The sequence below is a fragment of the Mus musculus genome, chromosome 2, assembly GCF_000001635.26.
Source record: "Mus musculus strain C57BL/6J chromosome 2, GRCm38.p6 C57BL/6J".
NCBI lineage: Eukaryota > Metazoa > Chordata > Mammalia > Rodentia > Muridae > Mus > Mus musculus.
The window spans coordinates 23,476,783-23,620,961 of NC_000068.7; the positions used below are offsets into that span (position 1 = coordinate 23,476,783).

Sequence of the window (144,179 nt, forward strand, 5' to 3'; positions counted from 1 at the left end):
GGATCTGTCCATTTGTGAGAGTGGGGTGTTGAATTCTCCCACTATTTTTGTGTGTGGTGCAATGTGTGCTTTGAGTTTTACTAAAATTCTTTAATGATTGTGTCTGCCCTTGCATTTGGAGCATAGATATTCAGAATTGAGAGTTCATCTTGGTAGATTTTACCTCTGATGAGTATGAAGTGCCCCTCCTTGTCTTTTTTGATAACTTTGGGTTGGAAGTCAATTTTATTTGATATTAGGATGGCTACTCCAGCTTGTTTCTTCAGACTATTTGCTTGAAAAATTGTTTTCCAGCCTTTTACTCTGAGGTAGTGTCTGTCTTTTTCCCTGAGATGGGTTTCCTCTAAGCAGCAAAATGTTTGGTCCTGTTTGTGTAGCCAGCCTATTAGTCTATGTCTTTTTATTGAGGAATTGAGTCCATTGATCTTAAGAGAAATCAAAGAAATGGAATTGTTGCTTCCTGTTATTTTTGTTGTTAAAGTTGGGATTCTGTTCTTGTGGCTGTCTTCTTTTAGATTTGTTGAAAGATTACTTTCTTGCTTTTTTTCTAGGGTGTAGTTTCTGTCCTTGCATTGGTGTTTTCCCTTTATTGTCCTTTGAAGGGCTTGATTTGTAGAAAGATATTGTGTGAATTTGGTTTTATTATGGAATACTTTGGTTTCTCTATTTATGGTAATTGGGGGTTTTACTGGGTATAGTAGCCTGGACTGGCATTTTTGTTCTTTTAGGGTCTGTATAACATCTGTCCAGGATCTTCTGGCTTTCATAGTTTCTGGTGAGAAGTCTGTTGTAATTCTAATAGGCCTGCATTTATATATTACTTGACCTTTTTCCCTTACTTCTTTTAATATTCTATCTTCATTTAGTGCATTTGTTTTTCTGACTATTATGTGATGAGAGGAATTTCTTTTCTGGTCAGTCTATTTGTAGTTCTGTAGGCTTCTTTTATGTTCATGGGCATCTCTTTCTTTAGGTATGGAAAATTTTCTTCTATAATTTTGTTGAAGGTATTTGCTGGCCCTTTCAGTTGAAAATCTTCATTCTTATCTACTATTATTTGTAGGTATGGTCTTCTTATCGTGTCCTGGATTTCCTGGATGTTTTGAGTTACGATCTTTTTGCATTTTGTATTTTCTTTGATTGTTGTGTCCATGTTCTCTATGGAATCTTCTGCACCTGATATTCTCTCTTCTATCTCTTGTATTCTGTTGCTGATGCTCACATCTATTGTTCCTGATTTCTTTCCTAGGGTTTTTATCTCCAGAGTTGTCTCACTTTGGGTTTTCTTTATTGTTTCTACTTCTCTTTTTAGGTCTTGGATGGTTTTGTTCAATTCCATCACCCGTTTGGTTATGTTTTCCTGTAATTCTTTAAGGGATTTTTGTGTTTCCTCTTTAAGGACATCTACCTGTTTAGCAGTGGTCTCCTTTATTTCTATAAGCAAGTTATTAATGCCCTTCTTAAAGTCTTCTACCAGCATCATTAGATATGATTTTAAATCCGAATCTTGCTTTTGGGGTGTGTTGGGGAATCCAGGACTTGCTGAGGTGGGAGTGCTGGGTTCTGATGATAGTGAGCTTTCTTGGTTTCTGTTAGTAAGATTCTTACATTTGCCTTTTGCCATCTGGTAATCTCTGGAGTTGTTATAGTTGTCTCCGGCTGGAGCTTGTTCCTCCTGTGATTTTCGTAGCTTCTGTCAGCAGTCCTGGGAGTCCAGCTTTCTCCTGAGTCTCAGTGGTCAGAGCACTCTCTGCAGGCAAGATCTCCTCTTGCAGGGAAGAAGCACAATTGTCTGGTGTTCAGACCTACCTCCTAGCTGAAGATGAAGGCCTGAAACAGGGCCTGTCCCAGAAGATATGTTGCCTCTACAATCTGCAAGCTCACCTGCACAGACTGGTCTCTGAGGAACATGGGACACAAGATGGCTCCCTCACCTCCCGGGTGGACACCTCTCCTCTGGTGGGGAAGATGCCCAGATGTCTGTGCCTGAACCGGTGTCTGTCCCAGAAGCTGTGTAGCTTATGCTGTCAGCTTGCTCACCCTTAGCAGTCTGCACTCTCACCTGTGTAGACTGGTCTCTGAGGGACCTGGGACAAAAGATGGCTCCCTCACCTGCTCTGGCAGTCAGAGCCCTCCCAGCGATCACTTTAATTTTGTCTTTCAGTAGTTTATATGGTAGAGTACACTGGTCAAGTTACATATGTTGAACCATTCATGCATCTTTGGCATGAAGACTACTTGATCATGGTGGTTGAAGATTTTTATATGTTCTTTGATTTGGATTTCAAAATTTTTGCATCTATAGTCATCAGGCAAATTGTTCTATAATTCTCTTCATTGAGTCTTTATGTAATTTAGGTGTTAGGGTTACAGTAGCCTCATAAAATGAATTGAGCAATGGACTTCTATTTCTATTTTGTTGAATAATTTAATGAATATTGGCAAATTTTTTTCTGAACATCTGGTAAAATTCTGTGCTAAAACCATCTGGTCCTGAGCTTGTTTTGGCTGTGAGACTTTTAATGACTGTTTCTATTTCACAAGGGATTATAGTTCCTTTTAAATTGCTTATCTGATATTAAGTTTGTTGAGTGGTATAGATTTAGAAAAGTATCTTTTTTCAAAAGGATTTTCCAGTTTGAGGGGTACATGTTTTTACATCTTTATGACTCTCTAGATTCCCTTAGTGTCTATTGATATATCCTTTTCATTTTTGTTAATTGGGATACTCTCTCCCTGCACTTTATTAATTTAAATAAGGGTTTGTTAATCATATTAATTTTCTAAAAAAACAAAACAAAACCACAACTCTTTCTTTCATTAACTCTTGTACTTTTTTGCTTCTATTTGATTGCTTTCAGCCCCGAGTTTGATTATATTTTGCTACCTAGACTTTTGAAATGTAATGCATTCTTTTTGTTCTAGAGCTTTTAGGCATGCTGTTAAGTTGTGACTATTATGTCAGGGGACCATGAAAGAGCAACAGAAAGCACCTTTAGAACTCATGAAGGATGGCTCACTGGTTAGCATGATCATGATAAGTGTGCCACAGAGAAGCAGTGCCCTGAGGACTACATTTTCTGAGGACCTCATGTTATTGAGGATTGCTTTGTTTATTGCCTTCAAGATCACCACATCCCTTGTAATCTATAAATTGTATGAAAACTCTAAAGGGGTTTCCAGCCCCTCACTGGGGAGTGTCATTGGTACTTATAGTAATAGTGGTTGATCTTTTCCAAATATTGCTTCTGGAGCAGATTAATGATTTAGCCACTACCCTTAGAAAGGATTTAGAGATGTAGATTGATAGTAAGAACCATCACCTTAGAAAGAATTTAGATTGCAACAACATTATGAACTAACCAGTACCCCGGAGCTCTTGACTCTAGCTACATATGTATCAAAAGATGGCCTAGTCGGCCATCACTGGAAAGAGAGGCCCATCTGACACACAAACTTTATATGCCCCAGTACAGGGGAATGCCAGGGCCAAAAAAATGAGAATGGGTGGGTAGGGAAGTGGGGGGGAAGGTATGGGGGACTTTTGGGATAGCATTGGAAATGTCATTGAGGAAAATACGTAATAAAAAAAAAAGAAGAGGAGACAGGTTGGTGCTAGATAGATTTTCATTTTTGATAGTGTAATAACATTTTATATTCAGTCCCCAAACACTTTTTACCTTTTCAGTAAAATAAACACAATTTGGAGTTTGAAAAAAAAAAGAAATAATTTAGATATGTAGATTGTTAGCAACGTTTGGTTAAGATGTTTTTCTTAGTGGCTTTGATGTAGAAAATCTTGGGGAACAACTTAAAGTTCATACAGGAGCATTTTTGATAGTTGAGCAATAGGCTAATTAAGGTCAGAGAACAATAAGATTAAGAACCTAGCTATTGCTTACTGATTCTTGCTAAAGATGAGTTGATAATCAAGGGTGATAATTTACCCATTTATGCCATCGGCTTCCTGATTTTATAATAAAAACTGTAATAAGTATGTGTACACCCCGAAGACTTAAAGTAGAAATGACTGATTGATTTTTATATAAAATTTTAGATATTTGTCTGGATGTGCCGGTCATCAGTGAGAGTGGGGTTTTGAAGTCTCTCATTATCTCTGCAAAGGTCAATATGTAATTTAAGCTTAGTAGTGTTTCCTTTACAAATTGAGGTGTGTTTGTATTTGGAGCACAGCTGCTAAGAGTTGAAATGCCATCTTGGTGGATTGTATGCAATTCTTTGAAGATTTTTATGACTACTTTTTGAAATAATAAAAATGATTTACCCTTTCTTTGTAACCACAAAATTCAGCCAGCAGGTTAAAAAAAAGAAAGAAAAGAGAAGAAGAGAAAACAAAAGAAAAGAAAAGAAGGAAAGGAAAAGAAAAGAAAAGAAAAGAAAAGAAAAAGAGAATCCTGGCTGATATTTTTTATAAACTGCAACGAGTTGCTTAGATATGACTGTAGGTTGGTCCTTGGGAATAATTTGTTTTCACCTTTAAAATATACTTAATCATGTAGTGGTATTATGGAACACACTGTTCTTTACTTTTACTTATTGTAATTGTCCACTTGAAGAAAAATACAATGTAACTACATTGTAATTTATATATTGTTTGAAAGATTTTGGTGGGGGACTATAAGCTCTAGAGGAAAAACTAAGAGAACCTGTTTGACCGATGAAAAAAGATTCCAGTGTCTGTGTGTTCTGCCAACTCCACACCTCTTCTTCAGACTCTGACAGTTGAATCTGGTCTTTGACATCATGAGATCTCTCTTTTTTATATTTTAATTAAAAAAAATTTTATAGGCCCTTAGCACTAAGTTCTCTGAGGTTGCTTCTTAGAAAGGCCTTCTGGTGTCTCATAAGTTTGAAGATATCATGTACTTTTAGTCAATTTTAGATTTTTAATTGTCTTCTTAAATTTTGTCTTGACCTATTTTTCATTCAGTAAAGTTGTTCAGTTTTCATGGCTTTGTAGGTTTATAGTTTTATTGATATTGTGTCTACTTTTATTGATAATGAGCCTTAATCTGTTATGCCCTGAGTTCACAGGAAACCCAGATGAGCCCAAGAATTTCAAAGTCCATTGAACTTGCAAAAGAGTCTTTTATTGTTTCAAGTTCAAACTTGGATCACATGCCTCACACTCACTGGGTGAATGCTGGTAAATGCTAGCAAGTGACCCTGAGTCCGGAAAACACTGGGTTTATATACATTATAGTTAGGAATCCCCTGAATGTTCACAGAAAATGTGCATGGAGGGTTCTAATCATTTGGTGGGATGGAACTGAAGCAGGGAAGGGGGGGTGTTAATGTGTGTCTATTCAGGGACTAATTTTATGGCCGGTCATAACTGTCTGTGACCTCTGATTAACTTTTCTCCGTGATTTAAACTTGGGGCCCTAATCTCCCTTGAGTTTGTTATTTCAAGGACAGTCACCTGGAGAGTTTGGCCACTTATCAGGAAGAGTGCTGGTTTTTGGAGACACAGAGGTGGGGTGGATGTGTTGCACTGTCTCCTCAGGATGTCTCCATTAAGGGGTAGTTTTATGGGTAGTCCCATTCTAACACTAGGCTGGGTCTCCTCAGAATGGCCAGGGATGGGGAGTGAACCCAGGGCTTGCTGCAGGAGGATGCAGCACAGAAAGCAGCTGTCTGTGTATCATGCTTGATGCGGGCTAGAGGGAAAATGGGAGCTTCTGTGGGGTGTGGGGTGGGGGAGACGCAGAGGCAAACTGTCTGTACACAACACTGAAGTCTCTCTGGTGAGACTTTTAAGAAACAGGACAAATATCCGCAGAGAGTTAGCATCAGTAATTTGGGGGTTACAACAAATCCATGGTGATCAGATAGGATGAATGGTGCTATAAGTTGTTTTGTGTCCAAGTATGTGGTCAATTTAGGGGAAAGTTCCATGAAGTGCTCAGAAGAAGGTATATTTTTAATGTTTGAATGTTCCATAAATAGGTTTGAAGAGCTATAGTCTTTAGCCTGGCTAATGTGCACCCAAGCTGTTTGCAGAGGAAGCTTTTCCCTTTCCCCTGCTACTTGAAGAATTTTCCCTTTCCCTGCCAATGTAAGCAAGTTCAATAGTTCAATACCACCCGGCCCCTTCCACATCTGAGAGGACTGACTTAGAGGTCATGATGACCATAGCTGCTGGAGCAAGATTAGCTGTTCTCAAAAATTAGCTATAACATAGATCACAGTCCTTGGAAACCCTGCCTCAGTTTGAATTCCAAGATAAACCACATACTGCCCTAACCTTGCTGACAAAGTTTTCTGGCACATCAATAGCTGACCCATAAGTTCAAAATGTAGTATTGCTTTGCTGACCAAATCATAATAACCCACCATGGGGGCAAGCAAAGTGAGTCACTAGGCCAGAGGTAGTCACTATACAAACCAACCAATTACTTGCTACACCAATGAACATAAGACAGCTACTCTGTTGCTCATATCTGCCCCTTACAAAGGTATACAAAGTGTATTCTTTCTTTGTTCTACGTCTCTCCTCTGGCCTGCATGCTGAGAGGGGAGTCCTCAACATATTGGGTCAATAAAAATCCTCATGCGTTTTGCAGTGATGGTGGTCTCTGTGGTCTTTGTGAGTAAGGGTCTTTTGACGAACTCCAACAGGTTAGGTCAATTTTTAAAACTTGAGTTATCCCCAGTGTTACTCTGTTTTGTTTTTGTCTGGATAACCTGCCCACTGGTGAGGGTGATATATTGAACTCTTCCACTATCTCTGCAAAAGTCAGTATGTGATTTAATCTGCAGTAATGCGTTTTTGTTTGTTTGCATTGTATTTGTTTTAAGATTGGAGTATATTAAGTTTATTTTTTTGTTTTGTTTTGTTGTTTTGATGTTTTAAAAGGAAGTACACTAGCTTGCCTCTTAGGTCCATTTGTGTTAAAGGCTATTGATGCTGAGGTGTGTTTCTTGTGTACAGAAGAAAGATGGAACCTGCTTTTGCATCCATTATCTTTGTATTGAGGAGTTGAAAGCATTGATATTTATTAGCCTGTTATTGTGTGTTTATGCTGGTATCTGGGATTGGGAAAAATGTAAGGCTAGGTGCTGAGCTGTTCTTGTCTTTATTGGATGGGTGTTTATTCCTTTTTTTTTTTCCTTCCTCTTTCATGCTTAAGAGAGTGTGGCTGCTGTGTATTGCACAGTAACATTCTGAAGTCCTGATAAGTGACAGTATTGGTTCCACTGCTGGTTCTATGTTTCATGATATTGGTACCTGACACTTAGGAATGAGTATGGGTGCAGTGGAAGGGCTTCAGAAGATGGAGAAAAGCAGGTTGTTCCACCAGGATCTTCATAGTCAATTGAGAGTAGGGGCAGAGAGTGAGAAGAGGCAACAGCAGACAGTTTGCTATAGAGCTGGGAGACAGGAAAGGAGGATATTTTGATATGGAGGAGATAAACATCTGCAGTTAGCATACTTGCTTCTCTGGTCAGAGTGGCCTGTGGGTTCCTGGGCGTACCTGCTGCAACTGGAGAATGAAACAAAGCAAATGATAGGAAAAGGAACTTTTGAGGACAAGATCTATGTGATCCACTGCAGGTGAGTGCAGGAAGAAACGGAATGATGAAGCAGATGTTCTGCTTCAGACTCTGAGATGAGTAGACTGGGGAGCAGGAGGCTTGGATTTGGAGAAGCAGAAGGAAATGTGAAGATGTGCAATTAGCTAAGCCAATGTAGCCTGTGTATTCTTAGGGTGTGCCTGTTGAAGTTGGGAGCTGCAATAATAGAATAAGTGGAGGGAAGGACATTAGGAACAGATTTTTGGGATCATCTAGAATTGGGGTTGTGGGGTTGATGTCACAGTTTTTTTTTTCTTGCTAAAAAAGCTGGAGATGAGAGAAGGATTGTATATGCAGGAATGGATAGAAAGGGGGAATCTGCAGTAAGACTATTTGCATCCCTGACAGGGGTGGTCTATGGGTTCACAGTGTATTCTTGCTGGATTTGAGGCCTGGAATAAAACAATGAGTGGGAGGAAGGAGGAAAGGAGGGAGGATCTTTGCTATTCAATGGGTATGGGTTCAGGAAGGAAAAGAAGTTGTAGCAGGTGTTCTGTAGCAGGAATGGAGATGCTGCTGAGAGATTTGGTTTGGAAGAGCAGAAACAAGAGGTCACCTGGCAGAAGGGACCTGTGTATTTGCCCGTCACTATAACACACCCTCACACAGAGGTAGAGGGGGAGGAGAAAGAGAGAGAGAGAGAGAGAGAGAGAGAGAGAGAGAGAGAGAGAGAGAGAGAGAGAGAGAGAGAGAGAGAGGAGAGAGAGAGAGAGAGAGAAGAGGAGAGGAGAGCACCTTCATAATCTACATTACTGCTATGCATGTTTTCAAGGCTGACAAGTTGGTATTGGATAAGGAAAGTGTAAGCTCTCCCAGGGGATGAGTATCTTTCCATCTCTCAGTATTTCTGCCTGTGTCTGAGACCTCATGAGCTTTTCCTTTTCATGCTATCATTTCTACTAGCTGTCATTGTTAAGGTCATGTTTATGTGGTCACATTTGTGAGATTTCAAGAATGAAACTTTTCTGTCATTTCTAGGAGACACAATCTGGCAGCAAATTTCCTGTCCTCTTGTTCTTTGCAACTTCCCCTGGACTTCCACTATGATCCCTGAGCCTAATATATAGTTTGTAGATACATTACTTTGTGCTAGGCTCTACGACTCTGCATTTTGATCAGTTGTGGTATTCTGTAATTGCCTCCATTTATTTCCAACAGAATTTTCATTGATGAGGAGTGTGGTATAAAAATAACTACTTAAAATTAAGTTAGGGTTTATGCCAGTTTATTAACATGGCATTTGTAGGTTCTCTTCCAAGATGCATGACTTCAGTAGCCTAGGTAGTTGGCTAAGTTTCCAGAGCCAGATATAATTTTTCTATTGATGAGTTAATTTATTCTCTTCATTTGTTCAGATGATCTTGTGATTTAAGTCTATGTATTTTGCTACATTACTGACTTGCATATTGTTGAACCATTCTTGAATCTCAGGGATAAATAGAAATTGCTCATAGTAGACATTACACACACACACACACACATCATAAATGTTTAGGTATTCGTGATACTGACTTCATAGAAATGTGTTCCATCTAACTAGCTAGATCTATCTATCATCTATAGATTAGCTATCGACTGTTCAAAGTCTGGTAATATTCTTCTGTGAATCCATCTGAAAGTGTACTCTTTTTAGTTGGAAGGTTTTTTATTACTAGTTCAATATCATTTGTTTATATTTGTTTAGTTTTTCATGGACTTAGTTTGGTGTCTTGGTTGAAAATAGAAACTGATTTTCTAAGAGGTTTTCATTGAATGGTAGAGACTTTTAAACTTTTTCTTTATATTCTGAATTTCTTTCTTGTCTATTGTACCACTTCATATGTTCATATCTGATTCTTTTGAGCCCAATTTTTTTTTCCATTTTTTTATTAGGTATTTAGCTCATTTACATTTCCAATGCTATACCAAAAGTCCCCCATATCCACCCACCCCCACTCCCCTGCCCACCCACTCCCCCTTTTTGGCCCTGGTGTTCCCCTGTACTGGGGCATATAAAGTTTGCAAGTCCAATGGGCCTCTCTTTCCAGTGATGGCCAACTAGGCCATCTTTTGATACATATGCAGCTAGAGTAAAGAGCTCCGGGGTACTGGTTAGTTCATAATGTTGTTCCACCTATAGGGTTGCAGATCCCTTTAGCTCCTTGGCTACTTTCTCTATGAGCCCAATTTTTTATTCTTTTGAAGAGTTGAGTCAAGCTTCTGTCAATTTTGTTTCTTGTCAAAGAATAAGCTTCATTGATTTCCTATCATTACATTTGTTTTTCCTGTTTCTGTTTCACTAATTTATGCATTTTATTATTATGATTATGATTATTATTATTATAGACTGGGTATGTTTGTCTTTGTTTTCCCAAAGTTTTCATCCTTTTTTTTTTTAAACAAAATTCCCCAGATAACATGGTATTACATTATATCTAACAATACACATTTCCACAAACTATTCATCACTGGACATTGCTGCAGTAAAATCAAATTAAATTAAGAGAGAGAATATAACTATGTGTCATCCCAGAGCAAATAGCTACCAAATGGCAGGCCTCACCTAATATTTACATGTAACCTAAAATACAAGGGAGAATGATATAAATGGCTACGGTCATGTTGATTCATTACGTCAGGTTTCTTACACAGCCTCACAAGCTTTTGAGCTAATTTGTATGTCTACCTTTATCATTTCATTGTTTATGCATATTTACAGAGTTGACCCCTTTTATTTTTTTAACAATATTTTATTAGATATTTTCTTTGTTTACATTTCAAATGCTACCTTGAAAGTCCCCTATACCCTCCCCCTACCCTGCTCCACAACCCACCCACTCCTGCTTCCTGGACCTGACATTCCCCTGTACTGGGGCACATAATCTTTGCCAGACCAAGGGCCTCTCCTCTCAATGATGGCCGACTAGGCCATCTTCTGCGACATATGCACCTAGAGACACGAGCTCAGTGGGTACTGGTTAGTTCATATTGCTGTTCCTCCTATAGGGTTACAGATCACTTCGGCTCCATGGGTACTTTCTCTAGCTCCTCTATTGGGGGCCCTGTGTTCCATACAATAGATGACTGTGAGCATCCACTTCTGTATTTACCATGCACTGGCATAGGCTCACAAGACACAGCTATATCAGGGTCATGTCAGCAAAATCTTGATGGCATATGCAATAGTGTCTGGATTTGGTGGATGATTATGGGGTGGATCCCTGGGTGGGGCAGTCTCTGGATGGTCCTTCCTTCCATCTCAGCTCCAAACTTTGTAACTCCTTGCATGGGTATTTTGTTCCCCATTCTAAAGAGGGAAAAAGTATCTACACTTTGGTCTTCCTTCTTGAGTTTCATGTGTTTTGTAAATTGTATCTTGAGTATTCTAAGTTTCTGGGCTAATATTTGCTTATCAGTGAGTGCATATCAAGTGACTTCTTTTATGATTTGGTTACATCACTCAGGATGATATACTCCAGATCCATCCATTTGCCTAAGAATTTCGTAAATTGTTTTTAATAGCTGAGTTTTTAATAGCTTCATTGTGTAAATGTATCACAATTTCTGTATCCATTCCTCTGTTCACGGTCATCTATGTTCTTTCCAGCTTCTGGCTATTATAAATAAGGCTGCTATGAACATAGTGGAGCATGTGTCCTTATTACCAGTTGGAACATCTTCTGAGTATATGCCAAGGAGAGGTATTGCTGGAACTTCCAGTACTACTATGTCCATTTTTCTGAGGAACCACCAGACTTGATTTCCAGAGTGGTTGTACCAGCTTGCAATCCCACCAGCAATTGAGGAGTGTTCCTCTTTCTCCACATCCTAGCCAGCATCTGCTGTCACCTGAATTTTTGATCTTAGCCATTCTGACTGGTATGAGGTGCAATCTCAGGGTTGTTTTGATTTGCATTTCCCTGATGATAAAGGATGTTTAACATTTTTACAGGCGCTTCTCAGCCATTTGCTATTCCTCAGTTGAGATTTCTTTGTTTAGCTCTGTGCCCCATTTTTTAAAATGGGATTATTTGATTTTTCTGGAGTCCAGCTTCTTGAGTTCTTTGTATATATTGGATATTAGTCCTCTATCAGATTTAGGATTGGTAAAAATCCTTTCCCAAGGTGTTGGCCTTTTTGTCGTATTGACAGTATCCTTTGCCTTACAGAAGCTTTGCAATTTTATGAGGTCCCATTTGTCAATTCTTGATCTTACAGCACAAGCCATGGCTGTTCTGTTTAGGAATTTTTCCTCTGTGCCCATATCTTCGTGGCTTTTCCCCACTTTCCCCTCTATAAGTTTCAGTGTCTCTGGTTTGATATGGAGTTCCCTGATCCACTTAGACTTGATCTTTGTACAAGGAGATAAAAATGGATCAATTTGCATTCTTCTACAAACTAACTGCCACTTGTGCCAGCACCATTTGTTGAAAATGCTGTTTTTTTTTCCACTGTGTATTAGGGTTTTACTGCTGTGAACAGACACCATGACCAAGGCAAGTCTTATAAAAAACAACATTTAATTGGGGCTAGCTTACAGGTTCAGAGGTTCAGTCCATTATCATCAAGCAGTATAGCATGGCAGTATCCAGGCAGGCATGGCGCAGGAGGAGCTGGGAGTTCTATGTCTTCATCCAAAGGCTGCTAGTGGAAGACTGACTTCCAGGCAACTAGGGTGAGGATCTTATACCCACACCCACAGTGACACACCCATTCCAACCAGGTCACACCTATTCCAACAAGGCCACACCTTCAGATGGTGCCACTCCCTGGTCCAAGGATATACAAACCATCACATTCCACTCCCTGGTCCTCATAGACTTGTTCAAAAACATGAGTCTATGGGGGCCATACTTAAACATAGCATAATGCAAAATGCATTTAATCCAACTTTCAAAGTCCTCATAGTCTACAGCAGTTGCAACAATGTTAAAAGTCCAAAGTTCAAGGTCTTGTCTGAGATTCATTCAACTTAGTTAACTGTAATCCCCAAAGCAAGGCAGGAAACCAGCTGGGCAAACTCCAAACTCTGCATCTCCATGGCTGATGTCAAAGAGGTCTTCAGATCTCCACTCCTTTTTCATCTCTATTGACTGCAACAAACTGCTTTCTCCTGGGCTGGTGCCACTCCCTGTTAGCAGCTTTCCTCAGCATGTATCCCATGGCTCTGGCATCTTTAACATCTTTGAGTCTCTAGGGCAATTTCAGTGTTACAACTTCTTGTTTCAGTGTCTGGGATTCCACTTGATCTCTTGGACTCCTCCTAAGGGCTGGCATCACTTTTCTAGCTCTGCCCTCTGTAGCACTCTAAGCTGCTGTTCTTGGTGATCATCCCATGGTACTGACAACTCCAATACACTGGGGTGTTCCACTCCAACTAGGCTTCACCAATACGCTCTCTTCAGGGTGTCAAGCCTCAAATCCTTTGCATGACCTCTTCAGTCCTGGGCCATCAACTACAGCTGAGGCTTCACCTTTTACAAACCATCACACACTGGATGGTTTTCTCTCTGTTGTCAAAGATCAAGTGACCATAGGTGTGTGGGTTCATTTCTGGGTCTTCAGGTCTATTACATTGATCTACCTGTCTGCCGCTGTACCAGTACCATGCAGTTGTTTTGTTTTGTTTTATCACAATTGCTCTGTAGTACCGTTTGAGGTCAGGGATGATTCCCCCAGAAGTTCGTTATTTGTTGAGAATAGTTTACCCTGTTCTGAGATTTTTGTTATTCCTGATGAATTTCCAAATTGCCCTTTCTAACTCTGTGAAGAATTGAGTTGGAATTTTGATGGGGATTGCATTGTATCTGTAGATTACTTTCAACTAGATAGTCATTTTTACTATATTAATCCTGCCAAACTATGAGTATTGGAGATCTTTCCATCTTCTGAGATCTTTAATTTCTTTCTTCAGAGACTTGAAGTTCTTATCATACAGATCTTTCACTTCCTTAGATAGAGTCAGACCAATATATTTTATATTATTTGTGACTATTGTGAAGGGTGTTGTTTTAGTAATTTTGTTGAAAAACTTTTTCCTTGAATAATCAACGTATAGCAAGGTACTTTCTACACTTTACCTATTTTCTCTGTGACTGAAGCCTTTTAGTTCCATCAATGGTGTTTGCTAGTTCATGTACCTCACAGATTATGCCTATATATCCTTACTATTTTACCAAAGCAAAATTTTGTTTTTGTGTCTCTTCAGAGATAACTATACATACTTTCTAAATATAGGCCTTCTCTCCCAAAAATGGTAATTATTGTTTCACACACTCCACTGATTAAAGAATAAACGTTTATTTCCTTTGTTTGATACCAATTGTGACGGGTGCCTGTAATATATAACTAAGGTAGTTTTTAGTTCTAGTATTAACCCAGAAAGACACTTACTTGTACTTTTCAATCTATGAAGAATTCTTTCCAATACTTGATTTATAAAAAAAATTGTGAGAGATTGATATAGAATGTTTATTCAACCTAATTAGATGATTATGTTTTTGTTTAACTTTTCATGTGATATAAAACTATTATTCTAATCTCAGTTAATCTTTGGTTACTGTGGTGTTTTGAGTGAGAATAATCCCAATAAGCTTACCAGTAAGGTCACCAGGGAGTGTCACTATTTTAAATGAGTAGGTGGTGTGGCCTTGGTGGAAGAAGTGTATCACTGGGGTTGGGTTTTGAGGGTTGAAGCAATTATGTCAAGCTTCTGTCTGTGAATGAGAATATAAAACTCTGAGACAGCTCTCCAGCACCACGTCTGCCTGTGTGCGGCCATGCTGCTGCTTCTCACCATGATGGCAACAGACTATAATCTGAAACTGTATGCAACCCCAATTAAATGCTTTCTTTCATAAGACTTGCTGTGGTCATGATGCCTCTTCATAATGAAACACTAAAACAGATACTTTGTCTAATTCTAGCTATTAGCAATTTATTCAGGACTCTAATAATCAAGACGTAGGTTTGTGAATCTCAGTTGTGGTACAGTCTCTTAGGAAGGGAGAGAAAGAAACTGGGAATCAGTTTTATTCTATGACATTGCATAACTGTCTTTCAAACATTTCATTTGTTGCTTTGTATTTTTCTGTGCATTATATGGTTATATGATTATTATCTAGTGATCTGATTCATATTAGTAGTTGTTACCACTACTTGTTTCATTTCACCTGTCATGTGCATAAGCAATCTAGAATGTTTGGGACAATCTCCACATAAAGTCATCTTATATCTATCTAGGCCTTTAAGAAACTGTTACTTACTTATTCATTGGAAATTTAAAATAGGAATAGAAAGTATTTCAATCATTCTCATTGACTCCACTCTACAACTCCTTCTGCAACCTCTTTTCTTTCACCCCTCAATTTCACTTTTTCTCCTTTAAAAATAATCCACCACATCCTATAAGTACTATCCACATGATTCACAGTTAGAGGGCATCACCCAATAGAGTATGGACAAACCAACCATGTGTGACAATGCCAAAGAAAACTGAAATACCTGCTTGCAGTAGCTAATGGCTCCTCAGCCGGGGATCAGATTTTATCCCCAGCTCCTTGGGAGGCTGAGTAAGATGAACTCCTTCAGACCAAAAACTTGAAACCAACCTCAGCAACACATCAACGAGGCAATATGAGATCTCAACTCAAAAGACAGAAATCTCACACAGAGTTTTTCAACTGAAACCATTTACTTTTATCCCATTATTCCCCTTAGGAATACTTCTTCTCTGACTAGCAATTAAACATTGAGATGTATACCCTATGCTCCTTACTTCACCATTTAGATATTTTACTAGTTATATCCATCAAATTCATAGACATCTACAATGTCTGCTCAACTATAACTGAATAGTTTTCTTCTATAGTACGTCCATTTAATTTGTCTCATTGATTCTGCTGTTGTTATCTATGTATCTATTATCTACTTTTTTCTCTTACATTGCTACCTATACAAGTGTCAATGTCACAAACAATGCCAAAACTTGTGCTTTTCAGTTATGGACCATTAAGTGCTACCAATTGAGACTGAAAATTTATGACTAAAAATACTTACACAACTCAGTTTAAAACTTAAGAATTTTCATAACTATGTATGAAAAGAGAGGAAATATATAATTCTGCTTTTCTTTCCCTTTGCTCTTGCCTAGTTCCTTTAAAATGTTTGTTTGTGTTCTAATACTGTAGTAAGTTAGTTTCCCCTCCAGTTGTTTAATGCTCACTGCCAGGTTTTTAAAGAGTCAATTTACTAAACTGAGATTTAAATAAATTTAGGTAAATTCTCAGATGGTTTCCTTAAAATTCACATCTATACAACAGAAGCAAGTCACTAAATAGGAGTTCTTGAGTAATTTTTCCCACATAGGAATGTTAGGAATGTTTTATAGATAACACAGAATCATAAATTTACTGATGAGATATTAAGATTATCTTTCTAATATAAATCAATTATATTTAGGTTTAGGTGTTCACTAATTCTTTTCACTATAAATATTCTCATTTTTAAAAGTTAATTTGTTATAGAATTAATGTGTCCCCAATGAAGAAATCACGGCACACTTAGGAGATCAGTAAAGCAAAAACTCTTTAATAGGGCACAACTGCTTCTGCCTGACACAGAATGGAAGCAGCCTCAGATTGAGGCTGCCCTCCCCAATTTAAACACGCTTATATAGGTCTTAAGGTTATTTTTCTTCCAAAACCACTATACTCCACATTACACTCAGAACAATTTGAGACAGGAAACCATCAAGTCTACCCCTTGAGCACATGATGGATTTACACAGCAAATATATTGTCAGAATAATTTAAGTACAGTGGTGTTATTTATTTAATCTTTTTAAGTAGTTACCTCAGTTCATCTTCGTGGCAGAACTATGGTTTTACTGGTAAAAGTATGGGGGCCTTAATGGCAGGCAAGGACTTAATGATAGCTATGACTTTGCACATCCTCCTTGAGCTGTCCCTTATAGACATGTCCTTTGAAATTAGAGAGTGGTTCTCAACCAGTGGGTCACGACATTGGTATGCATATACATATATGAATGATAGTATGCATGTCAGATATTTGTATTATATTTACATTTGTAATAGTAGCAAAATTAGTTATGAAGTAGAAACAAAATAATTTTATGGCTAGTGGTCGCCATAAGATGAGGAACAGTATCAAACAGTTCATAACATAAGTTGAGAACTACTGTCCTGTAAGTCAGCATCATATTCTTTTGTTATGGGAATGGAGGTTATGAACAAATAGCAGAATAAGCTTTTTCTCAGAAACCCTAACTTTCAATTATGGTACAAAATTACAAACCAGCCAGGCAGTGGTGGTGCATGCCCTTAATCCCAGCACTTGGGAGGCAGAAGCAGGCGGATTTCTGAGTCTGAGGCCAGTCTGGTCTACAGAGTGAGTTCCAGGACAACCAGGGCTATAAAGAGAAACACTGTCTCGAGAAACAAAAAAAACAAAACAAAACAAAACAAAACAAAAAACCCCAAAAAACAAAACAAAAAACACCAAACAAAAAACACCAAAACAAACAAAAATCCCAAAAGAAACAATTCTCTTAATGTACTGATAAATAAAATTAAATGAAAATGTTTCTTTTTACCTCTCTATACTTGCTCATGTAGTATGAGACTGTGTGAGCCTGTCTTCTTAACATCTAACTTTATTACTCCTTGTCAAATGTATACCATTTTCATTTTTATCTTTGCTATTCAATTTTCATGAACTTCACATGCTTTTAGAGCTTTGAACAGTATATACTATAAAAATTTTGCCTAGGGAACTGTATCTGTGTGTATGTGTGTGTTTGTTAATCACTGTTCTCAGATGACACTTTTCTAGTATTAAGACCTCATTTAAATTTGTGGAAAAGGATAAGACTGGGTAATACAAGGAATTGTATAGGTATTATATCACAAGACTTCAAGACTACACGTGAATCATTAGTTGAGAGAAAAAGAACAAAAATTGATATAGAAATCAGCACAAAAATGTAAAATTCATTATGCACTGCAAATATGTGAAAACTTTCTTAATACAAAGAAAAAAGAAGCTGCATGTTTTTGTGATTTAAGTTCTACTAATATCTTCATTTAAAAAGTATGATGATTGAAGCTCTTCACTCAGTCAGGTGCTACAAGTTCTTCCTCAGGTATAGGAAACACAGAAGTCTTTGTGCTTACAGATAAGCATTAGGGCAGTGATTGTCAACCTGTGAAATACAAACCCTTTGGAGTCAAATAACCCTTACATAGGGGTGGCCAAAGAGCATCAGAAAACACAAACATTTACATTATGATTCATAACAGCAGCAAAGTTGAGTGCATCGTAAGTCCAATTAGAAGGCTGTTATGTGTACCATTACTGTACCTTTAGGGTTATAATGCTATATCAATTATTACTGTGGTTCACTGGCATTTTAACAACTTCTCATTGCTTCTCTTCCTTTTAAGTTTGTTTTGATAGCAGGAAAAGCAAGTCCTCAGGGAGGAGGCATTTATTCAAGTCAATTCCAGCTCAGGGTCTTCTGGGTGTTGTGTCTAAAGTACATGGTGTTTTGACCAACAGAGATGTACCTTCCAACTCTGGAAGACAATCAAGAGCTATAGGAATAGACTATTACATTGTATGTATTACAAAATATATATATTACAACAATGGTTCTCAACCTGTGGGTCACAACCCCTTTGGGAGTCAAATGAACATTTCACAGTGTCCATCTAAGACTGTCAGAAAATACAGATATTTACATTATGATTCATAACAGTAGCAAAATTACAGTTATGAAGTAGCAATGAAAATATATGAATGGATTCACCACAACATGAGGAACTATACAAAAAAATCACAGCATTAGGAAGATTGAAAAGCACTGCACTAGGGGAGCCTGGAATGTTAAATACATAGGTTGATTTCTTCAAAAGAAGTGGTGCATAACCTGTTGTCCACCTAGAAGACTAGGAGCATATGTAGTTAATAGCCTGGTAACCTTTGCACTGTGTGGTGGAATACCCCACTGGATCCATACTTAGGTCATTATTGTAAGCTTCTTTTTTTCAATCAATTCATAGAACCCACCTTTATGGAAGGTATAACATGTACTTTATAAAGGGTTTCTATAATAGTCACAATCTTTATATAGCTTTTTGCCTTATTGTGGATATGGAATTGAATGAATTTCATTATAAAAGTTTTCACTAAATTATTATTCTGATGGTTGTGGTGTCAAAAGAGATGGCTGCATCCAGGGTCTATCCCTGGAGCATCCTGACTCTCTTCACTCTTCACATACTCCCTAACCTACCAGATCTTACCGGAATCTCACATCTAGTACATCAGCATCACCTGACTACTGTTTCCTGTGCCACAAATAAGCTATAAGGTTCTACTAGGACCCAGCCCACCCTGCTTACTCCCCAACCCAAAGGCCTCTCCCATGTTATACCTAATCTTTTTACCAAGAGATCTATCTTTACCCTCAACACTTGGACCAGGAGGAAAATCCTGCATACCAGCCTAGTTTCTTCTGTCTATGACTTCACTCTACCTAAGCCAGAGCAGCACCACCATATCTTCCATTTTCCAGAGCACACTTTGTACATATGAGAAACACAACTAACAAAAGCAGTTCAAATGCCTAGATCTGATCTTAAAAATAGAAACAATGAAAAGCCAAGCCACTATCTCACCTCTAAACCCTACCAGACCTAGGTTTGCCAGAAGAATTACCTAGGTGGATTCTAGTACACAGAATTTAAAAGGAGTAATCAGTAAACTTCATCAAATAATTTAAAGAGTTTACAAAAACAGCTCAACAAAATTAAGGAGAAAGAAATTAAGGAGAATTAAATACCCAAGTGATGACCAACAAAAAATAAACAGAAGATTTATCAAAACAATTAAGTCTATACAGGAACTGAAAAATGAATTCAATAAGGAGAAACATTGCAGAGGACTGAAGCTGAGATGAAAACAGAATAAAAAATTCCAATAACCCAACTAGAAAATTGAGTAGAGCAGAAAGAAGCCAAAAAAAAAAAAAAAAAAAAAAAAAAAAAAGAAAAAAAAAAGAATTTCAGGACTCAAAGATAAAATAGAGTACATAGATGAAAGGACAGAATATGAAAAACAAATGAAAAAGCAAAACAAAATTTAAAACCCCAAAAAAGAAACATACAAGAAATGTGGGACACTATTAAAAAAAAAAAAAAAAGACCAAAGCATTGAATTATAGCCACAGAAGTGGGAGAAGTAGACAAGATTCTCAACAAGATCATAAAAGAAAATTCCCCCAAACTAAGGGAAGGAATATACATACATATCCAAGAAGCAAACAGATGAGAGCTAAAAAAAAAAAAAAAAATCCCCATGTCATATCATTGTTAAAACACTTAAGTACACAAAACAAATGAAAAGTATATTTAAAGCTTCAAAAGAAAAGACAACACAACACAGTCATGAATAAAGGTAACTGCATCAGCTGATTTCTCAATGGGAATGCAGAAATCTGGAAGAGCCTACACCAATGCATTCCAAGTCATAAATGACCATGAAAGTGGTGCTAGACTAATACACCCAGAAAAAAATATCTGTCATAGTTTAAGGAGAAGAAAAAACTTTACATGATATAACCATCCTAAAAATATTAATATCCAACAAGCCAAACCTAAAGAAAATACATGAAGCATTGTGATGGAGAGAGAAATAAGGATAGCCAAGAGACTGGAAAACGAATATAAAACTGTAATTACTAAAGCACAAAGTAGCAATAGGAACACACACACACACACACACACACACACACACACACACACACACACACACACAACCACCAAAAATCAAAAACACAATGGCAACAATTAAGATTCAATAGTAACTTCAAATATCAGTAGGGTCAAGTCTCCAATTTAAAAAAAAAAAAAAAGCACACTTGTTGTTTACATGCAACACATCTTCCCTTTAAAGATAGGCCCTGCCTTAGAGCAAGAGGATAGGAGACAGCACTGTAAATAAGTGGGAAGAAGAAGTAAGTAGACATCATTATCCTAACATCTAAACAAACAAACAAACAAATCCAAACAACAAAAACTCACTTCAAATTAAAACTCATCTCAAGAAATAGGGAGGGCTACTTCACTTTAATGAAAAGAACAGTAAACAAATAAGACAATACTATCATACAAATATGTCATAGACAGGTCATCTGGAAAGAAACAAAAATAAAAACCTAAGAACAACACAAATAACAACCAAAAAAATCATGATTAAATGGCATCACACATCAAGCAGATTTAATTATTATCTATAGGATATTCTTCCCCCAAACGAAAGAATATATATGGAAGCTTGTCTAAATATACAAGAAGCACCTTGAAGCTTCTCTAAAATAGACCATACCCTAGACAGAAAACATGTGTGCACTCATTCAAAAAGACTACAAAAACTCCATGTATACTATCTAACTACAATGTACAAAACTTAAAACAGACAGCAAAGAAATCTATCATATACTCAAGTTACTAATATTAAACAATGCATTACTGTATGGTTGATAGGTTAACAAAGAAGTCAAGAAAGAAATTTAAAAATTACTAAAATTAAGTGACTAAAACACAACAAAAACTCCATTGAAAGCAGTTCTACAAGTAAAATTATATCGCTAACTGTCTACATTAAAAAGAAATCAGAAAAAGCACAAATAGTGTCCCAAATCAAAACTCTGAAAAAGAAACCAAATCTAAACCCATTTAATGGCAAGAAATAAGACAAATCAGAGAAATTAATGAAATAGAAAACATTACAAATAATTAACAAATGAAGAGCTGATGCTTTGAAAAGATGAACAAGATTGACAGACCCGTAGCCCAACTAATCAAAAAGGAACACAAAGAGAAAATTCAAATGAACAGAGTCAGAAATAAATAGAAAAATATTAAGACAGACAAGGAAGGAATTCAGACTGTGATAAGGAAATACATTTAGTTGAAAAAAAAAAGAAACTAAATGATTTTCAAAATTCACTCAAATAATCACAATTAAACTAAGAAGTCAAAAACATAAACAGACCCATAATATTGAGATTGAAATTCTAATAAAAACCCTCCAACTAATTGATGTAGACACAGGAGAACTCTACTAGGCTTACAAAGAAGATCTACAGGCAGTCCTAAAACTATATTTAAAAGATAGACAGAGCAGGGGGGAGGAGGGAGGGAGAGAGAAGGACAGAGACAGACAGACAGACAGACAGACAGATATGTAGACAGATTACTAGACAGACAGAAAACACAGGCAGTATTCTACATGATGTAGGTATACAAAGTAATTTCTGAGTCATACTTTATTTGCCCAAGATTTAAGGCCAACAATCGACAGGCAGGACTTCATAAAAGGTCTTCAAAGCTTAGGAAACAATTAACTAGGTGAAGAGGGAATCCACAGAATGGGAAAGAGTCTTTGTCTGCTATACATCCGATAGAGGATTAATATCAAATATATACAAAGATTTAAAAAATTGCCACTACCAGAAAACAAAACAAACAAACAAAAATGCTCAAAAAAAAATGGGTCTGGGATCTGAACATAGAGTTCTCAAAGGAAGAAATGAAAATGAATAACAAATAACCCCCAAAATGTTAATCGCTCCAAGCAATTAAGAAAATACAAATAAAAATGTGCCAGGAAGCTTTCCTGAACCCCAAAAGACCAAGGAGCCGTTTCTGATGTAATAGCATTAGGGTCTTGGGCTTGGGGTCTCCTCCTGACACAGTAGGATGGGAAGGCAGAGCAGCCTCAATCCCTCAGCTGGACAAGTTTTTATAGGAATAGGAGCAAGTGAGGGGGGTAGGGGAGGGGGTGTCCAGTCTGGCAAACATCTAATACTGTGAGCCGACAGGTGGGCGCTCTGAAGGAAGACGGTATACAATCACAAAGGGTCTAAAAGTACATCTGAAGCAGTCAGACTAATCTTTAACTGTTGCTAGGAAGCAGCTAAGGGATAACTGGCCAAGTATAAGCCATGGGGTTCTTTCTGGTATGTGAATGCAGCTTGGATTCTGCTGTAGGTTATGTTCTCAAGCCATTTACAATTGGTTCATTTTGTCGGCAGAGAATACTTAGTGCTGAAAATGGGGGTGGGATGAGTGCTGGGGGTGTTGAGTGTCCAGCTACATGAAGCTGTTCTTTTGCCTCATCTCTCCAGCCTGATGCAATAAACTTTGGACTCACTGAGTAACCATGGCCCAGCAACCATGGAGTACAAAATGTAACTTCTAGGTCTCAAGATTCCCTATCAAGAGCTGGTTGGTTAAGGTAAACAAAGATATGTAACAAAGATTAGGTCTTTGTTTTCTGGAGCCTTGGATTCAAAGATGTTTGATTTGAGGCTTCCCTCTGCAATATGACCCAAAGTTTATATGCAGGAAGCTGTAGAGTTGAGCCTTTGGGTTTCAGAAAAGGAGACACCACTGGGTCTAAATCTTGACTGCCAGACAATGCCAGGTATACCTCATTAGCATGGAGAACTGTGCTCTGTGATACAAATAATAATCAAAACACACAAAATCTACAGAACAAAGAAAGAATATTAAAATGAGTAAGGGAAAGAGGGCAGGTAACATTCAAAAACATACCCATCAGAATTACACCCAATGTCTCAATATAAACTCTAAAAGCTAGTAGGGCATGGACAGCTATCTTGCAACCTTTAAACAAACCACTGATGCCAACCTAGACTACTATACAGAGGAAAATCCTCAATCACCATAGATGGACAAAACAAGACACTTCAAAAGAATCCAAATCTAAACCATATCTACCCACAAATCCAGCCATACAGAAACTACTAGAAGGAATTAACAAATAGGACCTCATAAAATTGCATAGCTTCTGTAAGGCAAAGGATACTGTCAAGAAGACCAAAAGGCAACCAAGTGATTGGGAAAAGATCTTTATCTATCCTAAATCCAATAGAGGGCTATTATCTAGTATACACAAGAACTCAAGAAGTTAAGACTCAGAAAACCAAATAACTCTATTAAAAAATGGAGTACAGAGCTAAACAAAGAATTCTAAACTGAGGGATACTGAATGGCTGAGAAGCACGTAAAAAAATATTTTTAACATCCTTAGTCGCCAGGGAAATGCAAACCACAATTCTTTTTATCCAATATTTATCCTGTCTACAAGAAATGTAGGAATGGGGAATCAAGGAGGGACTGAGGAAATGGGCAACCAATGACTGGCCCAACTTAAATCCATTCTGTGGGCAAGCACCAACCCCTAATACTATTATTCGTTTTATGAGAGGCTTAATCCAGCAGCCAACTCTGACAGATGCAAACACCACAACCAAACAGTGGATGGAGCTTGGAAACTCTTACAGAAGAATAGGAGGAAGGATTATGGCACCTAAAGAGATAGGACCTCTACAGAAAGATTAACAGAGTGAAATAACGGGGACCCTTGGGCTCTCAAAGATTGAACCATCAGTCAAAGAATGTGAAAATTTGAAGTCATTTCTTTTGAGAGACTTGTTTTGGATGCTTCCCCAAGCCCCCTTCTCCCCTGCACTGTAAAATGTTGGGATTATGGGTCACGGGAAGAAGTGGTTTTTTTTAGTTGAATTTTTAACATTCCTCCTGAATGTAAATTTGTACTATTTAACTGACTATTGGTGTAGAATCTTGTCTTGTGTATAAAAATAAAAAAAATCCCAAATTTAAAAAAAAAGAACATATACTGGCTGGACTTTACATGTAGCAGATGTCCAACTTGACCTTCATGTGGGTCCTGAACAACTGGAATGGGGGCTATCCCAAAAACTGCTGCCTGTATGTGGCTTCTACATGCATTGCCTTGTCTGGCTGCACTGGAAGTGAATGTGTCACAAAGACTCTATGTGTGAGGGTTGGGGGAGACACAGGGGGAGGGGGCACCAACTCTGAGGAGAAGAAGAGGGGAAATGGGGAAGCATTATGGAAAGGGAAGAAAGGAAAAGGCCAGTAAGTGGTATGTAAAGTGAATAAGTAAATTAATAAATAAGTAAAATTTGAAAAATGAAAACAAAAAACTAACAGAAAAGTTATACAAGTTATGAAGTCATGAAGCTTAAATGGTGATAACAATATGATAGAAGGTACATAAAAAGAGTGATGTTTCTGATTTCTTCCCCTCATTATGCTACTGTTTTATTGAGATTTCTAAGTTCAGACATTTAATATTAATCAAATTTTAAACTCTTTCCCAAGCTTCTACTATGATACAAAGGCACGATTCTGTTCTTTTTTCTACAATGTGGATTTCAGTACAGATTTCAAACAGTGGTAATACTGTTTAAAATTTATCTCTTTGCCTAAACTTAAAAAAAAAAAAATCCTTGTAAGCTTTAGGGAATGAATTCAAATCCAGCTCTCACAGATCAAATGGACTCCAGAGAAGTATAGTCAATCAACAGCTTTTTCCTTTCCCAACTGCCTACTCATAAAGGGGGGGAATTCCTTCCCTATTCCCTGCTTTTGAGTCTTACCCTGCCAATCTTCCAAGACCATAGGTCTAAAAGTTCCAAACGTATACCTAAGAAAACGTTTTTCCCCCTAAATGCCTAAATGTTTTCTGCCGCATATATATATATATATATATACATAATTCCCGTATCCTACCAGGTCCAGATTTTCCTCCAGAATCTGGATCCAGGACAGCTCCTACAGCATGGAGACCATCCAGATGCTCTTATAACCCCAGTGAGCAAGTAAAACAGCCTGCTCTTCCTAGACTTAGCCAACAATACAGCCTTTTGCCCAGCTTCCATAATGACACCCCAATGTCAGCTGGAAGTAGTCATAGATGATTAAGTAGCCCCTTATTCATTTATTTTCAACAAAAGGCTAGTATGTTGGGATTCAGACCAGGGACAAAGAACTGATATGCATATTTTACATACGAAAGAGGATCTGGCCTCCAGGTTCTCCCAGGATCCCTCAGCCCCTACTTGTTATGGGTCATGGCTAGAATACTCTGGCCTCTCTCCTGAACTTTCCAGATCTGGGGCCAGGCTTCCTATCCTCCAGGGGTTCTTCAATCTAAATTCAGACATATTGGCTTCTGCCCTCTCTCCTCTGTCTCTCTCTGCATATTCTCTCTCCATGCTGTGTATGCTTTCTCTTTTTCTCTCCCCGCTCTACTCTATCTTCCTCCCCATGGTGACTTCCCCGGCCATATTCCTTTGAGACCAGTGAACCTGCCCAAGAATGGCTTCCCAATAAACTTGCCTTTACATATTTTAATTTGGCTTGGATTGGCTCACTTCATCTGCAGAGAATACCTATCACATATTATTAACTACTAAAAATAAATGTTACCCAGTATATAAACACACATTTAAATTTCAAGTGAAAATTTCCCATCTGTTCCAAAAGCCAAAAACCCTCTAACAAAAACCTTAACACCAACTATGAGAAGTGCTCTTTTCTGATGCTCACCAGTGTTTTCAAAGAGACTCCCCAAACACTGTAATACAGTGTTTCTCAACCTTCCTAATGCTGTGACCCTTTAATGTAGTTCCTCATGTTCTGGTGATCCCCAATCATATATATTTCATTGCTATTTCATAACTGTAGTTTTGGTACTGTTATGAATCATAATCTCTATTTTCTGATGGTCTTGGATGGCCCTTGTGAAAGGGTCCAAAGGGATTGTAATCCACAGGTTGAGAACTACTACTGTCATTATAACATATATGTTAAGGTTCAACAATCACTTAAGAAAGACCCAGACTCAATAGTATGCAAGAATAAAGAGCATTTATTCTGCAGAAACAACTAGGATGCTGTAAGGTAGAAAATTTAAGTTTGGTCCCCTAGACCGAGTTGGAGTCAAGAAAGAAAAATAGTTGGTCCCTGAAGCAGCCTGTTCCAAGAACTGGCTGAGCACAGAACAGGTAATCACACAAGCCGGTTCAGTGACCCTGTTCTAGGACCTGGCCGACCACAAAAGTTAAAATCTTGAGAACAATCTTGAGAAGCAGGGAGTCTCCACTTGTGATTTTTAGTACCCCCTTGTAATTTTTCACTGGTATTCTCAGTATTTTCCAATAACACCTTCCTTACCCCCTTGGGTGTGGTTTTTTCCTTTAAATATTCCCTCTCCCAGCTACTCGGGGCCCACATGGTCCTCTACCCCTATGTGGTGTGCAACTGTGGGCTCCAGAGTATGCCTGGAATAAAAGTCCTCTTGCGGCTTGCATCAAGACCTTGTCTCGTGAGAGGTTTGGGGTATTGCCTCTCCTGAGTCAGAACATGGGGGAGTCCTCACATTGTGGGTCTCTCAATGCATGGGTCACCAATGTTTCAAAATATCGACCCAGACAAAGACACTCAGACCTCTTTAGTAATAGAACTGCTATTCATACTCCTCTAATGTCTAGACTGCACTGAGAACTCTACCACTCAAGTATCATGAGTTAACTGTTTCTGAGACAACAAGCAGACATCTACAACTTAGAGCATACTCCAAGAAGTTGTCAAATCATTAACCAAAGGTCATTAAAAAAAAAACTAAGAGTTTACTATAGGTGCAAGGACAGAAGATAAAATATTGACTGGGTTTATCTATACAAAACTTCAAGGATAACTTAGCTGTGGTTTTTAACTCTCCATGATCCTGTAAAGTTAGTGACAAATGATAAATGTTTAGCCAGATAATTACTCTTAATGGGTATGCATGTAAACATTCTGATGTAAACTTTAAAAAAAATTTATTAGATTATTTTCTTCATTTACATTTCAAATGCTATCCTGAAAGTCCCCTATATTCTCCCACACCATGCTCCCCTTGATGTAAACTTCTTATTCGATTTATAATTGAGTTTATGTGTAAAGTTGTGGTCAATTTTTTAGAATATAGAAATAAAGGCTAAAATCACTTTTCAATGTGTCTCTTTTTCTTCTTGCAACTTCAACTAGCAAGTATGGGAGTTACAGCCCAGACAGAACAAAGGCTACTTAATCTCCTTCTGTTTTACTATGAGGTGCTAAGTAAGCAACAGAGACTAGCTCCTGGCTTCAGGCTGTTCCTCAGGTGGTATACTTTATTGTCTTATTTCTACAGCTGGTGTCTTATGATTCAGTTTCGGGGACTTATGGCTATTCCTGAAGTTGGTCCCTTACAGCCTTTTGGAAATCAGGCCTGATCATTAAATGGAGACAAATGGAGGTGTATGGTGCCTTTTCATATACATTTTTATAGCCTACTAATTCCTATAGTCTTTGGTTGTCCTCCAGAGTTGGAAGTTAAGTCTCTATTGCTCTAGACCCATGTACTTCAGACAGAGGGCCCAGAAGACCCTGAGCTGGAACTGACTTAAATGAATGCCTCCTCCCTGAAGACTAGCTTTTCACGCTATTAGAAAAAGCCATACAAGCTTTGAGAAGCTTGAGCAGTTGCTATAATGCCAATGAACCACAATGATAATCAGCATGCAGTATAACCTGAGAAGTGCAGTACTGGCACATATAACCGGCCAATAATGAACAGCTCTCTAACTTGGACTGAAGACCCACTCAACAAGAGGAAAATAATGATATTGGAAACCTAACAACTACTCAAGGATAGTGACATGGATCTTGGAGGAGAATCTTCAACCATCATTCTACAAAACAGAATCCCCACCTACTCTCTAAACATTAGTTCTTAGACCCACATATGAGCATAATCTTCACCCAAAGTCAAGTAAAGTCCTCTTTGAAACAGACTTACAGACTGTTACCACAAACCATAGCCAATCAAAATGCAGAATTTTAGAGTCTAGTCCCAAGAAATACATGTACAATAGCACCCGAGACTCAAGAATCACTGGTAAAGAGGGAGCAGAAGGAAGGATTTTAAGAGCCAGAGGACCAGAGAGTTTGCTTTAAGAATCCTAGGAATGTCAGAAGTCCAAGTCTCAACAAGACTGCCTAGGGAAGAGCTGAACAACAATCAACAATAGACATGTTAATGCTGCGGCTGAGGATGGGAGAGGTGAGGGTAGGGGTGGAATCCAGAAGGCCTGAATGCAAACATAAAAAATCTACTAGACCTAAAGCAATTCTACCAGCAGGAAAAATGGTCTTGCACCAGGAAGAACATTCTCAATGGTCGCACCTGAAAACATATAGAGAGAAGTAACATCATACAGGCTAAGTAGGCCTTATTTATGTATTTTTGAAACCCCCCACTTCCACCCTGGCACACATATATACAACAACAATTAATGAAAAAGGTTATGAATTTGAAAAACAGGATGGAGGGTTTTGAGTGATGAAACAGAAGGGCTGTATGTTATAATAATATAATCTCAAAAATATTTTAAAGTATGAAGAAATTCATATTCCTATTCTAAGTCCTTTAGAAGTACTCTGAGGTAACAGAACAGAACATTCATCTGAGCACGCTCAATCAGGCTAAATGCTGCCGTGCAGGAATAAAAGGGTGTTTTAAAATTATTTTTGGGTCTGATTACAACTTTTCTACATCATTTCATTACACTTACATGGAAAAAAAAAACCCTCTATTTTACAATCCTAATAAGAATTTAGGGCATGTATTGGGTACATAGAAGGTTTCTCATGGTGTCCTCCTACCTGACATCAAGGCTACAACTACTAAGCACTTTGTTATTTTTAGTAAGCTTGTTTAGGGATATCCTGACTGTGTCTGCATTTTAATAGCAACAATATTTTAAACTGTAAGAACTATAAGCTTTCCTATGTAAAAGGTACTTTGCATGTGAAATTTAAATTTTCATGTTAAAGCAGCACACTAAAGCAGACATTTTAGAGCAGATGCAAATAAATCCAAGCAAGAAAATTAATTCTGAATAAGTACTAACAATTTTATTTTAACTCAACGTGCTGAAACACAAAATCTATTTCCAACAATGATACAAATAGTGTGAATCTCATCATAAAACAACAAATGGATTAAAGAAAGGCCAGGAAGATTAAATGTTAAAGGTCTGAGTATGAGTCTGAGTCTTAAAAGTCAATTTCCTTCTGAACTAATAATTAAATAATTTTAGCAGAACTTTATTTTGAAAAATGGACTCAACTCATCTGTAAGTAATGTTAAATTAACTAGTTATAGTATATAATAAACTTTACTAACAGGAAAATATTTAAAAATAAGTATTCCTTCTCAGACATAAATTTATACACAATAATAACAGAAAATACAGCGTGATTTCATTCCTAGCAAAGAAGTCTTGCATTGGAGGCACTCAGTATTTTTTTCAGTTAGAAATAGCCAACATTTTTATCATTCCATGAACACTCAAGTTGGAGCTCACAATCTGTATATAAAAAGGTTTGTAAAATACTCTCCTGTATGCTGAAAGTGCTGTGTTTATTTTCTGAGAACACTGAAAGCCCGTCACCCATTCACCCACCTCTCCCACCACAGCAAATATCTCCATGTAACCACCACGGACTAGGCATGTGTAAGACAGATTGTTTCACCGCTACATGTGGTAAAACTGCTGAGTGAGGTTTTCACAAAACTTACCCAAGTCTCTGTTGCATTTTTCTAACAATGAATAGTATCTATGATCCCATTTTTTGTGTGTTGGTGTTGCTATGGATCCAACCTATAGATCACAAATATTCATAAGCATTCTATTACTGAGCCATACTTGAAGCTCTTACCTATAATTTCATATAAAAACTTCTACTTAAAGTTCATGTATAAAGTTTAAATGAGCAAATGAATATTTCTGAAAATTTAAACTCAATTAGATCGAGTTAAAAAATAAAACAATAATGTTCATGATACTTTAAAAATATTTAAAGCAATTATTTTTAAAATTTAATTATCCTTGATATCCTAAAACAGCACTATTTTTCTATTTTATAATGCAGAATGCTGGTCACATTTTTGAGGATTACACTGTCTTCTGGCAATCCACTGTCTTTTCAAATAAAGCTCACTTAAATGAGATACTTCAATTAATCTGAACTTTCAGCATATTTAAGTTCTATTTTCATAAATTCACTCTTTAAACATTACACACAGCCCAAAAAAATATAAACACATACATGTCTCACACAAAGGACCACATTTCATTCAAGGTTCTTCAATTATTATTTGAAGATAGTAATATAGAAAGTATTTAAGGAGGTAACATTAGCAAGCCATCTTATGGCACCTTCATATTTGTGCTCCAAATATCAAAACACATTAAAAAGCAAAACAATGAAAAAGGCACAAATACAGTATTTCTAAATCTTACTCTAAATAACAGTTTTCCAATAGATACATTTTTAAACTGTAATATTTAAAACAACTCATTGTGTTCTGAGAAAAGCCTTGATTAGGTGACTAAAATGTAATAGGCGCAAACTGGTAACTTAAAACAAAAAAGATTGTATTAGGCAGAAATAGTACCTATTTTGACCAAGTTGAATATAGTTTAAAAATGAGTGAATGGGGAAAATGCAATTAGGCCACTCCAAGAAGAAAATAAACAGTCTTTTATCACACACTCAAGAACCAAAACTACTAAAATATACATTAAAAAAAAAACAACAACAGAAAAGATTGTATGATTCTGTGAGTGTAATGGTTGGTATTGTACCATCCAAAAAGTGGGCATTCAGCAAAACACTGATAGAGATCACAGTGTTGGAAATTTTTGGTAGAATATATGTTAGCAAACTAAAACCAAAAATCTGTATAAGAAAATTTTGAACATTATTAATAAACATTTATAATGCTTATTATATGGCATTACTACTGATTTCACCATGGTTAGAAATATAGACCAAACCAATAAATCAATTTACAATGTGTTGGACATTGACTTCAGAGTTCTTATAACAATGTGACAATGTATTCAACCCGGAGCGGAATCTTTGCTTTTTGTTAGACCATGAAAATATCTTGTATTAAAAGTGTATTTGTGTGTTTAAAAGTTTACACTGTTAATGTAACAGGGTTTGTATTATGATGAAATTAAGGGAATAAACTTTTGCTCATCATAATTCTCTTATATAGGGTAAAGTCCATTGTCAGTTGAAAAATTTTCTTCTATTCCAAATAATTCTTACCATTTTAACACAGCAAAGAATCAAAACTGAAATATTTAAAAATACAATCTTTGCTCGTTTTCTCTTGATAACTAACGGTTATTTGACAGCATTTTCTCAATGTACTTTAAGATGGCTTCAGTTAACTAAAAAGCTATAGTTAAAAAGTCTATTTTAAAACAATATGCTGGCGGGTCCGGAACCAGGAAGAGAGCACAAAACTGCCCTTAAGTCATTGCAGACCCGGAGCTCTGGCGAGCCGGCCACGAGGTTCTCGTGAGATCGGCCCCTCCATCCCAAGCGCCTGTGTCTGCCAGAGCCGGTGTGAGAAGAAGAGACAACCCTTCCCCGCCGCCGGGATAATCAAGAGTTTTGGCCGGACCTTTGAGTACACCTCGGGATAGTGAGGAGCCCGGCGAAAAGCACAGACTATGGCGCTGAAACGGATTAATAAGGAACTTAGTGATTTGGCCCGTGACCCTCCAGCACAATGTTCTGCAGGTCCAGTTGGAGATGACATGTTTCATTTGCAAGCCACAATTATGGGACCTAATGACAGCCCATATCAAGGTGGTGTATTCTTTTTGACAATTCATTTTCCTACAGACTACCCACCCCTTCAAACCACCTAAGGTTGCATTTCCAACAAGAATTTATCATCCAAATATTAACAGTAACGGCAGCATTTGTCTTGATATTCTAAGATCACAGTGGTCTCCTGCTGTAACTATTTCTAAGGCTCTTTTATCCATTTGTTCACTGCTATGTGACCCAGACCCATATGACCCCCTAGTGCCAGAGATTGCACGGATCTATAAAACAGACAGCGATGGATACAACAGAAGATCTCGGGAACGGACTCAGAAGTATGCCATGTGACGCTACCTTACAGTCAGAATAACCTGCATTATAGCTGGAATAAACTTTAAATTACTGGCCCTTTTTTGATTTTCCGGCTGCTCCCCTATCAGACCTCATCTTTTTTAATTTTATTTTTTGTTTACCTCCCTCCATTCATTCACATGCTCATCTGAGAAGACTTAAGTTCTTCCAGCTTTGGACAATAACTGCTTTTAGAAACTGAAGTAGTTACACGAGAACAGTTGCCCAAGATTCAGAATTTTTTAAAAAAAACTGGAGTATGTGTATTATGTGGCCAATGTCTTCACTCTAACTTGGTTATTAGACCAAACCAGTCCTCATTGCTCTAACATGTTGAAGAAGCCATCTGAGGGGGAGGGAGATGGATGCTCAGCTGTCACATCAAAGGAAGCAGCATTATTCTAGCAGCATCCGTTCTTGTTTAAACCTTCCACTGTTAGAGGTTTGAGGTTACATGATATACTTTATGCTCATAACTGATGTGGCTGGAGAATTGGTATTGAATTATAGCATCAGCAGAACAGAAAATGTGATGTATTTTATGCATGTCAATAAAGGAAATGATCTGTTCTTGTTCTACCGAGAATGGAAATTGGAAGTCAAACACTCTTTGTATCCCAAAATAGGGTCTCAAAACATTTTGATATTTTCATTTAAATTGTTAATCTATCTTCCAATACTGTTTAATATAGCACTGGATAAATGATGAGAGTTGTCAATAGATGAGTGATCAACTAATAGCTCTCCTAGTAATTGATTTATTTTTCAATAAAGTTGCATAAACCCCAAAAAATGCTTACTTTTTTTCCTGAATTTTATAATAAACAAATTACACAAATTTTAATACAGGGAATAAAGCTATATTCGCAAAATACAAGCATATACACCCGTTTTTCCACTAACATGCTCCGTCTTTATGTAGAGAATAGGACTATATAGGACTAATTTGTTAGGTGCCTTCCCCAAATGTAATAAAACTATAATAAACTCAATGATAAATATTTGAAATCCAAGTCAATGAATCTAAAATCAAGTGTAATTTTATCTATTATCATGAATATCCAAATTGGCTCCATGTGTCATAAAAACTTCTTTTAAATGTTAAAACATAATTTAAATCTTATTAATCCACGAAAAAGGAAAATATATATGTACCATTTATCATAGAAAATTTCCACATTAAAAGTGCACATATATCTTGCTTAATCGGCCCACTCATTCATTACATGTACTTGGTCATCCTGACTTTAACATCTATTGAATTTTTCTTTCAAATGTAAGTCATTATAAATTTAAAACATTAACAAAAACCATGCTTTCTTTTTATTGAAATCTTAACTTCATATTATTTTTCAATCTTTACAAATGTGCATAAAACCAGTTCTTGAGCAGTTAATATACAGACAAACACATATTACTAAACAAATATTACTAAGATTTTAGGTCAACTCATTGCTTATCTGCTCCTTGAAATGAAAAATAACTTAAACCAGAGCAGTGTATGGCCATCACTTACCTGGATGGCAACGGGCTCTTTAGTGTCTACACAACTGAGATTGGACATGCCTGTGGCAATCTCAAAATCCAATAGAACCTAGTTTTATACTTGGAGATCATACAGAACAAAACCTATAAAATACTTTTGTTTCTAAAATAATGGAAGATCCTTTGAAACTCAGTATTATCAGTTATCAATATTACTGCATTGTGGAGCTAGTGCAATCCTGCAGAGCCTTGGCAAACTGACAAGGCACAATAAAAAAAATTAAACTATTCTATGAACAAGAGAAGTCACTGAAGACAATTTAAGGCCTTGAAGTGAATCAATCAGTCAGATTTAAAGCTGAAGTATAAACCATGAATTATCCATGTGAAAGCAAGCAATGCCTTTCCAGCTTCTGTCCGTGGACGAGAGACAGAAGCGGCTGTTACTTATGGTTTGTATTGGAATCCTTCGGGACCTGGGGAGGAAAGGCAAATGCATTTCCTACTGTCCACACAAGACTCAAGACTGCTTTAACCTTTTGCGTGGAATACCAAACTGTGGACACTGTGAAGATGCTAGTGCTCGGAACGCTTCTGCCACTAAATGGGGATGAGACTGAATCATGGACTTCCACCCCGATGTTTCCATTATGTCAGTTGCTTGGCTGAAAAACAAGATTAAATGAAGTTTACTGAAAAGACACTTTACAAATGCTTTGCAGTTATCATTTTTTTTTTGCTTTTGTTTGTTTAACTTGAACATTTTGAAGATTTAGACAGCATAGCATTTTCGGGCAAACCTGAACAGTGTCTGCAGTCTGAACATTAAGACGCGTGTCGTCATTCCCACGGCTCTCCACTGACGGCTAGCCACTTCTGTCCCAGGAGCCGATCATCTCTTTTCCCTTCTCACGCATACCTCTTATAGGTTTTCTCCAGAGTTCCAATTTTCACTTAACACTCTTCTCCCTTTACCACACTGTGCATTCGATCTCATCCACTTGTCACATTTCTACTAATCACTGCTGATAAGTCAAATCTCAGTGCTTCCCTGTAGTCAACTGCTCTTTTTACATGAATGAGCCTTAAGTCTCATGAATTCAGCACTGTCGCACGAGAACTCATCACCTTTCTCCTTAAGTCTCAAGATTTTTTGTCCTTAATTTTGGCTGAAGGTTTCCTGTTGTCCAGTGATTCAAGTTAAACATTCAAGAGCCATACTAGAAACAGTCCTCTGATTAAGCATCAGAGTCCCATTTTAATTCTAAATGTCATCAAGTATCCATAAATTAATCTTCATAATCTCACAATTGGATTAACATATTCTCCTGATTTGTGTTTAATCTCCTATACTGTTTCTCTTATTGCAGATTCCATAACACATCGACAGAAATAGGACTCGATTATTTTTTATCCCACTTTTCTTTCCTTGCATTTAAGTTTTAAAAGTGAGAAATGTGGTTCTATCCTTTTTATAGCTTTGCATTTCTACTTCTACAGTCCAGTTTCTCCTTTACTATTTTATTTATTGTGTCCTGTATGTATAACATGCTCTCAATGAGCAATCAGAACAACTGAAAATGTAACACATTAGTTCCTTTCCCTTCCTTCTCTCCTCTATACCTTCCATTTACCTGAACTATAAGCTGTTTTTAAAATATCAACATTCCTCCAACCTTTCTGTACCCATTCATCAACCTGCTAACTGTTAGGAGTGGAATCAACAATGTGATGAATGAATGGAAGCTTTACTGTGTCCCATCAGAGGCATTGACTGTTACTAGAGATTCATTATTTCGACTTCAATGTCAAAAGTCCTAATGCTATGTGGTTTGGGGGAGCTGACCTTTGCTCACTTTCTCTACCTTTTTCACACTATCAACATACTTCACATATTCTTTATTCTGGTTTTCTGTAATATAAATAAAACTAGGTTCCATAGTTTATTTCAATTACTTGTTTAATCAATCTGCAATATAACATAAACTACCTGCATAGAGGGGAAATATCTGTTATGCTTGCAACTGTATTTTATGTACTAAGCAATAGTGTTCTGAGAACTCAGTAAACAAAGAATTATGCACCCATGTACAGTGCTATGCTCTGTTTTGTGAATCCCTTTCAGTCTGTCATATCTGATCTTTCCTTCTCACTCACTCCTTCTGCTACCTCTTATTCATGTTTTAAAAAGCAGTTCAGTCCAATTTGTGAAGCCATTACTAAATCCCAGGGCTTAGTCAAGTACCTGTACATATCATCTTCTATGGATCACTTTAAAGGGTGTGTATGTGTGTATTTATCTCCATTAGATCAATTACTTAAAAGCAAAGACATTTTTAAAATGTCATTTTATATGCAATACATTAGAACAGTGCTTGAAATATATTGAATATACTGAATATACCTGGGGCCAAGAGTGTCGCCCTGTTTTCATCTCCTATGCTATATCCAGTGTGGGATGCTGGAGACTGAGACTCTGGTAGGGGGGCTACCCCTTGTCCACCTCCCACCGAGTGGGGTCAGTGGTTTCACATAGCCAGATGCCCACCCAGGGCCGAGTGGAAAGTGTCCACCTACCCAGAGCACAGGAACTCTGGCCGGACGTGGGCTCCCTACCCCCTCTCTCCCCTATACCCAAAGCCCAGCATATTTATTCTGTCTGCCTTAAATTATATTGACTATCCCATGCCCTCAATAGTATATTTTGCTATAAATAGCCCATGGCAGGCTGTAATTTCGTATGTCAACTTTTGATAATTTTTCAAAAGCAGAATTTAAGGATTTATAAGAAAAACTAATCAAAAGTTTATGAAAATCTCTAATTTATCATCTCTTCTTTTTGTTATTGCAACAAAAATATTCAACAAGAGATGGGGCAAAGTAGAAAATTATTCATTTCTAATACTTTGTATATAAAAATCTATGATTAGCAGGACTTAGCAATTATGCAACCTCTTAGCAATCAACATGCTACTGATTTACAGTATTAAGCAGCTTAGTATATAAGGCAGAGTATTTGGTTGATCTAAATAGTAATAAGTTAGCTATTGAGGTAGTAAAACAGGAAGTCTCTGAGTTTGATGATGGGCCAGAATACATAGCAAGAATTTAATTCAGGAGCAAGCAAACCAACAAACCTGTAAGTTCTACTGATATGTAATCCTCACTATTTGAGAGGCTAGGGCAGTGTCTTAGTCAGGGTTTCTATTCCTGCACAAACATCATGACCAAGAAGCAGTTGGGGAGGAAAGGGTTTATTCTGCTTACACTTCCATACTGCTGTTCATCACCAAGGAAGTCAGGACTGGAACTCAAGCAGGTCAGAATGCAGGAGCTGATGCAAAAGCCATGGAGGGATGTTCTTTACTGGCTTGCTTCCCCTGGTTTGCTCAGCATACTCTCTTATAGAACCCTAGATGACCAGCCCAGAGATGGTCCCACCCACAAGGGGCCTTTCCCCCTTGATCACTAATTGAGAAAATGCCTGACAGTTGGATCTCTCTCATTGAGGCATTTCCCCAACTGAAGCTCCTTTCTCTGTGATAACTCCAGCTGTGTCAAGTTGTCACAAAACTAGCCAGTATAGGCAGGAAGAGTCAAGTCTGAATCTACCCTAAAAAAAAAAAAACTAATAAGATCTTGACTCAAAATTAAATTTCGAACAGGGTTAAGACATAGGTAACTCTGTAGTAGAGTCTTTGTATAGCATGTGCAAGACCTCGGGTTCAATCAACAAGCACTATGAAAATCAACAAAAATTTCAAAGACTTCCAAGGCTTGGGGATTTACCCTTCCATGTTCTGAAAACAAGAGGCCAGATTTCTAGCAACCTTTATAATGCCTGTACTCAGCTATATACCATGTGTGTGATGTGCATGTGTACCTGTTCAATAAATTAAGAGCATCCATCCTGCCATGCAGTGGTGACTCACACCTCCAGAGACAGAGGCAGAGGCAGGTGGATTTTCATGAGTTTGACGACAGCCTGGTCTACAGAGCTAGTTCCAGGAAGACCAAGGATACACAAAGAAACCCTATAATAGAAAACAAACGAACAACAACACAAAACCATCCATCTCAGTTTGCATGAAAAGCCAAACTTCAAGGAATCTACTGAAAATAGTAAAATTATTATTTTTAAAATAACTGGAAGTTGACTTCATCGGAAGGCACAATTATTCTTCACGAGCAAACAGATATACATCTTACTTGTTGTTCCAGTTTTTCCCATCCTTACACCCAAGTTGTCGAAGAACACTGCACCTGAATTGAAGATTTAGACAGGGTTAAAGAATATCCCAGTGAAAACATGTGCAATGTATCATGTCCAATGAAATGCAAGTATAGCTTACCTATTAATAAAGTCTATTGCCTGGGCTTTCAACTGTTCTGCACTGTGCAAATCTGCAAGGACAAGGGTATCAGCAACATTTTCTACTGAGAGGTTACTACACAAAGCTTCTTCACACATGACCTTCAGCCGTTCCAGTGCATACTACCCAAAAGAAAACACAGTTATTAAACATTTATCCCCCTTATTTAATATGTAAGCACATGGAATTTGTAACATAGTAGATAAAGCATAGGAAAATTTGTTTTGAATTAATGTTATTCTAAATCACTATACTGTTGGCTTTAGCTTATGAAGAAAATGTAAATGAACACATCCAGGAGAATACTACTTTACTTTAGAGACTGTCTTAAGTGAAAATGTGGCAAGTTTTAAAGTACAATTTATGCAAGACATCTATCCTAGTAATGACTTGTACTAAAGAATATGTTGTCAGATAAACATCTACCTCAGTTCTTTTCTTCTCAAAACAAAGAACTTATTTGAGAGACAATTTAAGCTATATTTTGTTTAGTAAAAGGAAATAAAGCAATGAGCATATTACAAAAAGAGAGCTTAGTGAAACTGTTCCTAAGTGGGGAAAGCATAACAGCAGTCTGCTAGATTTTCCATAGTGGACTTTAAAGAAGTTTACAGTCCTTTTTCTTGTGGCATCATTTTCAAATTTCTCCTTCTGGGTAGCACCTTTATTTTATCTCATTCTACTGTATGCTGTCTGCAGACACAGTACCCTTTTAAAAATCCCCTACTTATTAGATCTTCACTGGTGTGCATATTCCCCATTGTGAAAAGTGTCCTAATACCTCCATTTCTAATTTGGTGGAAAGAACCCAAGCTTAGCTTTAAGGATGCTAAACCACAGAAAGGCATTCATTCCACTATCAGGAGATAATAGTATAGTTACCAAGCTGCCTTATTGAGCTCCCTGGCTACTAAGTGTGGAAATGCCTAGCTGTAGAAGTAGTGACTGCCTAGCACCCATTTGTACCTCTTGCTCACACGTGCCGCCAGTTCCCTCCTGTAACCACTCAGTTTCTTTTCTACTACTTTACACTTAGTGTGTAGCACACTGTATCTCTTCTGCCACTATTCAAACTTGAGGAACGATTTAACCGAAAGCTAAGTAAATACTGTAACTACTAATTTTCTGCAGTTATTAAAGCTGCATTAGTAGGTTTGTTGAGGTTTAATGACAGAAAATAAATAGCACTTATTTAAAATTTTTACCTTGATGATTTAATACAAGCATAAACTCATCATCCAAAAGAATGAATATACCCTTTGAAATTTATCTTTTACCATTCAATTCCAAGCAGCTTCTGTGCTACTGAGATGTGCTGCTGAGAAATGATCTTGTATCTTCATAAGTTATTTTCACAAATGTAATTACACAGTATATACTTACCATCTAGTACTGCTATTCAGTGTGACTATTTTCAGGCTCGTGCACATCATTGATCATAGTTCAGCCCCTTCTTACTGCTAAGCATTAGGTCCTTAAATATGAACATCTTTTTCTCATTCCTCTCTATATATTTACATATGTGTGTATATAAATGTATATATGTACATAGCTCGTTTGTGTACCAGATACCTACTATAACAATTCATTTTCTTTTCTAATACTTCAAACTTAGCATTTACTACTGAATAACATATATTTACAAGTTGATGAACATTTATATTTATTGCTAGTTCTTAACTATTACAGTTATAAATACCGATATAAATCTCCAATCAAAATAGGTATATGTTTTTAGTGGGTGGTAGAAGGGTTAAAATTCTCAAAGTAAACACAATGGAATACATGGCAAGTTTTTATTTGACTTCAAAAGAAACTTTAATTTTCTAAAGTGGTTGTACCATTCCATGCTCCTAACAAAAGTGTCTGAGAATCTTAATTCTTCCAGATCTTTGTCAAGTCTCATATATAGACTTGATTTTAGTCATTATAATGGGTGTATAGATATACACCATGATGGTTTTAATCTCTACTTCTTTAATGATACTTGTCATTTTTATTTAATGAACTTCATTAGTATATTTGTTAAGTATTTAAACTTTATCTACTCTTTTTTCTCCCCTGAAGATTAAATGTTCTTTACACAGTTAGAATATAAAACTGCTAAGTGTATGTATGATAAATATGTTTTTAGGATTGAGACTGAGAAGATCCAAAACTTTCCTGATATTTTTGCAGTTTCTCTGTGTTGAAAAAGACAGAACATATTTACAATAGAATATAACAAAAGTATTAAATTTTTCTTTTCTACGCTATCATATTAAATCTATAAAGAGAACAATGTAAAGCACATTGTTTTGAAGGGAAATACACAAAGGTTGTGCAGTGTACTCTAAGCTCCAATAACATGTTATATGCAACAATATGTTGCATTTATCTTAGAAATTATTAAGCTTATGCCTTAATCCTCTATGGAAAATTCCAGGCCCCTCATACTTTCCTATCATATTGATATTTTAGACCATTTTTTTCTATAGTAGTCTACTTTATTCTATTTTATAAAAATATGCAAGTTATCTAACAAATAGTACAACTTAAGTTATATCAAAAATTACTTTTAGCTTTTTATGTATAATAGCTTCCAATAAATAGCAAGTTGGAGGATTTTTGTTTTTGTTTTTTTTTTTTTTATTTTGTCCTTTAAAAACCCCATTACTTACTTTGTCTGCAGCTGCCAACAAGTTGTCAGCCATTTTATCAAGATTTGGTGCTTTTCCTGTGTAAACAAATCTCATCATTTCTTTAAATACCTCAGGGTCTAAATCATTTATTTCCACTCGATTCTATTATCAAAAAGAATACAAAAAAATTAGGAACAGGTACACAAGTGACTCCACATGAATCTTTGACGTTAAGTCTGTCGTAAGTTAATCATTGAAACTATAATATAGGCTATTTTAAGAACAAAAGCATACACTGTCTAAGAGATATGGCCAGCCAGAAAGTACATACAGAGATAGTGAAGCTACTAAGTGAGAACCTTCTCATTTTTTCATAATTAAAAAAAAGACAAATAAAATACTGCAGTTCAAATAAAATACATCTGCGTAAGTTTCTGAACACCATTTCAGAAGATGGTTACCGGCTTTCCCTGAGTACGTAATATAGTATCTAAACCTTACAGCCACAAACTGTATTCACAGTTTTTAAGCAAAAGAACAGTCTACAAATACTTGTAATGAGAGCTCACTAGCTTAGAAGACTTGCTTTTGCAAACTGCCAGGTGATATTATTTACTGGTCATGCTAGCTGTGCTTACTTAAGACATACTCCAAATAAGACCAGTTGCTTTTATACTTCTGTGTTCTCATATCCAATTCTCTTTTAAGGTAAAGGAAGCAGGAAATGTCAACATTTCAGAAACAGTCTTGGGTCATTTTGTGAAGTCAAGATGTTAGGAACATACATGACATAATGTTATGTAAGTTAAAATATAATTTAGTTTAACTTTTTATGTGATGTCTAAATTTGCTATCAGGCAGCTCTGATAGAGCTAGGAAGAAAGAGCTCAGAAGGACACTCCAGGCAGGCAGCCTGGTGGTTTAGGTAAGAACATAACCCAAGACAAGTCTTGCTATGCTGATGGACTAAACAGGAGGTGGTGCTGATCTGCTGATGAACCAATCGCCAGGTGTGAGGCCTGATAGAGCAAAGCTACCACCTAATGAACTGATACTAAATTAGAACTTTGGAAATGGTTCCCAGGATCATACTGCTGTGTTCCAGAGAAAGGTTTCTCTAGCTTATGTTGATATTCATTTGCAAGATGTGTGTGGCCCTGGGCTCACGGAACCCCACCTGTTGATCACATAGCCTATGCTCTCAAGGATGTCCTGGACACTCCACGAGTGCCATCCTCCCAACCTCTTCACCGTGGATATGGCCTGAGCCTGCAAGCTTCTGAAGCATCCGCACTATACAAGCATTTTATTCCCAGCCAACTGTTCTCCGCTTAGAGATGTTTAACTTTTACTTTAGCATGCTATCATAAGGAACGTTTGTGTGAACAAACCAGGCAAATTTGAAACACAAATTTTGTGTGGATACCATAATTGCTGAGCACCTCATAGCCCACTGATAAGTGCTCTTCACACAAGGCATGTGATGAGCCTTCAGATCCCAGCTTATGTCACCCTGTGAAATTTGGGAGTGTAAGGGAGACTTTGGACTGCACCTGGCCACCCTCTGAGGCCAGAGAGCCCACTAACACTTCAGATCCCACAACAAGATATGCTTGGAAGTCAGGGAACTTAAGACTTCAGACCCTACTCTGGGCTGACATTTCATTGAAGTCATAAAGTAGCAGGTACTTCATTCCCAAACCCAGGGATACCTCTAAGGTGGAGAGCATTTGCCCCTACACCACATTGTTCTGTGAAGTCAGGGAATGAACTGAGACTGGTTCTATAGCTGGACTCTTTGCACCTCCCACCTGACCTTGCAACTATGTGTTATTTTTACGATATCCAAGATGAATGCAGTAGGACATTCTGATATCGCACTGTTCATACTTTTCTTTTATTCCCGTCCATATTTGTTTTTCAGTTGTCTTAGTCCTCTTTCTCTGACCTCTCCTCAGAAACACGTTTGTCTGATTGACAAACTAACATGACTCCTCCTCCTCCTCCTCTTGCAGATTAAACTGCTATGTGTTACCCGATTATTATTTTACCTGCAATTATTTTAGTCCTCGATTCTCACTCTGCATTTAAGTATCTCCCCAACCCTGCATAATTTTATCTTCCACTTCTGTTCTTCGACCTATTTAGCAATCAAATGCTTAGTATTACTGTGACTTTCCCTCACTCATGCCCACAATAACCAATACATTATTACACAAAGTACTATCAGTGTCCTTTTAATCACCAAAGCACTTCAAGTATTTAAGATGTGATTGTACTTTTTTCAGTGCAATCACTGCTACAGTGAGTGTTGCTGCAGGCAGTAATCAACTCTCAGGGGAGCTATGGAACTAGAGCCCTGTGTCCTTAACATCATTAAATTGATTCTTAAAGAGGAAAATATGAACTCAACTCTATACAACCTAGTCTTTCCTGAACACTGTAAACATGTCAACTGAAAATAAAAGGTAATCTGAATTTAAAACATCTGTAACAGCAAAAAACTCAACCATTTATCTAGCATCAGACGAACAGTGCTGATGCAAAAATCACAGTTAATCCGAGACACTTAATCTGCTACAAAAAATTTACCAATCTCATAGAACATGCATATGTTCAAAAAACACAAACTGCTGAAAGAATTACAGAGAAACACAGTTAATATAAAGGAAGTGTAGATGTACTGGTAAATATCCAATGGAAACATTAATAGAAGAGTACAGAAAGATATATTTCAAGTTCTGAAAGATCAGAGCTGTCAGTCTTAATACATGTGGCAGAACTGAAGTAGAAAGATGATAAATGTAGGATAAAGTAATTAATGATCACTAAGCCAGTTCAATAGAATACTGGAAGGGAAGCTCTGGACTGAAGAAAATAAACAAACAAAAAACCAACCAAACCAAAAAGCCCATCCAAGACGCTACAAGTAAAAGTAGAGGGTACTAAAGTAGTTGTTAAAAACATAATGGACAACAAAATTTAAGGAAATTTTGGAATTACACATACCTTTTAATAATAACTGAATATTAATGTTCTCATTTATTCAAAGTGAACCACATGAGAAGAGCACTGGATTAGAAAACAGGATCCTCCTTTTTGCTTTTTACATGAAACATAGCTCACCATCAAAGACAAACATTACCTTATAATGGAAGGACATAAAAATGTATTCCAAGCAAATGGCATTAGAAAACAAACAGGTGTTGCTTGTCTAATTGCTGAGAAAATATACTTCAACCCAAATCTAGTAAGGAGAAATAAAGGTCACTTCATTCATACTCATTAGGTAAACAATTCATTAAAAGGACATTACAAAATCCAAACGTAAAACACCTTCAACACAGATAGACCCAATTTCATGAGACACTTATAACTAAAGATATAATCAAAGATTATTAACACCAACATACCAACAGTGGGAGACTTTACCACTCTTACTATAAGACACATGATCCAGATGAATATAGAGATGCATGGAATTAAATTACCTCAAAAGATGCAACAGGCATAACAGAAATATGGAACACTACCCCAACTATACACTACAGAATATACATTCAGTAGCCCATGGAAATTTACCCCAACTAGACTACAGATGAAATAGAAAGCGAGTCTCAACAGAATTTAGGGAAACTGAAATAACTGCCTATATCCTATCTTACCACAGTGGAAGAAAGAAAGAAAGAAATGAACAGCAAAAGTACAGAAAATACAGAGGGAGGTGCTTGCAGCCATTGGACTGAGCTAGGGGTCCTTGATGGAGGAGTTGGAGAAGGGACTGAAGGAGCTGAGGGGGTTTGTAGCCCTGTGTGGGGAGCAACAGTGTCAACTGGCCAGGCGCCCCAGAGGAGTTCCTGGGGACTGGACCACCACACATGGAGGGACCCATGGCTCCTGCCGCATATGTGGAACATCAGAGAAAGGAGCGGCCCTTGGTCCTGTGGGGGTTCGATGCCCCAGTATAGGGGAATGTCAAGGCGAGAAGGTGTGAGTAGGTGGGTGGGGGAGCACCCTCATAAAGGCAGGGGGACAGGGTATGGGATAGGAGGTTTCCAGAGGGGAGACTTGGAAAGTGGATAACATTTGAAATGTAAAGAAAGAAAATATTCAATAAAAGAAAAAAAAAAAAAGAAACCTCTGAAAACTTAAAAAAAAAAAAACAAACCTGAAAACATATAAACTCAGAGAGATTAAATAATACACCTCAAAATAATAAGTCATTGAAGTAATCAAAAAAATATAAAAATTCCAGTAAAGAACAAACACAAAAATGTAATATACCAAAACTTAGGCGATACGATGAAAGAAGTTCTAAGAAGGAAGTTCATAGTCCTCGATGCCTCCAGGGGCCGAGGGTGGGAGAAATATGCAACCTGAAGTCCTATCCTGGTACCTACATGCTGACTCCTGTCTATCCTAGTGAATCCCCTGAAAGCAAAGGTGAACACATTTAGAAAACTGAAATAACTCTGTGTATCAAATCTGATCAATGGAATACAATTTAAAAACTCCATCCAAATGAACCTCTCAAAATTATAAGACTCAAGGAGCAAAGAAATCAAAAAAGATCTTTTAAATATACATGGGATTAACTGAAAATATAAATACAACAAAACCTCTGAGACCCACTGTAAACAGTTTGAAAAGGAAATCTTATACCTCTAAGTTCCTACATTAAAAATTTAAAAGGGAAAAGCCTCAAAGACATGGGTACAAGGGAAAAATTCCTGAATAGAACAGCAATGGCTTGTGCTGTAAGATCGAGAATCGATAAATGGGACCTCATGAAACTGCAAAGCTTCTGCAAAGCAAAAGACACCGTCAATAAGACAAAAAGGCCACCAACAGATTGGGAAAGGATCTTTACCTAGTCCAAATCAGATAGGGGACTAATATCCAATATATATAAAGAACTCAAGAAGGTGGACTCCAGAAAATCAAATAACCCCATTAAAAATGGGGCTCAGAGCTGAACAAAGAATTCTCACCTGAGGAATACTGAATGGCTGAGAAGCACCTGAAAAAATGTTCAACATCCTTAATCATCAGGGAAATGCAAATCAAAACAACACTGAGATTCCACTTCACTCCAGTCAGAATGGCTAAGATCAAAAACTCAGGTGACAGCAGATGCTGGCGAGGATGTGGAGAAAGGGGAACACTCCTCCATTGTTGGTGGGATTGCAAGCTTGTTCAACCACTCTGGAAATCAGTCTGGCGGTTCCTCAGAAAATTGGACATAGTACTACCGGAGGATCCCACAATACCTCTCCTGGGCATATATCCAGAAGATGTCCCAACCGGTAAGAAGGCCACATGCTCCACTATGTTCATAGCAGCCTTATTTATAATAGCCAGAAGCTGGAAAGAACCCAGATGCCCCTCAACAGAGGAATGGATACAGAAAATGTGGTACATTTACACAGTGGAATACTACTCAGCTATTAAAAAAAATGAGTTTATGAAATTCCTAGGCAAACGGATGGACCTGGAGGGCATCATCCTGAGTGAGGCAACCCAATCACAAAGGAACTCACACAATATGTACTCACTGATAAGTGGATATTAGCCCAGAAACTTAGGATACCCAAGATATAAGATACAACTTGCTAAACGCATGAAATTCAAGAAGGAAGGCCAAAGTGTGGACACTTTACCCCTTCCTAGAAATGGGAACAAAACACCCATGGTAGGAGTTACAGAGACAAAATTTGGAGCTGTGACAAAAAGATGGACCATCTAGTGATTGCCATATGCAGGGATCCATCCCATAATCAGCTTCCAAACACTGACACCATTGCACACACTAGCAAAATTTTGCTGAAAGGACCCAGATATAGCTCTCTCTTGTGAGACTATGCCAGGGCCTAGCAAACACAGAAGTGGATGATCACAGTCAGCTATTGGATGGATCACACGGCCCCCAATGCAGGAGCTAGAGATATTACCCAAGGAGCTAAAGGGAACTGCAACCCTATAGGTGGAACAACAATATGAACTAACCAGTACCCCGGAGCTCTTGTCTCTAGCTGCATATGCATCAAAAGATGGCCTAGTCGGCCATCACTGCAAAGAGAGGCCCATTGGACTTGCCAACTTTAGATGCCCCAGTACAGGGGAACGCCAGGGCCAAAAAGGGGGAGTGGGTGGGTAGGGGATTGGGGAGGTGTGGATATGGGGGATCTTTGGGATAGCATTGAAAATGTAAACGAGGAAAATACCTAATAAAAAAATTTAAAAAGAGTAGAAATAATTAACTATTTCAGTAAAGTGGCACAATACAAAAAAAAAAAAATCAACTTAAAAACTGAGAAGCCTTTCTATATAGCAACAACAAATACGCTGAGAAAGATGATGAACATGCAGCCATTTACACAGCCTCAGAGAAAAGAAAGTCTCCAGGAATGACCCATCCAAGCAGGTGAAAAGCTCCTACAATGAAAACTTGAAATCCCTAGAGAAACTGACTGAGAAATACACTGGATGATAGAAAGACCGCCCATGCTCATGGGTTGTTAGAATTCATATTGTGAAAATGACCATTTGACCAAAAGTGATTCACAGATTTAATGTAATCCCTATCAAAATGTCCACATTCTTTACAGAAATGTTTTTAAAAACTATAAAATACACATAAAACCATAAAAGATGTTCTAACAAAAAAGAACACTATTAAAGGAATTATCATTTCAATATACTACAGTGCCATAGTAGTAAAAACAATGTAATACTAGCAGAAAAAAAGGATATTTAGACCAATGTGACAAAACAGGTAGCCCAAACGTACTTTCACGTAGCTATAAGCATCGGATACTTAGTAAAGATGGCAAAAGCATTACTGGAGTAATGACTGTATCTGTAAGAAATGGTGCTGGGAAAATTGGAGGGTCATAAAATGAATGAACTTTAGACCTTACTGCCCTTTACAAAAATATAGCTCCAAGTGAGGCAAAGACCTCAATGTGAAATGTTAAAGTCTGTGAATCCTAGAAGAAAACAGAAATGGGAATTCATAAAAAGCTTCTTTCTACACAGCCAAAGAAACAATCTAGTGAACATCCAGATCTAAAAAGACAAATATCGCATGCTATATCACTTGTCTGTAGTTCCTAGCTACAAACCTCTAGTTCATTAACTGGATTACCCTTATAAAGCTGAGATGTTAAAGGAAACCATGGTGGTTAGGGCTCTATAGAATGAACTAGCAGGATACAAAAACCCATGTATTAGGCATAGGAAACCTCCCTTCCAGTTGCTGGTCAACTCTCAAAACAATGTAGACTATTGTTGTTGTCCTTGGATGTCTCTAAGAATGTGAAGGCAAGTCCCTATTGCTGAATTCACCATGCTGTTTTGACAAGGGCTTAGAAGAATTAAGCGGCTTGAAACCTTGGATCCTCCTTCCTGAACACAATCTTTCTCAGAAATAAAAGGTACTATATAATATGAAAAGGGGGGGAGGGAGAAGCTAACGGAAAATCAACAAGAACAACAACAACAAAATCCAACCAACCAACCAACCAAACAATCCTATCTAGCTATATAATATATAAAAACCACAGCAATGCACAGCAAGACAAGGTATCTCTATAAGTGAAATGGTGGTACTTACATACTGGGACCTAGGGTCTGCTCAATAAGAAGGAATTCATGCCTCATACTGAAAACTAGCTAAATGCTCATGTCTGGCGAGGCCATGCAACCAAGAAGAGACCCTAATGTTGTCACTTTCCAAAACAATATTTTATACTCACATATAAGTGCACTCTCATCCCTCGTGTAAGGAGCTTCTTTTTACAGTAAGGAGACTGTTACAAAAAGCCACAATGAATAACAATGCAGAGAACATACTGTGGTGTGCCCAGCACCAATCGATGACACCAATCCTTACACCTCCAAAACCATCACAAAAGTAGGGGGTTAGAACAATTGTAAGACCTTGAATACCAGGCAGTAGTCTTCTGGAAGACTCACTCTTCTTTATACGAGAGGGAAGCTCCACCACCAAAATTCCAAAGATACGGTTGACTCCAGAACAGAAAACAAAACAAACAAACAACCTTAAAAATGTACCTTAAGGCTGAAGAAGAAAACTAAAAAATATAACTAATACCTCTAAGAAGTCTGGGATATATTAAAAAACCAATGGGATACAGAGGATAGAAGGGGCTAAGGTAACTGTAAAAGGAATTGATACTCTATTTACTGAAACAGAAAATTACAGCTATAGAACTTAATTTAATCCTGAATATCAGATGCCTTTAGAAACTCAAACAGACATTATCAGAAATGAACATCTCCTTTACAATTTAGTGAAGAACTTCAGTTCCAAGAGTGCCAATGGCCAAACCTGACCTCCACAGGCACCAAGCATGCATTTGGTACACAAACTTACATTCAGATTTACCTAAACACACTAAAAGCAATATACAGCAAACCAGTAACTAACATCAAACTAAAAGGGACAGAAACTTGAAGCAATCCCACTAAAATCAGGGGCTAGAAAAGGCTGTCCACTCTCACCCTACCTGTTCAACATATAGTACTCGAAGTATTAGCCACAGCAATTAGACAACAAAAGGAGGTCAAAGGGATACAAATTGGAAAGGAAGAAGTCAAAATATCACTCTTTGAAGGTGATATGATAGAGTGACCCAAAAAAAATTTCACCAGAGAACTCCTAAACCTGCTAAAAAAAAAACTTCAGCAAAGTAGCTAGATATAAAATTAACTCAGGCTGGTGAGATGGCTCAGTGGGTAAGAGCACTCAACTGCTCTTCGTTCAAATCCCAGCAACCACATGGTGGCTCACAACCATCCCTGACTCCCTCTTCTGGAGTGTCTGAGGACAGCTACAGTGCACTTACATATAATAAATAAATAAATAAATAAATAAATAAATAAATAAATAAATAAATCTTTAAAAATATATTAAAAAAATAATAAAATAAAATAAAATTAACTCAAACAAATCAGTGGCCTTCCTCTACTCAAAGGATAAACAGGCTGAAAAAGAAATTAGGGAAAAAACACCTTTCACTATAGTCACAAATAATATAAAATATCTTGGTGTGACTCTAAACAAGCAGGTGAAATATCTGTATGACAAGAACTCCAAATCTCTGAAGAAAGAAATCGAAGAAGATCTCAGAAGATGGAAAGATCTCCCATGCTCATGGAATGGCAGGATTAATATAGTAAAAATGGCCATCTTGCCAAAAGCAATCTACAGATTCAATGCAATCCCCATCAAAATTCCAACTCAATTCTTCATAGAGTTAGAAAGAGCAATTTCCAAATTTATCTGTAATAACAAAAATCCCAGGGTAGGGAAAACTATTCTCAACAATAAACAATCTTCTGGGGGAATCACCAATCCTGACCTCAAGCTGTACTACAGAGCAATAGTGATAAAAATTGCATGGTATTGGTACAGCAACAGACAGGTAGATCAATGAAATAGAATTGAAGACCCAGAATTGAACCCCCACACTTATGGTTACTTGATCTTTTACAAAGGAGCTAAAACCATTGAGTGGAAAAAAGATATCATTTTTAAGAAATGGTGCTGGCTCAACAGCGGTTAGGATGCAGAAGAATGCAAAGTGATCCATTCTTATCTCCTTGTACAAACCTCAAGTCTAAGTGGTTCAAGGAATTCCACATAAAACCAGACACACTGAAACTAACAGACAAGAAAACGGGGAAGAGCCTCAAGCACATGGGCACAGGGGAAATTTTCCTGAACAGATCACTTATGCTTATGTTCTAAGATCAAGAATTGACAAATAGGACCTCTTAAAACTGCAAAGCTTCTCTAAGGCAAAGGACACTGTCAATAGGACAAAATGGCAACCAACAGATTGGGAAAAGTTCTTTTCAAATCCTACATCCAAAAGAGGATTAATATCCAATATATACAAAGAACATAAGAAGTTAGACTCCAAAGAACCAAATAACCCTATTAAAAAATGGGAAACAGAGCTAAAGAAAGAAATCTCAACTGAAGAATACCAATTGGCTGAGAAGCACCTAAAGAAATGTTCAACATTCTTAGTCATCAGGGAAATGCAAATCAAAACAACCCTGAGATTCCACCTCACACCAGTCAGAATGACTGAAATCGAAAACTCATATGACAGCAGATGCTGCAAAGAATGTAGAGAAAGAGGAACACACCTCCATTGCTGATTGGATTGCAAGCTGGTACAACTACCCTGGAAATCAGTTTGGCGGTTCCTCAGAAAATTGGACATACTACTACAGGAGGATCCAGCAATACCACTTCTGGGCATATATCCAGAAGATGTTCCAACTTGTAGTAAGGATACATGCTCCACTATGTTCATAGCAGCCTTATTTATAATAGCCAGAAGCTGGAAAGGACCCAGATGTCTTTCAACAGAGGAATGGATACAGAAAATGTGGTACATTTACACAATGGAGTACTAGTCAGCTATTAAAAATGGTGAAATCATGAAATTCTTAGGCAAATGATTAGAACTAGAAAATATCATCCTGAGTGAGGTAATCCAATCCCAAAAGAACACACATGGTGTGCACTCACTGTTAAGACCAAAAGCTCCAAATAACCAAGACACAATTCAGACTATATGAAGCTCAATAAGAAGGAAGAACAAAGTATGGGTGCTTTGGACCTTCTTAGAAGGAGAACAAAATACTTACAGGAGCAAATATGGACGTAAAGTGTAGAGCAGAGACTGAAGGAAAGGCCATCCATCCAGAGACTGTCCCACCTGGGGATTCATTTCATATATAGTTACCAAACCTAGACACTATAGTGGATGCCAAGAAGTGCAAGCTTAAAGGAGCCTGATATGGCTGTCTCCAGAGAGGCCCTGCCAGAGCCTTACTAATACAGCATTGGATGCTTGTAGCCAACCATTGGACTTTGCACAGGGTCCCCAATAGAGGAGTTAAGAGAAAGGAACAAAGGAGTTGAAAGGGATTGCAACCCCACACAAAAAACAACAATATCAACCAACCAGTCCCACAAGAGCTCCCAGGGACTAAGTCATCAACAAAGGAGTACACACGATTCCAGCTCTGTATGTTGCAGAGGATGGCCTTGTCATGCATCAATGGGAGGAGAGGTCCTTAGTTCTATGAAGGCTGGATAGATGCTCCAGTGTAGGGGAACTGAGGGCAGGAAGGTGTGAGTGGATGAGTGGGTGGAGGAACACCCTCATTGAAGCAGGGGGAGGTATGATAGAATAGGGGACTCTAGTGGTGGGGGTGGGGGGAGAGGCCAGGAAAAGGGAAAATATCAAATTTTAAAAAAGAAAGAAAATGTTGTGAAAAAAAGGAATGAATTGTCAAACTAACATTAAAAAAACAAACAAACAAAAACAGGACATCATGAGTTTTGCAGGCAAATGAATGAAACTAGAAACTAGAACCATCCTGATTGAGGTACCTCATGCCCAAAAGGACATGAATGGTATATACTCACTAATAAGTGGATATTAGTCAAAAAAGTACAGAATAACTAGGATACAATCCACAGAATTAAAGAAGGTTAACAAGTGGAAGGGCCCAAGTGAGAATGCTTCAATCCCATTTGAAATGGAGAAGAAATGCAATCACAGGGGGCAGATGGAAGAAGGGACCTGGATGGGAGAGGGGTCAGAAAGGGGAAAAGAGGAACGTGATCAGGTATTGTGGGGTATGGGGGGACAGGAGTGAAGTTCTGAGGGTCAGCAGAATGACTGGAAACAAGCAACCTGGTTAGATGGGAGGTGGGGGACCCTCTAGAATGTACCAGAGACCAGGTAGGTGAGAGACTCTCGGGACTCAAAGGAAGGAACCTTAGATGAAATGTACAACAATGGAGAGAAGGAAGTTGTAGAGTCCACCTCTAGTAGAAAGACAGGGCATCAAGTGGAGGGTTGAGGTTGCCATCCCACAGTCAAAATCTCTGACCCAGAAGTGTTCCTGTCTAAAAGAACTTTAGGAATAAAAATGGAGAAGAGCCTGAGGGAAAGGAGATGTAGTGACAGGCCCAAATTGGGATTCAACTCAAGGGAAGGCTCCAAGGCATAACACTATTACTGATGCTATGGTGTGCTTATAGATAGGAGCCTACAATGGCTGCCCTTAGAAGCAGCTAATTGAGACAGATGCTGATATTTACACCTAACCAATGGACTTTAGTCAGGGACCCCTGTGGTTGAATTAGGGACAGGCTTGAAGAAGTTGAGGAGGAGAGCAACCCCATAGGAAGACCAGCAGTCTCAACAAACCTGGATCCCAAGATGTCTCAGACACTGAACCACCAACTCACCAGCATGTACTGAGTTAAAACAGCGTTTAGAGCCTGGAGGTAGTAGCACAACCTTTAGTATGAGCACTCGGGAGTCAGAGGCATATGAGTATCTATGAGTTCAAGGCCATCTTGGTCTGCAGAATGAGTTTCAGACAATCAGAGCACAGCATTTGGTTCAAGTTATTATTTGTGTCTAATATGTGCACTGTTCTCAGAATTCTTTTTCTCAATCAAATAAAGATCAGAGTTTTCCAAGAAAAAGAAAGTAAACAGTCATCCTATCAAGAAAAACCTACAGATCCAATGGAATCCCAATAAAATGTTAGGGCTATTTTTAACATAAGTAGGAAAACAAACAAAAAACCAAAATAAAAAAAAAAAACAAGAAAAAACAACAGAAAAACAAACAAAACCCTCCTTGAACACTCTTAAAACTCACCTGTAAGAGTAAAATACTCTGCATAGCCCAAACAATCTTGAATAAAAGGAATTCTTCTGACGGTAACACAATATGTGATTTCAAGTTATACTAAAGAGTCATGATAATAATAACATGGTTGGTGCAGTAACAGACACATAATCAATGCAAGATTAAAAAGAAATGGTGATAGCTGGGCAGTGGTGGTGCACGCCTTTAATCCCAGCACTTGGGAGGCAGAGGCAAGCGGATTTCTGAGTTTGAGGTCAGCCTGGTCTATTGAGTTAGTGCCAGGACTACATAGAGAAACCCTGTCTCGAAAAAACAAAAACAAAAACAAAAATAAGAACAGAAACAAAACAAAACAAAAAGAAATGGTGAAAATTTAAGTTCATGCTCTACAAAGATGCCAAAAACATGTTGGACAAAGCATCTTCAATAAATTGTGTTTGGAAAACTGGATATCTATATGCAGAATACTGAAACTAGACTCTGCTTTCTACCCTTACAGGAAGGAGGGAGGGAGGGAGGAAAAGGAGGAGAGACAAAAAAAGCTTAGAGAAGAACATCGGAGAACACACAAGAATCAAGAAGCAGGATCTGCAGGAGACATCTTGGTTCCCTGACTCCACCAAGACTAGTCTGCGCAGGTGAGAGTGGACTACTGAAGCTAACAGCTTCTGGGACAGGTCCTGTTTCGGGCCTTCATCTTCTGCCAGGGGGCAAGTCCAGAAGCCATATATCTGTGCACCTTCCCTGAAAGAGGAAAGCCTGCCTGCAGAGTGCTCAGACCACTGAAACTCAGGAAAGAGCTAGTCTCCCAGGTCTGTTGGTAGAGAATAACAGAATCATGAGAGGAACAAGCTCTAACCAGAGACAACTATAACAACTGACTGCAGAGATTACCAGATGGTGAAAAGCAGACATAAGAATCTTACTAACAGAAACCAAGACCACTCACCATCATCAGAACCCAGCACTCACTACTTGGCCAGTCCTGGGCACCCCAACACACCCGAAAACCTAGACCTGGATTTAAAGGCATATCTCATGATGATGGTAGAAGACATCAAGAAGGACTTTAATAACTCACTTAAATACAGGAGAAAACTGCTAAAGAGTTGCAAGTCCTTAAAGAAAAACAGGAAAACACATCCAAACAGGTGATGGAAATGAACAAAACCATACTAGACCTAAAAAGGGAAATAGACACAATAAAGAAAACCCAAAGTGAGGCAATGCTGGAGATAGAAACCCTAGGAAAGAAATCTGGAACCATAGATGCAAGCATCAGCAACAGAATACAAGAGATGGAAGAGAGAATCTCAGGTGCAGAAGATTCCATAGAGAACATCGGCACAACAATCAAAGAAAATGGAAAATGCAAAAAGATCCTAACTCAAAGCACCCAGGAAATCCAGGACACAATGAGAAGACCAAACCTACGGATAATGGGAGTAGATGAGAATGAAGATTTTCAACTTAAAGGGGCAGCAAATATCTTCAACAAAATTATAGAAGAAAACTTCTCAAATCTAAAGAAAGAGATGCCCATGAACATACAAGAAGCCTACAGAACTCCAAATAGACTGGACCAGAAAAGAAATTCTTTCCTACACATAATAATCAGAGCGACAAATACACTAAATAAAGATAGAATATTAAAAGCAGTAAGGAAAAAAGGTCAAGTAACATATAAAGACAAGCCTATCAGAATTACACCAGATTTTTCACCAGAGACTATGAAAGGGAGAAGATCTTGGACAGATGTTATACAGACACTAAAGGAACACAAATGCCAGCCCAGGATACTATACCCAGCCAAACTTCCAATTACCGTAGATGGAGAAACCAAAGTATTCCACAACAAAACCAAATTCACACATTATCTTTCCATGAAAACAGCCCTTCAAAGGATAATAACAGAAACAAAACAAAACAATACAAGGACGGAGACCACATCCGAGAAAAAGCAAGAAAGTAATCCTTCAACAAACCTAAAAGAAGACAGCCACAAGAACAGAGTGCCAACTTTAACAACTAAAATAATAGGAAGAAACAATTACTTTTCCTTAATATCTATTAATATCAATGGACTCAATTCCCCAATAAAAAGACATAGACTAACAGACTGGCTACACAAACAGGACCCAACATTTTGCTGCTTAGAGGAAACCCATCTCATGGAAAAAGACCAACACTACCTCAGAATGAAAGGCTGGAAAACAATTTTCCAAGCAAATGGTCTGAAGAATCAAGCTGGAGTAGCCATTATAATACCTAATAAAATCAACTTCCAACCCAAAGTCATCAAAAAAGACAAGGAGGGACACTTCATACTCATCAAAGGTAAAATCTTCCAAGAGGAACTCTCAATTCTGAATATCTATGCTCCAAATACAAGGGCAGCCACATTCATTAAAGAATCCTTAGTAAAGCTGAAAGCACACATTGCACCTCACACAATAATAGTGGGAGACTTCAACACCACGCTTTTATCAATGGACAGATCATGGAAACAGAAACGAAACAGGGACACAGTGAAACTAACAGAAGTTATGAAACAAATGAATCTGACAGATTATCTACAGAACATTTCATCCTAAAACAAAAGGATATACCTTCTTCTCAGCACCTCATGGTACCTTCTCCAAAACTGACCATATAATTGGTCACAAAACAAGCCTCAACAGATACAAAAATGCTGAAATTGTCCCATGCATCCTATCAGATCACCATGGACTAAGGCTGATCTTCAATAACAAAATAAATAATAGAAAGACAACATTCACGTGGAAACTGAACAACACTCTTCTCAATGATACCTTGGTCAGGAAGGAATAAAGAAAGAAATTAAGGACTTTTTAGAGTTTAATGAAAATGAAGCCACAACATACCCAAACTTATTGGACACAATGAAGGCATTTCTAAGAGGAAAACTCATAGCTCTGAGTGCCTCCAAAAAGAAACTAGAGAGAGCACACACTACTAGCTTGACAACACACCTAAAAGCTCTAGAACAAAAGGAAACAAATTCACCCAAGAGGAGTAGGTGGCAGGAAATAATCAAACTCAGGGGTGAAATCAACCAAGTGGAAACAAGAAGAACTATTCAAAGAATCAACCAAACCAGGAGCTGGTTCTTTGAGAAAATCAACAAGATAGATAAACCCTTACCCAGACTCACTAGAGGGCATAGGGACAGCATCCTAATTAACAAAATCAGAAATGAAAAGGGAGACATAACAACAGATCCTGAAGAAATCCAAAACACCATCAGATCCTTCTACAAAAAGCTATACTCAACAAAACTGGAGAACCTGGATGAAATGGATATGTTTCTAGACAGATACTAGGTACCAAAGTTAAATCAGGATCAGGTTAATGATCTAAACAGTCCTATATCCCCTAAAGATATAGAAGCAATCATTAATAGTCTCCCAACCAAAAAAATTCCAGGACCAGATGGGTTTAGTGCAGAGTTCTATCAGACCTTCAAAGAAGATCTAATTCCAGTTTTTCAACAAACTATTCCACAAAATAGAGGCAGAAGGTACTCTACCCAACTCATTCTATGAAGCCACAATTACTCTGATACCTAAACCACAGAAAGACCCAACAAAGATATAGAGAACTTCAGACCAATTTCCCTTATGAATATCAATGCAAAAATACTCAATAAAATTCTCACTAATCGAATCCGAGAACACATCAAAATAATCATCCATCCTGATCAAGTAGGTTTCATTCCAGGGATGCAGGGACGGTTTAATATATGGAAATCCATCAACGTAATCCACTATATAAACAGACTCAAAGACAAAAACCAAATGATCACCTGATTAGATGTGGAAAAAGCATTTGACAAAATCCAACACCCATTCATGATAAAAGTCTTGGAAAGATCAGGAATTCATGGCCCATTCCTAAACATGATAAAAGCAACCTACAGCAAACAGTAGCCAACATCAAAGTAAATGGTGGGAAGCTGGAAGCAATCCCACTAAAATCTCGGACTAAAGAAGGCTGCCCACTTTCTCCCTACCTATTCAACATTGTACTTGAAGTCCTATCCAGAGCAATTAGACAACAAAAGGAGATCAAGAGTATATAAATTGTAAAGGAAAAAGTCAAAATATCATTTTTTGCAGATGATATGATAGTATACATAAGTGACCCAAAAAATTCCGCCAGAGAACTCCTAAACCTGATAAACGGCTTCAATGAAGTAGCTGGATATAAAATTAACTCAAACAAGTCAATGGCCTTTCTGTACACAAAAAATGAACAGTGTGAGAAAGAAAATAGGGAAACAACACCCTTCTCAATAGTCATAAATAATATAAAATACCTTGGCATGACTAACTAAGGAAGTGACAGATCTATATGTTAAGAACTTCAAGTCTCTGAAGAAAGAAATTAAAGAAGATCTCAGAAGATGGAAAGATCTCCCATGCTCATGGATTGGCAGGATCAATATGGTAAAAATGGCTATCTTGCCAAAAGCAATCTACAGATTCAATGAAATCCCCATCAAAATTCAAACTCAATTCTTCAAGGAATTAGAAAGGGCGATTTGCAAATTCATCTGGAATAACAATAAATCTAGGATTGCAGAAATTCTTCTCAAGGATAAAAAAAAACTTCTTGTGGAATCACCATGCCTGACCTAAAGCTGTACTACAGAACAATTGTGATAAAAACTTCATGGTACTGGTATAGTGACAGACAAGTAGACCAATGGAATAGAATTGAAGACCCAGAAATGAACCCACACACCTATGGTCACTTGATCTTCGACAAGGGAGCTAAAACCATCTAGTGGAAAAAAAACAGCATTTTCAACAAATGGTGCTGGCACAACTGGTGGTTATCATGTAGAAGAATGCGAATTCATCCATTCCTATGTCTTTGTACTAAAGTCAAATCTAAGTGAATTAAAAAACTCCACATAAAACCAGAGACACTGAAACTTATAGAGGAAAAAGTAGAGAAAAGCCTCGAAGATATGGACACAAAGGAAAAATTCTTGAATAGAACAGCAATGGCTTGTGCTGTAAGATTGAGAATCGACAAATGGGACCTCATAAAATTGCAAAGCTTCTGCAAGGCAAAAGACACTGACAATAAGACAAAAAGGCCACCAACAGATTGGGAAAGAATCTTTACTTATCCTAAATCAGATAGGGGACTAATATCCAATATATATAAAGAACTCAAGAAGGTGGACTCCAGAAAATCAAATAATCCCATTAAAAAATGGGGCTCAGAACTAAACAAAGAATTCTCACCTGAGGTATACTGAATGGCTGAGAAGCACCTGAAAAAATGTTCAACATCCTTAATCATCAGGGAAATGCAAATCAAAACAACCCTGAGATTCCACCTCACACCAGTCAGAATGGCTAATATCAAAAATTCAGGTGATAACAGATGCTGGCAAGGATGTGGAGAAAGAGGAACACTCCTCTATTGTTGGTGGGATTGCAAGCTTGTACAACCACTCTGGAAATCATTCTGGCGGTTCCTCAGAAAATTGGACATAGTACTACCAGAGGATCCCGCAATACCTCTCCTGGGCATATATCCAGAAGATGTTCCAACTAGTAAGAAAGACACATGCTCCACTATGTTCATAGCAGCCTTATATATAATAGCCAGAAGCTGGAAAGAACCCAGATGCTCCTCAACAGAGGAATGGATACAAAAAAGGTGGTACATTTACACAATGGAGTACTACTCAGCTATTAAAAAGAATGAATTTATAAAATTCCTAGGCAAATGGTTGGACCTGGAGGGCATCATCCTGAGTGAGGTAACCCAATCACAAAAGAACTCACACAATATGTACTCACTGATAAGTGGATATTAGCCCAGAAACTTAGAATACCCAAGATATAAGATACAATTTGCAAAACACATGAAACTCAAGAGGAATGACAACCAAAGTGTGGACACTTTGCCCCTTCTCAGAATCGGGAACAAAACACCCATGGAAGGAGTTACAGAGACAAAGTTTGGAGCTGAAACGAAAGAATGGACCATCTAGAGACTGCCATATCTGGGGATCCATCTCATAATCAGCTTCCAAATGCTGACACCATTGCATACACTAGCAAGATTTTGCTGAAAGGACCCAGATAGAGCTGTCTCTTGTGAGACTATGCCAGAGGGCCTAGCAAACACAGAAGTGGATGCTCACAGTCAGCTATTGGATGGATCACAGGGCCCCCAATGGAGGAGCTAGAGAAAGTACCCAAGGAGCTGGGGGGATCTGCAACCCTATAGGTGGAACAACAATATGAACTAACCAGTACCCTCCCTGAGCTTGTGTCTCTAGCTGCATATGAATTAGAAGATGGCCTAGTCGGCCATCATTTGGAAGAGGCCCATTGATCATGCACACTTTATATGCCTCAGTACAGGGGAACGCCAGGGCCAAGAAGTGGGAGTGGGTGGGTGGGGAACGTGTGGGGGACTTTTGAGATAGCATTGGAAATATAAATGAAATAAATACCTAATTTAAAAAAAAAGATTCAAGAAGTAGAAAAGACACTAAATACACAGATCCAAGAAAGGTCCTTGTAAATATGATTCTGTATAATAGGAAGTGCTCTAGCAATAAGACCATGAAAACAGTTGTTCTTTACAATGTTCAGTGATCATCCACATTGAGAGCATCTGCTTTTTTATTAGAGGACACATTTCCCCAGTTTCTAAAGTTCTACTAAAATTTGAGAAGAACATGCATAGATATTTTTAATATGTGCATCCTATACACACACACATATATATAAATTAAATAATATGAAGCCTTTTAACAACATTTACCTTTGTGCATTCTTCCATTTCATGTTCAAACATTGCATTAAAAACTGGGGATCGAGCTATAACAAGAATAAGAATCATTACTCAATGCTCAGATTTACTTTTCAAATGTTTTATTATCCAAAGGAAAAGGTACCTGCAAGCACAGACTTATGAGCTTTGAATTCTTTTCCTCTCACAAAAAAGCAGCAATCTGTAAATCTTGTGTTTTCCCAGAGATTACCTAAATCTTCTGCTAGTCGACATTCTGGCACCTTCAAAGTGTTTGTACTAGTGTGTCCTGATACATTTACTGAATCTTGGACCACACTCACCTAAGAAAGAAGACAACAAGGAAACATTTTTATACAGCATTATCATGGTACTATGTGTACATTTTATTTATTAAATTTAAGAATCCTGATTAATTCAAGGTACCTAATACCTAGTAATCCCAAATCCTAGTACCCTCAAAACATATTTAATGATATAAATGTGGGAAATAGCGTAGGGGAACTAAGATATGAAGTAAATCTTGTTCAGTGGTGACACTGTATGTAAATAAATGGCTTATCAATGTATTAGAATCTCATTTATTACAATCACAAAATTATTTCTTACTAGAAATTCCACATCATCAGATTTACAGAGTTGACATTTTTGCAAAGGAATTTTCAGTTTTTGTTTTCTTCACTTACACTGTAGGCCTACTACCATTCCAATTTTAATATATGTACAGCTTCCATAATTTTCAAAGACATAAAACTATTGTGTAAAAGTTGGAAACCTGGAGGTAGAGAAATGGCTCAGGACTCAGGTAAGAGCTCAGTCTGCCATTCTAAAGAACATGGCTTCCAGAACCACAAACACAGCAGCTCTCAACCATTTTTAACTCCATGGGATCCAACACTCTTTTCCAACCTTCCTGGGCACTAGAACAGTCCGTGGTATAAAAACACAGATGCAGAACACCCACACACATAAGATAAAGTAAACATAAAAAGAAAATTCCTACACATTTCAACAACAGTAGAATTGACTTAAGTATCAGCTAAAATGGATTTAAAATTTTAAGTTAAATTAAATTAAGTAAAAAGGCACACTTAAGAAAAAGAATTCCCATTGTAATTTTTAAAGTCTACGACATTTTCTGGAAAGTCAAAGGTGAGTTCAATACAAATGTGCTTTAGTTCAATTTGCATATATTTTATTTTTCTGTGACGCACTAAGAATTGAGATAACTGTGAAACTGCTTTTATGTAACCCCCCCATTAAAAATCATTGTTTACTGAATCAAATCTGTTTAACCTTTACACCATCTTTAAAAGAAAGCATTCCATTATATTAATTTGGAAATTTCATATTACAATGATCAATAACAAAAAAGAAACACTTCAACTAACCAAATAGTTCAGAACAAATGAACAATTTTTAAAATTTAAATTGCATGTGGTATATTAGTTATGCTTTTGAGTACTAAATATTGGGTATGGGAATATTTTTTACAAAGCAGAAGACAAATGAACTGATTTCTTGAGAATGTAATTTAAGGGTACACACAGGGCTTGAGAAGTGGCTCAGTCGGTAAACTGTCTGCTGTGCAAACTTGAGGATCTGTGTTTGATCTCCAGTACCCAAGTGAAAAAAATAGTATTTTACAGCATCAAGTGTAATCACAACCCTGGGACGGCAGAGAGAGGAGGATCCCTAGTGTTTGCTGGCCAGCCAGCCAAATGAGGAAGCTCCAGGTTCAGTGAGGGGCCCTGTCTCAAACAAAACAAAACACCATGCAGGAAACATGTATTACAATAAACCATGTAGAAATGAAAATGTGGAACAGATAAACTAGAGCAAATTATTAACATGCAAAAATACATGGTTCTGTTTAAAAGGTTTAGAGACCTGATATACTAGTATATAGAAATGTGTGCTTCAAATAAGCTATTAGACACTTATGAGAAAAAGCTAGACAAGATTTAGATTGGAAGTATATGTGGCACAGAGGTAATCTGATCCATTCACTCTATCTTAGAGACAGTTCACACTAGTATCCTAAGGTAAACAAAACCCTGTCAATCACATGGATAGTCTGTGCCAGAAAAGGCTCCATAGACCGCCAGACTCCTGAGGTCTTCATACTACATGTTATTTTTAATATATAAAAGTACCTTATACTATTACCTTTAACAATTATGAACAAAAGTATTTATAACAATAATCTTATTTTCTAAATATGGGGGCCAAAATATTATGTACATAGAGCCATATACAAAGGTTCTATCTTAAGACCTCCATAAGTCAAAGTATCTAAAATTTTGGTAACTTCAAAGAGAAAAAATGTTCCATAGATCTTTACTTCATTGCTCTCTCTATTTTACTATTTATCAAAAGACAATGATACACAAATGGAATATGCTGATGTAAATACATACTCGATTTAGCGATCATTTTTAACATATGATATATTTAATTGCTTGTATTAATAATTACTCTTGAAATTTTTAAGTAGAAAGAACTGGATTGCTTAATTACCTACATAAACTATACAGTGGTTATAAAAAATATGGTCACAGTTTATATAGGAAAAGATTTCTTGAATTCTATGTGTTGTCTCTATCTAATTCAATATAATATATTTGCTTGCATGCATGCATCTGTGTATGTATGCATCTGTGTGTGTGTGCATCTGTGTGTGCATGCATCTGTGTGTGTGTATGCATCTGTGTGTGTGTATGCATCTGTGTATGCATGCATCTGTGTGTATGCACTGTAAGTGCTCAGTTTCCTCCCATCCATGCAGAGGCCAGAGGAGGACTTAGAGGCGTCAGTGCTCTCCTTCCTCTGTTGCTGAGGTTGACTCTGGCTTGTTATCATGGTATCTGTAGTTAGACCACAAGTCTCAGTCGGATTCATCTCAGCCTCTCATTTACTGAGGAAGTGCTGGGACTACAGGCGTGTGCCATCACAAGTGCCTTTTTATGTTTCATCAAGGATGTGCATAGCAAGTGCTTTTACACACTGAATTATCTCTCTCGACCCCACACTAACATATATAATATAAAAACTTGGCAGAAGACATACAATCATATATAAAATAAGTATATAAAAGAATAAGAAAACAGAGACATTATCATTGTGGTAACGATGCACAGCGAGCTACATTCTCTATAAGCAATCATAATGTAAAGGACTTGCATTCCTTGCATACCTATCTGGTGCTATCAAAGCAACCACACATTCCAATTCAAATAGAAATTAATGACCTAAATAAAGTTGAAAAGTGATAGGTTCTGTTTTGATATTTATAATTTGACATGATAAAAACATCAAGAACAGGTAATGAACAACTTTATGGAACCTAGAGAGAAAATTCAGGAAAAAGGCTGAGATTCTCTACTGACTTAAAGCATAGGATAATTCTCTTTTTTAATTTGCCATTGGTTCACCCTAAGAACATAGCTTATAAAGAAGATGAACATTTGAGGGGTATAACTGAATATGAATCTAGCTCACAAATCTAGTTCTTCTTTTCTGCTTTGACTGAAAAGCACTTGCTCTAACTTTTAAAACCTGAATCCTGTAAAACTATCTGAAAGGGAGCTGTTTCTAAACCCACACAGTATTACAATGTTGTCACTAGAATCAACTACTTGCTTAATTGACTCTAAAAGGCAGATGTTTTTAAAAGTCCAGTTTTACATATCTCCTAGAAAAGGGAGATAGTAAGAGCTTAGAGATTTCAAGATCCCATTTTAAAAGTCTGGTCATAGCAACAGGGTAATCAACTTTTCATTTCTCACAGCTATGAGTTCAGAAAATAAAACCCATCTTCTACACATTACCACAATGTATTAATCACACCTATAAAGAGGATACCTTATCAACAGGAATTTTCTATGTGTCCTTAGGAAAGAATGAGCTCAGCTTTAATAAAAGCTTCTCATTTAATTTAACTATACATATATATTTCTGTTTCTCAAGGAATGTCATAGATCTGTAGACTATCAATAATATTTAATTTTTTTTAAGGTTTCAAAATACTCTAACCAGTATTCTATTTCTCCAATTTATTCTCAATTCCTGCTTGTGCATCATTTTGGAGAAAGGAAACAGAGCTGTTTACACTGTTAGAGGTTTTGATCTAATGCTTGTACTACATAGACTGCAAGACTAAGCTATGTCTTGCACAAAAAGAGTAGCACCCAGCTGCCTTACCTGTCTACAGCACCACTTGCAGTGGAGGGGGAGGTGCCAGTTCTTTAGGGAGGGCAGTGCAATGCTTCCACCTCTTCTGCAAGCAGTGTTGGAGATGCTGTAGAATGAAGGGCATCCATGAGAGGAGTGGAAGGAATGATGAGGGCACAAAGAATGTTAATTAAAGGTGATTTTGCCCATCTATACTAAAAATAGTGCCCAAGAGAAAATGTCTGGGCTAGTGAAAAGCACATTTCAAGATCTAAAAATGGGATTACCTTAAAAACATGTCATAATAAGTTTTATGGGTCACTAGAATGTGTTATTTAGCATATTGATAACACAACACACATACTTGAATAATCTTAAAATTAATTTCAGCCTTAATTCTGAATTTATTAATTGTCTAGGTTCCAGTACATACACCCAGAAAAAACACCTTTTAACAAACATTATTTCAGTTCTATAATGCAGATTATTTTCTAAAAAAGGTTAAATCACTAGTCAAAACTATCAGGCCATTTTGTTTGATTGTGTTTTCAGCTCAAATAATGTCAAAGGACCACTAAATTCTAAGATGACATTAAAAAAAAAAAACTAACGTTTTCAAATTAATATCAATTCTTAAATTCTGGAAGAGTCTACATTAAAGGCCAAAATTTAAACACTATAATAACTTTTATCTATTTAAAATATTACTTAAATGTCTGCTTACTACAAACAAGAGCTTCAAGTTCTAACCCCTTGAAATGATGAGAAAACAACCCAACAATTTGATTTATAACAAATGAATTATGCAGTTAATTTATGTATGTATTTCTCTGTGGTCATATTTTAATTACTATACATACTTCAGAATGATATAATACGATGATACAGAGTTTGTAATTTTGAAATTTTTTATACATTGACTACAGAGACTTAGCTAATTCAGTAGATAAGGAAGTTACTATATTCATCTGTTCACATTAACTTCCTGAAGTATATTGATATTTTAAGAAATTCATCTGCGACTTTATCAATAAAATTGTACTAGAAACAATGCAACCCTTGGGTTTACTCCAAAAGTTGAATTTCATAATTTTATATAAATAAAGCTACCCAAAGATAAAAATGACTTAAACCAAACCTAAATTCAACAAGTCATAAGAGTAAATTCCTGGCAGAGGAAATACTCAAAAATTTCAAAATATGATGTATTATGAATATAAATTAAGCATATATCCTTATGCCAAATTATATATGGACATCATTAAAATCTCACACTTGTTTTTTAGAATATTAACACAGACTTGACTATGTTAATCCAATAGTTTGAGGATGTCCCAATGTTTTTCACATGATTTTTCATTCAAACTATAAACTATGCATAATAAAGCTGTATCAGGTTAATCTCTAATATTGGCTATGTCATCATTATTAAAAATAAAGAAGATATTAAACAAACACAATGATATATATTTAGTATGTGGTAATATAACTATGCAAACAACTAGGGGATGGCAAAAATATAAAACACCATGTTGATTTTTAGTATTATTTTAGTCAGCTTTTTCTAAAAACGAATTTACAAAAGAAACCTTAAAAAATAAACCAATCACTTTCATTTTAAAATTATACTCTGTATTAACCTGGTTCACATTTTTTTTCACATCAATAAATAAACCATGGAGTTATGTGTTAATAAAAACATACCTACCTCACAGAATAACGTAAGCTTGTCATCTGGAAGGAGACCATTAGCTTCATCAAGCAAAAAATCCCTTCTAATGAATTTTTTAAATCCCCAGTCCTTCCCCTGTACAAATCGATATGCTCTTTGGCTTTCTGGTGGAAAACAGATTTAAATCAAATAAGAATCAAGGATAATTTTTTTTCTTAATGGTAAAGAAATATAGATGTAGAGAATACAGCTACAATATTCACAATGATGTATGAGGTACAAGTATTTAAAAAGGCGTATGAAGCAATGTGTCCAGGAGAATTAAACCTTTCATTGTTTCTCAAAGTTTGGCCACAGCCACACAAATTAAATTAAGATCTCTTAAGAAAAGCCATCAAATCCCCTAGAGGGAAAGGACACACATAGATACACATGCACACATTCTCATTTCACACACACACACACACACACACACACACACACACACACACACACACTGTTGCCTGTAAGTAATAAATTCAAATCATACTGCTATTGGCATAGAGTCATCATCTATGACTCAAAACTTTGTTAAAAATATCTCACTTCTAGTTTCTCCCCTTAAAACCAAATGTTCTAATTCATTAGGAAATCCTTTAAGCACTGCTGGCAAACACATTCTATTGATTTAAGTTTGCTGAATTATAGAAAACCTCAAGTTGGTGAGAATGTAAAAAAGCCTCCTCCCATTCACAGGATTTTATAAATATAATCTCATGAAATAAACGTCCATACATAAAGCCCCCCCCAAAAAAAAACTGCTTTCTGTATAATTTTACAAGGTTGTAATAAATATCGAGGATGTTTCAAACATTTTAGGGAGTACTGAATTGTATGCTGTGAAATACACATTTCTTAACAATGTATTTATTATATATCATTATCTATACAATCAGCATAGAACCTTAACTGAAATACTCCATTTTAAGTGACACATCATATGAAATGTAAAAATTAATAATTGTATGCGTAACGAAGTTACTCAGTTCTTTGGTTCATTTCTAAGAAAGTATTTACAATTCAGTGTGGCAGTTCATAGGCTATTAACCTATTAAACACATTGTAAATATTCTGTAACATTCTTCTCTTATGTATCTCTGAAGTAAAGAATTTTCACTGAAATTAAAAGGTTCTGACTAGGAGAAAATTTCCTTTCTTTTCATTAATTGTTAAAAAAAAAATCTAGTGACAAAATATGAGGCTATTCCATTTCCTTGCAATGTCCAGCAGAAAGGCGAGGGAGAGGAGACATTTTCCTGATGACATATACCAGGAACCCTGTTTTCTGTTTTAGCAGCAACCAAGTGACAAGTGCAACATCATTTTAGGTCATGAAGCAGTTAAATTTTCATATTATTGTTAACTACTTATATATGTCTATGGAGCTAAAACATATGAAACAACTAAGCTAGAATATGAAATGTGAAATTAAATAATGGCCAAAAAGATAAATGCTTTGGACTAAGACGTAAGAGAGGACAATAATCTGAGACTTTTCTAGGTAAAGTATGAAGACAAGTTTTCATCCAGTTTGCCAACCACTTACCCATTGCTTTTGTTTCTTCCCTTTTATCATTGAGAAGAGAGAATTTGAATTTAGCTCGAACCTCACTTTTTGGGCAGCTGACTAGGAGCAAATATAAGGACAAATAGTCTTTACTTTCGTCATCTAATCCCTTTGGGTTTACCCTCAGGCACCTAAAATAAAACAATAGGTCACTTATAGTAATTTAGTATTTGGCATAAACAAACAAACAAACAAAAAAGGCAGACAAAACTGAAATTACCTACAAATTAATATCACAACAGCACTTCTGAAATAACCCCATAGTTTTTTATATTTCTCCACTGTTCTAGGAATTAATTACTAATTTAATATAAAATTATACTAATAACCATTAGGGCCAACAATAACAATAACACAAAGTTAACAAAAAAATATAATATGTTTACCATTTCATTTTATCATTTGGGCCTGAAGAAAACGTTGAACTCTTTAACACTTCACCCATTTCTTCTCTACAAAAACTGAAGTTATTAATAGTCCACATGTAGGAAAATTTCACTACTTTAACCTACGAGATGAGAAAACCATTTTTATACTCATGACTTAAACTTGTCACAAATCAAATATTCATTCTAACGAGAGTGATAAAGCCATACTGCTTTACAATTTTACAGTATACTTGTCATCGTTAGAAAATGCATGTGACAAGCAGCAAATGCATTTTAAATGGTATGTACCTGTGTGTAACACCAGCTTTCTGCAACAGGACTAGTAGACATATCTCCAGGCAGAGGTGGAGTAGGTTCCCGAGACATTGCCACCTTATTACAGTCTTAAGATTCATATAGTATCCCACAAACTTGAATAATTTAGCTACAAACAAAAAAATTTATTTATTGATCAATCTTTGAGAAAACCAGGAAGAGATTATATTTAAAGTTGGGGGAATTAGTATTAAAATAAGATTTTGAAAAAGTATATGAAGTATTTAAATAATTTTAGAAATATTTCATAAAATGGAAACCAGCTTAATATTTACATAAGACTATTTTTCAAAATACCACAAATCAAAAATATCCATGTAGTAGTATACCATATCATAGAAACTTAATGTCATCGATGTCTGGCTCATCTCCTGCTATCACTTCTTGAAATGCAAATGACCATAAGCAAGTTCTCACTGTAACTATGTCACCATCACCTGCCAGATACTAGTTCTCACTAAAGAACACAGATGTCTACAAAAGCCTATAAATAACTCAAGACTACCCACTGTGTCCTAAGACTGTATCTGTGACACAGTGTTGCCTTCAGAGATGTACTAAGTGATTTATTTCGCTTCTAGTTATCTATTCCTGATACAAATCAATTTGGATGCACAATTAGTAACCTATCTGGATGCCATGAACAGCACTTGTTTGAGATGATCTCTTTTCTCCAAGGTGTACTTTTGCAATCTCTGTCAAAATCAGTCAGTGGCATGCACGGGGAAATGTCAATGCACTAAAGTAATAGTTTCCATTTTTGGTGACTATGTCCTATTCTTCAGCTCTCACCTTTTGTCATTGTTCTCTCCTATTGTCATTGTTGATTTTGTTGAATACCCTATACTCTGTATGAACAATGAAAACCTACTTTTGATTTAAGAACTGATCAAGAACACCACATAAAGCTGATGGAGGTAACTACTTGTCAGAAGAAGACAAATTCTTCAACTACAAAAAGGGAGATTTTTCTCTAAAGCTATAAAACAGCCATGTAAAATAAGAAAATGAAGATTGAGTAAATAACTTGACACTAAAAAATAGAGCTATAAAAGATAAGCCATCATATAAAACTATGAATGAAGAAGCACTTTAAAATTCTTCAATACAGGTAACAAACAAGAGCTAGGAATCATGGTGCAGACTTGGGAGCCCCAGCCAAAGAGCAGGAGGATCACAGAAACAGAGTGTGGTAAACAAGGCAAATTGAAGGAGAATCACTTGAGATAATGGACTAACCTGCTTTACACATCATAGTCCTGCTGAGTGTCTCAAAACAAAGGAAACAGAACAGGAGGTACAGAGGTAGAAATAGTTGGGTTGGTGATGATGGTAACGGAGCAGGAAAGAAGAAAAATGGGGGAAAAGGAGAGGACAACAGGAGGAGGGGAAGAGGATGGAGGTGAGAACTGAAGAGAACACACAAATGATGAAAAATATTACCACAATATATAAAAGTTCTCCCACCCAACTACAACTGATTCTTTTAACTTTTTCTTAGTTCTTTGTGAATTTTACACCATGCACCCCAATCCTATTTATCTCCCTCTCCCTTCACACCTGCCCTCCAGCCTTGTAACCTCTCCCCAAACAGAGAAAAGAATCTCATTGTAGAAGCTGTAGTTGGGTAACTGTGGAAACACAGAATACCCTTTGTCCTTACTTCTTTGCTTGCAGATGCTCATTACAGTAAACCTTGGTTAGGTACTTCTGTTACACTATCAATACTAGAGCCTCACTGGGACTCTTCTAGGCTATCTTGTTGCTCTTTGTTATTTGGAGATCCTGTAGTTTTGGATCTGTAGGACTGGCTCCTTCATGTCCTCCAACAGTTCATCAACAGGGTAGATGTGGGGATAGGCCAAAGCCTTAGAGTTATCTGAGCTGGTCAGTGCACTAGCTTTCTGGCACCCTCATGGCCAGGGCAAGCTCTCCTGCCCTGCCCCAACTGTCTCACCCAATGGCACTGCCAACAAGCACAGAGCAAGCTCACTGGCTCTCATGCCCTTGAGGCTGGCTAATCCACACCCCCACCATCAAGGCCAGCTCTAATGACCAGGTGAGTACAAGACCGCTTTCTGGGATGCTATAGCAAGCAAGGGACAGGGCCAGTTCTCCCACTCTTATGCTCTCAGTGCCAGCTTTCCCTTATTCGGCAAGTGGTGGACAGACAAGGGAAACATGACCCTAAACCAACTGACTTTTGACAATGATTTCAAAAGTACACATTGATGCAAATAAAACATCTCAAACAATGCTACTAGAAAAGCAACACATACACAGCAGAGGACTGCCGGGTCTGTGTTCAATCAGAGATGATGCACCTAACCCTCAAGAGACTGGAGGTCCCAGGCAGTTTAGAGGTGGGTGTGTGTGGAGGGGGGGCGGGGCATCCTTATGGAGACGGGGTGGGGAGGAGGTATGGGATGTTGAACAGTTGGAGGGTAGACAGGGAGGTGGGGATAAAATCTGGAGTATAAAAATACATTAAAAGAAAAAGAAAAACAAAATATCTACCAGCAGAAGAATGAAACTTGATTATCTCTTATCTTCCCCAAAATAAGTATATAAATTCTAAATGGAATCAAAGCCCTTAACCTAAGACCAGAAACCAATACAGCTATTGCAAAAATTAGAGAATATAGGTCAATAGTAAAGAATTTTGAACAAGATTCAGGTCATTCAAGAAATATGATCAATAGAGGACAAACGAGTCCTTATGAAACTAAAAAGATTTTGTACATCAAAGGAAAATAATTTAATTGAAGAAGCCACCTACATAAATACAGAAAATCTTTGCTAGCTATACACTGGACATAGAATTTATGTTTTGAATATACAAAGGACTAAAAAAACAACAATTGGCTATGGAAATATATGGAAATCTTGAGTTTTCAAATGAAGAAATATAAATAGCCAAGAAACACTTCAAAGTGTTGAACATCCTTAGCTATTCATCAGAGAAATGTAGATTAATCTCATTCCATTTAAAATAGTTACCATCAAGGTGGGTAGGGGAGTAACAAGATGTTTGTCTGACGTGAATGCAGAGAAGAGACTATTTATGCACTATAAGTGGGGATGAGAACTAGTATAGTCATTATGGAAATCTGTATAGATTTTTCTCCAAAAACTGAAAGTAGAACGAATTATGGTATACCATTCCCAGCCATATACTCAAAATGTCTGTTCTAATACAGGGATACTTGCACACACATGCTCCTTCCTGCTCTAGTCACAACAATTAGAGAAATAAATGAGCTTAACTATTGATCAACTAATGAATAGATAATATCACTGGGCTAAATAGAAATAGAGAACTTTATTCAGCTATAAAGAAAACAAAATTTTCTGCAAAATGGACAAAACTAGAAGATATTATCCTGAGTAAGGTAACCCAACCAGAAAGACAAATGCTACATGTTCTTTCAGACATGGATAATCCTCATGAATTTTCAGAGTGGTGTATTTAAGTTAGAATATCTACAGAGATCAGAAAGTTAGAAAATGGTCACTGGTAAGGGAAAAAAAGAGTCTGTAACAGGTTTGGGAGTGGGACAGAACGTATACAGTATAAAAGCAGAAGGAAGAAATACTAGGAATTTAAAGGCAGTAGGATTTAAACAAGAGATTGATGGAATGAACAACAGAGATGGTAGGAAGGGAAGGCTAATAACTAAAACTAGTAAGTTATGAAGAAACCATACGTAAACTTATTCTTTCTACTCTAATTAAAGATATAATTAAAATAACAGCAGAATAGAGGCATTTATCATAAGAAGAATTCTGTCTCCCCACAATGATCATGAGTTATTAAATAAAAATCCCAGTTCTGGACCAACAACACCACGAAGGCTCCCCAAACAATACAGTTCGTTGTCACTGAGGTTGGTTCTTTATCAGAACCACAAGGTTAGACACTACCATTGAAATAAAGGTACCACACAGTTTGGAAGTAGAAATCACACAAATCAAGGAAAAACTAAGCCAGAAGGTCCCTCCTGCTTGGTGGCTTTTATAGTGGCAGATACTGCTAATCATCAGACAGCTGAGGGAAAAGTCATGAAGATTCTTATCCAGCTGTGGCTATATAATAACACAGGCTGTCTGCACAATCACCATCACCTTTCCTCTTCCTTCCAAGTCCTACATTACATAAAGGCTGGACTAGGTCTCACCGACACTCATAGTGCGTAAGTATTTTTCTACATCCACACCAGGCCAGCATCTAGTCCCTTTTCTCTTCCTTGACAATAGCCATTTTAAAATGTTACACTTAAAATGTAAATAACTGACAAGCGATTGAACACTAATTTGCCTGGCTCCAAACCGATGCTCTTCTCATAGAATATTGCTGCCTCGAAAAGTTATAGATATGCAACAGGCTGTTTTGATCCATAATTTTAGATGGCAACCAAAAGACACCGGTTAGATGAAATATCGATTTTACAATGTTAAGTAAGTACTAGAACAAGGGACAAAGATGAGATCCCTGTACTTCAACTTCACTATTTCCAGTATTCTTTACCCATCTCTTTATTTTAAAAGAAAAAAATAATGTATTCTATTAGCTAATCCCATTCAGACCTTCCTATCTTTGTTCTTTCAAATAAGATTGCATAAAAAAGAACATAACTAAAATAATATCAGTAAACAAATGATTTCTCCCTTATTCTATACACATATGATAAGACCATAGCATGATAAATCTATCCTATGTAGTTTAAAACACATGGAACATCACAGCATAACTATACGATACACCATTGAATACCATGTATTTATTTGCATGGCCAAATAACAAATGTAGCTTGCGGCAGCCTAATATCCTGAGAATATAATTACTAAATAATGCTAGCCTAAGAAAACATCAAAGTTTAAAAACTGAAAGTACAATATCTATCTACTGAATATGGACTGCTTTCATAAAGTAGTAAAATCAAGTTAAACCAGTGTTAAGTGAAATACTTGTCTGGATTCAGGTTAGAAAGTTCAAGTGTGATATTTCCTCCTTTACTTACTAATAAAAAGTGAGTCTTACTGATATGAACATTTGTGACATTTCCTATTTTACAGAAGCATCAGCATTAATCTTTGATATAGATGAGTACTAACATAACTACCTATGTTTACTATAAAAATTTCCCAATATTTAGGAGAAAATAAAGGTCATGTCAAATAACCATGCACCTATCGTTTCATTTCTTCTCCCTATCAAAAGTAAATATTGACTTGAGATTGCTGATAACATTAAATGAAAATGAAGAGATTTATCAAGGAATCTCTAAACTTTACAGATGTAATAAATACATACACAGATATGACAAAAAATAGTCGAGGAGTGACTCTAAATTTAACGAAAAATCTGGCAATAATAAGAAGACCCACTTTAGTTAGTGGACTATAATGAAGAAAGAACTTACTCAGTTCAGTTATAAGTGATATGACTTTTAGCAAATGTATCAGGGCCTCCTTTATCAGTAACCAAGATATTATCAGCCCATGTTCTGAGAAGAGGGTGCCAGTATACTGCTACCAAAGAATTCTTGTGAACTTTAAACTAGCTTGGTAACTCTGAAAGCCTGACTCAAGGGCTTGCCTTTCTTTCACCTGTGTCTACAATTTGGGAATACAGAAGTGGCATTCTGGACTCTAATAGTCATTAAAACATTTAGAGCAAAGTCTATTTGCTGCACTCACCTACAAGGAATGGGAATGAATATAAGCAGTGGTCACACAGGACAGAGTTAGAAGTCGTCTAAAAAAAAAGGTTGTAGTTTGGCTATAAAATGTGAATACTTGCTGCCTACATGGCAGCACTGTATGTGTAAACTATGGAATTTTCAGGAAGTTGCACTTTGCTGAACAAAATACATCACTAGGACAAGGCTCTGAGGTCTTCCCCACCCTCTCCCTCTTCTTTTTGTATGAGGACAAAATGTGATCATTCTGCTTCCATGGCAGCCAAGTGCCTGCTGCTACGCCTGCCTGGTCATGATGGATTGACTGTGTCTCCAATGGAACTGAGACAAAATAAAGCCTTTCTTTGCTACTTGCTTTATGTCAGGGTACTTTATCACAGGAATGGAAAAGTAACTAATACAGATAATTTGCATACTAAGGCTTTGAAAAAGCCTCCCACATTACACTGGAAATCATGAAAAACCATGTTTAAATGGGCTTAAACATATAAGTAGAAAGGATAATATCAGACACTAAGCTTGCAGTTATGGCTACAGGTGCTCAAACAGTGGAAACTGAGAGCCTGCATAGCAAAAGACACCGTTGTTTGGACAAAATGCCTATAGAATGGGAAAAGATTTTTACCAAATACATGTTCAATAGAGGACTAATATCCAAAATATAAAGACTAAATATCAAAAATCAAACATTAAATATCAAGAATCAAATAATCAACTTAAAAGATGGGGTACAGACCAAATCTTCTGCATACATGTTATGGCTGTTAACTTAGTGCTTTTGTGAGACTCCTAACAGTGGGAGCAGGTATATCTTTGACTCTTTTGCATGTTCTTGGTACTATTTTCCTTCTATTAAGTTGTCCTGTTTAGCCTTGAAGGACTTTTCCTTTGACTTATTATATCTTGTTTTGTCTTGTTTGATTGTTGACACTTGGAGGCCTGCTCTTTTCTGAAAAAGAAACAGAAGCAAAATAGATATGGGGCAGAGGCTCCCCTGGGAAGGAAGCTAGGACATGTGGAAGGAGGGGAAACTATAATTGGGATAGATTATGAGAAAAGAATCTACTTTTAATTACAAAACGAAGAAGAAGAAAGAAGAAAGAAGAAAGAAGAAAGAAGAAGAAAGAAGAAGAAGAAGAGAAAGAAAAAGAAGAAGAAGAAGAAGAAGAAGAAGAAGAAGAAGAAGAAGAAGAAGAAGAGAAAAAATGAAAACATGGTACAAATCTAAACTGGTTTTTTAAGAGGAAACTCAGCTGAGAAAATTTAAAAGAAATGGTTAACATCCTTAGCCATCATGGAAAAGAAAATTAAAACTACTTCGAGATTTCATCTTACAACTGTCAGAATGGCTGAGGTCTCATCCATTATCAATGGACCCATCTGCTGGCATTTCTGAATCCTGGGCTTCTTTTCCCTAGGGGAAAGCATGCTAGGCCTACCCAGTCCACCAGGTTCTTTCCTGACAGACTCAGGTAACATCAGGGGCATCCAGTTACACCTTTCCCTACGTCAGACCTAGCCAGACTGTGGTTCCAGCATCAATCTTTATGACTGGGTTCCCAAACTTGTACATAGACTACGGAAATCAGTGTGTTAGTTCCTCAAGAAGATGGGAATCGATCTACTTGAAGACCTATGCTACACTCTTAAGCATATACCCAAAGGATGCTTCATTGAAATACAAAGACAACTACTCAAGTATGGTCATTGCTTCTTTACTCATAATTGCCACAAACTGGAAACAATTTAGATGTCTCTTCACAGAAGAATGGATAAAGAAAAGTGTGATATATTTATGCAATAAGAGTATTATTCAGTCATAAACAAAATTACATAATAAAATTGCAGACAAATGGATGAAAGCAGATGTACTGGCTAGTTTTGTGTCAACTTGACACAGCTGGAGTTATCACAGAGAAAGAAAGCTTCAGTTGAGGAAATGCCTCCATGAGATTCAGCTGTAAGGCATTTTCTCAATTAGTGATCAAGGGGGAAAGGCCCCTTGTGGGTGGGACCATCTCTGGGCTGGTAGTCTCGGTTCTATAAGAGAGCAGGCTGAGCAAGCCAGGGGAAGCAAGCCAGTAAAGAACATCGCTTCATGGTCTCTGCTAAGCTCCTGCTTTCTCACCTGCTTGAGTTCCAGTCCTGACTTCCTTTGGTGATAAACAGTATGGAAGTGTAAGCTGAATAAACCCTTTCCTCCCCAAGTTGTTTCTTGGTCATGATGTTTGTGCAGGAATAGAAACCCTGACTAAGACAAATTGGTACCAGCATAGTGGGGTATTCCTGTGACATCCTGACCATGTTTTGGGGAGGACAGTGGAAGGACTTTGGAACTTTGGGCTAGAAGATCCATTTGTTGTTAAGAGCTCTGTCAGATGTCGTGTAGGAGCTTGGAAGATAATGTTGAGAACAGTGCAGAAGATGGAGGTCTGGCTTGTGAAATTTCAGAGGGAGAATTAAAGACTCTTTTCAGGGCCATTGCTATTTTGGAGTTTGATTATTCTGTGGTTCTGGTTAGCTGGGGCTGAAGAATCAGCTGTGATTAACAAGATACCAGAACTACTGAAGCAAAACCTTTGCATTACTGGGACTATTGATGCTGGTTAGCTGGAGCTAAGAAATTAGCGGTGATTAAGAAGAGACCAGCATCATTGAGGTGACATCTTCTGGGAAGTGTTTTCTGAAAGCACAAAGAGGCTGTGTTCCAGAGATAGCCAAGGTTGTACTCCTGCTGCAGCGGGACTTGGTAATGTGTAAGGGTCACCCAGGTGGTACTGGCTTTGAAGGCATGAAGGGGTCACACAGAGCAGCTGAGGCTCAGCACTGTGAGAGGCCATGGAAGGCCATTGGTGAAGGTGCAGTCTCAGTTGCAATTGACGGCCCAGGACTGAAGGGGTCATGCAGTGTTTTGGAGATGCCAGTACCATGAGATGACCACCAAGAGCAGCAGCAGCAGTGGAGTACAGGTATCTGGATCCTAGAGGATGACACGTGTGCTACAAAGGGCCTGGCTGGAGAAGTGACCCAAGCCCTTGGAGGAGCCCAGAAGATCGTGAGTTGGATCCCAGACATTGGACGGTTGGAGATTGATTTTTGCTTTTGATAGTGACTGTGCCCTGATATTTTTCCCTCTTGAAGGAAGAAACTATTTTAGTGGAGCCCACAGTTAAGAAACTTTTAATTGTAAAAAGACTTTGGGTTTTAAAAGAGATGGATATTTTAAAGAGATTGAAATTTTAAGAATATGTAAAGACTGTGGGACTTTTAAAGTTTAGAACTTGGGGATGAATAAGAATGTAAGAGTTGAGGCTTACTAGTGATGTGCTTGGGTGTCAAGTTGACAAGGGGTCAACTGTACTGGCTAGTTTTGTGTCAACTTGACACAGCTGGAGTTATCACAGAGAAGCTTTAGTTGAGGAAATGTCTCCATGAGATCCAACTGCATTTTCTCAATTAGTGATCAAGGGGGAAAGGCCCCTTGTGGGTGGGACCATCTCTGGGCTGGTAGTCTCAGTTCTATAAGAGAGCAGGGAAGCAAGCCAGTAAAGAACATCCCTCCATGGCCTCTGCTCAGCTCCTGCTTCCTGACCTGTTTGAGTTCCAGTCCTGACTTCCTTGGTGATGAACAGCAGTATGGAAGTGTAAGCTGAATAAACCCTTTCCTCCTCAACTTGCTTCTTGGTCATGATGTTTGTGCAGGAATAGAAACCATGACTAAGACAGACAGTAAAATATTTTATGTAGTTTGGTAGGTTTCTTTTTTTAGAAGAGCAGTACACAAACTATTCACCATGCCAACCTCACAATCTCTTCCAGGTTTTTTAAAATCACTTATTCTTTTATTCATACACTTTCTCTTAATCATTAACCCATGTGAGTATCTGTGGAGAGGCTACACTGATTTGGGTTACACAGACACAAGGAAAGACAAGAGGAGGCATTTCCTAGTTTCAATTTAATATAGCACTCAGATACTTTGGATATAATTTTATATACTTCAATAGTGTTTAAGAGAATAAACAAGATAGCAGAAATTTTTTTTTTTTTTCCTGTTCAGAGTACCTGCCCAGACTGGAAGGTACTTATTTATTTAAATTAGGTATTTATTTCATTTACATTTCCAATGCTATCCCAAAAGTCCCCCACATACTACCCCACCCACCCACTCCCACTTCTGGCCCTGGCGTTCCCCTGTACTGAGGCATATAAAGTTTGCACGACCAGTGGGCCTCTCTTTCCACTGATGGCCAACTAGGCCATCTTCTGATACATATGCAGCTAGAGACATGAGCTCCAGGGTACTGGTTAGTTCATAATGTTGTTGCACCTACAGGGTTGCAGATCTCTTTAGCTCCTTGGGTACTTTCTCTAGCTCCTCCATTGGGGGCCCTGTGATCCATCCAATAGCTGACTGTGAGCATCCACTTCTGTGTTTGCTAGGCCCCGGCATAGTCTCACAAGAGACAGCTATATCTGGGTTCTTTCAGCAAAATCTTGCTAGTGTATGCAATGGTGTCAGCATTTGGAAGCTGATTATGGGATGGATCCCCGGATCTTACTATCCTCTTTTTTGAGAGAAAGTTTAAAAATCATTAAAATTTATTTATTTATTTATTTACTTATTTATTTATTTTGTTTTTTTTCGAGACAAGGTTTCTCTGTGTACCCTGGCTGTCCTGGAACTCACTTTGTAGACCAGGCTGGCCTTGAACTCAGAAATCCGCCTGCCTCTGCCTCCTGAGTGCTGGGATTAAAGCGTGCGCCACCACGCCCAGTTTAAAATTTATTCTTAATCAAATGTATGTACACATGTGTGTGTGAACATTTATTTAAGTAGCACAAACATAATAAAAAGAACAGAATCATCAGAGGAAGCACTTAATTGTAAAGAATCATCTTCAAGTTCATAAAGTCAGTAAGAATACATTTACTTTGGTATCTGCTTAGGAAGTTTTGAATATTTTACAAATGGTTGAAAGCTCTGAAAAGACAAAAATAATCTAAACTGTAGCCAGTTAAGCAAATCACTTAAGAGGCTGATACAAGTTAATAACACATACATTTATAAAATTTAAATGTTTAGTCATTTCAATTGAGGTAACAAATGACAAATTGTAATTTAAAAATCTCTTTCAAGTAGCAACAAACTATATGAGATAATTTTATTTATGTACATTTTATTTATACATTTTTAATTTAATTAATTTTATTAATATTAATATATTTTAAATATCTTATTATATAATGTAATATAATATATATTACATAGTAATACACTATATTATATATAGTATATAATATATTCTATCATATAGTATATATAAATATACTGTATGATTATTTTATTGTTAATAGTGTTAATATTAAAATATTAAGTTTTATATTTAAACTATAATAATAATATACTTTAACTATAAAGTATTTAAATTATATATATGTAGATGTGTGTATGTACATATACACATACACACTATATATATATATATATATATATATATATATATATATATACACACACACATATACACACACACATACATATATATGGTTACAAGATTTTAGTTCCAATACAGAGGGTGGCAAGGAATGACTGTTCCAGAGGACCAGAACTTAACCCAAGATAATTAGTTTCTGGACATAGAACATTCCAGTCTCTCCACAGTACTAAAATTCTAATTAGCCAATCAGTCTCTACAGATAGATTCTTTACATAAGTTTTGTTCATAGCCATATGCAGTTTCTTTTCATAATTCCTCATTCAGAGCTCACCCAGTTAGCCAAGCATCAAATTATATGTATACAGGAGCCACATGTTGTTTACTAAACATTATAAGGTCAAATATAGCTAGGAATCTCATTCCTATCTGAGGCTGAATAGTAGGCAAGACAACAAACAGTCTTTAGGAGAGAGGAACAGCTGGTAAAAGCCATTAAGAAAGAAACTCCTGGATCATATCAGAACTAGTCATCATGGTCGAGGTTAGAATTTTTTTACATCCTCTCTAACTGACATTATATTTATATGTGACACAGATTATTGTATATAAAATGAAATAATCATGAACATAGTTTGGCCTAGATAAACAAATGTTTAAAATTGTCTAAAATAAGCAAAATTTACAAGATTGACTATATACTTCCCTCTGTATTTAGTTATTTGCATTTGATGAACTGTCTTTATTTTTAAATGATTAGAAATAGTACATTTAAAAGGACTTATCATATTGTCTCTCCTTTATATTACTAAGATATCATTTAATTTTCAATCCCAGCCAATTGTACTATAGAATATTTCAGATTCAAATTAAATCAAGAAGCATCAGTAAAGTATAAAACATCATGAATATTGGTATTAGATGCTGTCTTTCATAGAATTTGGATAAGAAGAATTAAACAAAATGCTTGGCTATCTCTAGCTAGAGTAAATGGAGTTAAAGTTGAACTTAAACTTTTGTTTTATCTCTGGTGACCTTGCCAGATCTTAGCCTGATGTCTTTATTACCAGATCCTCTTAAAAATCCTAAGCTAAAAGCCTTGCAAGGTAGCAGGAAAAGCAGCAGAAAAATGCAGAATTGTGAATTTGAGGAGGAGTGTCAGGAAACAAAAGCCAACTATTAAGAAATAAAAACATTTCAAAGATACCAAAAAATAAGACAAAAACCAAAATGTTTTCAAAATTCAGTAATTGAACAAAATACTGAAAACAAGCCAAAAAGCCCAATCCAAAATATTTTCAGAGATCTAAAGGTAAACAAAGAAAATAAATCAAATATCTACATCAGAATGCTCTCAAAGCAACCAAACCAGTAAATCAAATACTTTGAAAGCGACCAAAAATGGTACTTAAGAAAGTAACCAGCTCAGCATAAACAAAATGGATCCTCAGCCAAATTAAGGGAGGTCCTGAGCCCTGGAACGAACAACAACAATCCACCTGAAGAAATGATACCAGATGCACTGTATTCAGGGGGTCCATCCTGTCAAAAGTGGGTCATTCTCAGTGCCTCAATGTAAAACCTCTCATTTTAAAGGAAAACAAAAAAAGATAGCTCCCTGTAGCCAATCTGTTTCTGGTAGTAAGGGGGAACACTTCAGGACCTTAGCAACTGTCACTAGATAGAGCCCTGCAGGCAATATAGATAGTCATACATTGAGCCACTCCAGACATCTGCAGAATTCTGCTGCTTGCAGGAGTTGGAACATGGCCTCCTTGTTCATCAGTGCCCTGCATGCAGCCCTTCTGTGAAGAAAGAGAGCTGTCATACTTGTGTGTGCCCAATCTGGTATTTTTATATATGTCTCTGGAACCATGGGCTCTCATACCCACCTGGTGAGTGTACTTGTTGGATTCTACCTAAAGGACTGTGGTCCAAAATCTCAATGTATAGTAGTTATATGGTTCTTGTAGCTGTAGAACTATCACTTGGTACCACAGGCCAATATGCGGGGCTGGTTAGCACATTTGTTATAAACTAAACTGATTTTATCTTCTAGCCCTTTGTTTTCTCTCTTCAGAAAAGGAATACCTAATTTCTTAACCACAGGAAGACTACAGTGGCCATGGGTGAAATGAAGAAAGGTCTTTAACTTAGGGTAGTTTGCACCATCAGTTACTAATTTTGCATGCACTGACATTGACTCTAGGCACCTTTCAAAGTCACCTAACAGCCAAAACTTTCATATTAAATAAAAATTATGCTTTTTCCTCCTTCTCAATTCTCTCCTCTTTTCCTAAATTCTCCTGTTTCAGCAAGTTTTCATTAAGTAATTAATTAATGTTTATCTTCAACACTTGTTTTTAAAATAAAATCACTTAAGTTCTTTGCCTTCATATTTTTCTGTTTGCTTCATGAAACAATGGTCAGAATATTTTTTACCTTAAAATGCTTAATTTACTGATCATTCCCTGATATTCATCTCCTATAATTCACTGAAAACCTTAGTGATACAAGAACAAAAGAAATACCAAAGTAAACTAGCCGGTAGAGATGGGAGCAATAATATCTACTGAAAATTCTGCGTTAGTTTTCCAATATCCTCCTGCCAAACAAATGAAGAACACTCTCTGAAACCTCTTAAAACTATCAAGAGGGGCTCAGCAGTTAAAAGAAAACAATGCCTTTGCAGAGGAGAGGAGGAAGCAGAGCTCAGTATCCAGCACTCATGCTAGGGAGTTTACAACTAACTTAACTGTAGGCATTCCATGCCCTCTTCTGGCTTCCAACAGAACTGCACTCACATATACAACCACACAGACATATACTCATGTTAGAAATAGAAATAAAATTGTTCCTTAAAAAAAAACCAAAAAAACCAAGAAACTGCAATGCACTACTTTTTGTAAATACCTGTGCTATTATTTCCTGCATTAACCTTTCGAAACAAATGTTTCACTGCAAGAAGTTAACTTAATACTTAAAACTACATATTGACCTAGCATTTGCTTTACCCATTTTTAAACAAATCTAAGAAATGTTTCTTGTTCTAGAACTCTAAGACACTTGATTTTTTTTCATGTCTTTAGCATGTCCTGCACACACATATATTAAGTTTTTAAATAGACCAGGAGCTGAAACAAAGACTACATAAAGATCACAGATAAGTTAGATAAACAAACTTCCCAAATTTATTAAATTTTCTTAAACCTGTGACTCTAGAAAGAAGCATTGGCAGCCAAGTTCTTCCAACTCCTCATAGTTGCTTCAAGACTACTTTTCCAGCCTTCTTCATACACCAACAAATCTTCTCTCCGTTGTCCTCACTTCTAATCTTTCCTAACATCAGTTAAGATTACTCCACACCTGTGGACTTTCAATCTATTACCTACTAGCAACAAATGTCTTGACCTTCCTGAATAACCTATTTTAATAGGTTACTACTTGTTCTCAAGTTAACTTGATAGCTTTACTAACTCTGAAAATAAATCTTGCTTTACCTTTTCATAACACAGACTTAATCCTTTAATACTTTGCTACCAATCTATCTATGCTCTGTCACCAGCCTTTCCTTAAAATTATCTTCCTTACCAAACCTGAAATCTACATGTATTACTTTCTAGAGGGTATGTTTAACAATTCACTATTTTGCTCCATTATTATAACTTACTAATACGCTCCATTCCTCATCAGCCTTTTGGGCTGGTAAGCAGAGCACAGCAAGGCTTCGAGGGAAGCAGACAGCAGCCGGGGAAGCCGTGTATAGATTTCATTAATTAGGACTTTTTTGTAAACTCAGTTGTCAAAGAATTTGCTTCAAAATAAAGGCCTTACCAAATGATGAAATGATTAGTTGGCAATTTTAAGTATAATGTCACAAGAGCTTTCAGACTGTTCAAAATGGCAGGCCTTAGCCAAACACGCCTATTTCAATTTAAATTATAAAACTATAAATCCAATTCTGCAACTGTTCTAGATTAAATTTAACTGTTCTACAAAAGCAATAGCTGCTCTGTTATAAAGCAAAGATTGCAGAAATTTTTTATCATGGCACACAGATTTATGAAACAGAATCAGTAAACATGCTCTAAGAAGAATTAGCCAGTATTTCAATTCATATACCTTTCCCCATTCATGATGGCTAACCTTCATTGTCAACTTAATATTCTGGCATCAATTAAAACTCAACCAGCTGAACACAAGGGTGAGAAATTACGAAAAATGCCTTCAGAAGATCAGGCTATAAGCAGAGAGTCCTTTATGGCACTGGGTTCTCTAAAGTAGCAGTTGAGCAAGCCCTAAAAAGCAAGTGATTAAGGAGTGCTCATTCATGGCCTTTCACAAGGGCTCCTGCCTCCATGTTTCTGCCCTCCCAGACTGAGATCCTGGCTTCCTCTCCTTCAATGGACTGTGATATGCGACCAAATAAACCCTTTCCTCCCCAACTTGCTTTGGTCATGGTGCTCCTCACCATGCAATGATGACCCTAATTGAGAGAACCATTTGCTAAATGACTTCCTAAATGACATACTATCAAACTGACCTCTGAATATGCATCTCTACATAGACTAATGCAGCTCCCAGACCTCCTCAAAGAAACTTTTTTAAAGCAGAAAACTGATGTTGAGAGAAGTGAGGGTGAATATGAGCAAAACACACTAAATAAATGTACAAAACTCTCATATAATAAAATATGATATTAATGAGAATAGAACTACAATATTCACAATCAAAAAATACACAATAAAAATATTTCATTTGGTGACTTTCATACCATAACTCAATAATGAAAAAGAAAAATTAGATGCACTTCCTTCAGTGAAACTTACATTTTAAACAAACAAAGATAAATAAGTAAATCTTAAAATAGGCATGTTATGAGCCCAAGGTCAAGTTTGCTTTCTCAATATTTGTTAATTTCAAGTTCTGACAGCTAAGTAAACTGGTGTAGTCAGGGTTTCCCTTCTTAATATGTAGCAAAGTCTCACAGAACATCAAAGGAGACAACCACAGGCTGAGTAGTAGGTCAAGAACAAGTATATTACAATACTGTGTAATTAAAGCTGTAGCAATGTTGCAGATTAACTCATTGAGTACCTAAGAAACCTAACCAGCTAGCAAAGGATGAAAAGCTGTGCTATGTGTATGTATGTAGTAAATTGACTCCAAAATTCATTATTTGCCAAAAACTAATAACTATACTGGGAAGCTATAATTTTCATGAGAATCCTATTTTCCTCAAACAATACTTAAATTTGTTTTATATTCTCCATCTGACCAACTGGAACATCTGTAAGAAAATACACAGTACTCTGTTCCATGTTCCTTGACTATGTCGACAAGGAAAGAAATCATGTTTATTTTGAGAAAACAACTTATTTAAAATGCAATATCATTTTAAAGCCAAGATGGCTAAAAAATAAAATATGGCATAAAGCAAATGTGGCAGAATATGTAGGAATCAGAACTCATGCTCCTTATTTATAATATTATAGATGCACAAATCATATAATGCTGCTCTCAAACCATAGTGGAATGAAACTAGAAATCCAAGATAGAGATGGTTGTGTGGTTTTGTATCTCTCAAAGAAAAATTAGAAATAATGAATTACTAGCCTGTTAGGCATCTGTGGAGTCAATTAACGAAGTCTAGACTAAATTACTTCTACAGAAACAACTTGCATATATAATGAACATTATATTTATTTTTCCTTGTCCTTAGTCTGTAAACAAGAATATGTAGTATAGCTAACAACAAAGGAGTTACGTTATAGGTAATGTAACACTCTCTATATAGGTAGTATGGGTCATACTGAATGGGTCTAAACTATGTGAGAAGATATGCACTGATTACATGAAAATACTTCCCCATTTTATAAAGTTCTTGGGTATCTTTCCATCTTGGTATCCATAGGCACCTTAGAACTAATGTCCCATAGATACCAAAAGACTAATTATCAGAACATCAGTGAGGATCACTTATATGTCTACCTTAGTAAACTAGGAAAAAAACCAAACAAACAAAGGAGCAAAAACCAAACCAACAAAAACCACGTAAACCCAAAAGTAATAAAAGAAATCAACAAAATTGAAAGTAATAAATCAATAAAGAAAAAACCAGCAAAACCAAAACAGGATTCTTTAGAAAGAGGCATGAAACTGATAAGCTTGAAGCCCAAATGGTAATCAGGGAAAAAAGAAAAGGGGAAAAAAAACCCCACAAATTATGGGATAGATCATAAAAGACTCCATGGAGGTGAAATGGGTAATAAAGAAATATAACATAGTCAATTCTATATCCACTATTTGATAGTAAAAATGTAATGACTATAATGAGAAAGAATCTTCAAAACTCACAGAAGAGATAGTGTTAGCAATCAGGCACCTCCAGACAGCCAAAAGGGACCCCACGACAATGACTGCAATCAGGCATCTTCTTAGCCAACTTTCAAGGGATAAGGTGACATTAAGACATATCATCATTAACTTTCCAGAGGCGACAAATTATCAACCCTGTCACATGTCCTCTTGTGCATGCTACACAGCCTGATAAAAGGCCACAGTTTCCCATCTCTTCTTTCCCCTCCATTTTCATAAACGTCCCATGTGAGATCTGTTATTACATGGTATGATTTTTGTCAGAACCTACCATGTAGTTCCATCAGATAGACCAGGGGAAAAGGCTGATCTGCTAAAGAAACTTGATCAGTAATAACTAAACTTCCAAAACAAAGTATCATGCCTAGATAGCTTGATAATTTAAGGAAGAAATTATAGCAATTTGGGGCTGGAGAAATAGTTAAAACTGCTATATTTGGAGAAGCCAAGGTTCTGTTTCCAGAACCCATGTGACAGCTCACAACTGTAACTCCACTTCCAGGGGAGCTAACATCCTCTTGTAGCTTCCACTGACTCTTATGCACATGTGGTGAACATAAACCCCCAAAGACATACACTTACATATATACATACACATAAAAGTACTAAACCATTAATGGGGCAGAGAGATGGGTCAGTGGTTCATAGTGTACACTGCCCTCCCAGAGTACCTCAATTTGGCTCCTAGCACTCACACTGAACAGCTCACAACTGTCTGTAACTCTAATTCCAGGAGATCCAACACCTTTTTCTAGCCTTTAAGAGCACCTTCATACACCCGGCATATACACAGAGATAAAAAAATATGCATAAATTAAAAATATATATTAAAAGAAAACACACTCGAAGCAATCTAAGTATAGTCCTCGACTCTCATCAAGAAGACTTCTCTTTGCAACAGAGACTGTTATAGTGGGATACATCTATGAAAGACCTCCTACACTAAAGGCTCAAGAATATTGTAAAAGATGGAGCAGAAAGATTATAAAAGCCAGCAAATCCAGGGAGTGTGCTGTAAGATTATCTTTCCCATAATGCTAAAAACTATACCATACCCATAAAGTCTCATCAACATGATGCCTAAATATGAGCTATTCAAGGACAACAACAGCAAACATGATTAATACATGGGAAAGACCACAAGGCTTCAACCTTTCCCTCCCCAGAGGCAGGCTGAGTAGAAGAAAAAGTCTTCCCCAGGAAAGACCATACCAATTGAGTATTCAATATCAAAAAGTCAGCCCTAATTTATTTTTATTTATTTATGCATGTAACAAAAATAGCCCTATTAAATATGCATGTAATATAAACGAAAGAAAATAAGGGAGGAGAATATAGGAGGAGTTAGAGGGAGGAAGAAAAGAAAGAAAGAAATGATATAATTATACTACAATCACAAAAATAAATAATAAAAAAAAGAAATTAGAGCAATTCTCTACAAACTCTTGTAAAATCAAACCTACCATAACCAGTCTAGACCACACCAAACCAGGGCAGTACAAAGGAAGCACAAGTAAGTGTCATAAACAAAAAAATTCTTCAAAACAATATAAGCAAATCAAATCCAACAATATACTGTCAGGTCTAAAGGATACTCCATTTCCTTGTGACTAGACAAAAGCCAGCATTCCTCTGGAAATTGTGAAGTACACCCATCCCCGGACACACACCAAAAGAACCATTTCCCTTACCACGGACTAAAGGAACAAAAGGCTTTCCAAAGTGCTCCTAGTCTCTAGGCTACTTCACTACATTAGAAAGTTCAACTAGCCTTTCTTATCTCCCCGCTATGCTGATCCCCCAGCACACACATTACAACCAGCTGGAATTTATCACAGGAACACAAGCTTGCTCAACATTTCAAAACCCATTCATTAATCAATCACACTAATATATCAACAGACCAAAGCAGCAACAAATAGTAGAGTGGTAAAGTGGTCTTGCAAAAGACACAAAAAGTCACAGTAGGGGAAGGGCAACAAAGAACAAAACTTTCTTCCCTACCTCTATAGAGATAGGCAGATCTGACTTGGAACTTCTGTATCTTTTGGGGACCCTAAAGTTCTCCAGTTCCACAGATTGGACAATTCTTCCCCGCCTGATCTCATTTTTTAACTTTATTTCCATGCCTACAATTGTCAATCAGGGACCACAGGCACCTGACACATTATAAATTCCAACTTCAGAACATAGCCATATAACTGCTGCCAGAATAGACAGAGGAAGAAGAGAAGTAGACTCACCCTGCTCCTGATTATATGGCCTGTCCATGCACCTGCCCCCAACCCCACCCTACAGCATCCCCAGATGCTCCTGACTAAAGACTCTACTGCCTGTCACTCAGCCAGCTTATTTCTTTGGCAAAGAGGAACCTAACACAAGACTCTGAGGACAGGCCATGGAGGCTTGGTTGGTCCAGCTTCCAGAACTAGGCTAGAGGCACAGAGAGGCTCATTTTTGCCTCAAGTTGTAATGCTACAAACTTTAGCTGTAGACAGGAATTCATTCCTGCAGCCTCCAAAACTTGCTATTACTCCCTTAGCTGTAAATTTACTCCACTAGCAACTGCTTATCTTTGGCACCCCCAAAACCCTGAGAGCTTTTAAGCTATCACATTTCTCAGAACTGTCACAGCTTTCTGGTGGTATACTGGTTACTTTTCTGTTGCTGTGATAAAGCACCATGACCAAGGCAACTTAGAGAAGGAAGGCTTTATTGAGATTACCATTCCAGAGTGTTTTATGGAAGGAAAGCAGTAGATATGATGGCAGGAGCAGCTAGCTATCCAGTTATCCTTGAACGGCAAGCAGGAAGCATAGACAACAAACTAGCATCTGAGTCTTTAAACTAAGTCTGTTCCTCAGTGGCACACTTCCTATAGGAAGCCACACCTCCTCAGCTTCCCAAGCAGCTCCACTGGGGACCGAGGATGCAAATGTCAGAGGTTATGAGAGACAACTCAAGCCATGAGAACTATCATTCTACCACTATTCAAAGTTCAAAATTGTTTCATTTAAATCCTCCATGGGAATCTGTTTTAAGTTTGTTTCTATCCCATTTAAAGTTGTTAGACCCAAATCAATAATAAAGTACATTCTATTGGTCTTCACTGTGTCTTTCCTGTCTCCTAACTCCTTTCTTGTAGGAGGGTAGAAAACTGCCTCAATACAACTTAAAGAAACACAGGAAAACTCTAAATGGCCTTGGATTTAATGGTGACTTTAAGGATGAAAACAAAAAGCAAAATCCGTTTAAAAAACATATGCAAAGTAATAAATTTTTTCTAACTCGTGAAAAGACACTGTTAAGAGAACCAAAAGATGGGCTGGAGAGAATGGCTCAGAGCACTGACTGCTCTCCCAGAGGTTCTGAGTTCAAATCTCACAATCACAAGGTGGCTCACAACCATCTATAATGAGTTCTGATGCCCTCTTCTGGTGTGTCTGAAAACAGCTACAGTGTACTTATAAATAATAAATAAACCTTTAAAAAATAAAATAAAAGAGAACCAAAAGATAAGTCAGGTGTGCAGAAAATACTTTGAAATGGTGGAGCTGATAACAAGCAAAACAAAAAACTGCAACACAAAATAAGACCTTTAAATACATCAAGAAAACAAATACATCAAGCCAGAGAGCAAACATATACCAAACACGTACAGGAAGATACTTCTCATTCTATTTTAGAGAAATACAAATTATAATAACATACACTTATTAAATTATTAAATACTCAAAGTCCAGAACACTGACAACCCCAAATGCAAACAAAAATATGAAACAGAGTGTCTTACCACTGCTAGAGGCTATCCAGTGATACAACTGCTTTAAAAGATATTTGGTCAATGTGTCATCAAATGAAACATAATCTTGCACCCAACAATTACACTGCTTGTTATTTACTCCAAGAAGTTGAAATTTTATGTCTCCATAAAATGGTTGTTTATAACAGCTATATTCATAATTGCAAAAACTTTGAAGATGTTTTTTTAATAAGCCAAATAAGCAAATGGTGGGATATCAATGCAATGGAAAAGCATTAAAAAGCAATATCCTTTTCAAGTCATGAAACCCCGAGGAAGCTAAAAGGTGCACTTTGTAAAAGAAACTAGAATGAAAAAAAGTCTATGTTGTCTGACTCACATCACATTTTGGAAAAGGTAAAATAGGCTTTTTGATTTCTTAAAGTTAGTAGTTTTCCAGGGATTGAGGACAGGCGGATGAATGGGTGAAGCTCAGAATTTCTATGGCAGTTACCATATTCTATATGACGTTATGTATGACATTATGATAATAGGTAAATATAAATTTGACAAATTTCATAGAATATATAGTAGGAGTTGTTCTTAATGTAGATATGTAGAATAATAATATGTTAATTCAGATTAATCAATTGAAACAAATGATCCATTCTGGTAGATGAGAGTGATAGCGTTTGAGACTATGTGAATATGGGCACAGAAAAAATTGAGAAATCTTTGTACCTTCTGTTCAACTTTGCTGTAAACTGATAACAGCTTCAAAATTTTTCTTCTCTTAAATTAATTACTTGGGGTACGAACAAATGAGAAGTTTCCAAATATTCTTTATATAAAACTTTTAAAAATTAATTTGCTTCAGAAAACACAACCATGTAGTAAATAACATGTTCTTTTATTTTACTTTTCATTTTGATATGTGTGTGTGTTTTGTCATTTGTGTGTCTATGAACCACATGTATACAATTCTCATGGAGGCCAGAAAAGAGCAATGGTTCCCCTGAGGAGGGAGTTAAACGCAGTTCTGAGCTGTGAAGGAGCTGGGAACTAAACTTAGGTCCTCTGGAAGAGCAGTCAGCTATCTTAACTACTGAGCCATTTCTTAAGTATCAATACGTTCTTTTTAATAAAATTCCAAAATATTTTAAAAGTAATATATCTACATTAGCTACTAAGAGAATAAAACTACTCCTTTTGTTATACTTTTCATTTCTGACAAACAGTAATCCCAAGGGTAGGGGAAACATGTTTTCTAAATGCATTCCTGTTTTGCAGGTAACTATTTCCGGCACACCTTCAAGTCAGGAGTGCATATAACCTATCAAAGCCACAGTTTAAGATAATGAAACTTGTAATCTAAAGACAATATCTATCGACGTTATGTAAGTGGCAGATGCAGCTTCACCCCATAGTCCCTGAATCCCTGAAGCTGACAATATCCCTATCTCAGCCTCTTAGATGATGGAACGAAGGCTGTATGTTACCACACCTGGCCCCTTAAGTTATAAATTTGCTAGCTTTCAGCTATGGAAAGTTCAGTTGCCTATAACTATGTTACACAACTCAGATATTATACCAATAATTAAGAAATAATAACAGCAACTGAAGATCATACAAAAAACAGTTGTTACTTAATCAGACCTACAAAACCAAGAGGCACAGGTGTGGTGAATGTTAAAGGCAATGAAAACACTTGTAAAAAAAATTCCAAAGTCGCAAAGTTCTTAATATAAAATTTAAGACTTAGACAGGCAAGTGTTCCTGCAGCCAAGCCTAACAACCTGAATTGAATCCCTCGAACCTGTAGTAGAAGGAAGTAAGTCACTCCCTTACATTGTCTTCTGACCTGCAGACATGAACCCTGGCATGTATGAATATACCCATGCACCATGCAAAGGAAGGGAGGACGTGAAACAATTCCAAACCATTTAACAGGCATGCAATGCATGCATACATTCCCTGCACTGCAGGACTAAAGGTCAAGGCCAGCCTCACCTACGAAGAGATTGCCTCAAAACATATAAGGTACATCTCCTTAAGCTCCTTTTCTTTCAAATCATTGTTTTCTTTGACTGGGACCCTGCTGAACTAAGGCTTTGCCAGGCACAGCATTAAAAAACCCTCGCCTATGTATACAGTCAAAAACAACTGAAGTATATCTTTATACTTCCCACCTACTACACTACCCACTCAAGTTCAACTTGCTATTTATTTAACACTCTAGCCACTCTTTCCAAGTCAACTCAAACAAACCACTTTGATGGTACTATTCATACCAGAGTAACAATTATTCATCTACTTGGCCATTGTTACCTACACTCTAAGTTCTTAAGTGCATAGTTAAGTCTAGAACTCAGTTTCTGATAGTGAGTCTTAAAAAAAGACTTTAAATTAGTAAAGGGAAAAGGTTACAGATATGTATCCAAATGTCACCAAACCAAACAAAACATATATGTGTATATACACATATTATATATGGGCCAGAGGTCAAGAAGGAAAATATGGCCCATGCTATAAATTTTTAATCCCTCTATGTTTATAGTGGTAGCTTTGGCAATTAAAATGAAATTTAATCACCAAATAGTTTGTGGGTAGACTAAGAAATTCAAAATTGTCTGCATGTCACTAAAAGCAGTGTGTTTTGTAGTTTTTAACTGACTTCTTGGCTACATTCAAAATTGTTTCCTGGAGTCTGTAGAGACTGCTCAGTGGTTAGAGGCATTTGAAGCTCTTGCAGAGGACCTGTTTTCAGTTTCCAGACCTGACATGATGGCTCACAATCTGTCACTCCATTTCCAGAAGAGCTGATGCCATCTTCTGGCCTCTGTACCTGTAATACACATCATACTAAAGATGGACACTTGCCTCTTTCAATGCATACTTCAGGTACTAGCCTTTTCCTCTCTCTGAGGTCCCAAATCGAGTCATTACTAAATCCTACCAATTTTGCCTCTCAGATGTTCATGAAAGTTACTTCAACCCTGTTCTTGCTATCCTAAAGTTTTATCATTTCTTGCCCAAATTATTTATCTGCTGGTACTTGGAAAAGAATGCAGGATCATAGATGTGTATCATTTTAGCCCTGAGCTATATGCTTCACTCACTACATTACTCTATATTCAAAGCCATTCTAAGCATGTTCTTTGAACTAAGAAAATGACTACTCCACAAACTTTAAAAGCTTTAACAGCCATCTGACATACCAAAAAGTTCATTTTATTGTGTGTTACTGAAACAAGACAATGATTAAGACAATCAAACACAAATGCCTTTCATGCCTTGTCACAAATAAGACCGCAGAAAAACTGTCCCAAAAGTTCTACAAAAGCACAATGCTATTTTTCTACACAACCTAAAGGAAGCCTCAGTGTCTAGATCCCAATTTTTAAAAATAAACGATATTTAGAAACGTGAGAAGCTTATCTCAATTAGCCAGCTAGGAAAGAGCAAGTCTGAGGGACAGCAAAGGATAACAGACTCTAAGTCATTCTGTATGACTGCAAACCTTACTCAACAGGTGAGTGAACTTTAGTAAACAGGTAAAGGCTTAGGAATATGAATGAATGTCTTTGCCTCCTGTAATTCAATATAAAAGCCATGTGTAGGCTACCAACTCAGCTCTGAATATTTCACCTATAGTGATAATATTGTTATGTATTTTTTCTACTGTGAAAAAAATCTGCTATGTATTTTTTCAGAAAAAATCTGAAAGCAATGATAGAGTTTTACAAGTTCCAAACAGATATTTGAAACAGGAACTCATCGATTTTCCTATGCAAAAGTAGGGAACATAAATAAAGCTAAAACATGTATTTGAAATACACACACACACACATACACACACACACACACACACACATTAATTGGCATAATAATGCAGTACAAACCTTATATACACCAAAAGTGGACGTTAAGTAATAACAACACAGTACCTCTCAATTCTTACTTTCCTCTCTTAGAATCAACTTACCAGCACTTGAATAGAATCAGGCTATAAAAGGGTAACATTTCAGAAGCACTTAGCACATTCCAGGCCCTGACAGGTACTTTACCTGCATTTCATTTGTTCAAGCACTACTACCAAAGAGTATTGTCACCACCTTCTTTATAGCTATACGACTACTAAAGGCTGGAAAAGATAAGTGACTTTCTCAAAGCCAGAACCGAGCTTGCTGGGTAGAATGTTCGGCAATTCAACTACTCTCTGAGCTCCTAACCATGGAGCAACATTTCTCTTAGGAATGTGGGAATAATAATTTGAAATATTCTGCCACTTCTATCATGAGGGGTGGGGGGAATGTAATTTCCCCAGTCTTTTACTACTTCTCCTTCCACCCCAATAAAGAGGAGGTTTCAACTGTACAAGAATATAAGTAAAGTCTCCTAGTGGGGCAAACTAAGCCCAAAATTATTCAGATATATGCGAAGTGTCAGACACCAGGGGAAAATGGGCAGACAGCTTAGGCACTGTATTCAGTCATGGAAATTGAAGGAGTGGCTTTTATTTCTATAGGGACTGTCAATTTCTTGGAGGGCGAAAATTCTATCATTCTTTTCCTTTCGGTCAACACAAACATGCATACCTAAGATAGAGAATTAACAGGAAAGACAGCAGCAAAAGATAAAAAGGGAAGACACATTTCTATATTCAAGAACTGACCCTAATCATGGGGCTGGCTTGTCATGTCCTGGTAAATATGAGCTGTTAGGGGCAAGAATGTGGTTGGAGACGGACACTCCTGGTCCGGGGAGCTTAAGGCGCCCTAAAATGAGCTAACAGGGACGACAGCTTTCAGAACCCATTTGAGAGGACGGATGAAGACTATCGGGGTGCAGTTCTTTGCTTCAGGAAGACAGGAGAAGGCATAAAAGTGCGGGCGTAGTAGATTCCTGGATGCAGATGAGGAAGGAGTTAGACTCGAGCAAAGGGGGACCGGGGAGCGCAGCACTGCACTCCGGAAGGGACATGGACGTCCAGAGGAAGCAGAACCGCCTAAGGGAGAGAGGGGCAGGGCCGTAGGGCGTGGGCCGGAGCACCAAGGACTGGAAAGCTGAGAGGGAGGCAGCCCAGCACCGGCCGGCGGCCGGAACACCTACCCGGACACGCGGGGCGGCGGGCGGGCCCTCGGCGGCCCCGGGGACCGAGGCTGAGGCGGCGGCGAGCTCCTGCAGCGGGCACCCCCCGGCCAAGCCGCATCCTCCTCCCGGCCTCCCTCCTTGTCCTCACCGGCTGCTAAACTTCTTCCCCAAGATTAAACACACCCGCCGCCAAAGAGTGCGCCTAGCCCGAGCCCGCTCTAGGTGTTGAGGCTCGGGCGTCCAGTTTCCGCCCCGCCAGTCATCAGGGCGCGTGCGCCAAGTAGCTTTTCCTGCTCCGAGGCCCGGAACTTCCGGCGGCGGCTTTGCGAGCAATTTCCTGCTTCCCATATACCTCGCAACTACCGATAGGAAGTTTTCCCCGAGCAATAGATAGATGATTGATAGATAGATGATAGATAGATAGATAGATAGATAGATAGATAGATAGATAGATAGATAGATAGATAGATAGATAGATAGATAGATAGATAGATGATAGATAGATAGACAGACAGATAGATAGAGGTAGATAGGAAGTTTTCCCCGAGCAATAGATAGATGATTGATAGATAGATGATAGATAGATAGATAGATAGATAGATAGATAGATAGACAGACAGATAGATAGATAGATAGAGGTAGGTAGGTAAGTAGGTAGGTAGGTAGGTAGGTAGGTAGGTAGGTAGATATAGGTAGATGATAGGTAGATAGGTAGATAATAGGTAGGTAGCGATAGGTAGATTAGATAGATACATAGATACATAGATAGAAGCCCAGGGATGCCCGGAGCGATAGATAGATAGATAGATAGATAGATAGATAGATAGATAGATAGATAGATAGATAGATAGATAGAAGCCCAGTGATGCCTCCTGACTCAGAAAATCCTGTTACAGTGAGGAAACAGTGAGGCCCTGTGCCCATTAAGACTGCATCTGGGTGTAACGTTTGCTCACCTCCCATTCTGACCCCCAAACTGTATTAAAAGCTGAAACCCAAGTCTGTGTGGGTAAATAGTTGCACGTAAGGCATTTTAGGTTGGAGGGAATGAAGGGGACTTTTCATACAAGAAAGGAGTCTGTAGAGTTCCTTTGTACAAGATCAGCCAACAACTGGAGAGTGAACCGTACTAAACTAAAAATGGTAATATTAAGGTTACTGCTTCCTTTCTTTAGCCATTTGGAGTTTATAGAAATGGATGATACCACAACTTGGTTATTGGCACTCTTACATTAGCTACTTGTCCTATTCCTGCAACAAAATACCCCAGGAAAGCCATGTACGGAAAGAGGGATTTATTTGGATTGCTAAGAAAACACAGTCCATCGTGGCAATAAAGACATGGTAATGGGAGCTTAAGGCAGCAGGTCACATTGCATCCAGTGTGCAGAAGCACAATGATGAATCCAGACTGTCAGATCACCTTTTTTGGACTTAGTCTGAGACTTATCAAGTTAACAAACATAACTACCACAATCCAGCCCCTAGTTAACTGAACACCCAGGTAACAACAGAGAAATCTTATGCTCTGCAAACAGAATCAGTAGCTAAAGGAATATATTTATTTGGGAATGAGGAAACAGGCACACAGCAGACACAGAAAAAGACCCTGTGCAAAGCAGAATAGTGGGTGACTTAATAGACAAAAATGAAATCTTTTCTTGAGGGTTAGGCTATTAAAGCCCTGAACTTTTTTTCCTACCTTACTTTGGAGGTTGCTCAGTTTGAAGAAAGATAGGATGGTTGATTGTTTCTCAAGTTGTGTAACATGTCCTGAACTGTTGAGTCAGTCCATCAACAGGAGCTTATGGGCTGAAGACAAAGGCTACAAGGCTTTGGTCTCAAGTCAAGAAGGTCAGGAAGAAGCTGGCCTGTTGGGGACAAAAAATAAAGGGGGGGCCCGGGGGCAGGGAGAAATGGGATAGGAAAAAGACCCTATTCTCTGGTCAGTCAGGGCTGCTACCTACACTATCCACCCATCCCTGGGTGGGCATTCCTCTATCCCACTCTTCAGGGGGTGGCCAGGGGGCAGCCCTGCCTGGGACAACCCCCCAGAGCTACTTTGCTAAAGCCACCAGGGTTGTAGGAGAGATGGATGAGGGGAAGAAGTTCCCAACACTGACCAGATTGTGCAGTGGGCCTTGATGGAGCAGAGACGAGACTCTATTCTTTAAGAGCTTTATTATAGAAATACAGGGGAAAGAAAGAAGGTAGAAAGGAGGAAGAGAGAGGGAGAGAGAGAGAGAGAGAGAGAGAGAGAGAGAGAGAGAGAGAGAGAGAGAGAGAGAGAGAGGACAAAGGGAAAGGGAAGAGGAGAGAGAAGTGAGAGGTGAGAGGACAAAGCAAGGTGGGGGCTGAGCACCCCTTTTTATGGTCTTCACCATTGCTAGGTAACTGGGGAGGAGTTTAGCCTGAAGGTCAGAAGCTTAGCTACTGACCATGCTTCCCTTGTGGGGGCTGTGGGAGGTGGTACCTTAGGCAGGGGCTGGAGTTCCAGGAGCATGAGGGAACACCTACCATGTCATGTAGGTGAATTCTAACCATCGGGGTTCAGACCTCAGCTCAACTGGAGACCAGCCTGCAATTCCCCACACTGGCCATCTTGGAAATTTGACACCTTTAGTACCAAACCATGGCCCTCTCTCCCTATCTGTTTGCCTACCAGGGAGTCTTTCTAACTTCAGTCATTATGCTCTCTCAGAGATCACCTTAACTGCCCTTATGAGGGCCTGAAGTTTGGCAGTGACTCAGAGGAGTATATATCTAAGGAACCATTGAATTTCCTCTATTATAACCTCTTGGAGAGCATTAAGAAACAAGGTTAATGAGGAAAAGTCCTCAACATCATTAGTAACATAACTTTGTTTAGTAATGTACTGTGACTATGACCAGCTTAGCAGTGCACCAGAGCCCAGTAGAATTGAAGGAGTGTTTGAAAACCTCATATGAGAAATTAACAAGATTAAAGGTATTATTAATTAATCCCTCCCAACAATATGCACCATATATAATTTTTGTTGGAAGTAATTGCTAGAGGACAATTTTAGGTGAAATCTGGATACCATTTCTTTTGGGGGCAAAACCAGGTGCCATTTTCCAGTTGACAATCTGAAAGAGGAACACACGGTCATTGTGTTTTGTTTCATAGAAGTACCCATCAATATCCCATGGCACAACACCAGCATTCTGGTTAAATTTCTCCTAAATCTATGAGAATGATAATATAATGTTTGGGTGGTCTTTTTGTGTACTATGTAAAGATTGTCTTTGTATTATTTCAAATGTTGATTTCTGTGTGGCAGAGAGTTGAGTGCAGGCCAGACTTTGGCATTGATATTCACATGACTACATCATATATTGTAAACACACCGTCTCTCACTTTTTGATTGATTTAATAAAAAATCTGTTGGCCTATAATAAAGGAGGAAAGAATAGGTGGACTTCCAGCAGAGATAGAAATTTAGAAAAAGAGTCAGCCATGGGAGAAAGTCACCAGCCAGACATGGATCAATAAGCAGGTCCTGGAACTAGAGACTGAGAGGTAATGGGTCAGGTAATGGCACACAGGGCAAGCCAGAATTATCCAGTTCAAATACCTGAGAATCTACTCAGCTATAGTGCCAAAGCTTATAATAAATATAAAAGGTCTCTGTGCCATTATTTGGCAGCTGACAATCCAAAGAAATTCCCATTATAATGTGATATTTAATTGCCTTATTTAGTAAAGGATGGTTACAACGCAGAATGTTGCATCAGAATAATGGGAGGTTTGCAGAAGAATGAGAATACCCTAAGCAGTGAAAATGGGACTACATTTAGCCTCAGAATTTAAAAGGGTGAGCCACTGGCCCATAGTTAGTTCAGATCTCATTTGAACTACAATGACCAGAAGATCCTGTTTGGCTTCTATACAAGCCCGTACACAGGTCACAGGAGCCACAAAACTCTGGAAATTAATTCTGTGACCTTTATCCATTCTTTTTTTTATTAGATATTTTCTTCATTTACATTTCAAATGCTATCCTGAAAGTCCCCTATACCCTGCTCCCAGCCTGCTCCCCAAACCACCCACTACTGCTTTCCCTGGAATTCCCCTTACATGGGGCATATAATCATCGCAAGACCAAGGGCCTCTCCTCCCATTGATGGCTGACTAGGCCATCCTCTGCTATATATGCAACTAGAGAAACAAGCTCTGGGGAGTACTGGTTAGTCCACTCTGTTGTTCTTCTATAGGGTTGCAGACCCCTTTAGCTCCTTGGGTACTTTCTCTAGCTCCTTTATTAGGGGCCCTGTGTTCCATCCAATAGATGACTGTGAGCATGCACTTCTGCATTTGCCAGACACTGGCATAGCCTCAAAAGACAAAGCTATATCAGGGCCCCGTCAGCAAAATCTTGATGGCATATGCAATAGGGTCTGGGTTTGGTGGTTGTTTGTGGGGTAGATCCCAAAGTGGAGCATACTCTGGATGGTCCTTCCTTCTGTCTCAGCTCCAAACTTTGTCTCTGTAATTCCTTCCATGGATATTTTGTTCACCATTCTAAAAAGGAATGAAATATCCACACTTTGGTCCTCCTTCATCTTGAGTTTCATTTGTTTGGCAAATTGTATCTTGGATATTCTAAGTTTCTGGGCTAATATCCAATTATCAGTGAGTGCATATCATGTGTATTATTTTGGAATTGGGTTACCTCAAACAGGATGATATTGTCCAGATACATCCATTTGCCTAAGAATTTCATAAATTCATTGTTTTGAATAGTTGAGTAGTACTCCATTGTGTAAATGTACCACATTTTCTGTATCCATTCCTCTGTTGAGGGGCATCTGGGTTCTTTCCAGCTTCTGGCTATTATAAATAAGGCTGCTATGAACACAGTGGAGCATGTGTCCTTATTGCAAGTTGGAACATTTTCTGGGTATATGCCCAGGAGAGGTATTGCTGGATCTTCCGGTGGTACTATGTCCAATTTTCTAGGAACCACCAAACTGATTTCCAGAGGGGTTGTACCAGCTTGCAATCCCACCAGCAATGGAGGAGTGTTCCTCTTTCTCCACATCCTCGCCAGCATCTGCTGTCACCTGAATATTTTATCTTAGCCATGCTGACTTGTGTGAGGTGGAATCTCAGGGTTGTTTTGATTGGCATATCCCTGATGATTAAGAATGTTGAACAATTTTTAGGTGCTTCAAAGCCATTCGATATTCCTCAGGTGAGAATAATTTGTTTAACTCTGTACCCCATTTTTAATAGGGTTATTGAATTTTCTGGACTCCAGCTTCTTGAGTTCTTTGTATATATTAGATATTAGTCCCCTATCAGATTTAGGATTGCTAAAGACACTTTACCAATCTGTTGGTGGCCTTTTTGTCTTATTTTCAGTGTCTTTGGCCTTACAGAAGGTTTGTAAGTTTATGAGGTCCCATTTGTTAATTATTGATCTTACAGCACAAGCCATTGCTGTTCTGTTTAGGAATTTTTCCCCTGTGCCCATATCTTTGAGGCTTTTCCCCACTTTCTCCTCTATTAATTTCAGTGTCTCTGGTTTTATGTGGAGTTCCTTGATCCACTTGGACTTGAGCTTTGTACAAGGAGATAAGAATGGATCAATTCACATTCTTCTACATGATAGCCGCCAATTGTGCCAGCACCATTTGTTGAAAATGATGTTTTTTCTTCATTGGATGGATTTAGCTCCCTTGCCAAAGATCAAGTGACCATAGGAGTGTGGGTTCATTTCTGGGTCTTCACTTTTATTAAATGGATCTCATTGTCTGTCATTGTACCAATACCATGCAGTTTTTATCACAATTGCTCTGTAGTACAGCTTGAGGTCAGGCATGGTGATTCCAACAGAGGTTCTTTTATTGTTGAGAATAGCTTTTGCTATCCTAGGTTTTTTTTCTTATTCTAGATGAATTTGCAAATTGCCCTTTCTAACTCTGTGAAGAATTGAGTTGGAATTTTGCCGCGGATTGCATTGAATCTGTAGATTGCTTTTGGCAAGATAGCCATTTTTACTATATTGATCCTGCCCATCCATGAGCATGAGAGATCTTTCCATCTTCTGGGATCTTCTTCAGTTTCTTTCTTCAGAGACTTGTAATTCTTATCATACAGATCTTTCACTTCCTTAGTTAGAGTCACACCAAGGTATTTTATATTATTTGTGACTATTGTGAAGGGTGTTGTTTCCCTAATTTCTTTCTCAGCCCATTTATCCTTTTTGTAGAGAAAAGCCACTGATTTGTTTGAGTTAATTTTATATCCAGTTACTTCACTGAAGCTGTTTATCAGGTTTAGGAGTTCTCTAGTGGAATTTTTATGGTCACTTCTATATACTATCATATCTTCTCCAAATAGTGATATTTTGACTTCTTCTTTTTCAATTTGTATCCCCTTGGTCTCCTTTTTTTTGTCTAATTGCTCTGGCTAGGACTTCAAGTACTATATTTAATAGGTAGTGAGAAAGTGAGCAGCCATGGTTAGTCCCAGAATTTAGTGGGATTGCTTCAAGCTTCTCTCCATTTAGTTTGATGTTGGCAACTGGTTTGCTGTATATTGCTTTTATTACGTTTAGGTATGGGCCTTGAGTTCATGATCATTCCAAGACATTTATCATTAATGGATTTTGTCAAAAGTTTTTTTCAGCATCTAAAAAGATGATCATGGATTTGTCTTTGAGTTTGTTTATATAGTGGAATACGTTGATGGATTACTGTATATTAAACCATCCCTGCATCCCCGAGATGAAGCCTACTTGATCATGATGGATGATCGTTTTGATGTGTTCTTGGATTCAATTAGCAAGAATTTTATTGAGTATTTTCGCATCGATATTCATAAGGGAAATTGGTCTGAAATTTTCTTTCCTTGTTGGGTCTTTGTATCGTTTAGGTATGTGGCTTCATAGAATGAATTGGGTAGAGTACCTTCGGTTTCTATTTTGTGGAATAGTTTGAGGATAATTAGAATTAGATCCTCTTTGACAGTCTGATAGAACTCCGCACTAAACCTAACTGGTCCTGTGCTTTTTTTTTTTTTTTTTTGGTTGGGAGAGTATTAATGACTGCTTCTATTTCTTCAGGGAAATGGGACTGTTTAGATCATTATTCTGATTGTGATTTAACTTTGGTTCCTGGTATCTGTCTAGAAAATTGCCCATTTCATCCACGCTTTCCAGTTTTGTTGAGTATAGCCTTTTGTAGTAGGATCTGATGATATTTTGGATTTCCTCAGGTTCTGTTGTTATGTCTCCCTTTTCACTTCTGATTTTGTTAATTAGGATACTGTCCCTATTCCCTCTAGTTAGTTTGGCTAAGGGTTTATCTATCTTGTTGGTTTTCTCAAAGAACCAGCTCCTGGTTTGGTTGATTCTTTGAATAGTTCTTTTTGTTTCCACTTGGTTGATTTCAGCCCTGAGGTTGATTATTTCCTGCTGTCTACTCTTATTTGGTGAATTTGCTTTCTTTTGTTCTAGAGATTTTAGGTGTGCTGTTAAGCTGCTAGTGTAGCTCTCTCTAGTTTTTTTTTTTAATTTGCAGCACTCAGAGGTATGAGTTTTCCTCTTAGGAATGCTTTCACTGTGTCCCATAAGTTTGGGTATGTTGTAGCTTCATTTTCATTAAACTCTAAAAACTCTTTAATCTCTTTCTTTATTTCTTCCTTGACCAAGGAAGGTATCATTGAGTAGAGTGTTTTTCAGTGTCCATGTGAATGTTGGCTTTCTATTATTTATGTTGTTATTGAAGATCAGCCTTAGTCTATGGTGATCTGATAGGATGCATGGGATAATTTCAATATTTTTGTTTCTGTTGAGGCCTGTTTTGTGAACAAATATATGGTCAATTTTGGAGAAGGTACCATGAGGTGCTGAGAAGAAGGTATATCCTTTTGTTTTAGGATAAAATGCTCTATAGTTATCTGTTAAACATTTGTTTCATAACTTCTGTTAGTTTCACTCTGTCTCTGTTTAGTTTCTGTTTCCAGGATCTGTCCATTGATGAGAGTAGAGTGTTGAAGTCTCCCACTATTATTGTGTGAGGTGCAATGTGTGCTTTGAGCTTTACTACAGTTTCTTTAATGAACGTGTATGATCTTGCATTTGGAGCATAGATATTCAGAATTGAGAGTTCATCTTGGAAGATTTTACCTTTGATGAACATGAAATGCCCCTCCTTGTCTTTTTTGATAACTTTGGGTTGGAAGTCTATTTTATTTGATATTAGAATCATTACTCCAGCTTGTTTCTTCAGACCATTTGCTTGAAAAATTGTTTTCTATCCTTTTACTCTAAGGTAGTTTCTGTCTTTGTCCCTGAGTTGGGTTTCCTGTATGCAGCAAAATTTTAGGCCCTGCTTATGTAGCCAGTCTGTTAGTCTATGTTTTTTTTATTAGGAGAATTGAGTCCATTGATATTAAGAGATATTAAACAAAAATAATTCTTGCTCCGTGTTATTTTTGTTGTTAGAGTTGGGATTCTGTCCTTGCGGCTATCTTCTTTTAGGTTTTTTGAAGGATTACTTTCTTGCTTTTTCTAGGGTGTCATTTCCCTCCTTGTGTTCGAGTTTTCCCTTTATTATCCTTTGAAGGGCTGGATTTGTGGAAAGATATTTTGTGTAAATTTGGTTTTGTCATGGAATACTTTGGTTTCACTATCTATGGTAATTGAGAGTTTTGTTGGGTATAGTAGCCTGGGCTGGCATTTTTGTTCTCTTAGGATCTGTGTAACATCTGCCCAGGATCTTCTGGCTTTCATAGTCTCTAGTGAGAAGTCTGGTGTGATTCTTATAGGTCTGCTTTTATATGTTACTTGACCTTTTTCCATTACTGCTTTTAATATTCAATCTTTATTTAGTGCATGTTGTTCTGATTATTATGTGTCGGGAGTAATTTCTTTTCTGGTCCAGTCTATTTGGAGTTCTGTAGGCTTCTTGTATGTTCATGGGCATGTCTTTCTTTAGGTTAGGGAAGTTTTCTTCTATAATTTTTGTGGGGCAATGGGCTATGCACAGACAGCTTGGTCTCCAGTTGAGTTGAGGTCTTGAACCCCAGTAGAACCCCTTGGGTGTTATTCCCACCTACATGGGTCAAAAGGCATTCCCTCATGTCTCCTGGACCCATGGCACATGTCCAAGTTACCACCCACAGCCCCCACAAGAGAGGCTCCTGGCTTTTATTCATGTTGACAATGTCCCAAGCTTCTGACCTTCAGAGTAGACTCCTCCTACTTACCTAGCAACAACAAGATAACATTCCCACTAACAATGTCCCCAAGCTTCTGACCTTCAGAGTAGAATCCTCCTAGTTACCTAGCAATAGAAAGATAACATTCCCACTATAAAGGGGCTGTTTGGCCCCTCTTTGCTTTCTTTCTCTCTCTCTCTTTCTCTTTCTCTCTCTCTCTCTCTCATTTGCTCTCTAAGTTCTCTCTCTTATTCTCTAAGCTTTTTCCTCTCTTTCTTTAAGCTTTCTTACTCTCTAGCCTTTCTTCTCATTCTTTCTCTTTTCCCCTCTCACCTCTTGGCCATGGCCGGCCTCTCTCTCTATCTTTCTACTTTCCCTCTTTCCCCTGCCTTTCTACAATAAAGCCCTAAAACCATAGACTGTCTCTGTTCATCAAGGCCCACCATGCTTGCAGCTACGGACTGGACTAAGGACTTTCAACTGCTTGGGAACCACCCAGCGCCCCTTCTTTCCCCCTGCCCCCTCTTCCCCATATCTCCAGGGCCTATTGTTGCCCTGGGGCCCCTATTCTCTTCTCAGCTCCTCCACCGTGTAAATGCATAGAAATGAAGGATGAGGATATAACTTCTTCAAGTACTAATTGCTGTATACTATATAATGAATGTTTTCAAGGAATGAAACAACCAATAGTCTTATCCAGCTCTAGTGACTATGACCTACCTCTCTTGGGATCTTTAAGTGGTTTATATCTTTACCTGGACAACCAGCCTAATTTTATCTTCTTCCATTTGGAGATTTGGGACCTGGATCTCACAGTCCCGTTCATCATTATAAGCATACCCTGGAATCCCATGGGGGCACATGATTCTCATTTCCAGAGACCTTTGGTGAATGGAGCCGACCTGGAGCAGTAGCCTCTCTGGACCAAATGGGGTCATAGAGAAGAAGGAAATCTTGGCAGGTGCCCTCTAGAAATGTAGGAATCTTTCTGGACACCAATGAAAGTGGAAGAGAGGTGATGTCACAGGTATACCAAAACCAGGCAAGCACCAGATAGGTTTCAATCGCAACTCCAGTTTTTATACCCCAAACTACAGGTAGGAGCAGATAAGCAAGCAAGATTTTAGAAAAGCATACTTTTCTAAAATATAAGTTGTTAAGGACAATGGCCCATGTTTCAGTTATTTCTCCAGGCCATTCTGCTTCAAATAGCATGTGAAGTTGTGTTTGGCAAATAAGTAGTACCAGTAAGGGCTTTAAGTAAATCAATGGATTGGTATATAATTATTAGTCTCTTAATACTATATCCCACTTCACTAGAAATATCTGTGCTAATTACTTGCATAACATTTCACAATGAAATATGTTTTGATAGTGAAATCTCTTTCTAAAGGACTAGCTTTAAAAACTATTTTGTTATTAAATTAGAATTCATATATATATATATATATATATATATTATATATACATGCATGAACTTGGGTTGGATTTTCAGAAACAAATACAATGGACAAGTTGAAACATGCCTATACTCATAGAATACAGGTGTTGGATGCAGGAGGATCAGAAATTCAAGGTCATACTCTTATACACATTGACTTTGAACCCTTTCTCAAACAAAAATTATCCCAAACAATACTATACTTACTTTGTATGTAGAAACTGCAAAGTTTTATACATTGATTTGGGGCTCTAAATAATGACCAACAAGCTATAGTTCTTGCTTTTATATGGAAGAAATGTTACAATTAGTTACTAAACTCTACAAAACCTTTGTTTTAATTATGAAATTTCATTGTATAGACCTTACAGAGATTCAGTTACTGAGTTAATGTATGTGCCCCAGGTGATTTTTAATCCTGCCATAGGTCAACCTCTGTTCTAGAAAAGTATCATCATAGCCATGTAAAACGAACTATTGTAACATAATTGTAAAGAGTGAATTAATTCAACAGTTGTATTTCTTTATCTTTGTTAATTCTCAATAACCACACAGATAAGCCAAGATTTATTTCAAGATGCATCCCAATATCTGAGCAGTTTTGATTTATATTAATCACCTAAGCTACGTTGACTACATCTCATCCCCACCCCCATGCCTGTCCCCGTCCCCGTCCCCATCCCCGTCCCCATCCCATCCCCACGTTACTTGAAGTTTGATATTGTTGTAGCTCTGCTTCAGATGTTTCTTCCCATGGTGTCTTCAAGAGTCCTCTCCATGTGGCTCTTTAGAGATCTGAATCTCCCTCCTGCTCTCTCTCCTTCCCAAGGTTGGCAGAAGTTTCTGCCCTATTCTCTCTTTTGCCCAGCCATTGGGTGATCGGCATTTATTGACAAGGCAGAGAATCAATGATAAGAATTGTTTATACAAACTTAAGACAGGAGATTCTAGACAAATTTTACAATGCTGTGTTCAGATTGAAACAATATATGAGGGCAGAGAAATCAACATTTGAATGTTACAAGAGTAACCTTAACACCGTGCACATTAAACATTCTGCCTACATAGCCATCTGTACTCAAGTGACTTGGATTCTTATGTTCTTGTATTTTACCGCGGCTTTGCGACATAGTTTGAACTTAAAATTGCTAAAATTAAGTCATGAACAGAATTACATCCTATTGAAATAAACATGTATAAACAAGAGGACAGAAAGATAATCCAGCATTAAAGCAAATATTTGGCTTAGAGTTTTAGGGTCATATTTAGAATTAAATGTAGAAAAATAGTATCTTAAACCTAACCAAAAGAGTGGCTAGGCAGGTATAGACCTTACTATGAGAGCTCTAGCTATTGTTTTCACTACATGGACATGATGTGTCTGTTGAATCGCCTTCTAAGTGGTCATGTTTATTTTCATAGATTGTTGCAGCTGTCAGCTTTTGTCAGTGAAGCTCCTTAGTGACACAGTGTAGCCTCCCCTCCCCCAGCCTGAAACCTGCCTGCTCAGGTTCCACTGTTTACATTGGGATGGAGCTTGGCCATTCCTTCCATCTCTGCTGCAGCTTCATCCCTGCATTTCTTTTAGACAGGACAAATTTGAGTTGAAAGTTTTGTGGATGGGTTGGTGTATTTATCCCTCCACTGGTGTGTTTGTGGTGGTGTCCTGGCTGTCTACAAGAGTGGCCTCTTCAGGTTCCATAACTCCACTCTTAGGCATCTTGGCTAAGGTCACCTTCCTTGACTCCTGGGTCTCTGGCAGTTCCTAGAAATTACCTGTCAACTCCTATACCTAGCAGCAGCAGATTCCATTCATTCCCCCAAGCATCCCTCCACACTTGATCCTGGCTCCCATTCCAGTCCCCCTTCTTTCTCCCACCCTCTTCATCCCATGAATATTTTATTTTGTTCCTTCTGAGTAAGAAGGCTTATTCCTCTCTTGGGCCTTCCTTCTCATGTAACTTCTTTGGGTCTGTGGGGGATATCATGGGTATTCTATAATGTATGGCTAATATCCCCTTTTCAGAAAGTACATACCATGCATGTTCTTTTGGGTCTGAGTTACCTCACTCATGATATTCTTTAGTTCCACCCATTTGCTTGCAATATTCATGATCTCCTTGTTTTTAATGGCTGGATAGTATCACATTGTGTAAATAAACCACATTTTCTTTATCCAGCTCTTCAGTTGAGGGATATCTAGACTGTTTCTAGTTTCTGGCTATTATGAATAAAGCTGCTATGAACACAGTGGAGCACATGTCCTTGTGGCATGGTGGAGTATCTTTTGGGTATATGCCCAGGAGTGGTATAGCTGGGTCTTCAGGTAGAACTATTAACAATTTTCTGAGAAACTGCCAGATTGATTACCAGAGTGTTTGTACCAGCTTGCAATCTCATCAGCATGTGTGCTAGTTTGTGTTTTTGATCTTAGCCATTCTGATTGGCATAAGGTTGCATCTCAGGATTGTTTTGATTTGCATTTCCCTGATGTCTAAAGATGTTGAACATGTCTTTAACTGCTCTTCGCCATCCAGGAGTCCTCTGTTGAGAATTCTCTGTTTTGCTGTGTACCGAGTTTTAAAATTGGGATTTTGTTTGTTGGGGATAAACTTCCTGAGTTCTTTATTTATTTTGGATGTTATCCTCTTTTGGATATAGGGTTAGTGAACATCATTTCCCAATCTGTAGGCTGACCCTTTTCAAAATTTATTTCAGAGAACATCACACACTTGGAGGAATGAAGATTGTACTGATCAGATTGATGTGAAGGGCTCCTCTCTGAGGGATAGCTCTTATCATATCAGAATGACCTATTATATAAGCCAAAGGAGAAAATAAACCAATAGCTAACCATCTATAAAGCCTGTTAACTAAAACAATCACTAGCCCTTATATACATCCCCAATGGTGCAATATTGGCATTGGATGACCTAAGACTCTTCATTGAAATGGAACCCATGCCAGTCTTTTAAATTTAAATATCTATGATTGAAGAGATCATAGCCCTAAGGGGAGAACTTAGTACTGTGATTTTCTTAAGTAAATATAGTTTCTAACTGTACTTTTAAGTGCTTATCTTTACATATACAGATAATTGTAGTTCTGCTCATTAAAGAAACTTCTTTTTGCATCAGATAGATTCATAATAAGAGAAAATGCAAGAAATTCGTTATTGTGGGAAACCCAGCCCTCATTAGTATATCTACAAGCCACCTTTTAGTCCTAATAAACATCAGATATTATCATGGAAAAGGAAGTAAAGAGTGTAAGAACCAGAGAACCTGCTGAGAGATAGTTCCTTTTAGACATTACAAATCAATGAAATCTCATTCATATGATCATGTAGAAAATATCTGTTGTGATTTATAAAAGAAAGAAAGAAAGAAAGAAAGAAAGAAAGAAAGAAAGAAAGAGCCAGTATATGTTTATAGAAGCAAGGTATGGTGAGGTAGAAGGGATACTTCTGCAGGCCCATACTGAGGCATTCCTTCCCCCTGAAGTACCAGCCATACAACAGGTATAGTATAGAATAACATTTATTTAGGGAATGAGAAGGGAAGTTGAGGATGGAGTAGAGATAGAGAAAGGCAGAGAGAAGGGAGAGAAAACGGAGAGAGAGAGAGAAGAGGCTGGCAAGGAACATGTGGAGACAGGGAGAAAGGGGGATGGGGAGAGAAGGGACAGAAAGGGTAAGAAAGTAAGAAAGTAAGAGGGTAAGAGGGTAAAAGAATAAGGGTAAGAGGGTAAAAGGGTAAGGAGGTAAGAGAATAAGAGTAAGAGCATAAGAAAGTAAGAGAATAAGAAAGCAGGAGAATAAGAGAGTAAGAAAGTAAGAGAATAAGAAAGCAGGTGAATAAGAGTAAGAGAGTAAGAGGGTAAGAGGGTAACAGGGTAACAGGGTAAAAGAGTAAGAAGGTAAGAGAGTAAGAAAGTAAGAGTGTAAGAAAGCAGGGTAAGAGGGTAAAAGAGTAAGGAGGTAAGAGTAAGAGCATAGGAAAGTAAGAGAATAAGAAAGCAGGAGAATAAGAGACTAAGAAAGTGAGAGAGTAAGAAAGTAAGTAAGAGTATGAGTGTAAGAGAGTAAGAAAATAAGAGAGGAGGGACAAAGAGCCCCTTTTATAGACAATTGATTGTTGATGATAAATATAGACTCAGTTTACTAGCAATGAGCTCCTTATAAGTCATCAGCCCTAAACACATCTACATATGACCAAGACTATATACATAAACATATATATATATACAATTATAAAACAAGTGGTCATAAATTTGAGAGTGATGGGGGACAAAAGAGAAGTTTAAAATGGGAACAATGGTAGAAATGATAGTAGAGGGCTCATATATGAAATTAACAAAAATAATAAAATAAAATGATTGCTCAACTATACTAAAAACAGATACGTATGTAAAGCATGTGAAAATTTTGAAGTACTTTCATATTTACTGCCTTAAATCCTTACAATTAATCAGTAGAATGGTAAATCTCTAATTGACAAATAAAACAACTAAGAAACCAAGGTATAAAGCTTAAGTGGCCTCTTTGAAGTCATACTTTTGAAGTCTGACAAAACTGGCTCGACCTGCAATCTATCTACAGCCACAAAGGCCTTCTCCTGTCAGGGACTACCAGGATTGCCTACACTCAGGACAAACAGATGGCTAAAGATCATCATAAGAACACAATCAAGAAAGCCAGGGCAATATGGCACCACCAGAACCCAGGTATCAAGCCCTGGACATCCTAAAACACCCAAATCACAAAAAAATAAACTTGAATCTAATATTATAAAGATTAAAGGGGCATTTAAAGAGGAAACAAATAAATCCCTTAAAGAAATACAGGAAAATCAAATAAAAAAAGATGAAGGGAATGAATAAAACTGTTAAATACCTGAAAATGAAAATAAAAGCAATAAAGAAAACTCAAGCTGAGGCAGTATTGGAGATGTAAAACTTTGAGTTGAGCAAAGCACTTCTAATAAATGTGTGAAATTGATAGATAGTTAATGAACATATTATTTTAAAAATAAGTCCACAATAAATTGGTATATAAATATACATATATAGTTTAGTTGAAATATTCTCATTTTATCTAACAGTGAGAATAGAAAGGCATAGACTATCGAACAAAAGCCCAGCTCCAGGCATAAAAATCCTTTTGAGTTGTTTATCAGAGTTATGTGAGAGATGCCCAAAACAGTGTAGGGTATTGCCTACAAAAGGTAGACATAAGTTCATGTTGAAGACACCATGCATTCAGACATAGGACAAGCAGCTCTTGAATTGAAACTAATATAAAAGCCTCCTTTCTAAGAACTAGTTTCACGATACCAGAAGGCACTATTCAAGCTTCTAAAGGAGGTTAACAATACACAGCATAGTTTGGTAGGAACCAAATTATGATGCCTCCCAGTATGGCATGGGAGGAGCTGAGAGTTCTACATCTTGATTTGAAGGCAAACAGGAGAAGATCGGAAAAGCCTACCCCCCCACAGTGACACACTTCCTCCAATGTGGTCACATCTGCTCCAACAATGACACACCACCTAATACACTTGACCCAAGGGCCAAGCATTCTATCACATGAGTCTACTGGGGCCAAACCTACTCTAGCCATTACCAAGAACTCTCTAATTGGATTTACAATCTACTCAACAGGAAAGAAATCATGTTTGGTATTGGAAACCTTTCCAACTATCCAAGGATAGTGAAGTTGTAGATACTGAAACAGAATCAACAACTCACATGTTTCTAAGAAAATGTAATGCCGAACTGTATTTCAAATACTTGTCCTTATATTCACAGTTAAATATGATCCTCACCCTTTATTAAGGAAACCTCTCATTTCAACAAATGGAGACATTACAGAAAACTACAACCTACAGAATTACAGAACTATGGAACACAGTCCTAATGAATACATCTATAATACAACTCTTAAATAACTCAAGGAGCTTCTCAGACGATGGGGCAGAAGAATTATAAGAGCCAGAGAAACAGGGAGTTGGTTGTAAGATTATATCTCTTTAAAATGCCAGAAGTTTTACCAATAAAAAACAATAACAAGCAAGGAAGACTCTAATAGACATGCTTACCTGGTGAGGATGGGTGTGGGGAAAGACCACAAACATCAACACAACACAAGTAACTACAGGAAGCTAAGAAATGTAAAGAGAAATTAAAAGGAAGGAACATTCCAATTAGTTGTTCAATACCAAATGTCCAGTACTGAAAACATATACACACAAGTATCATCATGCAGGCTGGGCAGGTTGTATTTATGTATTTAGTTACACACACACACACACACACACACACACACACACCACACATATATGTATATATACAAATATGTATACATATATATGATATTATATATCATCATCTATTTAAAAGTTGTATATTAGAACAATTAAAGAGGACTGAAGAGATGGCTCAAGAGGGCTGAAGAGATGGATCAGTGGTTAAGAGCAGTAATTGCTCTTCCACTGGTCCCGAATTCCATTGCACAACCATCTGTAATGGGATCTGATGCCCTCTTCTGGTATGTCTGAAGAAAGCAACCGAGTACATAAAATAAATAAACCTGTTTGGGGCTGGAAAGATGGCTCAGAGGTTAAGAGTACTGACTGCTCTTTCAGAGGTGTTGAGTTCAATTTCCAGCAACCATATGGTGGTTCACAACCATCTGTAATGAGATCTAATGCCCTCTTTGAGTGTGTCTGAAGACAGCTACAGTGTACTCTTATCATTAAATAAATAAATCTTTTTTAAAAAAGATTCTATCAAAAAGGAACAATTAAAGAAAAACACAACTGTGAATTTGAAAAGAGTTACATGGAAAGGTTTGGAAGGAGGAAAAGGACGATGTGAACAATTAATAGTATTAGATTCTCCAAAAAAAACAAAAACAAAACAAAAAAAAACACCAAAAAAACAAAAAAACCAAAATACTATTTTAAGGAAGGAATTAATGAAATCAAGGTTTGCTTCTCTGAACAGATAAACAAGATTGTCAACCTTCACCATACTATGTAGACCCATGTCTGCAAGATCTGGGATTTAAGAACCTAAAAGAATGGGGAGAACTACAGTCTAATGCTGTAGAAAACATTACTTCAGTTTCAGTATACTTTTATACATAAATAAAACAAAGCAAGCAATGATTCAAGAAAGTTTTTTGAGTCCACAAAAGCATTATCAGAAAAATCATGATTAGATAAACATGTAAATAAAACATCAATAAGCCCATACTAAATATTAACATAGCAGCTCGTTCCCAGAACTTTCTTGGGACTGATCAATTTAAACACAATATCTAGGAAAGCACAAAAGCAAGGTAGTTGGCCATATCCAGATTCAGGGCACACTGAAAACAGCACTCAGCATAGCCTTTCATCAGATTGGGTTCTAGAGATTGGGTTTTGACATTTAACAAAAATAAAAATATTTTTTAAATTGAATGTAAATGTTTAGCCCAAGAGGGACAAAAATCACTTCAAAGAACAATCTAGGAAACTGAAAGAGTAGTAAACTCAGTGCTCCAAGGTATGCTAATCATAAAACAGATAGCAACATTCTTCCACCCACCTGCTTCCTGTGTTCAAAGAGTGTTAATTCAAAGAAAGTCACCCTGACCATTACTGGAACCTGCAATGCAAATGTGCTATTGTTAGGGGCTCTTAGAAGCTGTCTTGAGAGTTAACAATTACCAGGTATTCCTTGTGACACCTGTGACTTTGTACTTCCTTGTGACTCTTAACTGGTATTTTTGGTATTTTCCAACAACGCCCTTCCCACCTCCTTGAGTTGTGGTTTTTTCCTTTAAATACCCCCTTACTCAGCTACTCGGGGTGCCACGGTCCTCTACCCCTGCGTGGTGTATGACCGTGGGCCCGAGAGTGCTCTTGAATAAAAATCCTCTTGCAATTTGCAGCAAGACCCGTTTCTTGTGGGTGATTTTGGGGTGTCGCCTCTCCTGAGTCAGAACGTGGGAGAGTCCTCATGTTGTGGGTCTTTCATTTGGTGCATTGGCCGGGAAACGCGACCACCCCTCACACCCGAGAACCGACTTGGAGGTATGGGGATCCCCTCTTGTGTGCGTGCCGGCCGGTGTCTCTGTTTTGAGTGTCTGTTTTCTGAAACGAACATTGGAACATGTGCTTGTTGTGTTGGGTTGTTTGTGTCTTGTCCTATGTTTCTGAAGCACGGCAAAGTCTGAGTTTGGATCCATCTGAATATATTGAATTTGTGTCTTGGTTTCAGGGTTACGAGATCGTGGGTTCGAGTCCCACCTTGTGCCTTGGTTTTACATCTGGCAGAGTGAGGAACAAGTGTGCTTCTCTGGTTTTGGTCGTCCAAGTAGAAGTGGACGACGTTGTTGGTAGACGATGGGGTGATGGGGTTTTCTGAAATGCGCATGTCTGTATTTGCAGCTGTCGTTTTGGGCCGTAAGGACTGGAGGACTGTGGTCCGCAGACGTGCTAAGAGGACCACAGGCTGTGGCCCTGGGGGACGCCCTGGGAGGTAGGGAGAGCCAGGGACGCCTGGCTGTCTCCGGAGATCGGTCAGAGGGACCGAGTTCTGTTGAAGTGGAAGCTTCCCCCTCCAACATCGTCTAATTCTTTTGCCTGCTTGTGGAGGACAAGAAAGGGTCGAGTGTGTCTGGATCTGTTGGTTTCTGTTTTGTGTGTTTTTGTGTATGTGTTTAGAGCTATGTGAAAATCTAAAAAAGCAAAGGTAATTCTCATAGGTGCTTTATACCCTGACTAGAGATAGTTTACACCTGAGATGTGAGAGAATGGGTTTTGAGAAAAGTAGTACTCTCTGACTATCTGGGGATAATTTGGTAATAAAATAAAATAAAATAAAATAAACAGTATTAATTGGTCTTTGGAGCCCTGCATCTGTAGTTAGGAATCTAGTGTGGCTGGAAAAGCCCTGCTAGGCGCTGATTATAAACGCTGCTCTTATAGGGACGAGCAGCTTCTCAAGTTCTATGGTAAGGGAACAGATGGCTGCTTTTACTACAAAAATCTCTGTGCTTGTGATTATTGGATTCATCAGGTGACAAGGTGCTCCTCTCTTGAAATTACAGCTAGAAAAATTAAGAATTTTGTGTGGTTTAAATGAGCAAATGTATACAGCCATTTCATTTTTGTTTCTAAATAGTTTCAAAAGTATAAATATGTTTTATATGTCTTGGTTATAGATTAGTGGCTCGTAAGTTATTGGTTATGATTAAAAATTTTGTACCATTGGTAACAAAAAGTTGACTTAAAACTGGTAACTCTGGGTTAGAGTAATTCAGAACATGTGGCATGAGCCAACCCATGGAAACAGGTCTCTAAAGATACGCCTGAATTGGGCAATATTATATGTAATTCTTATCCTAGAAACCCGATTTATAATAGATATATTGGCGGCTACACCTTCTTGTGTTTGTGTGCAGGAACGGACAGCCAAACTTTGTAGCAAGTAATGTTTTTGGAGTTCATTTTTTTTTCCATTTTTTATTAGGTATTTAGCTCATTTACATTTCCAGTGCTATACCAAAAGTCCCCCATACCCACCCACCCCCACTCCCCTGCCCACCCACTCCCCCTTTTTGGCCCTGGCGTTCCCCTGTACTGGGGCATATAAAGTTTGCAAGTCCAATGGGCCTCTCTTTCCAGTGATGGCCGACTAGGCCATCTTTTGATATATATGCAGCTAGAGTCAAGAGCTCCGGGGTACTGGTTAGTTCATAATGTTGTTCCACCTATAGGGTTGCAGATCTCTTTAGCTCCTTGGGTACTTTCTCTAGCTCCTCCATTGGGAGCCCTGTGATCCATCCATTAGCTGACTGTGAGCATCCACTTCTGTGTTTGCTAGGCCCCGGCATAGTCTCACAAGAGACAGCTACATCTGGGTCCTTTCAATAAAATCTTGCTAGTGTATGCAATGGTGTCAGCGTTTGGATGCTGATTATGGGGTGGATCCCTGGATATGGCAGTCTCTACATGGTCCATCCTTTCATCTCAGCTCCAAACGTTGTCTCTGTAACTCCTTCCATGGGTGTTTTGTTCCCAATTCTAAGGAGGGGCATAGTGTCCACACTTCAGTCTTCATTCTTCTTGAGTTTCATGTGTTTAGCAAATTATATCTTATATCTTGGGTATCCTAGGTTTGGAGCTAATATCCACTTATCAGTGAGTACATATTGTGTGAGTTTCTTTGTGAATGTGTTACCTCACTCAGGATGATGCCCTCCAGGTCCATCCATTTGGCTAGGAATTTCATAAATTCATTCTTTTTAATAGCTGAGTAGTACTCCATTGTGTAGATGTACCACATTTTCTGTATCCATTCCTCTGTTGAGGGGCATCTGGGTTCTTTCCAGCTTCTGGCTATTATAAATAAGGCTGCTATGAACATAGTGGAGCATGTGTCCTTCTTACCAGTTGGGGCATCTTCTGGATATATGCCCAGGAGAGGTATTGCTGGATCCTCCGGTAGTACTATGTCCAGTTTTCTGAGGAACCGCCAGACTGATTTCCAGAGTGGTTGTACAAGCCTGCAATCCCACCAACAATGGAGGAGTGTTCCTCTTTCTTCACATCCTTGCCAGCATCTGCTGTCACCTGAATTTTTGATCTTAGCCATTCTGACTGGTGTGAGGTGGAATCTCAGGGTTGTTTTGATTTGCATTTCCCTGATGATTAAGGATGTTGAACATTTTTTCAGGTGTTTCTCTGCCATTCAGTATTCCTCAGGTGAGAATTCTTTGTTCAGTTCTGAGCCCCATTTTTAAAGGGGTTCTTTGAATTTCTGAAGTCCACCTTCTTGAGTTCTTTATATATGTTGGATATTAGTCCCCTATCTGATTTAGGATAGGTAATGATTCTTTCCCAATCTGTTGGTGATCTTTTTGTCTTACTGACAGTGTCTTTTGCCTTGCAGAAACTTTGGAGTTTCATTAGGTCCCATTTGTCAATTCTTGATCTTACAGTACAAGCCATTACTGTTCTGTTCAGGAATTTTTCCCCTGTGCCCATATCTTCAAGGCTTTTCCCCACTCTCTCCTCTATAAGTTTCAGTGTCTCTGGTTTTATGTGAAGTTCCTTGATCCACTTAGATTTGACCTTAGTACAAGGAGATAAGTATGGATCGATTCGCATTCTTCTACACGATAACAACCAGTTTTGCCAGCACCAATTGTTGAAAATGCCGTCTTTCTTCCACTGGATGGTTTTAGCTCCCTTTTCGAAGATCAAGTGACCATAGGTGTGTGGGTTCATTTCTGGGTCTTCAATTCTATTCCATTGGTCTACTTGTCTGTCTTTATACCAGTACCATGCAGTTTTTATCACAATTGCTCTGTAGTAAAGCTTTAGGTCAGGCATGGTAATTCCACCAGAGGTTCTTTTATCCTTGAGAAGAGTTTTTGCTATCCTAAGTTTTTTGTTATTCCAGATGAATTTGCAAATTTCTCCTTCTAATTCGTTGAAGAATTGAGTTGGAATTTTGATGGGGATTGCATTGAATCTGTAGATTGCTTTTGGCAAGATAGACATTTTTACAATGTTGATCCTGCCAATCCATGAGCTGGAGTTCATTTTTAAAGAAGATAGATTGTTTTCACCGTTAAAATTGGGTTTTGCTTCTCAAAATTGTGGTTGTACTCTCATGTTACAAGAGAAATTGAAGGGTTCTCCCGAACCGGAGCCACCAGCTAAATCGGCTCCTCCAAAATCTATAAAGCCTCCTGAGTGGCTTAGTCCACAACCTTCCCCTTATCCACAGCCTCGACCTCCGCCGATGGGGAACCCTGAACCCCTCAGGGTGGCAAGAGGAGGACCGCTGCGGGTACATGGAGCCGCAGAGCACAGAGTCTGGGCAGACTCTGGTGGACCTGCCCAAACTTTAAACCCTTCAGTACTGGTCATTTTCCTCTGCTGGTATTTATAACTGGAAAATTAACCACCCTCTTTCTCAAGATCTCCAACGCCTCACAGGGTTGGTGGAGTTCCTTATATTCTCTCATCAGCCTACTTGAGATGACTGTCAACAGTGGTTGCAGATACTCTTAACAACCGAAGAGCGAGAGAGAATTCTGTTAGAGGCTAGAAAAATAGCCCGGAAGCCAACGGAGGTCTACACAGCTACAAAATGAGATCGACATGGGATTCCCTTTGACTCGCCCCAGTTGGAACTGCAACATGGCTAAATGTAGGGAGAGCTTGAAAATCTATCACCAGGCTCCGGTCTCCAAGGTGCCTCAAGATGGGCCCACTAATTTGGCTAAGGTAAGAGGTAATGCAGGGGCCCGATCGAACCTCCCTCGGTGTTCCTTGAAAGGCTTATGGAAGCCTTCAGGCGGTTCACTCCCTTTGATCTTCCCTTGGAAGCCCAGAAGGCCTCAGTGGCCATGGCCTTTCATAAGGCAGTCAGCTCCCGATATCAGAAAGAAACTTCAGAGATTAAAAGGTGTATTATGAGAGGGAGACAGTCATTTAATCTAGTAAAAGAGGCAGAGAAAGTGTGTGTGTGTGTGAGAGAGAGAGGTGGGAGGCAGAAGAAAGAGAAAACAGGAGGGATCTTAGACAAGAGAGAAAGTTGACTAAAATCTTGACCACAGTGATAGGAAAAAAAAAAAAAAAAGACAGGATCTAGACAGGAAACCTGGACAACTGAAGACCGAGCCTCAGCTAAAGAGGCTCAGCTGTGTCAGACTGAAGTGACTTATTTGGGATACACCCTTTGAGGTGGAAAGCAGTGGCTAAAAGAAGCCAGAAAAAGACTGTAACTCAGATCCCCACCCCAACTACACCAAGGCAAGTAAGAGAATTCTTGGGTACTGCTGGCTTCTACAGACTCTAGATACCTGGGTTGGCGACCTTAGCTACCCTGTTGTACCCCCTAACCAAGGAAGGGGAGGTGTTTGTGTGGACCCCAGATCACCAGAAAGTCTCTATGTAAATGAGAGAGCAGGTGTCACCAGAAGAGTCCTTTCTCAGACTTTGGGACTTTGAAAAAGGCCAGTGGCTTACCTATCCAAGAAGTTACATCCTGTTGCCAGTGGGTGGTTTTCTTGCCTAAAAGCTATTGCTGCCATAAAACTGCTTGTCAAGGATGCTGATAAGCTCACTCTGGGACAGCAAATAACTGTAATGGCATCCCACACTATTGAAAGACCTATCCAAAAGCCCCTGACTGATGGATGATGACCAACGCTCCTGTGACACATCAGAGCTTTTTGTTGTCTAAATGAGTGAGTGACCTTCGCTTCATTCCACCCACCTGCTGTCCCACTGCGTGAGACTGCACCTACTCATCACTGCGCTGACATTCTGGCAGAAGAAATGATCTGAAGGATCAGATCAGCCTTGGCCTAAGGGCAGTAGCCTCGAGGTTGAAGGTAAGCAGAAGGCGAAGGCGGGAACAGCAGTACAGTGGTGAACAGAAAACAAGTAATCTAGGCCAGCAGCCTCCCTTAAGGGACGTCGCCCAGGAGAGGTATTGCTGGATCTAGCAGTAGTACTATGTCCAGTTTTCTGAGGAACTGCCAGACTGATTTCCCAAGTGGTTGTACCAGTTTGCAATCCCACCAGCAATGGAGGAGTGCTCCTCTTTCTCCACATCCTCGCCAGCATCTGCTGTCACCTGAATTTTTGATCCTAGCCAATTCTGACTGGTGTGAGATGGAATCTCAGGGTTGTTTTGATTTGCATTTCCCTGATGATTAAGGATGTTGAACATTTTTTCAAGTGCTTCTCAGCCCTTCAGTACTTCTCATTTGAGAATTCTTTGTTTAGCTCTGTACCCCATTTTTTAATAGGGTCATTTGAATTTCTGGAGTTCAGCTTCTTGAGCTCTTTGTATATATTGGATATTAGTCCCCTATCAGATTTAGGATTGGTAAAAATTCTTTCCCAGTCTGTTGGTGGCCTTTTTGTCTTATTGACAGTATCTTTTGCCCTACAGAAGCTTTGCAATCTTATGAGGTCCCATTTGTCGATTCTTGATCTTATAGCACAGGCCATTGCTGTTCTGTTTAGGTTTTCCCCACTTTCTCCTCTATAAATTTCAGTGTCTCTGGGACTTTGCTTATTGGTTTGTTTGATTACTTCCTCATATGATCTCTTTGTTCATTGCTTGTTTAATCACTTTGTCTTTCATCTAAGAACTGACCCTTTTCTCTGCTAGTACCTAGAATGGTGTAAAATCTGGCTGGAAAAATTAAAGCCACTACAGCCTCAGCACTGACTGGAGTCATGTTATAATTGTTGTCTAATTGTCCTTTGCTTTTCACTTGCTGGCCTTCCCCTCTGCTCCTTAGCTCTGCTCCTGGTTCTCAGCCTGAAAAGTGGGTCCCTGCCACTTACATCCTGCCAGAGTTCCTGTCTGTTAGATTTGACTAAGTCAAACGGACCCAAACCAACCACTCAGTTCCACTTTTCAGGCTACCAGCCTGCAGAAGCTCACAGACACCTGCATATTGATTAATAAGAAGTTTCTCCAATCAGCAAGAAGGACCGTAATTTCCCAGATAGGGCCTGGCCAGCTTTTTTTCTAGGGGCATTTCACAACCATGGTTCTTATGACCAGCCTCCCAGAAGACATACAAGATAGGACATTGACCCTTGGGTGACCATACCCATCGAAAGCTGCTCTTGCACCCCTCCCCTTTTAGGCTCTTGTAGCCATTTAAGAAATCCCTAGGCCTAGGCCTATGGTAGGGAAGCTTTCTGGTAAGTCCAGGACCTACCGTGTAGCTTCTAGGGGGCCCTAGTGATGACTTGGGCCTCTAGCCAGGATGGGATTTTTGGTTATTAAGTTATTCTGAGGACGCTGGTACAAATAATTTAATAACTCCCCAGTGGGTGCTGCGATGTCTTTGAACGTGTATTTTAAGGGATCTTCAGACATACTGCCAACAGTCTGGAAAAGGCCCAAGCGTTTACCTATCCACTCTCCCACAGCCCTGGCCTGTTCTCAGGACCTGTATGCTCAGTTTGTGTCACAGGCCTGAACCTGCCTGGACAAACTCATTTTCTGTCATCACAATCTTATGCCACTGCTGCCACCTTCCTTATACTGGTCCTAGCCATATGTCTCTTTGCTAACACAACAATATTCTTTTCTCTACGTACACAACCTGTCAAAGTTACCTAAGATTTTCATTCCTATCCTGTCTGGACTACTACTATTAAATTCTATTCAGTTATAAGCATAGTGCTCAATCCCACCAGAAGTTTGTTAATTATTAAGTTTATGACAGACAGAATTCCCAATGCCTATAACAGTTCAACCCCATGAGGTCTCAGAAGATGTGGACACAACTACAGGATACTGCCTGGATTGTGGTATGATAATCACTGAGAAACACAGTGGACACCACTGGATACCCTGAGTCAAATGACTTGGCTAAATAAAGGTAAGTCATTTCTCATGTCATACATATCTATTTCACAGAGAAAAAGCCCTGCATCTTCTGTGCTTACAAGTCAGACTGACCGCCCAAGTTGACATGGAGACCATGGAGACCACAGAGAACTGTTGGCTAGTGGACTCTGTCATTTTTTAAAAATAATATATAACTGATATGTAACTGGGAGATTATTGTTTATACTTTCTCAGACTTCTGAATACATTGACAGCTAGGAAAAAAATAAACTTTCACAGATGTAATCTGTTATCTCCTTACCTAAATTCATTTTTCATTAAATACTGCATATTTCTTCTTTCTGCTATGCCATTGTCTTAACATTATCTGAATTCCTATAAATTTGCCTACCCCTAATAAAACATTCCACTATACAATCTAACTTTTTCAACTTCTTAATTTTGTTCCTTCTGCTCCACAAAAGGTTCATCCTAAAGACTGCTCATGTTGCTAACTCATGTTGTTAACTCTTTTATAAACTTACAAGCTATAGGAAACCTACTCAGATCTGCCTCTCATGGACCAAATAGCCTCCATCCAGGCAAGTACATCTGCCCAAGGTTTTCACTTGCTACCTATTCCAAAGGATGGGATTCCTCTGGGTTTCAAATGTATATCTTAAGAAAATTTCTTTCTTTCTCACAAACGTACTTAATCTTATTCTCTACCTATAATAATGTGTTTCAACATCTTGTCAAGTTCAGAAGCCACTCCAGAGGAGCAACCTTCAGATGCTCCATCTCTAGTTACTGGACCTGTTCCTTCTCCTTCTGACCTATTCTCAGATGGCTCCACAGACCCTGGACAGCAAGGAAACAGCCAACTCTCCGAAGACTGGACAAACATCCCCCCATATTCATCCTTCCAGGTTCTCCAGAGACACATTGCCCCAATGTCAGCATGAAGCAACCAGATATCTATTACTGCTTTGCCATCACCTCTAATTTTTTTCTTTCTTTCTTTTTTTAATATAAACCAAAATGGGGGAAATGTTGGTATTCTGTCTTGACTCCACCCCCACAGTTACTTGGCAACAGCCAAATATACTCCTCTCCACAGTTACCTAACAATAGCCTCTTTCCCCATGGTCATGACAAGCCTCTACCTCTACTTCCTTACTCTCTCTCTCTGCCTTTCTCTGCCTCTACTACCCTCTTAACTCCCCTCCCCATGCCCTGACTAAACTCTATTCTATATTATACCGTCATGTGGCTGGTTCCTTGGGGAAGGGATGCCTTGGCATGGACCCACCGAGGTACCCCTTCCCCATACCTCACAACACCCCCATTGAACATATCTTATTATCTCTTTTTATTTTTATGATCACAACAGTGTCCAAATTAATAAAACATTTATATGTAAAGAAAGATATCACAACAGTTACCATTGAAATTCAAAAAATATGAGGACATACCTTTAAAAACTTATACTCCAATAAATAAAAAAATATTTTGTAAGGAAGGGCTGGAGAGATGGCTCAGCAGTTAAGAGCACTGACTGCTCTTCCAAAGATCCTGAATTCAATTCCCAGCAACCACATGGTGGCTCACAACCATCCGTAATGAGATCTGATGCCCTCTTCTACACTACTACTACTACTGTCTTCACTAAAGACAGCTACAGTGTACTTACATATAGTAAATAAATAAATCTTTAAAAAATAATTTTAAAATAGATAAATCTGTAGATGTATACAATATAATCAAAATTAAACTCAGATGAAATAAGTAATTTAAGGAGATCCATATCCACCAACAAAATTCAAGTAAAAATGAAAAGTCCTCTTGCAAAAAGGCTCAGGGCAAAATTAAGTCACTGCAGAATTATATCAGAGCTTCAAATAATATTTAATACTCAAACTATTCAGGGTATTTCATAAAATCAAAAAGGAAAATAAGCTTTAAATTATTTATATAATGCTAGGATTCACCCTAATATGAGAATCCAATGAAGAACTTGTAACAATGAAAATATAGAACAATATCCTGAATGAACATAAATGAAAGTTTTTTGTTTTGTTTTTTGTTTGTTTGTTTGTTTTGTTTTGTTTTGTTTTGTTTCTGAGACAGGGTTTCTCTGTGTAACCCCGACTGTCCTAGAACTCACTATGTAGACCAGGCTGGTCTCAAATTCAAAAATCTGCCTGCCTCTGCCTCCCAAGTGCTGGGATTAAAGGCGTGCACCACCATTGCCTGGTTAAATGAAAGTTCTTAATAACATACTTGCAAAAACAAATTTAAGATCCAATTAAAAAAGAAACTGTATATCAAAAGCAGTGAAGCGAGTGAAGAGGTAGCCCAGAGAATGGAAGAATATCCTTGCTACCTATTCATTGTGCCTAGTCTATTTAAAGACCTTTATAAACTAAATGTAAAGAAAGAAAAAAAGAAAGCAATTAAAAGATGATGATATAAGGATCAGAGAGTTCTCTAAAGAAAAAAAAATGTCCAATAAATACTTTCTAAATGTTTAAAATCCTTAGTTTTCAGGAGAATGCAAATTATAACTACTTTAAGATTTTTATCTTACTCCTGCTTTTTTTTTTAAAGAACTACAAATGCTAGTGTAGATTCTAGAAAAGGGGAAACTTTATTTACCGATGGAGCTGTTACCTGCTTATAACCCCTAGACTATGGAGTTTGCTCAAAATGCTAAAGATAGAACTGTCATATGGCTTAATTATACAGTTTCTGGGCATATACCCAAAGGAGTCCATATCCTATAACAGAGATACTGCCTCGTGGCAATATAATATAATATAAAATTATATACATGTTATATTACATATATAATGAAAATTATATATCATAATATATTGTATATAATACATAATGTATGTATTATGATATGGAACCAGCCTACATGTCCAATAACTGATGAACATGTGAGGATAACATATGGTAAGAGGGACACAAAGATAAAATTTGTGGGAAAAATCGATGAAACAGAAAGTTTTACTAAATGAGGTAACCCTAATCCTAGCTATGAATTTTTGGAGTAGTATGCTTATATTGTGCACTAGGAAAACTAGAAAGGTAGAAAGGGCATTAAAGGGAAAGAAGGAGAATAGAAGAAGATATCAATCATGAAAACGGAGGGGGAAATATTAGATATAGAAATGTCTAAACAAGGAAGAGAATAGGAGGGGAGAGAAGAGTGGGAAGGAGGAAGGCAACCAAAATTGAGAGTATATACAAAAGATAGAATTAAAAAATGCGATCTAAAGAGATAATTAAATAGAAGTACCTTTCAAAGCTAGATAATGTTTCTCAATTTGGTGGTAAGAACTTTTGCTAAAACTATATCACTACACACTTTTGTCACAGGACATAGAGAAATCAAGCGGGACCTGAGAAAATTTCCTCCATATCAATTAGACTTCATGATCACAGAAGGTGCTATGCAAGTTTCTAGGGAAGAAAAGTCCTCAAAAGGCTTACTCAGTTATGAATTCTGTGAGTTAAAATAGTAACCCATTAGATACAATTTACATTCTAGTAGAATAGTGGCATGGATGTTATGAATGTAAGCAACTACATTTCAATTGTGTTTTAGGCCTAGCCCATAAAAGGCAGAAGGGAATTCAACATCTTCAGTACTTACACACCCAGGGAACTCATGCCTTGTTCTATAAATCTTGGGTGGGAGGCCACAGGCCCTCTTACTCAGGAATGTACCACTGTTGCTTTGTTAAAGAATTTTGTCATCAAACTCCTTTCTGAAAATTTATATTTATATCCACAGATTAATGTTGTGTTTAGCCTTCATCAGAGAAACTCATTACTGCAGGAAGCTGTTGTTAATGTAGAAATCCATTATGGGCCAAAGTGTTGAGAGTAAATGAAGATAAAGTGCTCTGTTCCAACTAGGACAATATAAAATTCTCTCTGAGTCTGTTTCACCCTGAAACAGAGAGCAGAAGGAGCACAATAACTGAGGATGGTGAGATGCAAAAAGATGTCTTATACTCAGGACATGGCCATTGCACTCAGGAAATCACTGTAGCATTTATCATCCTCACAGACGTCCACAAGATTGGGCTCATCAATATTTCACTAGAAGGACTACCAACACTTAATGTTTGCTGGGTGAGGGGTGTCACTTTCTCCAGTAGTATAATAAATTGACTTTGCTCCAGTGTATAACTTTTCCACTCTTGTTTGGGCAAGTAACGCTAAACTTATGATCCACAAACAAAAAGAAGACTTGAAAATAGTTGAGAACTAATTGAAAAAAAGGTGTTAATGTAAATGGGAAAGGTATAAGGAAAGAGGATGGGAAGTAAAAATACATAAAATTCGTAATATAACTCTATAAGATTGTCAAGCAATAGAATGGAAAAATGGAAAATTTTAATGTGTTAAAATTTTCTGACTTTTTCATTTCCAAATCACTTTTTTCTATCAGGCCACATTTTAATAATTCAACATCTTCAGTTTGTTAAATTATAGTGACCCCTGTTTCATATACGTTACAGTAGTTCTATGTGATTCACTCACTGCTCAAGCTCCCCCCCTCATTTTTTATTGGTTATTTTATTTATTTACATTTTGAATGCTGTCTCCTTCCTGGCTTCCCTTCTTCAACCCCCCCCCCACCATTCTATACTCTCTTCCCCTTGCCTCTATTAGGGTGCTCTTCCACCCACCCACCCACCCCTACAAGCCCCCTATGCTGGGGCATCAAGCCTCCATAGAACCAAGGGCCTTCCCTTCCATTGATGCCAGATAAGGCAATCCTCTGCTTTATATGTAGTTGGAGCCATAGATCCCTCCGTGTATTCTCTTTGGTTGGTGATTTATTCCCTGGGAGCTCTGGGGGGGGGGGCGATCAAGTTATTTCACATTGTTATTCTTCCTATGGGGATGCAATACCCTTCAGCTCCTTCACTCCTTCCTCTGACTCTTCCATTGTGGTCCCAAACTCCTATGGTTGGCTATGAGTATCTGCATCTGAATTGGTCAGGTGCTGGTAGAACTTCTCAGGAGACAGCTATACCAGGCTCCTGTCAGCAAGTACTTCTTGGCATTAGCAATATGGGTTTCGTGTCTGCAGATGGAATGGATTCCTACGTGAGACAGTCTCTAGATGACCCTTCCTTCAGTCTCAGCTCAATATTTTTGTCCCTGTTTTTCCTTTAGAGAGGAACAATTCCCTCAACTGGGGGCCATGCCTGTCTACTGGATGTGGTCTCTATAGGTTTTTCTCCTCTTTGTTGGGTATTTTCATGAATGGCATCCCCTTTGGATCCTGGGAAACTCTTATTTCCTTAGCATCTGTCATTTTCTATTGGCTACCCCCAGTTCCCCACCCTCCACTGCTAGATATTTCAACGAAATTTCCTGAGTTTCTGTACTTCTCTCCTATCTCCTCCCATATCAGATCCTGCCTCCCTTTTGTTTCCTTCTCCCTCCTCTTTCCCTCCCAGAACTCTCCCTCCCTCCCTCTACCTCCCATGTTTTTGTATTCCCCCTTCTAAGAAACTTCGGTATTCCTTCTTCTTAAACTTTATATGGTCTATGAGTTGTATCAGGGATATTCTTTTGGCTTATCAGTGAGTACATACTATGTGTTTTCCTCACTCAGAATGATACTTTCTAGTTCCATCCATTTGCCTGCAAATTTCATGAAGTCATTGTTTTTGATAGCTTGTTGTTTTGAAAACAACAAAACATTTTATTGTGTAAATGTACCACATTTTTTGTATCCATTCTTCTATTGAGGAATTTCTGGCTTGTTTCCAGTTTCTGGCTATTATAAACAAGGCTGCTATGAATATAGTGGAGCATGTGTTCTTGTCATATGCTGGAACATCTTTTGGGTATATGCCCAGTAGTTGTAGAGCTGGGTCTTCAGACAAAAACTCCAAGCCTCTGAAGAAAGAAATCAAAGATGTCAGAAGCTGGAAAGATTTCTCATGCTTATGGATCAACAGGATTAACATAGTAAAAATGGCCATCTTACCAAGAGCAATCTACAGATTAAATGCAATTCCTATAAAAATTCCAACTCAATTCTTTATAGAGATTGAAAGAGCAATTCAAATTCATCTGGAATAACAAAAAACCCAAGATAGCACACATTCACAAAGGAACTCACACAATATGTACTCACTGATAAGTGGATATTAGCCCAAAACCTAGGATACCCAAGATATAAGATACAATTTGCTAAACACATGAAACTCAAGAAAAATGAAGACTGAAGTGTGGACACTATGCCCCTCCTTAGAAGTGGGAACAAAACACCCATGGAAGGAGTTACAGAGACAAAGTTTGGAGCTGAGACGAAAGGATGGACCATGTAGAGACTGCCATATCCAGGGATCCACCCCATAATCAGCATCCAAACGCTGACACCATTGCATACACTAGCAAGATTTTATCGAAAGGACCCACCCAGATGTAGCTGTCTCTTGTGAAACTATGCCGGGGCCTAGCAAACACAGAAGTGGATGCTCACAGTCAGCTAATGGATGGATCATAGGGCTCCCAATGGAGGAGCTAGAGAAAGAACCCAAGGAGCTAAAGAGATCTGCAACCCTATAGGTGGAACAACATTATGAACTAACCAGTACCCCGGAGCTCTTGACTCTAGCTGCATATGTATCAAAAGATGGCCTAGTCGGCCATCACTGCAAAGAGAGGCCCATTGGACTTGCAAACTTTATATGCCCCAGTACAGGGTAACGCCAGGGCCAAAAAGGGGGAGTGGGTGGGTAGGGGAGTGGGGGTGGGTGGGTATGGGGGACTTTTGGTATAGCATTGGAAATGTAAATGAGCTAAATACCTAATAAAAAATGGAAAAAAATATTCTCAAATAAAAGAACTTCTGGAGAAATCACCATTCCTGACCTCAAGCTATACTACAGAACAGTAAGTATTTTAAACAAAACAAAACAAAACAAAAACCACATAATATTGGTACAGAGACAGACAGCTAGATCAATGGAATAGAATTGAAGACCCAGAAATAAACCCACACATCTGTGGTCACTTGATCTTTGACAAAGAAGCTAAAACCACCCAGTGGGGGGAAAAGCCAACATTTTCAACTGGCAGTCGGCATATTGAAGAATGCAAATTGCTCCATTTTTATCTCCTTGTATAAAGCTCAAGTCCAAGTGGATCAAAGACCTCCTCATAAAACCAGATACACTGAATCTAATAGAAGAGAAATTGGGAAAGAGCCTCAAACACATTGGCACAGGAGAAAATTTCCTGAACAGAACACCAATGGCTCAGGCTCTAAGACCAACAATTGACAAATGGGACCTTATAAAATTGAAAACTTCAGTAAGGCAAAGGGCATTGTCAATAAGATAAATGGCAACCTATAGATTGAGAAAAGATCTTTATCAGCCCTACAACTGATAGAGGGCTAATATCCAAAATATACAAAGAACTCCAGAAGTTAGACTCTGCAGAACCAAATAACCCCATTAATAAATGGGTACTAAACAAAGAATTCTCAACTGTGGAATCTCAAATGGCAGAGAAGCACCTAAAGAAATGTTCAACACCCTTAGTCATCAGGGAATTACAAATCAGAACAACCCTGGGATTCTACCTCACACCAACCAGAATGGCCAAGATCAAAAACTCAGGCAACCACAGATGCTGGCAAGGATGTAGAGACAGAGGAACACTCTGCCATTGCTGGTGGGATTGCTAGCTGGTAAAACCACTTTGGGAAACAATCTGGCAGTTTCTTCCAGCCTCTTACATGTTTTTTTAAGTGCATCTATATATAATTCAGAAAGCTAACAGAGCAGAAAAGGTGGAAAGGCAGCAGATGGATAGAAGAAGTAAGGAATCTGAAAACAGCCAAGAGAGAGTCAAAACCCAAACTCACAGACACATTTCATGGTTTTGAAGAAGGCTATGCATAAGTTCTCATGTGACAATAACATTATACGTGTGTGTAGTACTTGTGGATGACAGCAGAACAGATCCAGTAGGTCGAGAGAAAAAAATCTCTGTGTGTTGAGCCTTTTTTTCATTTGCTTTTTTGTTTGTTTGTTTGTTTGTTTTGTTTTGTTTTGTTTGTTTGTTTTTCGAGACAGGGTTTTTCTGTGTAGCCCTGGCTGTCCTGGAACTCACTCTGTAGACCAGGCTGGCCTCGAACCCAGAGATCTGTCTGCCTCTGCCTCCCAAGTGCTGGGATTAAAGGCATGCACCACCACTGCCCAGCCTTGTTTTGGGCTTTTAATTGGAGTAATTTATTGTAAAATTATCTGCAAATCTTTGGAAAATATATTTAATTTCTCTGAATCACTGCTTCTTTATACATAAAATGGAGTAGAACGTATAGTTTTTTTCAGGTTGATTTGAGGCAGTAAGTTTAAATATTCATTGTAGTTTGCCAGCTCTAACTTAGTATTAAATAAGGAATTTGACATGTTGTAGTGGGCATGTTTTAAGTTCTTCCTGTCACTGCTCTAAAGGTGGTATTACCTGGGAGAATAGAGGCAATAAATGAGGTGAAACTAAAGTCTCATCCAATAGCCAACATTATTCAGAGCATCAGACAGTTTATACTCTGAGGGTTGAGAGGCATCACATGAGTAAGTGTATAATCACAAGGGTAAGCCACACGTGGCAGACAGGCCACTTGCAGCAGGTGAGCCACACTCTTCTATAAAGACATATAAACAAATAACAATATTCATATGTAATGAATAATCTAAAGTAAACTCACTCTTATTTGCTTTACCTAAGATGAGGAAGAAACACATTCTAAGAACAATTCCATGTTTTGAAGAAACTGAGGTCAAAAGACTCTTGTGTTATTTTCTTGGAGTTTTCTCAAAAACCCATTGAATCCTTATCTGACACTTCCTTAGACTGTGTTCTGGAACTTTCTTGTTCTCTTTCAAATTTACTACCTCTTTTCCCATTCATTGCTGATACATACACCCATAAAGTCTCACCAACATGACTGCTTGAACATGAGCAGAACAAAGACACCAACAATACTAATTTATGGGGAAGAAATGTCAGAAGGCCTCAAACTAACACCAAACATGTAGTGAACTAAGGAACTCTACACGGGAGAATTAGTGTTCCTTGAGTTCTTATTCTTAAATGATAGAAGGTATATGTTTCTCAAAGCTGTGTATATATTTAATTTCATGAATTTGTTACAGGGTGGTGAGGATGAAATACTTTACATTAGCATGCCTCCATATACTATAACAGATTTTTTTCCTCTGATTTTTATTCCCCTCTTATTAGTGAATCCTATTTCCCAGACTCAGTTACATAAAGTGGATAGAGAGATGGGAAGTATACAGAAAATGAGTAGCTCTACAGTAATGAATCTCAGTTTGTGTTTGGTTGCAGAGACTGACTTCAATAACATAAGGGCCAGGCAGAAGGGACCTTGAAAATCCATCCATATTTTCTAAAATCCAGTTTGACACTGAAACAAAAACAGTTATGATATCTGAAGTGAAAATTAATTAAATTCATGGCATGTTAGAAACATTGTTATCTGACAACCACAATATCAAATAGAATGAAATACGTTTAAGAGTCTCTGCGTAGAAAAGGGGCAACCAGGGTTGAATCACTCAAGATCATATCAGAAAAAGGTGGCATCATCCCAGCAGAGTATTTGCAGAGTGATTATTACAAGTAGCAGATTTCAAGGTACTGGTTCAATATAGAGTACAAAATTCTAAAGCTAGCCACAGTACATATATATATATATATATATTTCTACAAATAAACCTGATGGAAAGTAGAGAGGGCATAGATTTGGAAGCCAAAGGAAAAATACATAGTTCAGACAAAGCTGATTGCATTTGAAAGCAAGAGAAAAGGGAGTCTTGTTGGTATGTTTTGTTTAATTCCAACTTTGAGACTGAATGATTCAGCTGAGTTTTATAAATACATTGAGTGAGTTATTAGGAGTTTTCTAAAGCCATTCTCCAACCCTGTGGCATATTATGAAACCCTAAAACATTGGTATAATCATTAGAACAGGAGGAAGTTGGGCACAAACTGATTAACACTGAATTTATTTTACTGAAGGAAAATGAGAACTTAAAATAGAAATTCAGCTGAGTTACAAGAAAAAGACATATGTTATACCTCTTGCAAAATATAAGTTATGGACTGAGAATTATATCCACATATACTCACATCATATAATATGTTGATTATATGAAGTATGACAAGAATTTGTATGTAGTCTTATGTTTTATACATACATGTGTTGTACAGATGCATGCAACACCAAGACACTAATGGGTCTCACTAGCAAAATGACAATGTAATATAAGATAAAAGAAAAGGTATTAGTGAGGGGCAATGTCAAACAAGGAATGGAGATATGATTTGAAGTGGCAGGATTCTGTTGTTGTGAGGTAGAGTCTTCTTGAACGACACTATGCCTTTGCAGACAGCAGTAGAACAAACCTTTGTCTATTGTTGTCCAGGATGAGGACAGGAGAAAACAGTAAATAACTACCAAAGAGAAGAAAAGGAAGAAATCAGTGATCTCTTGACACTCTGCAGATGTTTATTTTCATGCCCTGCTTTTAGTTTCCTGTTTGCTTCCTGGTTCTCCCTTTCTTCCCCAGTCATTTTCTTTAACTTACATTGAGGTACATTCCTTGTCACTTATGTCTATTGCAAGTTTTGCGATTATACTATGAAGTTCATTTAACTTTGTGAACCTCAGCTTAAATTCTGTATGACAGAAAATGAATCATATCTGACAGCAAGTCTTCAAAAATTTCAGATGCCGAGGCATGAGGACAGGACAGTGGGTTTAAGGTTAATCTAGACAATATAGTAAGATTACTATTTCAAAAACAGGAAAGAAAGAATTCTAAAATTTCAGTTAGTTTATATAATTATTCATTTTTTCTTTTCTTTTCTTTCTTTCTCTTTTTACATTTTGAGCCCAGGTTGGCTGCAAACTTACTTCATAATTAAAGATGACAAATTCCCATCTCTACCCCTCACCCCCATCTGCTGGGATTATAGGTACATGCTGTTGCATTAGTTTATGCTTGCATCTTTCAGTTTTATACAGTATGTCTTAACTTAGCTCTCATTGAAAGTCATGTCCATTGGTGCAGTTTCCTTATCTCAAATATAAGATCATATGTACTCATCCTTCTAACTTCAAGTAAAATTCTAATAAGAAATACTATTATAGAATGGTTAGTGGCACAAATAGAATCATCAGTGAAGATTAAAATGTATTCTAGAAAAAGTCATAATCTCTCTTGTGTGTGTGTGTTTTGCCTTAGGATTTTTATTGCTATGAAAAGATACTATGATCACAACAACTCTTATAAAGAACAACATTTATTGGGAGCTGGTTTACAGTTGAGAGGTTTAGTTCATTGTAGTCACAGCAGGAAACATGGTAGCACACAGGTATACATGGTTCTAGAGAAGAAGCTGAGATTTCTACATCTGGATCATCAGGTAGCAGCAAGGGAAAGTGATATTGGTCCTAGACTGAACATCTGAAACCTCAAAAGCTCACTGCCAGAGACATACTGTTTCAAAAAAGACCACACCTACTCTAACAAGGCCTTGCCGTCTAATAGTGTTACTCCTTAGCCAATGGGATATTTTTATTCAACCCCACCACCACCAGCCCCCCACACAGTATCTTTTCCTTTCCAACTAGGATGTTTTTTTTTCTCCCTACATGATATTTTGATTCAGAATAACCTAATTTCAAATTCTGTTTGATTACTAGTCTGTTGCTTGGAAGTCTGGTTAAAATTATTACAAACTTTTTCATATTAAACAATTAGGGAAAGAGTGTCTACTTCCTTCAGTTTTGATGTTAAAAAGCACCTCTAGCACAGCAGACACTTGGCATATGAAATTCTATTTTATTTAATTCTGTTGATTATGTAGGTTTACTTTAAGCAAGGTCAGAAGAAGAAGCTGTGAATTATAATATTGGAAAATAGTTCATTTACTTCTTATATTCAGGTGTATATCCTCCTTTATGGTCTGGAAAACCATTTAATATCAAGAACTACCATTAAGAATATAATCATCAATAAAATAAACTCAAACAAGTCAATGGCCTTTCTCTATACAAAGAATAAACAGGCTGAGAAAGAAATTAGGGAAACAACAGCCTTCTCAATAGTCACAAATAATATAAAATATCTTGGCGTGACTCTAACTAAGGAAGTGAAAGATCTGTATGATAAAAACTTCAAATCTCTGAAGAAAGAAATTAAGGAAGATCTCAGAAGATGGAAAGATCTCCCATGCTCATGGATTGGCAGGATCAACATTGTAAAAATGGCTATCTTGCCAAAAGCAATCTACAGATTCAATGCAATCCCCATCAAAATTCCAACTCAATTCTTCAACGAATTGGAAGGAGCAATTTGCAAATTTGTCTGGAATAACAAAAAACCTAGGATAGCAAAAAGTCTTCTCAAGGATAAAAGAACTTCTGGCGGAATCACCATGCCAGACCTAAAGCTTTACTACAGAGCAATTGTGATAAAAACTGCATGGTACTGGTATAGAGACAGACAAGTAGACCAATGGAATAGAATTGAAGACCCAGAAATGAACCCACACACCTATGGTCACTTGATCTTCGACAAGGGAGCTAAAACCATCCAGTGGAAGAAAGACAGCATTTTCAACAATTGGTGCTGGCACAACTGGTTGTTATCGTGTAGAAGAATGCGAATCGATCCATACTTATCTCCTTGTACTAAGGTCAAATCTAAGTGGATCAAGGAACTTCACATAAAACCAGAGACACTGAAACATATAGAGGAGAAAGTGGGGAAAAGCCTTGAAGATATGGGCACAGGGGAAAAATTCCTGAACAGAACAGCAATGGCTTGTGCTGTAAGATCGAGAATTGACAAATGGGACCTAATGAAACTCCAAAGTTTCTGCAAGGCAAAAGACACCGTCAATAAGACAAAAAGACCACCAACAGATTGGGAAAGGATCTTTACCTATCCTAAATCAGATAGGGGACTAATATCCAACATATATAAAGAACTCAAGAAGGTGGACTTCAGAAAATCAAATAACCCCATTAAAAAATGGGGCTCAGAACTGAACAAAGAATTCTCACCTGAGGAATACCGAATGGCAGAGAAGCACCTGAAAAAATGTTCAACATCCTTAATCATCAGGGAAATGCAAATCAAAACAACCCTGAGATTCCACCTCACACCAGTCAGAATGGCTAAGATCAAAAATTCAGGTGACAGCAGATGCTGGCGTGGATGTGGAGAAAGAGGAACACTCCTCCATTGTTGGTGGGATTGCAGGCTTGTACAACCACTCTGGAAATCAGTCTGGCGGTTCCTCAGAAAACTGGACATAGTACTACCGGAGGATCCAGCAATACCTCTCCTGGGCATATATCCACAAGATGCCCCAACTGGTAAGAAGGACACATGCTCCACTATGTTCATAGCAGCCTTATTTATATTAGCCAGAAGCTGGAAAGAACCTAGATGCCCCTCAACAGAGGAATGGATACAGAAAATGTGGTACATCTACACAATGGAGTACTACTCAGCTATTAAAAAGAATGAGTTTATGAAATTCCTAGCCAAATGGATGGACCTGAGGGCATCATCCTGAGTGAGGTAACACATTCACAAAGAAACTCACACAATATGTACTCACTGATAAGTGGATATTAGCTCCAAACCTAGGATACCCAAGATATAAGATATAATTTGCTAAACACATGAAACTCAAGAAGAATGAAGACTGAAGTGTGGACACTATGCCCCTCCTTAGAATTGGGAACAAAACACCCATGGAAGGAGTTACAGAGACAAAGTTTGGAGCTGAGATGAAAGGATGGACCATGTAGAGACTGCCATATCCAGGGATCCACCCCATAATCAGCATCCAAACGCTGACACCATTGCATACACTAGCAAGATTTTATTGAAAGGACCCAGATGTAGCTGTCTCTTGTGAGACTATGCCGGGGCCTAGCAAACACAGAAGTGGATGCTCACAGTCAGCTAATGGATGGATCATAGGGCTCCCAATGGAGGAGCTAGAGAAAGTAGCCAAGGAGCTAAAGGGATCTGCAACCCTATAGGTGGAACAACATTATGAACTAACCTGTACCCCGGAGCTCTTGACTCTAGCTGCATATATATCAAAAGATGGCCTAGTCGGCCATCACTGGAAAGAGAGGCCCATTGGACTTGCAAACTTTATATGCCCCAGTACAGGGGAACACCAGGGCCAAAAAGGGGGAGTGGGTGGGCAGGGGAGTGGGGGTGGGTGGATATGGGGGACTTTTGGTATAGCATTGGAAATTAAATGAGCTAAATACCTAATAAAAAATGGAAAAAAATATAATCATCAAACAACAAGAACAAAAACAAAACTTACTTCTCTGCAATCCCATGGAAGTACAGACTGCTAGACTTGATCATTAACTGTAAGCAAATTTACCTGGCCTGTTATTCAATAATTTGCATGTTTTACTTCTCTGGCTCTGAGCCTCTGTGTGTTATCTTATTTGCTTTTAGTAAGCTCTGAAAAATAACACAAACACTAATTCTAAAAGTTAAAAAGAGCTATGTGCTATCACTCTCCAGGTAATTTAGCTATTGAAGATTACTCTTCACTGGGCTTGTACACATCTCCATTAAGCATGTTGGCCAGCCAAACCCCCTACTTTTAGGTAGTGTCACCTGCTATTTTCAGCACACACATCCTATGAATAGCCATTTCTCTATTCATTTATTCATGGTGTTTCTTCGTCCTAAGCACTATCATCAAGGTGATCAACTTGAAATTTGAGTCTTCGTGCTGTATATTTGGCTTCCTTGACTAAATCCTCTTTTGCCAAACACATTGTTTTAATGACTGGCCTGCAGAATGGCAAAAAATAGGCTTATTTGCCTACAATTACATTATATATATTCATATATATATAATATATTATATATAATGAATTATTTTATATTATGTATAATAGTATTCTACATACCATTATAAAATACCATTACCAAAATAATAAATAATATAGTGATAGAATGTCATTTTGAGAAGAAATTTCATACTATGGCAATCTTTTAACCATCATATTTTTTAAGTTTTTCTCTTTTAAATTTCTATTATGTGTAAAAGGGTTTTGGCTACAATTATGCTTCTAGTGTTTAGGGAGATCAGAAAAGGGCATCGGATTATCTGAGTTACAGGTTATACCATATGGTTTCTGAGAATGGAACATGGGTCCTTTGCAAGAATAGCAAGTACTCTCAACTGCACAGCCTTCTCTTAAGCCCCAATATCAAAATCTTTAAATATGCTTATGGTACGTAATTGACAAATTCAATCTCAATGTATGTATGATAAAAAAAATTGTTCAACATCCTTAATCATCAGGGAAATGCAAATCAAAACAACCCTGGGATTCTACCTCACACCAGTCAGAATGGCTAAGATCAAAAATTCAGGTGACAGCAGATGCTGGCAAGGATGTGGAGAAAGAGGAACACTCCTCCATTGTTGATGGAATTGCAAGCATGTACAACCACTCTGGAAATCAGTCTGGCAGTTCCTCAGAAAACTGGACATAGTACTACCAAAGGATCCGGCAATACCTCTCCTGGGCATATATCCAGAAGATGTTCCAACTGGTGCTGAGAGAAGATATGGGGATTGCTTTCTGTGAATAAGACTTTTTCTCCTTAGAAGAAGATTCAGGAATGCCCCCCTTGACCCCCCCCCCCAGTTACTATTTAGCTCTAAGATCGCAAACTGTTCCCTGGTCAGCACTGTCCTGTCTTGCAGAGGGTTGAATGAAATGACAGATGGTAAATCTTTTCAGTCCTCTTCTTTCTCCTTTCTAAAATTTTGCTGATAATTCATTAGAAGTTGGTTGTTCCGCAATTTAGGAGAGATGAAAATGACATTTTTATTGACTTGATAAAATGTCTAATATTCAATTCCTTTCATTATATGATATTATATAAGATATACACTATACATATACATGTGCAGTATGATGTAGATAGAGGTTTAAATTTGTGCGTACCACATTTGTATTTATCATACTAAAACTGATAGCTGTTAAAAAATAAAGTTTTAAACTTTGTTATCAGTATATTTTCTTATGGAAGCTGTATCTGCAAAGGCTGATTAGAACTGTAGTGATGTGGTGTGGTTGGCATGGTGGTTTGAAAATGCTTGCCCAAGCAAAGTGGCAATAATAGGAGGTATGTCCTTATAGGATGAGGTGCCACCTTGTTAGAGAAAGTGTGTCATTGTGTAGGAGGGCTTTGAGGGGCTTCTGTGCTCATGCTCCAAGCAGTGAGGAAGAGACGCCCTTTCTAGATGCCTTTGAATCAAGGTATATAACTCTCAGCTCCTCCAGTACCATCTCAGCCTCAGAATCTGAGACAGTAGCTGAAGCTTCTCTGCTTTGCTGTAACCCACCTCTCTGATGTTTGTAACAGTGTATTTGAAAAGTATCTTGGCTCATGACTTTCTTTGCTCAGTTACTATAAACTCTTCATGTAAATGATAGTCTAGGGGTCTTAATAAGGTTCATTTTCTCTGTCAATAGAAGAATTACAAGGCAAGAAAACACCATGGGCTCAGCAGGAAGCAGCAGAGAAGTCTAGAGCAGCAGAATCTGTTACTGTGGGTGAAGAAATGCACATATGCAGCAGACACAGAGAAAAAGGTCCTCTGCAAAGCAAAGGGGAACTCAAGAAACCAAAAAGAATCCAGTCTTTTCTTGATAGTTTTAAGTCTCTGAAGAGTTTCTTGTCCATAACTAAGGATTGGTCAGTTTCAAAAAGACTGTCCCACAACTGTTGTGTTGAGGCCACAACTGTTGGCCTCAAAATTGTTGAGCCAGTCCACCAGCAGAAGGCTTCCTGGTGGGAGGAAACAACAACAATAACAATAACAATAACAACAACAACCAAAATAAAAAACGCTACAAAGCCTTTGTTTTAAGTTGCCAGGTTTTGTGTTGGGGCGGGAGGGTGAGGTAGCCAGCCCTCTTGGAAACTCACCATCTTTATTGCCTAGTTATTATCCCTCTTCCATCTGTCTACCAGGGGCTCTAATTCATAGTCTCTCAAAACTGTCTCCATGTTTGAACATGGAATTTGGGGAAGCCCAAACTTGTGTTCCTCGGCTATGGTCATCACTCTTGACTTCAAAATAAACCGTCTCAGTCAACTCTGAGATAAGAATTGTGTTTTACATTGTATAAGAAATATTGAACATATTTCTTTTTTATCAAATATTATAAAACTTGTGATTGAGATAAAGGGTTGAAATCTTTTTTATCTTCCACATCATTCAATTCTTTTATCCTTCCCTCACAGTGAGACATTTATTTCCATGAAGTCCCCTTAGGAATTTGATGACTTTAGCAGCTGACTCCTTTTACCTTCCTCCTTCATCTCCTCTGGAACACTTCTTTTCAGACTAGCCAACTGAAAAAGAGTGGTAGGCTGGTCCATGAATACCACATGTGTACCTGGTGGCAGTGGAGGTCAGCCAGAAGGGGGTGTCAGATCCCCTGAATCTGGAGCAGGATGATTGTTATTCACCACATGAGTTCTTGGAACTAGACCTGGGTCCCCTGCAAGAGCAGTAAGTGCTGTTAATTGCTGAGCCAAAGTTTTAGTTCCCATTCATGTCTTCTGATACACACAATAGCATTTGTGTTAGGTTTGGTGAAAGGCTTGAGATAGAATAAACCTGGTCTAGAGACAGACCTCGGTTTTGCTATTTTTTAAAAATGATTTTATTATGTGTACACGTGCATATATGGAGGTAGTGCATATGAGTGCTCCTGGAAGCCAGAGGCACTGGGTCCCCTGGAGCCGGAGTTACAGACCATTATGAGCCACCTGAGATGGGTGCTGGTCCTCTGGAAGAGGAGCAAGTGTTTTTAATTGTGAGTCATCTCTCCAGCCTTTTAAGCCCCACTCTCTTTTTTGGAATGGAGACAAAGAAATCAAGGCAGTCGTGAGGACTGATCAACACAACACCCAGCTAAGCTTTTAGTGCAAATATTAATCCCCTGTTATTAAGGACATATATGCTACTGGTGGTGTTGGATTCTAACACCATGGCAGGAAGTGGTCCTCATACCTGACACTCTGCCTGTTTGCTTTATTGGTGTTCCTTTGTACAGCTCTGTGTTTACACTTTAGTCCTGTCTGTGTTTTGCATATGGGGGACCAATAATACCCTTCAGTCGTGGGGTTATGTGGTGAGTCGATAGAGTGATGGCTTAAGTCCAGGGTGTGGGAGCATGGCCAGCTTTCAGTAATCTTCAGTGTCACCACCTGCTGCTGCTCTTGGAGTACATCTGGAAGGGCTTCACTCCTCCTGGATTTATTGTCTGCCTCCTGTGTAGACATGGTTGTTTTACCTATGAAAGAAAATCTGTCCTTGGATTTTAAATTAGTTCATCAGAGTTCATAAACATTAGGACATTAGAATAAAGTGCTTGACATTAAAAAAAAAAAAGATTGTTAGGTTGGAATCCAGACAATGGTGAAAAGACAGCCACCACCCTAGTTAGAATAAATGAAAACACTGCTGTCTCAATTTGTTTGCTCTTCTGAGCTCAAGATAAAAGTATGCCTGGGTCAGATGGTCCAATTGGCATGGTAGTCTCCTTCTTTCCAACTTTTAACTTATTTTTACCAACTGACACCCCCCAAAAAACCAAGATTGTCCCTAAATATTGAGCAGATATAAATATTATGACAGAAAGTACTGTACAAGTATAGAAGAGCAGAGATTTCTATTTTGAGGAGATGGGAAGGATAACTGGCTTTCATGTCAGTACACTTCCAGATTGCAAGAAGTAAAGAATTCTGCTCCTTTCAAAATGTGCTTCTATTTCTTAGCTGATAGAATATGCATTAATTCACTATAAGTCTCTTATAAAAGTCTTGGACTGATTACAATTCTCTTAAGGAATTTTTATACACTACTGTTTTCAGGAAAATATTCTTAATACTCATTTCCTAGATTCTAGAAATATTTTCAATGAGGCTGCAGAACTAGTTTCCCTTAAACTTTACATACCTCATGAGAAGACATGCTAGAACAAGAAACAGACAAATAAAAAGGTGCTTTGTTGTCAGTCAGTAATTTGGCTTTTTAAGGAAATGCCTAAGGTATGTAGGTATTTGGTAGGAGCTCTTTACAAGAATGAGACTGTAAAAATGTTTTATAAACTTAAAGATAGTATAATTTTATCCCACTGACTTAGGAAAAGAGTAGCTAAAAAATAAACTCTAAATCTGCCTGAGTTATTATTGTTTATTATTATTGATATTATTATTATTATTATTATTATTATTATTGGAAATGAAGTAATCATCTCAGGCTATTGATTATTAAAGTATCCATAGTCTTAATTTTGAAGCAATTGTAAAGTATATTCATTATCTTCCTAGATTTTTTTCTAACCTGTGTGTTTCGTTAGATTTTTAGTGCTGTAATAAAACACCATAATTAAAAGCAACTTGGAGGAAAAAAAAAGGTTTATTTCAAGTTACAGTTTATAACCCTTTATGCAGAGAAGCCAAGGCAGGAATTCAAAGCTGGAACCTAGAGGAAGGAATTAAAGCAGAGCTGAAGAAACAGTACCTATTGGCTTTCTCTCCATGGTTTGCTTATTCTTTTCTTATACGTTCCCTGACCACCTTCCCAGGGGTGGAATCACACACAGTGAGCTGGACCCAGCCAGATAAGTCGTCAATCAAAAAGATGCCCTCCAGACGTGCCTTCAAGAATTTGATGGAGGCATTTTCTCAATTGAGGTTGTTACCAGAGACCTCTAGCTTGTTGTGTCAAGTTGACATGACAGCAATAGCAACAACAACTAATCAAGATATACCAAATTCATTTGGGTGAACATTCTTCACTTCCAAATGAATGCTAGATGGAAGCTCATTTTCTCTGTTAATATTTTAAAAAGTTAGCAAAAACAACTTTTTGTTTGTTTTCTAAAAGTCTCTCAGCCTCACACAGTGATATTTTAAAAATTTAGAGAAAGACAAATGTAATGACTTGATTGGACGGCCATTGCTTATTGGAGAAGCTGTTGTGATTGTTATAATCATTTTTCTAAAACTTAGACTAACTCAAATCCTGTTTCCTGTTGCCCACCCCCCCCACCCCCCCCACCCCCAGCTTACAGCCTGGTACTTCAGTGTGCAGGAAATTTAGGGAAATATTTAACCTATTTCCATTTCTAGACAGTACATTTTAAAGAGCTCTAGGTCCTTGAAATAACTGAGAATGTTATGACAATGACACTTATGTGGTTGAAAGGCAGACATTCCCATGCCCCCCTCCTTTTCCCCCTTTCTTCATTTAGCCAGGCCTACTTAGAGGCAGTAATACAGGGACATTTTTATCTTTTTCCTCTAACAGCCATTGAGTCAAGTTGTGTGAGGTTAACAGAATAAAAACAGGCTAGGACAATCTGAGAGTCCCTTTGAAAGAGCCTGTGATCTCTGTTCTTCACGCATTATGTCTAAGTAGGAAATGGTGGGCAGTGATTTATTTGTGAATACATAAAAAGAAGGAAAAGACATGATGAGAGAGCTAGTAAAGGCCCAAGAAAGTAGAAAGTACTTACTATAGTACCAGTTGTTTGTATGTTTGTTTTGCCGTATATAACAAAAGGCACTCTATAATGAAAATATTCTTTTTGAAAAAAATTGGATATTTTATATATTTACATTTTAAATGTAATCCCCTTTCCCAGTTTTCCCTCTACAAACTCCCCATCCTATCCCCTCTTATCCTGCTTCTATGAGGGTGTACCCCACCCACACATTCCTGCCTCACCTCCCAAGCATTCCTCTACACTGGGGCATCAAGCCTTCACAGGACCAAGGGTCTCCCCTCTCACTGATGCCAGATAAGACCCCTTCAGCTCCTTCAGTCCTTCCTCTAACTCCTTCATTGTACTCAGTCCAATGGCTGGCTGAGAGCATCCATATCTGTATTGATTAAGATCTGGCAGAGCCTCTCAGGATATAGCTGATATATAGTATCAGTTTCCTGTCAGCAAGCACTTTTTGGCATCCACAATAGTGTCTGGTTTGGTCTCTGCAAGGAAGATGGATTCCCCAGGTGGGGTCTTTTCTGGATGGCCTTTCCTTCAGCCTCTGCTCCACTCTGTCCCTATGTTTCCTTTAAACAGGAAACAATTCTGGGTTAAAATTTTGGACATGGGTGGGTGGCCCCATTCCTCAACTGGGGGGTGGGGGGCATGGCTAACCTCTGGATATGGTCTCGACAGGTTCTCCCTCCACTTTGTGGGGTATTTGAGTTAATGTCACCCCCCCACCCCTGGAGGCTCTTGCTTTCCTGGTATCTGAGACTTTCTGATTGCTATCCCTAATTCCCCATCCCCATTGCTACACACCCCTGTTCAGTTTCCTGACCCTCTGTACATCTCCTCCATCTCCTCCCATACCTGACTCTGCCCCTCTTTTTCCCCTCCCCCTCTTCTCTTCCTCCCAAGTTCCTCCCACCTCTACTTCCCTTGATTATTTTGCTCCCCACTGAAGCATCCACTCTTCGGTCTTCCTTCCTCTTGAGCTTCATGTCATCCGTGAGTTGTATCATGGGTGTTCCACACTCTTTGCCTAATATCTACTTATCAGTGACTACATACCATGTTTGTTCTTTTGTGACAGAGTTACCTCACTCAGGAAGATATTTTCTAGATCCATCCTTTTGCCTGTGAATTTCATGAAGTCATTGTTTTTTAATAGCTGAGTAGTATTCCATCATATAATTGTAACACATTTTCCATATCTATTCCTCTGTTGAGGGATATCTGAGTTGTTTCCAGCTTCAGGCTATTATAAATATGGCTGCTATGAACATAGTAGAACATGTGTTCTTATTACATGTTGGAGCATCGTCTGGGCATATGCCCAGGAGTGGTATAGCTGGGTCCTCAGGTAGTACTATGTCCAATTTTCTGAGGAACCACCAGACTGATTTCCACAGTGGTTGTACCAGCTTGCAATCCCACCAGCTTTTGGCTCATAATTTCTGAGGTTCGAGGTCCAAATGTCATGGCTCAGGCTCTTGTAAGAGTCCTTGGAGTTACACCAAATAGTAATGAAAGTAGATTTCCTTTATATATCTTGACATTTTTCTTTTTAAAGCCAACAGCATTTAATTTGAGGCTCTAACACAATTGTGATGTCTAAAATAACTCCATTCTGTACCAGGCACCCCATAACCATCACCATCCCCACCTACCCCTCCTATCACCCATACCCAACCATCCCTGTCTACTTTTCCCCTGAATTCCTAAAATATGGCCTTCTATAAGCCTTCACCCTTCTCAGAATGGTGTTCCTGCTGTGAGATAAGAATGACTGAATCACAAGCATGATGTGAGGTAATTAACCACTTGCTCTGGTTTTTGTAAAGCTGCTATTGCTGCTGTGTTACTGGTAGTGAGAGTTGAGGGGAGTAAAAGTAAATTTTCAAGCAGCTGCAAATTCCACAGAAATGAGGTAATGCTTTGTTGAACAGAGAGCCATAATTAAACTTCTGAACTCCTAGTTTTGTTAAATTCTCCCACTGAGGTGTATTGTTCTTAGAATTACCTTTTTCAGACTCTTACCAGTTCTTTTAATGTCTTTGGACATCAATAGAGACAGTAGAGACTGGTCATCAACTTATGGGTTCTTTTTCTCCACCTGTCATTTTTCATAGTTATAATCACAAAGACAAATTACTAACCTGATGTAGATCTTATTTGGGAAGCAGTGAATGAATTCCATGAGTATATGAATGTTTAAGTCCTGAGCCTGTTCTATACCCTGTGACACCAGACATTAGAAGACTTTCACTGAGTTAATGTATGCAGTTAAGAAAGTATGATTAGCAAGAGTAAGTTTACTCATAGGAAGAAAGATCTATGGCAAGAGACTGGAAGGCAGATTGAGAACTGACAACAAATTGTAATTTATATATAATATATATAATGTACAATATGTATTACTGTATTATATATGTATTTATATTATATTGGGAGTAATTAGAAATCACA

The 144,179-nt window shown here is 38.0% G+C and overlaps 1 protein-coding gene and 1 pseudogene across 14 annotated transcripts; one reads left to right on the plus strand and one right to left on the minus strand.

Annotated features, from left to right (window-relative positions):
- Positions 1-30,683: 30,683 nt before the first annotated feature.
- On the minus strand, positions 30,684-95,350 carry Spopl (speckle-type BTB/POZ protein-like). Of its 14 annotated transcripts, XM_030252196.1 has the most exons (13): positions 95,061-95,300; positions 86,186-86,273; positions 68,662-68,797; positions 68,371-68,492; positions 67,964-68,115; positions 66,415-66,542; positions 64,737-64,833; positions 60,679-60,856; positions 60,546-60,601; positions 41,047-41,169; positions 38,366-38,508; positions 38,223-38,276; positions 33,342-34,678 (listed from the first exon to the last, which is right to left on the minus strand). In XM_030252196.1, the coding sequence occupies exons 5-13, from the start codon at positions 67,991-67,993 to the stop codon at positions 34,534-34,536; spliced, it is 954 nt and encodes a 317-aa protein (XP_030108056.1). In that variant the 5' UTR covers positions 67,994-68,115; positions 68,371-68,492; positions 68,662-68,797; positions 86,186-86,273; positions 95,061-95,300; the 3' UTR covers positions 33,342-34,533. The 14 variants fall into 14 exon arrangements, 11 of the variants coding, with proteins under 11 accessions (XP_006498475.1, NP_001159469.1, NP_001159470.1 ...); NM_001165997.1 differs by lacking the exon at positions 86,186-86,273 and having other exon boundaries at positions 33,272-34,678; positions 95,061-95,322; XM_017319324.2 differs by having other exon boundaries at positions 86,186-95,341.
- Gm13331 (predicted gene 13331) lies at positions 31,829-33,356 on the plus strand (annotated as a pseudogene).
- Positions 95,351-144,179: the final 48,829 nt, after the last annotated feature.

Bases quoted from the DNA above. Each gene is read 5' to 3' on its own strand.
- Spopl (XM_006498412.4), bottom strand. From the start codon at position 95,160: ATGCGGCTTGGCCGGGGGGTGCCCGCTGCAGGAGCTCGCCGCCGCCTC. The intron at 68,116-68,661 runs GTACATACCATT...GTTTTATTTTAG, and splicing joins AAAGCTGGTGTTACACACAG to GTGCCTGAGGGTAAACCCAA. The intron at 60,602-60,678 runs GTACCTTTTCCT...TTCTTGTTATAG, and splicing joins TCATAAGTCTGTGCTTGCAG to CTCGATCCCCAGTTTTTAAT.